General features: G+C 33.0%; 7 protein-coding genes and 1 non-coding gene across 8 annotated transcripts; 3 read left to right on the top strand and 5 right to left on the bottom strand.

Moving 5' to 3' along the window:
- Nucleotides 1-744: 744 nt before the first annotated feature.
- LOC11415886 (pectinesterase) lies at nucleotides 745-2,756 on the bottom strand. The gene is made up of 2 exons (XM_003629898.1): nucleotides 2,315-2,756; nucleotides 745-1,439 (listed from the first exon to the last, which is right to left on the bottom strand). Exons 1-2 carry the CDS (start codon nucleotides 2,754-2,756, stop codon nucleotides 745-747), a joined length of 1,137 nt encoding a protein of 378 aa, XP_003629946.1.
- An 8,079-nt stretch (nucleotides 2,757-10,835) lies between these two features.
- LOC11426593 (acetolactate synthase small subunit 2, chloroplastic) lies at nucleotides 10,836-19,408 on the bottom strand. The gene is made up of 12 exons (XM_003629897.4): nucleotides 19,085-19,408; nucleotides 18,794-19,007; nucleotides 18,595-18,678; nucleotides 18,431-18,499; nucleotides 17,451-17,534; nucleotides 17,159-17,311; nucleotides 16,009-16,095; nucleotides 14,842-14,946; nucleotides 14,598-14,720; nucleotides 13,605-13,757; nucleotides 11,980-12,045; nucleotides 10,836-11,208 (listed from the first exon to the last, which is right to left on the bottom strand). Exons 1-12 carry the CDS (start codon nucleotides 19,297-19,299, stop codon nucleotides 11,125-11,127), a joined length of 1,437 nt encoding a protein of 478 aa, XP_003629945.1. The 5' UTR covers nucleotides 19,300-19,408; the 3' UTR covers nucleotides 10,836-11,124.
- A 1,886-nt stretch (nucleotides 19,409-21,294) lies between these two features.
- On the top strand, nucleotides 21,295-27,541 carry LOC11426592 (integrin-linked protein kinase 1). Its single transcript, XM_024771788.2, has 13 exons — nucleotides 21,295-21,491; nucleotides 21,627-22,095; nucleotides 22,678-22,752; nucleotides 22,856-22,960; nucleotides 23,189-23,274; nucleotides 23,496-23,616; nucleotides 23,815-23,894; nucleotides 24,126-24,188; nucleotides 24,292-24,413; nucleotides 25,665-25,750; nucleotides 26,231-26,355; nucleotides 26,440-26,571; nucleotides 27,236-27,541. Exons 2-13 carry the CDS (start codon nucleotides 21,664-21,666, stop codon nucleotides 27,240-27,242), a joined length of 1,434 nt encoding a protein of 477 aa, XP_024627556.2. The 5' UTR covers nucleotides 21,295-21,491; nucleotides 21,627-21,663; the 3' UTR covers nucleotides 27,243-27,541.
- A 5,290-nt stretch (nucleotides 27,542-32,831) lies between these two features.
- Nucleotides 32,832-41,776, top strand: LOC11426591 (mitochondrial proton/calcium exchanger protein). Its single transcript, XM_003629895.4, has 15 exons — nucleotides 32,832-33,027; nucleotides 33,157-33,664; nucleotides 34,286-34,598; nucleotides 35,131-35,277; nucleotides 35,374-35,462; nucleotides 35,572-35,664; nucleotides 36,015-36,141; nucleotides 36,297-36,361; nucleotides 36,464-36,638; nucleotides 36,984-37,175; nucleotides 37,262-37,309; nucleotides 39,079-39,228; nucleotides 39,318-39,400; nucleotides 40,870-40,985; nucleotides 41,409-41,776. The coding sequence occupies exons 2-15, from the start codon at nucleotides 33,171-33,173 to the stop codon at nucleotides 41,489-41,491; spliced, it is 2,175 nt and encodes a 724-aa protein (XP_003629943.2). The 5' UTR covers nucleotides 32,832-33,027; nucleotides 33,157-33,170; the 3' UTR covers nucleotides 41,492-41,776.
- LOC112417617 (small nucleolar RNA snoR74) lies at nucleotides 38,691-38,786 on the top strand. Its single transcript, XR_003008218.1, has one exon. It is a non-coding gene; the product is annotated as a small nucleolar RNA snoR74 (small nucleolar RNA).
- Nucleotides 41,777-43,371: 1,595 nt separating the features above from the next.
- Nucleotides 43,372-45,747, bottom strand: LOC11408213 (flavonol 7-O-beta-glucosyltransferase UGT74F1). The gene is made up of 2 exons (XM_003629893.4): nucleotides 44,953-45,747; nucleotides 43,372-44,256 (listed from the first exon to the last, which is right to left on the bottom strand). The coding sequence occupies exons 1-2, from the start codon at nucleotides 45,607-45,609 to the stop codon at nucleotides 43,531-43,533; spliced, it is 1,383 nt and encodes a 460-aa protein (XP_003629941.1). The 5' UTR covers nucleotides 45,610-45,747; the 3' UTR covers nucleotides 43,372-43,530.
- A 16,085-nt stretch (nucleotides 45,748-61,832) lies between these two features.
- LOC11405221 (calpain-type cysteine protease DEK1) lies at nucleotides 61,833-83,999 on the bottom strand. The gene is made up of 31 exons (XM_003629889.4): nucleotides 83,546-83,999; nucleotides 80,547-80,797; nucleotides 78,839-79,021; nucleotides 78,423-78,558; nucleotides 77,984-78,114; nucleotides 77,742-77,856; nucleotides 76,638-77,652; nucleotides 76,338-76,448; nucleotides 74,062-74,120; nucleotides 73,461-73,620; nucleotides 71,277-71,547; nucleotides 71,034-71,184; nucleotides 70,844-70,955; nucleotides 70,565-70,730; nucleotides 70,397-70,467; nucleotides 70,210-70,301; nucleotides 69,938-70,100; nucleotides 69,695-69,766; nucleotides 68,940-69,317; nucleotides 68,734-68,849; nucleotides 68,355-68,652; nucleotides 67,067-67,386; nucleotides 66,299-66,650; nucleotides 65,612-65,932; nucleotides 65,227-65,331; nucleotides 64,976-65,104; nucleotides 63,747-64,127; nucleotides 63,282-63,419; nucleotides 62,896-63,132; nucleotides 62,386-62,800; nucleotides 61,833-62,302 (listed from the first exon to the last, which is right to left on the bottom strand). The coding sequence occupies exons 1-30, from the start codon at nucleotides 83,671-83,673 to the stop codon at nucleotides 62,495-62,497; spliced, it is 6,468 nt and encodes a 2,155-aa protein (XP_003629937.3). The 5' UTR covers nucleotides 83,674-83,999; the 3' UTR covers nucleotides 61,833-62,302; nucleotides 62,386-62,494.
- Nucleotides 84,000-92,282: 8,283 nt separating this feature from the next.
- LOC11411399 (uncharacterized) lies at nucleotides 92,283-96,555 on the bottom strand. The gene is made up of 7 exons (XM_003629888.4): nucleotides 95,562-96,555; nucleotides 94,905-94,991; nucleotides 94,539-94,796; nucleotides 94,126-94,290; nucleotides 93,982-94,035; nucleotides 93,708-93,854; nucleotides 92,283-92,965 (listed from the first exon to the last, which is right to left on the bottom strand). The coding sequence occupies exons 1-7, from the start codon at nucleotides 95,718-95,720 to the stop codon at nucleotides 92,585-92,587; spliced, it is 1,251 nt and encodes a 416-aa protein (XP_003629936.1). The 5' UTR covers nucleotides 95,721-96,555; the 3' UTR covers nucleotides 92,283-92,584.
- Nucleotides 96,556-105,481: the final 8,926 nt, after the last annotated feature.

Here is a 105,481-nt window from a genome sequence, read left to right as displayed (position 1 = left end):
ACGATTGAAATGACACCTTTTAAATATATAAGTTTGATCAAACGATTAAATGAAGGGAGTAACTACCTCCCAGTATCTCTAAATATAGGACGTGTTTAATATTTTTTTTTTTAAAATAATGTACAATAAATATGGATCCAAGAAAATTGGTGTAATAAATTTATTGAAAATCGATATTCCTTTACAAATTTACCATATTAAAAAGAAAATCAATTTAAGTTTTCACCTTATTATTGGTGTAAAAAATTATTTAACATATATAATTAGGAGCATATTGAAATTAACAAAAGTGTGGGTATATATATCTTTGTGTATATACATGGGTGGTTCTAAGCAAGGATAGAAGGAGCATTATTCTATTTATAGTATATAGAGTCGAGTCATACACAGTTACTATGTTATATTATTTTATTGATGGATAAACAATTTTGATAGAAATATTAATAGATTAAACCATTGATTATCGGCATGGTGCAAGGTCTGTGTATAAGGACAAATCTCAAATGAAAGTTAAATATTTCAAACCTCAATCACGAACGACGCAAATACGTCAACTAAATAATCGTTATTATTACTTCTACTAAAATAATCAAACTCCTCAAACAGTAACAAAAAGAAAAATAAAACTCATCAAACATGTTGAAGAGTGACAATTCAATTCAATTCTATATTTCTATTCATGCTTGTCAAAGTATAAAAACTAAAAGTAAACTAATATATAAATATATGCATGCATGCATAATTTCAAGACTCAAATTCAGGACTGAAAGGAATGCCAGTGGCAGGCAACCAAGTGCTAGCTTGAAGCCAATTTTCAGCAGTGAATTTAGCAGCCTCATCCTTACTAATAACACCTTTACTCCATTTTGCCCTAGCTTGAGTATTAGCACCAGGTCCAGTGTTACCAAACTCAGCAAAGTAACAATGTGCAGTGTTTGTTTCATTAGGAGCCCAAACAGAATACCCATCAGGTTGAATAAAATCACCTATAACATTATTAATAAATATTGCCCTAGAAAATGACCTCCATGGCCTTGCCAAATAAGTCTTCACCGTCAACCTATCAGGTAAAAGTTCAACATCTGGCATGATCGAGCAATTTTGAAGGACTATTCCAGTTAGGGCATTCTTTTGCTTTGTTCCGTCTGCCACCACAACGTTGCTATGGCCTGGACTCGGCTTCCTCACAATTATTTTGGAGTTTTGGATTAAGGTAGTTGAATGCCCAAAGATGAAATCAATGGTTCCAGAGATCTCACAATTGCGGTAGAACTGGCGCTGTTTGTGCGCATACAATGTGTCTTGATAACCATAAATTCCACAATCAAAGAATGCCGAACGATCACCTTCCACTTGAAGTGCCACTGATGGGCCAGCTTCATGACCCGCAGTGTTTTCAAATGTAATTGACTTCGCAATGAAATCTTTAGCAAGGTTGGCTGCAATTTTTGATCAAGATCACAAAATTCACTTCAATAAGAGATATATATTTCATATTTTGTAATTCACTATTTTGCGTTAAATGTTTAGTTGCAAGATTATTCTTTTTGTCCCTCTTCTACCCTAATTAATATGATAACTCTACTTATGATCAAAAAAAGTTTTAAATATGTGGTAGTTTTTTTTTTCTTCGGGAATTGCAAATTAAAAAGAATGAGAGTGTTGGGGGATTAGAACAATCAACTAATTTTAGTTAAGAGTTAAAATGTTGGACGCCTTGGGTTCTGACAATTAATTAATTAAGTACTAACATTGTTCGTTTAAAAAATGTCTGACAAATAAATTAAGATCATTAAAAAAAAATGAGGTTCACTTTATTTATACTTCGCGGGAAAAATAAAATCCAACAATGGAGACGAAAATGTTTTTATCTTCAATTCTCTCGCTCGTCACTAAATTTGGATAATGTTAATCATTACAGAAGAGTAGATAACGAAAGAGAAGAATGATTACGGTCCATTGATTTTAAATCCACCCACCTCATGATTTAGGTACGATTCTTGATTTTGGTGTCTCCATTCCTTCTAATGGTTATTATAATACAATAATAAGAAATATACGTATTTTTCTATAGCATAATAGTATTATAATGCAATATAATTTTTTATACTTTTTTATAGCAATAGCATATATTATTACTTTTTATAGCCATATCATATTTATTAACAAAATAAATAGTTGTGAGGATTATGACTAAAAAAAAAAGGTTGTCCATGGCTTTGCCACTGCATGCGAGTGCAAGATTTACTTCAACCCGTATATACAAATAATAATAATGTAGTTGAATAAAAGAGCATGATAATATTTAACTTACTGAAGGTGGCTGTGTTCATTGTTTTATTCACTCCTCCATTGAGACTCTTGCTTCCGGTGATAATTGTCTTCGTAGGGCCATCACCGTACAAAAGAATGTTAGTCTTGTCCTTGTCAATCGTAATGTACTCGTTGTAGATACCGGCCTTGACATAGATGATGAATCTATGTCGATTTTTCTTCGACGAGTATGAGTTAATGGCATCAGTAACGGTAGTAAATTCGCCACTACCGTCCTTAGCCACTATTGAATTGGGTTTCATTTCGGTTTTTAATAGTTTACGATTAGAAAGAGAAAACCAAGTTGGATATCTCCCATAATCCACCTCAAGAAGGTGCGGAGAGGCTTCCTCAGTGGTAATCTTCTCATTCTGGTGGTTACTCAAGGCAACCACTACGAGACAAACAAAGATTGTTGAAACAAAAACTAAGTTTCTATTCATCTTTCGTTTTTGTAATATTTTTCTTCAAGAATGTGCTTTTACCTACTATTATTGGAGAATTGGTAATCCACACTCAGGTTTGATATGATATTTATAGATTAAAAGTTTTTTTTTTTGTACCTTTCTTTTACAAGTTATACAAAAAAGGTATTCTAATTTTTATTTGGTATATGAAAAAGAAGATTTGGTTTAATTTTATCGATTCTTCTACTTTTTATTTTCTGAAAATATTTTCTACTTGTATATACGTTCATCAATCAAGCATTAACTTTTCTCAAAACAAAATCAATATGCAATTAATAGAATAATATTTATGAGCTAAATATGTTGCTCATATTAATTTTAAAAGATATTTTTTGGATCCAAATCTCCTTCTGCCTTTTCTCTTTTATATATATATATATATATATATATAGGGAATACGCCAATAGGAATATACCATTTTCGACTGGATTTTTTCTTTTCAATTTCAGGTCTTTATTTAAACTATTTTATTATTTTTATTTGAATTATCAATTAAAAAATTACTTAAATCTAATTAAAATAGAAATAATTCGCAATAATAGAAGAAACAATCTACAATAACAATCAGAATAATACCTTTTTTTAAAGAATAGGAATTATACTCGACAATATGAAAACATTTATTTTAAACTTAATTATATAAAAAATGGGGTCTTATTAACGAGTATCCGAGACACTCTTTAAACATTCCTAATAAATAAATTATTCTTTAAAAAAATTAATGACTTCAATTTTCAATACAATAAATGCACAAACTTTCATAAAATAGTATAACTTTTAATGTTTAAAGAGTGCCTCGAATATACTCCTTAACATTTCCCATAAAAATATATCGAGTTTTAGTATAATACTTTTTATCCAATTTTACACTTCACTTAATTATTTTTTCGTTCCTTACCATTAAAAGCATAAATACGGGCATGTAATGCCCGTCTTTACTATAGTTAAACATAATGAGTCAACGTAAAATCCAATAAAGAAAAAAGATAATTTTGTAAGTAGTAATCAAAATATATTATCTATCGTTATCACCCATTCCATATATATTGCCGTTGGCGATACCAAATACAATCATAGTAAAATAGTGCTATTAAAATTTAGTTCAGAGTTTAGACAAGCTTTTGGTTCTTTGGTATTATTAAAATGGTGCTAAATTACAAATATCTCAAGGAATTTGTTAACCATTCATCAAAGACCGGTGCTAGCCACACCCCAAAAAAAACAAGTTACACCTTAGAATGACTAATATACCCTTTAACTAAAATAAAAATTTCAAATTAACTAAATTTACATTAATGTAAATTGAACATAAGTAAACTTAATTTACATTAATCTAAATTGAACGTAAGTAAACTGAATTTACATTAACCTGGATTGAACATAAGTAAACTGAATTTACATTATCATAGATTGAACATAAGTAAACTTAATTTACATTAATCTAGATTGAACGTAAGTAAACTGAATACATTAACCTAGATTGAACGTAAGTAAACTAAATTTACATTAACCTAAATTGAACATACGTAAACTTGAATTTACATTAACCTACATACGTAAACTACACTAACCCCTTTTATATACATACACGTAAACTTAATTTACACTAACCTCTCACTTAAAATCAAATTGACAGACATATCTCATACCAAAACAAACAATAAACAAATAGAAATTCATCGAAAATGAAATTCATAAAATTCACTAACCTTTATGAATATAGTACAGATCAATAACAAAGATGTTGATTCAGATATTGGTTGCACATCTATGATGATTTGTGGATGAAAGGGGGTAAGGGTTCAAAATGATCATAAAAGATGAGTTTTTAAAAATTTACATGAAGAGGGCAATTTTGGTATTATTGTAAAATTTTAAATAAATTTGGGTGTAACTTGTTTTTTTTGGGGTGTGACTAGCACCAATCTTCATCAAATTAGGGATACAAATATATGCTATAAAAAAATGAATAAAAATAAAATTGACCAATTCATCCATAAATTGGGAAATTTATTAATATATATAATATCTACTTAATTATATAATTTTGGAATATATTCCTTTTTTTTGCGGTGGTCGGGGTTTAAACCCCGGACTTTGCATATATTATGTATTGTCCTTACCAACTGAGCTAGGCTCACGATGACAGAAATGTCATTAAAAAGGAGACGTTGAAGCTCTCTATGAGGGGAGTCTCAATCATATGTAAATCAAAGGTGTCCAAAGATAGATTAAAATTAAAGGAATATCTTTTAAAGGAATATATTCCTTTAAAAGATATTATACTCTCCGTAAATTGGTAAATTGATTTTATTTTGAAATTATATATTATTTTTTTTTCGCCTGATATTATATTCTCCATAAGTATACTACACATTTATGTCAAAATAAATAAATATACTACACATTTAAAGATGTTTTTAAATTTGGTTTAAATTTTTAAAATAAATATTATAAGATTATGTAATATCTATTTCTGAATTATATAATTTCAGAATTATTTTTAAAATGATATTATTCTCTCCATAAATATTTATTTTAAGATTTTTTTTTACATCTCCATAAATATACTACACATTTAAAAAAACTTATAACAAATTTAAAAAAGAGTATGTCTATTAAACTTTATCAAGTATGAAAAAATTTCAATTCACCACAAGTGAATATATCTCTTCAAAATCAATGGTAGACTTTTACCAATACTTTAGGTTAGCACGTCAAACTTATATTCTTTTTGCATGAAAACTCAGTCATCGATAACTATTTTCACACCTTCACTTGTATGAACTATTAGTCGAAAAATATTTCGCTCTTCACTTGAAATATTTGATTACTTTCCTTTGGTGGTTGAAAGCTAAAAATGTGTGTTTTTCTTTTGGTTACCATACGTGGTGACAACAATCCTTTGTTTGTCCGTGGATTGGTTGATCGGTGTTTCCTCTTTTTATTTTACCAGGATTGGTTGTTGTAACTTTATTCTGCTTCTTTAAGCACTCATTGTGTTAAATAGCTGAATTTTTTCCGTGTTAATATATCTCATTTTGCCTTGTTCAAAAAAAAAAAAAAGGATGTACGAGAAACTCATAAAGTGAAAAAAGTAATAACCAATAATCAATCACTTTGCACATTATGATCCATTTAAATATAGACGGATGAACACAAACTCCCTAATTCTACCAAATCACAAATTCAAAATGACAAAAATATGGGAAATGAAATCGTTTTTTTCTTGAAAAAATATCTAGATGGTATTAACAATGAAAAAAAAAAATGTCTATATAGCTACAATGAGATCAAATAAATCTTATATATTTAAATCGTGGTCAAGAACTCAATCACAAACTTCTATCAACAATAAAAAAAAAAAATCAAATTTTTGTAATCATTCAAGGATACTTTAATATTCAATTTTAGTTAGAAACTATATCTCAAATTCTCATAAACAATGATCAAAAAAAATTATTCGTTGTTTAAGTGATCTTTTAAGGATGTTTTAATATTAAAAAAAAAAAAATCCAAAAATTATATTACACATGATCTTAATAATGATAGAGAATAGCTCATTCTTTATTTGGAATTCTTGTGGGATGCTCCATATTAAATTATTCCAAAATTTATTAAGAATGGAGAACATATTAATGCATTAACTAAACAAATTCATTAAATTGTTTTTTTGGGGAAAATTCATTAATTAAGATTATAGTGTGTGTTTTTTTTTTTGTTAACTTTTAATAAAGTATGATCATTTGGCTACTAGAAATCTACAAAAGGGATAGAGATAAAAAATATAGAAAAAGTAATAAAGAGAGAACAAGAGAGTATGTTATTTTACATCACAAATATAATATTTACATTGCAAATGTTGTAAGTCACAAGTGTATAAAGAGTCGTTCGACTGAGTGTCATTAATAATGAATAAAGTCATTGTTAACAATTAATAAGGGACATAAAATATAAGCATGCCGATCATGAAATGCATTCAAGTCACTGTTAGCATCATTCTTTGTATGTGTTTGGTTGTGCGGTGACGAGAATTGATTTTGATATAATTGATTTTGTAGAATTGATTTTGATTAAAAGTGAGTTGAATGTAAAGTAATTTATGTTTGGATATTTTTAAATTAAAAGTGATTCATATAAAAATTGTTATTTGGATCATATATATCAAAATTGCTTTTATATACGTAAATTATCGAATAAGTCAGTCATCACCCCACTCACTATTATGTTAGAAGGTAAAACAGTTTCCACCCAACTTTAGTAACCATTTTAATTAAAAAATAAAATAAATAATCATGTTGCTATTCATTCTCGGTTTCTCCAGAACCTTCAATTGGGTTTACTATATCTCCTTCTGCAATCTAAAAACTCTTCACCCTTCCTTCCTCCTTCTCTTATTTCTCAATTTTCTTCTTCAATTCTCTTTATCCATCTCTCATACTTCATGTTCACTTTCGTTCATCAAATAAATTTCATCTTGATGATGTTTCTATAGTGGAGAAAGGAAAGGAAACATGCAACAATTGCAAGGGTACATCTCGGTGATTTGGCACATATTATTGAGCCCCAGTAAGAGTTATTGATGATAGTTGTTAAGGGTAAAAACGGAATAAAATGAATTCTGAAATTGTAACCCAACAACAAATTGAGAATCGATTTGCAAAAGTTAAGATTCCTAGCTTTTGGTAGAATCGAGTTTGGAAGGCAGAATCGATTCTTCAAGAAAAAACCAAACATATTTGCAACAGATAAGAATCACGTTTGCAGACAAAAATGCACTTTGAGGAGCTGAAACGCGTAACCAAACATATGGTTTGTAATAGTTAAAAAGCTGTTCGTCTTTAGTTGGTCATAGAACTGTTATAATCTAAAAAGTTAGAGCAGTTCATGTTAGCCAAAGGCAATAATTCAACAAGAATATAATTTGATGATGATGCTCGATTGATCTAGAATTTATCACGAATTTCAACATATGGATAAATAACAAAGTTAGAAACCACACGCAAGCCCATCTTTTCCCTTCTTAACTAGTTACAAACCCGTGCTTCGCACGGGTTGAATAACGTATTTTTTTAAAATTTAGTTTCGAAGGAGAAATCTTATAAATTACGGAAAATTGTTGTTCTTTATAAATGTGAAAATTAAAGCTGCGTAAACCAAAATTTTGCAACACAGAGCCTAAAACACTACATAAAAAATAACATAACAACTATTATAATATCTTATTCCTTAAAGTTAACCCGAACGCAAAATTTTGCCCAAGATTTAACCTAACTTCTTTGCTTAATTTTACTGTATTAACCCTATTTAATTTAATCAAAATGTTAACGTTAATTGTTAGGGAAATCAAAATAAACAAATCGCTTCTAATTTTTCTCCTTAATTTTACTATACAAATTATATTAACCCTAGATTTAATTTATGCAAAATGTCATCTCTTATTTATAAATGTTAACCCGTGACGCAATATTAACCCTAGATTTAACCTAATTTTTTCGTGTGACTTTACTATATTAACCCTAGATTTAATTTATGCAAAATGTCATCTCTTATTTCTAAATGTTAACCCGTGATGCAATATTAACCCTAGATTTAACCTATTTTTTCGCGTGACTTTACTATATTAACCCTAGATTTAATTAATGCAAAATGTCATCTCTAATTTTAACCTAATTTTTCCCTCCACACTTTTGCATTTAATGTTTATCTAAAGTAAAATAAAAGTATGTTCCCAATTATATGCTGTTTTTTTGGAAAGGAATAACTGTTAACCCGTCTAGCTATACTTAACTTAATCTCTTACTTATAAATGTTAGCCCGTCTTGCTATACTTAACCTATTTTATTTTATTTCTTAAAGTTAACTCGGACGCAAAATTTTGCCCTAGAATTAACCTAACTTCTTTGCTTAATTTTACTGTATTAACCCTATTTAATTAACCATGTTTAATTTGATCAAAATGTTAACGTTAATTGTTAGGGAAATCAAAATAAACAAATCGCTCCTAATTTTTCTCTTTAATTTTACTAAACAAATTATATTAACCCTAGATTTAATTTATGCAAAATGACATCTCTTATTTCTAAATGGTAACCCGTGACGCAATATTAACCCTAGATTTAACCTAATTTTTTCGTGTGACTTTACTATATTAACCCTAGATTTAATTTATGCAAAATGTCATCTCTTATTTCTAAATGTTAACCGATGATGCAATATTAGCCCTAGATTTAACCTAATTTTTTCGTGTGACTTTACTATATTAACCCTAGATTTAATTTATGCAAAATGTCATCTCTTATTTCTAAATGTTAACCGATGATGCAATATTAGCCATAGATTTAACCTATTTGTTCTAAAAGTACTTTTTTTAGTAAGTACTTAATTGATATTGTGTTTGAGCTAACTTCTCCTTAAAAATGTAGAGAAGTTTGAAAAATGTCGGGTCAAACGATACCTTAATCTTCCACAACAGCAATGTAGAAGCAACTGAATTTGGGAGAAAAAATTGAAAAAGTTAAAAATTGGAAAATAATTAAAAGTTATTAAAAATATAAAAATTAGAAAATAATTAAAAAAAATTGGTTAGGGGCAAAAATGGAAATTCATAGGCCATTGTTAAAAAAAATATAATATTAAAAAATAAAGAAAAGGTTCTCGGCGTAAGTTGAAAGGAGGTGTTTGTGAAATAAATTGTCGAGAAGTAGTTTTTTAAAGTAACATTCAACATCTTCTAGTCAAAGCTCATTCCATTCAATTTTATGCGTTCAAAAAAAATACTTTTTTTAGTAAGTACTTAATTGATATTGTGTTTGACCTAATTTCTCTTTAAAAATGTAGAGAAGTTTGAAAAATGTCGGGTCAAACGATACCTTAATCTCCCACAACGGCAATGTAGAAACAACTGAATTTGGGATAAAAAATTGAAAAAGTTAAAAATATAAAAATTGGAAAATAATTAAAAGTTATTAAAAATATAAAAATTAGAAAATAATTAAAAAAAATTGGTCAGGGGCAAAAATGTAAATTCATAGGCCATTGTTTAAAAAAAAAAACTCAACCAATAAGTAGATTACCAAATTGCCCCTTATAGGGGCAAAATGGTAAATTCAAGGGACATTTCTTTTCTTATTAGTATATAGATGCAATCTAAGTATAGTAAAAATCATCATCTAAGTATAGTCTTACAAATAACACTACGATTAATAAGAAAGTGGACAAGATAAAAAAGAGCTAAGGAAACTTCTTACGTATTCAATTTAGCTTTCAACCTTTCAAGTTCTAACTATTTTTTATTTTTCTTTGAGCTCTCGGTATTTAAATTTATGGTCTTTCATCCGTGTTTGTATATAAATTTTATATTTGAAGCTTGAATATATATATATATATCTATATACTGAAAAGATCAAAAGACAAAGAAAAAGATAAAAGACAAAATCGTTGTTAATTTTACAAAAAAAATAAATAACTTGGACTTTGAAAATACAAGTGTAACAATTTTACCATCATGAAAATACATATCATTACCAAACTCAACGGTACCAACAATTCCAAAACTCAATGGTGTACTAACAAATGCAAAACACAACGATCAAACAAATACAACTTGAAAAATCCAAAATATTGTGATACCAACAAAATACAACCAGCAAAATAAAGAGAAAATGTAAAACACGAAACAATAAGGGTTTAGGAAATATAAAACTAACTATGATTTTGATACTTCAATGGAAGAAAGGGGAAGGAAGAAATACAAAGAAATAAAAAAAGAGATTGGTACCAAAACATCATATAAACCTTGTCATGGTTGAAGAATTCCTTAAAAACCAATTCTGCAAAAACACGATAAAAGGATAAACATGTCCAACTTTATTTTTTTAAGAGGCTAAAAACTTGTGCTATTTTTTTTTTCCGAAGCTACACTGGTGGTTGTGAGGGGCCAAAATGACACTTCACTAATTTTTTTAATGAAATGAACAAGTAGGTTATTGTGAACTCGGATTCATTTAACTCGTATAAAATAATCAACACCTTGCACATTATGACCCATTTACATAGCTGGAAGAACACAACAGGTAACCGTAATTCTACCAAAAACAAATTCAAGACAAAGGTATGGGAAGTGAAATTGTTTTTTCTTGAAAAAAATATCTAGATGGCATTCGAAGCCTAGAACATTAGAGTCTGTGTATAGCTATAGTAGTCTGGAGCAGATACTATAATCATTTGCAAATCACAAATATAACATTATGGTCATCGAAGGCCAAAACACTAGCAAGCACAGCGTAAGTTATAAAGCTCTACAAGCCAAAAACTTGTGCCCTCCTTTGCCCACATAAATCAATCATAAGGGAAGAGAGTAACCACGGAGGTGCTTGGAGTCCACACCTGACTCACGGACAAGTCCTATGCGTCCAGTTCGTGCCACCTGAAACAAGAAAAAACATTATTAAAAAGGACATTATAGGAAGATAAGAGCAGTCGTTCACATGTGCTGCCTGGCAGGTGCAGCACCAAACTGTTGATCCAATTCAACACATGATTTGGTGGTTTAGACCTGCTCAGGATTGGTAATGTGATTGTATTTGTAGGTTCAAAAACACAATGTATATTATTTTGTCAATTAAAGGGTGTATACTGAGGCATATCACACTTGTTCTTATGGGATTTAAAAATTAAACCTTCAGACATGGTGAAGCCCACACTTAAGGTTTTCGAACAAAAATGAAGCAAAGTTTTATGGACAGCATTCTTCTAAAGTAAACAAGTGTGTTCATTCTTAATTATAATTCTAAGTGTATCCTGATGACAAACTAAAATTTAAAGTAGAATGCAGCCTTACTTGTAATGGAGACAAATTCATTTAGAGAAAGCTTTAATTACAAATATTGTTTTCACATTAATTTAACTGTTTCCTATAAGAAATGACATTTTGGCTAATTAAAAATGACTCAGTAAATGGCCATTGCTTTCCCTTTCTTTTCCTAACAAAACCCTCCATCCAATCATACCCTATGCAAAATACCATCATCAACAGAACTAGTGAATACAAAAAGGAAGCAAATGCATCCAATGTGACTCTGCAAAATATATGGAATAATGTTTTGTTTTTTGGGATATTGAACAGAGTATAGTTAAACAAGTAAACAGTCACAGCAAAATATCTACCAGATACATGGGAAAGATTAATAAAACAGACCTCACAAATGCCATATGGTTCTAACAATCTCTGCAATGCAACCATCTTGTCCAGATCTCCAGTAAGCTGACATAAGAGCATATCACTTAGTTCCAGAAACAATTTAAAAATATTAATGGATCCAAAGTCAGTACTTTGATAATTCCATTTATACTTATGGCAGAAGAATCAAATGCTTCAATGCAAACAGCTAACTACAACAAAAAAAACTTGACATCAAGTTCCCGATTTTTCTGATTATCCTAACCGCACTAAGTAAAAAAGAAGCAACCTGGATAACAATCATAACCCTGGGTGAAAGGATGAAATTTTAATGTAGACGCAATGTCAACTGTCAAGAGAAGTTTGCAAAAGTATTCTGTATAAGCCTTTTCAAAGAAAAATATCATATTATTGCCCCAATTTCATTATTAATATTAATCTTAAAGAGGAATAATATAATGAATTACAAAAATGGGGTACAGTACACCCGTCGTATAGTACCTACTTAAACCTAAAAGTATGTCTGTTGAGATGAGAAAATTAGCGATTCTATTGCTGACGGCTAACCACCACAATTAAGAAAACAGGTGTGGAATGCTGCAGACAATGGGCATAGCTGGATTTTTAACATGTAAGGATGCTGAATAAATAGCTTAGAGAGTGTTGTTATTGGGCTGCCACTATTTGTCCATACTCCAGATGTCAAGTCTTGAGCAGGGCTGTCGTGATCCACATCAACTAGAGATATAGGAATATAACGAAATCAGTCCTTATAAGACTAGGGCAGTCCTCACTAATTGAGCTAGTTTTTGCGCTTGAGTTAGGCCTAAAGTCCAAATTCAAATATAGCATCAAGACCTATCCTAGATATGTTATGGGTTAAGATCTGTTATTCCACCTGCATTTGTCCATACTACAAAGATCCACTGTTGGGCGTGGGGGTGTGCTTATATTCATGTTACTCCAATTACATTTGCCCACGTCTAGATGTCCAATCCTAGTGATGATGAGGTGTTGAGATCCTACACTGAATAGAGATATAGCTTATGTAGTGAGTATAAGGCTTTGTTGATCCTTGCCTAATAACCTTAAAAATTCGTTTTTGTAAAGAAAAAGAAAAAAACTTGGATATGCTATTCAGGTTCCAAAGGATTTCTAGGGAAGAAGTTTTGGAACTCTTTATTCTTTTTTCTCGACGGCAGCGGCAAAGGATTCACAGGGAAGAAGTTTCAGTTGAAACCAACTCGAAAGAGCAACAACTAAGACCAAAAACAGAGCCCGGAAGTTTGTATTTATCTTTCTTTTTCTTCATCCCAATGTTCAAAGACCAAAAAAAGGAAACCAATATAGAAGAAAGAAAAAAAAAGTACTAAACAAAAAAAAAACTAAAACAGAAGTACTTGCCAAAAACCAATAGCGATACAGTATCACACTTAACATATTGTGTGTGTGTGTGATACTGTATCACTGGTTGAAAAATCTATGTAGACTTTACCCTCAAGGGTTGGGTAGCTCAACTAGTTTGAGCTAAGAGATAAGGAGTTAGAGAGGTGTTCGGTTCAAGCCCAGACGAAGGAGTAAATATTAATCTAACATGTAACTGCTAACATTTTCCGTTCGAAAAAAAAAAAAAAAGACTTTACCTCAAGGGTTATTGTATGATCTGACACATCAACAGCTTTAGCCCTGAAAATGCTGGCAATATCAAGAACGTCACGTCGTGCAGCAGCATTTACGGCAATCTTTATTAGCATCAATTCTCGCTCAGCAAATGGCAAGTGGGTTATATCCCGGACCTGGAAAAGCATGAGAAGTATAAAATGGCTAGCTTTTACTAATATTAAAAATGGTCAAATGTTATTGCACTAAATGCTTGAATAAAGTTCTTAATTATAAAGTACAAAAGCAAGATAAAAATGTATGCTTGAAGAGATTTTATAGCTGCTTGGTTTGACATTCCTGAGCAAGATTAATTATGAGGTCGGCACAATCAAAAACTAGTTAGGTTTCATTAATAAGAGGTGGCAATATGTTTCAAATTTCTCTTATTAGAAAATATGCTCAAATATTGAATTATGAGTCACTAATCAATTTTGTTACTATGGGTCACCAAATCCTAATACAGGTTTCCAACACAAATGTCCTGTTGCGGCCAGGTGCATGTACAGAGAAAAAAACAGAGAATTTAATGTGGTATGACCAAGACTATGTCCATCAGCATCAACAAAGAGAAAAGTCACCATCAATGGAGATTAAAAGGATTAGCCATTCCACACTCAAATCCTAAACCCAGTACACCTAAATCCTCACTGCCACTGAGAGTTAACTACTGATTTTACAATATAATAGGATCATGCTACTGGCGATGACAGTATCAGTAATCAGCCCAGTTCGCCCTCCTGTTTCCACTCAACTCTCCTTGAAAAAGCATAGCTGGTTCATATTTGTAAACTTCTCAAATCGATTCACTTGTGGTCGGGGAAAGCCCCGTATGTTCATTTTTGTGCCTACTATGACAGTGGTGGAGATTGGCAAATGCTATGGGCTCCGCAACCAGTAATACTAAAAAATTATAGCTAAAAGCAAGCAGTTTATTTATGAGGTCTGATGCATTTATTTTAGTAGATATATTGAACCTCACGCAGCTCCACTAACTTATACAGTTGCTGCACCAACTTGCTGATTGACTCATCTGTACCCGGAACCACAGTTGTAAGCCGAGAGATTCCTTCAACTTCTGAATGTCCGACAGCTAAACTCTGGAAATAAAAGAGAGTACATTCAAGCAAATGAAAGAACAGAAAAATTAAAACAGCGAGACTTTTGTTTATGCAATTTAACACAAACATCATATTGAAAAACAACATTGAAGGACCAAACCTGAATGTTATAGCCCCTTCTAGCAAAGACTCCTGTAACAATGTTTAGAACTCCGGGAGCATCATTCACAAGCATAGACAAGGTGTGGGATCGAATTCCGCTAGTCTGAAGGCATTATCCCAACAATTAGAAAATTACATGCAAATCCATTAAAGTTACACGCTGATGTACGAGCATCAGCTGGATTTTTGGCTCTTGAGGAGCATAAAATATTTCTAATTAGCATTAAAACTTCACAGATGTCTGCCAAAATTTGGTCCCAAGTCTTTTATCATGTGATTTTCAGAAAAGCAAAATCATGTTAGCTCAACTTGAGTAAATTTAAATACAAGAAAATAATGACAAAGATATCATAAATTGGAGCGCTTGTTTAACAAGAAGTAGTGATTGCACAAAGCAAAACCTTGTAAGTGAAATAAAAAGCTTCAGCAGTAAAAGACTGTCAAGATATTAGCAACAAAAAAAAAACAACTTAAGAACTGTGTTGAACACGCTTTATTTATAGCATGTGGTACAAACATCCAAAATAATGTTTACTCCACATGATGCGATTTCACACCAAAAATTAATGTTTGGTGGCTTCGAGCCAAAATTGACTTTGAGCCAAACACGCTTTTAATCAATTCTCAAATGCTAACCCAAACACACGCTTAAAAGAATAACCCTCCTAATCTACGAGAAGTTCAACCAGAATGGGAAAAGAAACATAATGAACGAGCTAGCATTTATAAATCTCACAGAAGGGCATTGGATGCAGGCTTTATTGTATGCTCCCATAAGAATACAAGGATATGGAACCTTGATGCCCAGATAAGAAATGTTCAACACGTCGTCAGCTAATTAATCTTATTGGAAGTATTTTTCATGGCTAGAAATAATATGAAATGTTTTAAAACTGCGGCAATCAACAATTTCACATTAAAATGACCAACAATGAGCATGGTGCACAAGGCTCCTGTCGTGGTAAATAATAATTATACAACTTGACAATAAATTCAAATGCATAGCCAAAAAAAATCAAATAGAAATGTCATTTGTATTTAATATATAAAAGAACTCTACACTCTAAAAAGGGAACATCAAGAAAAAGAACACAGCAAGAACCTGCATATGAGGATTACAATGCATTACAACAAAACATAAAAAGGAGACATTTAAGGATCTTACATCTTCATCATTGAGAAAACCCCATTGAGCATCAAGTACTTGATTGACTGTAAAACTGTCTGAAGGCTCTATAGGATAAACATCTCCCTTCACACCAGCAAACATTTCAAAAGAAAAGAGAAGGTCAGAGACTAGTCGGAATGTACTATTTACTAATGACCAAATAAATAGTGTACATAATGGACGGAAAATATAGAGCATGCTGATCATGCAATGCATTCAAGTCGCCGTTAGCATCATTCAATGTTTTAGTTAAAAATTTGTTCGTCTTTAGTTGGTCATAGAAGTGTTATAATTTAAAAACTTAGAGCAGTTCATGTTTGCCAAAGACAATAAAGATTCAAGAAGAATATGATTTGATGATGCTCGATTGACCTAGAATATATCACTGAATTTCTACCACAACCTTACAAGTGGCAAGAATCAAATAATTGCTACGGAATGTGGTACTAAAGGGAAGCTGTAGACAGAGAATGAAAAACAATATATGGGTAAATAACAAGGTTAAAACCACACACAATCCACAGTCAATATGAGCGATCTGAAGGCCTCAAAGAAAAACAATTGAGGGAGATAAAATACTCTCTCGAATAAGGGGAAAAAGAAGACACGTCAAGAAATACTACAAAATTGAAAATGTAGAAAGGCTGCACAGCCAGCAAAGGTGCGTGTTAGAAATCACAACTCAGCTTAAAATGACAATTAGCAGAATACCAAAAGAAAGACAAAAAACTTAAAGAAAAAGGTTGCATTCAAAAAGGCAAGATTGCTGTTACTCAGATGCACAAAAGAATTGCATAAACTGCAAACTACTATAAAACTTCAGCCTTTGCATGTATACCATAATCTTTCAAACAAATTACCAAACACATTCTAAAGTAGGAGGTATAAAGGATGATCAATTATAAAGGTGATTCGTTGAAATATCAACAGTCTTTGAGGTCTGTATAAGCGTTGAAACCATTCTTCAAAACACCCCTAGTTGTAATTTACTTCACAAACCTATGCATGTTTGCGACTTTAAAATCTAACATTTTTAATAGGAATTGCCAATTATTTATTTCAAATAAATGTATTTCATATTTGAAGTGTTTCAAAATACATGTTAAATTAAAGAAATGCTAGAATCGTAGAGTATGTAAGATCATACCCCCACAGGCGTATCCGTTTTGTCAACAGGATTCACGTTTTTCGCTCCAACAAGAGCATTAATAGCTGTTTTTCCCTCAAGATCTGGATACGAAGCAGCTGAATACCGCCAAAATGGAGCAGATGCACCCATCTTTTCCCTTCTTAATGCAATCTAAGTATAGTTACATCATCAGATTATAACGAATTAGTAAAATATGCAGAGTCTTACAAATAACACTGCAATGAATGAGAAAGTGGACAAGATAAAAGAGTTATGGAAATTTCTTAGGTACTCAGTTGAGCTTTCGAACCTTTCCGGTTCTAGCTATTTCTTTAATTCCAAACTTGCCGAAATTTCTCTGGACTGCAACCATCTTCCCTGGGTCTCCAGTAACCTGTAACATGCACAGAATGACTCGCCTGAAATTACCACGTGATTGTATCACCAAATTGCAAAATGGTGATGATGATGTTTGGATAATTGTTAGATAGAAAGAAAAACAATCAAAACATGAAACAAAACACATGAGCAGATATGGATGAATATACACCCGACTCGTATCAGCACATTTGCTATTCCCAATGTAATTTAAGGACAAGAAATCATGAATAAAAGGATATCATAAAAACAGCCAATCTAGCAACAATACAGTCAAACTCCTAGCTCAGTAGTTAAAATCTTAACGATACAATTTTTATATATGCGATGAAAGGATGACCGCATTAACACGTGTAGAATCTTCCCAAGATGAGTCATTCAAAAGGCACTGTACCACACTCTAGTAATGCAATATACTCCTCCAATATCAATAATTACCTTAACAAACAACAATGATAATTTTCCCCTTCTCCAAATGTCACTCAATTTGATCGATTGTGAAGCCCAATCACAACCACAAAAATAAAGACCCAACAGCTAGATCCCAAAACTTTGATGATGGTAACATAATGACTTTGGATCCTATTCATACATATCTAGATTCTAAAAATAAATTTTTACACCGATATTAGAATCTCAATGAGCAAAAATTCGCAACTTTCTATACCCGCACATAACTTACTACCACACATAAGTTGTTGGCTTTTGCAAAACAAACAGGCAAAAGAGATTGATGAGTATGATAGTATTCAACTCATGGAAGCAGTTACATGAAATGTTTACAGAGCATACCTTTCAATTACAATTAGTTTTATTTTACAGGTTGCATAATGCATACAAATGAAAAAGATGCACCAAAACACGATGATTAACTACTAAAAAAACATCCAAACAAATATGAGCAGCAATGACCTCAATCGTCACGGAATGTTCCGAGATGTCTACGATCTTGGCTCTGAAGGTGTCGACCAACCACTTAATCTGTGTATTCCCAACAAAACAAAATAAAACAAATTAATAAATCTACACTCCTAAATCCTAGCAAACAATTACAATATATGCATGTAAGTGCGTACCTCAGCACGGTTTTGGGGATCTGCATGAACTTTCACGAGCATCAATTCACGTTCTACTTGAGGTTCACGTGAAAGATCTTCTACCTAGTCCAAAAATCACACATCAAACATAAACCCTAAAAATCTATTTAATTTTTTTTCTTTTCAATATTTGAACTTTATCCTACAAAAAATATTATAAGTGTGAAAGTGTAACCACCTTCAAAACATTGACAAGCTTCTGAAGCTGTTCAACAACTTGACGTAAAACCCTATCAGTACCAGAAACAACAATGGTGAAAAGAGCCCTATCTTGATTCAAACCAACAGCTAATGACTCAATGTTGTATCCTCTTCTTGCGAACACTCCAGCTATTCGGTTAATCATTCCACTCTCATCACCAACGAACACCGAAATCGTGTGTCTCCGAACTCTGCAGCATTATCAATAATCAATCAATTAATTAATCACAAATCAGAATATTAGTATAATTGATTAGAGAATACTTACTTTGATCGAGAAGGTGAAGGAGGAGGAGGAGGGCCGTTGGAGGAGACGGTGGTGTCACCGGAAGTAGCAGCGGCGGAGAGGATGAGGTTGTTGTTGCGGCGGGAGGTGGAAGGTGGGAAGAAGAGAGTGGTTGAGTTAGGTTGAGATGGAAATGAAGATGGAGAATGAGAATGAGTGAATTTGAAGGTTTGAATTGGTGTTAGTGTGGTCGCCATGATTATGATGAAATGGAGAAGAAGCAGATTGAAATGAAGTGACAGTATAGTGGCGCTGTGGCGGAACTTACAGTATTTGTATCACTGGCTGCACCTACTTAATTTTTTATTTTTTTTTATGAAATGTATTTGCTCTCGACGAATGAGTATTTTTAAATCTCTTGTTTTTTGTTTTTTATTTATGGTGACAAGGGGTTTGTTCTCGGAAACTTTGTTTTGATTGTCGTTAACCAATGTTCTGAGAGTACTAGTTAAGAAAAATCTACAGTGATAAGTTTGCATTAAATTTAATAATTTTTTAACTTTTTCAAACGTCAAATCTATCATTTTTTATCATTTTTCAATACAACATTTCTAAATTTATCCTCTTAATCAATACCCTAAGAGCACTCTTTAGCATTTCCCTTTAATTTATTGCAATGTCTTTAACTAATTTGATTTGAGTTACTCTAAAATCAATATTTTTAACTTTGTATTTACGGCAGTGGTGTGATCTTCAACATGCGCCCCAACATATCCCTCTGGCTTAAGCCCTTTAGATCTATCACGTGACTAACAAATTGACCATGCAACAAGTTTTTTTATTATGGTTGGGCTATTTCCTAAACGAGTGACTTTAAAAATCAAGCCAATGTTAATATGAATACACCAATAGTTAATACGAATGATAGTAAAAATACTATTCTTTTATAGGTTTTTTCTCTCAATGTATGTAAAATAAGGATAGCACTTGGGTGACATATGGTTGGGTGGTATTGATGGTCAATTATAATGTGACAAGTGGTTTTTTCTTCTCTCTTTCATAAGCATTATGACGTTGTGATCGACCAATGTCACCCAACTCTATGTCACCAAGTACTATTCATAAAATAATCAAATAAATAATTTAGGGTTAATTAAATTTTTGGTCCCTATAAATATCTGCAGTTTTGTTTTTAGTCCCTATAAAAATAAATCACATTTTTTAGTCCCTACAAAATTTTATGCTAGTGTTTTTAGTCCCTGTTAAATTAAAATTTGTTTTAATTATGTTTAAACTTCTAAATTTTTGAAAGATTTTTTACATACATGTTCATAATATCGTAAGACACTCTTTTATAAAAAATTTTAGTTTTTTAACTTTGTATAATATTCTAAGTAAGTATTTGAAAAATATGTTTACAGATTTAAAAGTTTAATCACAATTAAGCAAATTTTAATTTTACAAGTACTAAAAGTATGTGTTGGTCCCTATTAAATTGAAATTTGTTTAATTATACTTAAACTTTTATATTTTTAAATGATTTTTAACAAACATGTTAAGAACATTATAATCATCTCTTTTATAAAAAATTAGAATTTTTTAACATGTAATGAATTAAATATAATTTTTTTAAAACGCCAAAACTTCAAGATAAAACTAACGAAAATTTGAACCTAAAAATAAAATTTTGAGCTAATTTATTGTGGCGGAACCTTTTATAGTGTTTTAAACAATATGTAAAAAATCATTAAAAAATTTAAATTTTAAATATAATTAAACAAATTTTAATTTAACAGGGACTAAAATCACTAACAGAAAATTTTGTAATATTTATAGGGATCAAAAACTTAATTAACCCAATAACTTATTGTTAGACTATATGACAGAGTTCATTTGTGCTTTTTTCTACCCTGTTTTCTCATGACACATGTCTAGGAATCGATAGAATAGGGAGTACAATTTTTGTCACACCCATATATTCCTCTCATTCTTGCACTTGCACCTAACAAACAATAATACTAAAATAGCATGTGCAAGTGCCAAGTAGTATAAATATTATATTTTATGCCAGAAAGAGATGTGACTCATGTGACTGAGTAAATACAAATAGATCCACTCATTATTACTAATATTATCCATAATTAAATTAAAAAAAATCAAGTTTCCTAACTTTTTAATTTCCTTGATTTAAAAATGAATAAAAGCGCATACCCACAGTGACTTGACTCAAGTCAACTATCAAAAACCAACAACCGCCTATCCTGTTATTACACCAAGCAATCAATCTTCTCTCTCTCTAAATCTAATAGCGGCAAAAACACGAACTCGCATCGCATTTGGCAAAAAAGAAAACAAATAAATAACATAGAGACATAAACGGCTTTTTTCCCGCAAATGCGTGGGATAGAGTTTCTTCGCTGTATTCTCATTCCCATGCCTCGTTTCATCGGTAAGTTATCATCATCAACATCTAACAACAAAAATTCAACGAATCGAATAATATCAATAGAATAATTCATTTTATGTATTTATGTATATGTTTATCTATCTATCTATGATCTGATTGATTCATGTATTTATGTAGAGAGATTCCTCCGTCGTTAGATTTGGATCTCTCCACCATGGAAAACATTGCCGCGCAACTAAAGCGCGGCATCTCGCGCCAATTCTCCTCCGGCTCTTTACGCAAAACTCTCAGCCGTCAATTCACACGTCAAGCATCGCTCGATCCACGTCGGAACAATCTCCGATTCAGCTTCGGTCGTCAATCATCGCTGGACCCGATCCGACGGAGTCCAGGTGATGATGAAGACCAGGCGGAACTCACCGTACCGGAGAATCTCGATTCCACCATGCAGCTTCTCTTCATGGCGTGTCGTGGTGATGTTAAAGGGGTTGAGGATTTGCTTAACGAAGGAATTGATGTTAATAGCATTGATCTTGATGGCCGTACTGCTCTTCATATCGCTGCTTGTGAAGGACATGTTGATGTTGCGAAGCTTTTGCTCAGCCGTAAGGCCAATCTTGATGCTCGTGATCGTTGGGGTAGTACGGTAATTTCACTTAAACAATTATTGTTCTAACTGTTTCTATTATTATTCTTATTCTCATCATCATACTTATACTTATTTTGAATTAGTCAATTAGCTCGTGAGTCTTTATCATACATATTAATATTTAATTCAAATTATTTGTTCTTATTTACCTATGATTCTCACAGTTATAATTACGTTGAATCAGTCAAATAGCTCGTGATCATATTATAATTTGAATTCTTTTTTCTTTTTTCTTTTGGTAGTGAATTCTTTTGTTTTTATTTACCCACTTTCATTGTCATTGTTCTAAATTAAGAAGAAGAAAAAAAAAATCATATTCGCAATTATTTCAAAAGAAAAATTACAGTTGCTGTTGCAATTACGCTGCGAATTTTGATGTTGCCGTAAAATGTTAGCAGCAAATGCAGTCGATGCAGCTGCAATTACGGTTTAAACTTTATTTAGCGATTGCAGTTGCTGACCACACTTTAAAACTATATTATACTATTCGATAAGATAATAAGAGAGGGAAGAAAATCTTCAAGTTGGTTTTATTTTATGGATGGGTGATGTGTGAATTTACAATTTCGCACTTTGCAGGCAGCGGCTGATGCTAAATATTATGGAAATACAGAAGTTTATTATATCTTGAAGGCACGTGGAGCAAAAGTGCCGGTACAGTACCTTTCTTTGAATGTTTATGTAAATTGTTAATATGAAAACATGATGCATTGTTGAATTTGGAGACTTGCTGATTAATAATCTTTGATGTGGTTAGAAAACCAGGAAGACTCCAATGACTGTTGCAAATCCTCGTGAAGTTCCTGAATATGAACTCAATCCGTTAGAACTACAGGTTCGGAAGAGTGATGGTATTTCAACGGTACGCTTCTTTTAATTTCTTATTAATGTTTGTTGTTTGATTTTCTTTCTAGTGAAATATTGAAGTGGTAATACTTTGTGCTTAATGTGCTGATGTTCTGTGTATAATGAAAATTGTTAATGTTTTATGGAAATGAGATTATTTAAACATGTGATACTATTAAGTTATGGTACATATTAAAATTACTGGCTGTGGTTCTTCACTCTTATTTGATCAATCTACTTGCAGGGGACATATCAAGTAGCTAAATGGAATGGCACAAAGGTTGCGGTGAAGATACTTGATAAGGACAGTTATTCAGATCCTGATACCATGTATGTATACACCTCAGCTATTGAACATGTTTGTATGATATTTTTCATGCCACTTAATCAGATTGTTTGATGCTTCTTGGTTAAGTTTTTGTCTCAATGCGCGTATCACTCACTACTTCTCACTTTGATTTTTGGTCAAGAATGGTCTGAATTGCTGCTAGTTTTTATAATTTACTACTAAACCATGGCGCTAAATTTTGACCATTTCTAAAATTACTCAGAAATATTTTCAAACACGAGCTCACACTATTGGAAAAGGTGCGACATCCTAATGTGGTCCAGTTTGTTGGAGCTGTCACCCAAAACATACCTATGATGATTGTTCGAGAGTACCATGCTAAGGTAACCTTAACCTCTGTTTCTCCTGCAAAGGGATCATGTTTTTTGTTTTTGGTGGGTGAGGGGGATGAGAGAGAGCCTGTGCTGATAAGGAGGAGCATGAGAGCTGGTAAATTTTAGTAAAATGAGACAGAGTTGGTATTTTCAGTGTTGTAGTATATGATTAACATTTCATTGCTCATATTGATGTTTATTTTTCAGGGTGACTTAACAGGTTATATTCAAAAGAAAGGGCGTTTGTCCCCATCAAAAGTTCTACGGTTTTCTCTTGATATTGCTAGGCAAGTTACCATTTTAAGCAAATATGCTGGGTGGAATCTTTGTGAACATATCTTTAGAAAATCGTTGACATCCTTTTCTAATATTTATGATCTCTTATATGATCATTGATTTTAAAAAAGGGCACCTTTGTCGTTCCTTAGCTTTCTAGTTTATAATGCACCAATAATTATAAATTTATTGAACATTCGTCTGGGTTGTTTATAAAAGTTATCTAAATTTATTGTTAGCAGGGGCATGAATTATCTTCATGAATGCAAGCCAGATCCTATTATCCACTGTGATTTAAAGCCAAAGTAAGACCACTTAATACAATCTGGTATTACTTATCAGTGTATTTTAAATTATATTTTCTCATTTACTGTTCCTTTAATATACGAAATTTCGGTAAGGTGCCAGAAATATTTTGCTGGATAATGGAGGTCAACTGAAGGTAGCTGGATTTGGCACTGTGAGATTTTCACTAATAACACCTGACAAAGCATTGTTAGAACAGCCTGAGGCCAACATTGACCCTTCAAGTAAGCTTTTAAGTATTTCCATTTCTTTAATTGGACTTCATCTCCTTACAAATTGATTTTGGTTTTTCATTCTTCAGTATCTACTTTTTTTACATTAAGGTTCAGTTTAATTATAACTGGATATTTAACATACAAACAATATTTGTGAGTAAAACAAGAATGTCCTTTTCAAGCATGAATTAAGCATACATGTTAATATTTGAGCTGACAACTTTTATTAACCACCCTCAAATCGGATTAAACTATGAAAATGATAAAATAGACAGTACATCTACTTTTTGTATATTAGATCCAGTTGCATCTTTAGCTCGATATCTGCTTTGACTTCTAGGTCAAAACTTGCAGGGGCTTGGAGTTGGCTTAGTCGGGGTAGGAGAGGGTTAAAGAGTAAAATTTTGTGGGATGGCCCATCATTTGGGCCTTGGTGATTTCGACCATGAACATTATTTTTTCTCCATTTGGTGGAGCTGTAAAGGGTTATATGGTTTTGCTGTTTTGAACCTTTTCTCAACTTTTTTGGCTCAGGATATGACTGACATTTAGAGTGTGAAATGAAATGGCTGTATTTATTGTCTACGTGAGACAGAATGCATCTCGCTAACCATCCCTCGTTTATCATCATTTACATTATGAGAATTGACCAAGGGATGATATATTTTTGGAAGGGGTGACAAAGTGCAATTTAACAAAGTGAAAAGGCAAATGAACTTAACATAAGTTTTCACAACCAATAAAATTCAGTGCAGGACAAATTAATCTTTTCTGTAGAAAACTGCGTTCTTTCTAATAACAAGCATAGTATGGATTACAACACTTGAAACGGCTTTCAATGTTTAGTGATTTTCTTACAAATAAATCAGCACTTGTGTGTTTTTCCTTTATTGGTAGTTCAATACTCATTCTGTTTCAAAATTGAAGTCCTTTGGGACAACAAATGCAAGTAACAAGAAAAAAAAAATGCGCGCTGTTGATTTCTCCATCTTGCCGACAGTATGACTTTTATTTGGAGTAGCATATGAATTGATTTAGAAGGTATCATCAGTGATCTGACAATATATAATTAAACTTTGGTGAGTTGCATAAGGAGGGACTATCATTCTGAAGGGAAAAAAAAGACAGAAAAGGGATAGGCATTTTAGGAAAATTAAGAGATTTGTGTTGTTACTTAGTCTTATAAGAATATTTTAAGATTAGAGTCACCAAAAATATCTTTCATTGTTCAATTGATCATTTGGCTGTATTTATTTGTAGGCTTGTACGTGGCACCGGAGATTTACAGAGGTGATGTATTTGATAGAAGTGTGGATGCGTATTCTTTTGGTCTCATTGTATATGAGGTGCCTATTTAATGCAACACCCATAATATTGTTATGATGTTTCATACCTCATGTTTACCAGTTTTCAAAATTGTGTTTTATTGTGAGATTCTAGTTTTTATGGCTCTAGGCCTCTATTGTGCCTTCACTAGGCTCATGAATTTAAATGCTTTGTCTAATGCACTGAAGCGGAAAAGGTTGTGTCATGGCTGTTTGTCATGGCTGTTAGCTCTGGTACTTTGGCTTGTGGTATGCACTCAATTACAAGTGCTATTAAAGCCAAGGTCATGACAGGAAACTGGACGATAACATTGTCTCGATTTTTTCGTACATTTAATGTGTTGTTTTGCGTACAGGGCTATTTAGTGCTCTTCTTAGCTGGGACCAAGTTTATAATCATGTTTTTTGTAGTTTTTCCAAATGCATTTAGTATCACTTTGGTCTTCATATATTGGTGGTACATTAATTGATTAATTTTTTTTTTAAAATTTTATGACACAGATGATAGAGGGTATACCGCCCTTCCATCCCAAGCCCGCAGAGGAAGCTTTGAAACTGATGTGTTTAGAAGGGAAGAGACCACAATTCAAGATCAAAACAAAGAGTTATCCTCCGGATTTGAAAGAGTTAGTAATTCAAACTAAAAATTAGGTCTTCAATTGAAGTGAGACTTTAGTTTAGAAGCTGTCTAACTATCATGGTGTATGCAGGTTGATTGAGGAATGCTGGGATCCAGAACCTGAGGTCAGACCAACATTTTCTCAGGTCATTGCCCGGTTGGACAAAATTGTTGCGAATTGCTCAAAACAAGGATGGTGGAAAGATACTTTTAAACTTCCTTGGTATGTTCCCTAGGCCGATCATCTCCTCATAGAATTTCTTTTATTGAATTCAAAGCAGTAAAGTTTTCATGTATACCTTGAAGAGATAAAATGAAACAACCCTTTTCTTTAAATAATGGTAAGATGGTTGTGGTTCCCATTGTGAGCTCAAATTACAAAGAATAGTAAATTCGAAAAATTCAGGGAAAAGAATCGCTCCAAATGTGTTAGTTTACTATGTCTATCTCATGCTATCCTCTTAGGTGTTAGACACATATTGAAGCTCAGCAGTATACATATAATAACTACTAACAAATTTAGTTTAAGCACATGACAGTATTTGGTATATGTATTCTCTCGATTGTATCATAGAGCACACCTTTCTTCTCATCCCTTGTCATGTATGTTACGTGGCTGGCCATTTTAAGTGGATTTGATCAATCCTTGTTGCAACTTGCAAAGATGATTGATGTAACCAAGCTTTTCCCTGGCTTTAAATGGGGGCCCCTGCTAGTTAACGGTGGGATTGGCCCCCTCAGAGTAGTCGGTCCTTGAGCCGGATACCAATTTTTTTAAAAAATAAAAAACAAAAAGAGAAAAGATGATTGATATAATTGTATACTTGTTAATGAACTTTTTCTAGATGTTGTTTAAACTGCCACTTCTGATATTTCAATACGTGCAGGAAATAAATAAGACGGCCATCAGAGCAAGCAGTAGATATCGATCAGAGTTGTATCATCAAAACTGATTTGTGAGCACCATGTTGTTGTAATGTTAATAGCCATTGCAATTAATAACTTCCGAACTCGAATAGTACGAGCTTGAGTTTGGATTTGAGCACAAAAATGAATTCCCACAGCTCCAATGCTGTTTTCTGTATATTAGAGGTCTGAAAAGACCCTCTCTGTAAAATGTATCATAACCCACACACATTTTAGAACATCTATTTTGAGAAATTTTCTAATAAACAGTATGTTTTCTGCAGTCAGTAGATGTCTACTTATTAATCGACGACCGTATGCTCTTTTTTTTTTTTTTGAAGGAGACGACCATATATATGCTCTTAAAGTTGAAAGAGTGTAGTAGTGTACCAATATAACACTAGGCATACTGGAAAATATTTAAAAAAATAATATTTTGTTTTGGAATTTATCGTAATTATGGTATTTGGCTCTTTGGTAATACCCTAAGGCAACTTCACAAGTTTCGACAATTTGAACTTGCTATAGAACTAATTCCCAGTTTGGTCGATGGAGTGAGGGAAAGCAAATCAGTCACTCATAGAATTCAAACTAAGTTCTCTCAGGTACAAAATAGATTTCTAAAGTAGTATCCACCAATTTGAATAGGAAGAGGGAAAGCAGCACTAGTTGGGGATGTAATGTGGGGATCGGAGACTATGTAGAGTATAGGGTAACCACGTTTGCTTTCCTCCTATTGAATTTGAAGTTTGGCTTGATATACAAGATCTCTTTGCACTGAGGCATACCGAAATGGATTCCTTCAAGTAGTGAATGTAAGCTACAATATTTTGCAACACACTTAAAAAAAAAAACTTGATTCAATCTCATCTCCTGATGAAAAAAATATATCCCCCCTACCGGTATATGAGTAAAACATCTCATGAGTCAAAACTCATTAATTTCTGATAACTTTTGTTTGCGCTAGCGAAGAGATAACACAACATACGTGTTAAGTGTTCTTAGTTCTATTTGTAAGATAAACCCTGGTACATAATCCCGTGTAGACCTTATTACATAATACAAATAATACATTGTTATTGATTATTTTTCACAAAAATATAGTTCGTTATTAGTGAGTGTATTTAAACTTATAAAAACACCTAAATAAATTAGAAACAATAGTTAAAATTACATAAAATAGTAAACTATTACATGTATTAGCAGATATACGAGACGAGAGTGTTTATATGCGTACTAAAGTTTGTTTTAGGGTAAAGACTAATTGATTGACGATCCTTAGCTACAATATGAAAGACATGGTGTGCATTTGTATAGAAATTGATAAATACCTTGTACTCAAATGATTCAAGGTGAGGATTCTTCGTAAAATAAAAAAGATTTCACCCCTATAATTTTGGATTCTTAATATTTTAGCCTTTATAAGGCCTATTTTCAGACCTCGCCCAGATTGCAGAGGCTATTTGAAAAATATTTTTATCACAGGGTGATGGATAATTATGAAAAATCTAAAATTATAGGTGTGAAATTTGTGTTTTTATTTTTAGAGGTGCTATTTTCAAACCTCGTCCAAAAAGAATAATTTACTTGAATGGTTAGAAAGTAACAATATTTGATAGCCGTGCGTTTTCAAAAGTGTATTTTATACGTTCAATAGGAAGAAAGAGAGAAAGAAAGAAAGAAAAAGGAAGAAAATACAAAAGAATATACAAAGGCAAATGAGTGACCAAACAAATAATTAACGTTTCTATGTTCTGAAGTGCTTATTTTGGTCCCCTAACTATAAAACGTCTCAATTTGGTCTCATAAATCTTTCTACGTTTACTAATCTGGTCCTCTCCGATCCTCTCCATTAGTTTTTTAATGTCTAAATTTTTTGATATGATTTTAACCATTTAATTGCATGTCTAAATTTTCCGTCAGCACCTATTTTTTTCACTTTTCATCTTCTCTCTTCTTCTTCCTCATATCTTCGTTGAATTTTTCCAAATTTTTTCTTTCCAAAAACCTAAATCCTTTCTAATTGAAACTTAAATTCACAAAAATTCCAAACCATCAAATTCACAACATCACAAAAAATCAGTAACCACAGAATTTCTTTTTTCTTCTTCTTTGCTTGAACTTTATACCATCTCTAAACCTGGAACATTAGAAGAAAAAAAACAATGATGATAAATTCAATTGAATCTTTGAACATGCAAACGAAAATTCAATGATGATAAATTTGTGCTTATTTGGTTAATCTAATTTTGTTAACAATAACAAAGACATGGCTTAACAACTTTGTTGTTCATGTTGATTTTATTCAATTGATGTTTATGTTTTTGTTCTGAAAAAATAAAAGTGAAAGAAGAGGTGAAAGTTTCAGGAGATTCTGAATTTTTAATGGGATTTTTCTTATTTGTTATTTAGCCACGGTTGAGATTATGCTGCATCCCTCTTCTCATAATTCTCATAATTGAGAGTCTTATCAATAAACAAACACATGATGTGCATATAGAAAACAAGCTTCACGAAGGAGTGGAAAATGGAAGAAATTGAAGACTATAAGAATGAAATGAAGAAGATAGCATAGGAAAGGTACCACCAGTTAGCGAACGAAACTTGAAATGGAGAATTGAAGCTTTTAATAAAAAAATTATGTTTTTAGTTTTCTGGATTTCTTCAAGTTTTTTTTTTTTTTGAAATTATTTGAAGATTGATGAAGAAGATGAAGAAATGTATGAAAAATATTAGGTGTTAGTGGTTCACAGTAAAATACAATTAGACCCTACATGATCCAACGATTCTCTTTTAAAGAAAAAATTAAAGGGTTAAAATTTAAAAATTTAATAAGGCTTATGGTGAACCACCTTTAAATATGATTCACCTTAGAAATTTGATGTTAAAAACTAACGGAGATGACCAAAATAGTAAACGACATAAGATTTATGTGACCAGATTGAAACACTTTATAGTTATGGGACCAAATTAAAAACTAAAAATAAGTTAAGGGACCAAATGATGTATTAAGCCTACATAAATATAACAGGGGTTAACATTTACAATCACTTCATGTTTCTAATATATATATAATATCATTCTCACATTACATGCATGATTCAAAAAGTCATATTTAATAGATGAATAACAAGGACGATATACATTCTTTGAAGATATATTTGTGGTTCATACATGTAGTTGATTGTGTTATTTTTGTGATTGAGATGCATGACTCAAAGAGTCACGTCTAATCCACGTGAACTAGTGGAAATTAATTATTTGTGATTTATCTAGTATTCAAAATCGACATTTTAATTTAGTTTATTGATATATTAATTGTTGTTTTTAATCTTTTATTTAATTAAAAAAACATGCATCCATCATTTGTAAAACCTAGCTCAACTGTCAATACTAATATTGTTAAGTTGAACACCTCCATTCGAATTTAAATTCGGAATCTTAAAGTTATATGTGTAAATTTTATATGGTGTTTACTGCTTCGTCTATTTACAAAATAAAAATAAAACATGCATTCACAAAGATTTAGTAGTTTTATAAAATGCTTCTATTTGATAAATTATTCAAGCTAAGTTGTGAATAAATTACAACAAAAATCAATGTTGTAATGACTATTAGTTTCTTAACATATTTTAAATTGATTACTTTTTAGGTTATTACATATCAGCGAAAATAATAAATTTAGTTGTTTACTTTTTAGGTTATTACATATCAGCGAAAATATTAAATGTGTTGGACAACATCCTTCTTGTGGTTTGATTATGTAATTAAGCTTAATTAGTATGGACACCCGTATCAAGCACGGACTAAAATTTCGTCATAGTTGAGGGAGACAATAATATGATGTATTCAGTGTCAGTTAAATTCAAACATGGAATAAAACAACGAAGGTTTATTAACTAATAAGCGGAAGAAAAAAAAACTAATACTTAAGCATGAAATTTTTGGATGAAGATGCAGTATCATTCTCACTCGTGTGGTTGTTCCTTCTCAAATGTGTCGATCGACCGGTGCTAGCTCCTCCAGAAAGTCCAACGATGGTATGTTATTTATGTTTAACATTGCGGGGAGAAGTTCTTGGTGGTGGAACACAGATATCGTGTCAAGTGTTAGTAAAAATTTTACTTTGTATGAAATCAAGGACGGATCTATGTTAGGACTATGTGGGGCTAAAGCCCCACATGCCTTTCACTATTTTTTTATATATTATAAAAATGGTAATAGTTATTTTGGTCCCTGAACATGTAATAAATAATCATAATAATCTCTCAGTGTATTAAAATTCTAAAATAATTCATGATTTTGTACTTTGTTAGTCATAATAGTCCATGAAGTGACAATAAATAAGTATATTGAAGGACTAATATGACAATATCAATGAAGTATTTGAATGTTAGGGACCATTTTGACTAATGAACTATACAATCAGAGACAATTTAAAATTTTAATACATTGATGGACTATCTTAGCCTCACATGTATCCAATGTCTAGATCTATCCCTGGATGCAAAAGTAAATGTTAAGAAACATATAAGTGAGATGATCGATATACCTAATACACTAAGATTTTGGATGATGATCTGCTGTCAATAGTATGATTAACCTTAACATAATGTGATGATCCAACTCACTGTAGTCTCCATGAGAACTCTGTATGTTTTTGTTGTTACTGAACTCTGAACATTATGATGAACTATTTTGTTAATTTTTGAATGTCATTTATTTAATTTTAATATTAAATTGATGCCAAAACTTACAAGTATAATTTGTGTAGTAGGTAGCTCAAATGATTTGGCATTCATACGGTAAGTGTTGGTTTTTAAAATTTGCATGTTTTTACAAAGTGAATCATTTCACTCATCTGAGAGAATGGTTTCACTTATTTACAAAAATGAGATTTTTTTGATGATTTTCTAAAAGTAAATCGTTTTACTCATTTGAAAATGTGATTTTTTTTAGTGTTTTTTTAAGTGAATTATTTCACCATCAAAGTGAATCATTTCACTATATAGAGAGAGAAAAAAGGGAATTGTTTCCCTTTGTATATTTGACGGTATATTTTTTTAACTTCTTTTATCACATATTTCATAAACATGTTCAAGCGAAATCCTAATCACTTTTAAAAACATGATTTTTTTTCTTCTATCTTATACTCTTTGAAAACTTTTAGACATTGATTGTAAAGCTGAAGAATTACAAGTTACTTAGGTAGGGATTATTTCGTTTCGGCATGTAGAGGTGTTCACACATTAGTCCGAGTTGATTTTAAATGAACAAAAAATCAATACATACTTTCAATTATCTTATTTGTTATTGAATTGATTTCATTTCAAAATCAAACTTTGATGTGATCAAAATAATTCAAATGAATACTTAATTTTGGTTTTCGTCTATAAAATTTTGTTTCCATGTTTATTGAATTTTCAATTTACAATTATTGGATTTGGATTTTCTTAAAAAGAAAAAAACATTGGATTTGGATTTTCTTTAGAAAAAAACATTGGATTTGGATTGAACAAGAAGCACTCAATCTTCTTGAGCAACAAGCCAAGAAGTCAAAGGAATGATCCCATCTGCATATACCCTTGAACAATTTCAAAGATTATAAAATGAAAAACGTGTAATTAGTAAGGGACAAAATCGTAAAAAAACACCTATCCCCTTCCTTAAACCTCTCTTCTCTTCTCCTTTCTCTGGTGGCGCTTTCTTTCTTACACCTTTTCTCTCTTCATTCTTCTTCACACGCTTCACATAATAATAATCACTTATTCTAGTAAGTTCAATCACAATCTCAATTCTTGATAGTGATACTATTATTATGTAGTAATATTTAATTTCATTGTGATCGATACTTTGTATTATTTAAATCCATAATCACTTATATGCATTTTTTTTTCTTCAGCTTAATCAAACAAAATGGCTTCTCGAGCGATTTTGAGAAGAAGAACAAGAACTTCCATTCAACAATATTTCAACAACACTTCACAATCTTCATCTTCGATTTCATCTTTTCGTTCTATCGCTGCTACAAAAGAGGAATTACTCAATTACTCACCAGTTTTTGGACAAGTCGTTCGCCGATTCACAAACGGGAGTAGTTCCGGAAACGGTTTCACGAAATCGAATGTGTTCAATGAGTCGATTGGTGTGAGGTTTTTGTCGCAGTCGTCGGAAGCGGCGGCAAGGAAGAAGGAAGAGCCGCCGGAGAATGATGATGTGGTGAAGAAGCGGAAAGAAGCTTCTCCTGAGGAATGCGATCAAGCGGTTGAAGGATTAACGGAAGCGAAAGCAAAAGCTAAGGCGAAACGTTCTCAAGAAGCGCAGAAAGATGCGCAGAGTGTTGTGCAAAGAGTTAGGGCTGTGATTTTAGGGATTGGTCCTGCTTTGAGAGCTGTTGCTTCCATGAGCAGGTGAGTTACTCTTTTTTTTTCTTTCTTTTTTCCTTCAAATTATTACCGGTGTAGACATGTTAGTGTCTGGGTCGGTGCTTCATAGGTTATGATTGCAAATGCTACCATAGCAATCACTGATAATTTATTATTTTAGATTGCACTTATGGATGCCTTGGTATTGTAGAAACTAGAAATTAGGGGTGTAATGTGAATTTTTATCCCCCAGGGGTGGGCCTGGCCTGGTGGTGAAGGCTTGAGACTTAGAGTGTGCTTCTATCTAGGTCTCGGGTTAGAATCCCCAGGTGCAAATAGTCTTGTATTTGGCATGTCCATAAAGAGCTTTGCTTTGGCTTCAATTGGGCCCCCGCTAGTAGATGGTGGGATTTGTCCTCAGATTAGTTGGTTCCTGGGCTGAAAAAAATATATGATTTTTTATAGCAGTTACTGTACATTGATCTCACAATCATAGAAATTGTGCATGTCTTATGATTTACGATCATGTTGTGATTGTTGAAAATTAGAGATTGCAGACAGCTGATGTGGCTGCAATTTGTGTACATTTCGAAAACTATAATAATGCGAGCTGCAAATAGAAACCATAATTTATGATTGGTGATTTTGAATTTTGGTTTGCTGCAGAGCGGACTGGGCCAACAAACTTGTTCACTGGAAAGACGAGTTCATATCAACATTAAAGCATTACTGGTTGGGTTGTAAACTGCTGTGGGCTGATGTGAGAATCAGTTCTAGGTTGTTGTTGAAGCTTGCTAATGGGAAGAGTCTCTCTAGAAGGGAGAGACAGCAACTGACGCGAACTACTGCCGATATCTTTAGGCTAGTTCCTGTTGCAGTTTTCATTATTGTCCCCTTTATGGAATTCCTCTTGCCTGTGTTTCTTAAGGTATTCCCCAACATGTTGCCATCAACATTTCAGGACAAGATGAAAGAACAGGTAATTACTAAGAATGTTTGTGATGTTTGTCCACTCTCTGTGTATTATGTCTGTTAATGATAAACCGAGCTTACATGACAATTGTTCTCTCATCCCTTGTTTAAAGTTTTGTCTTACCATTCAAGACTTTTTGTACCATTCTGTCTGTTACCAAGGGAAAAATAAATAGTATAACTGAGCCACTGCAAGGCCTCTCCCAGCCAGTGTTGGTGGCCCTATGTAGAGGATAGCTCCTGAAGATCAATATCAACATAATGCCCTTTTTGTCATTAATATGCATCCTTAGTTGCCAACTGTACATGATGTGCTAAATAATATATGCCCTGTTTTCTGACAGCCACTAGTCATGCATAGTGATTATCTTTATTGAAAACTATGCTTTCTAATGGGATATCATCAATAATATTGGTATGAACAAGTTTATATAAACAATGTCTGTGTCTTATTATTTTATGTGGCTGTGATGAATGCGTAGATTTTGATCGTTTGTCCATTGTAAGGTGATTCTGTGACTTGGTTTCTCAATTTGTAGGAAGCATTGAAAAGGAAACTCAAGGCAAGAATGGAGTATGCAAGATTCCTTCAAGATACAGTCAAAGAAATGGCAAAAGAAGTTCAAAACTCCGGTAGCGGAGAAAAGAAGAAAACAGCTGAAGATCTTGATGACTTTATAAACATGGTTAAATATTCAGCTTATTTGATCCCTTGTCAATCTTTTTTTCCCAAACGTCATTTGTTTAGATTGTCATATGTACCATTTCTTTGCTTTTTGCAGATTAGAAAAGGTTCAAGTATCTCTAATGAGGAAATTTTGGGTTTTGCTAAGTTGTTTAATGATGAGCTTACTCTAGATAATATAAACAGGTTAGTCTCTTCACTCTGTTTGACTTCAATATGCTTTTTTATTTTATATTTTTTTTTATTGGTTGTGAGGTGGTATCGTGATTTCTGACAGCTTCTTCACTGTTTGTAGGCCCCGATTAGTAAATATGTGCAAGTACATGGGTATCAATCCTTTTGGAACTGATGCATACCTACGATATATGCTACGAAAACGTCTACGGATGTAAGATACATTTTTCGTACTACTTTTTATCACAAGATGAGATTTTATTGAATTTTTTTGTAATAAAATCTGGAAAATTTTACGAAAATCTCTGATAAAAATGTTCCTTTGTTATTAGGAAAGAATCAATATAGGTAGTCTCCCCTTGCTATTTTTATAAAGAATACTGATCCAACTGCTTTAGTATCGTTCAACATTAATTTCTGGTGTAATGTTTTTGATTCACGTCACAACTCACAAGTGATAAAGAATCAACAAAAGGGTTTATTCACCTTTTGAGCTACTCCAATTACCACTTACACTGTGACACCATGATTGTGTTTACATGCAACCATTCCTCTTTTTGTTAGGATTAAGGAAGATGATAAATTGATTCAAGAAGAAGGTGTAGATTCTCTTTCAGAAGCTGAACTCCGGGAAGATTGTAGAGAGCGAGGCATGCTTGGGTTGCGTTCTGTTGAAGAAATGCGCCAACAGGTTTGTGTTGTGAACAATGTTATGATGATTTGTGTTATATTGGAGTACTAGATCCGGATGATGATATTTCAACTTTGCAAATTCGCAACATCAGTTTTCATGAATATCAAATGTTACTTTGGTATTTATATTCTAAAATGTGTTCACTTGTACAGCTTCGAGATTGGTTGGACTTATCTTTGAATCACTCTGTGCCATCATCTCTTTTGATACTTTCAAGGTGATTTAGCAAAGCCCCCATTGTTGGGAACCATTGCCAATAATTAAAAATTAAAGATCCTGCTGGATATGCATTTGATATCTTACTTGATGACCTTTACAGGGCATTTATTGTGTCTGGGAGATCGAAACCAGAAGAAATACTACAGAATACAATTTCTTCTCTTCCTGATGAGCTTGTAGATACTATACAAGTTACATCTTTACCCTCTGAGGATTCTGTCTCAGAGAGGAAGAGGAAACTGGAGTTCCTTGAAATGCAGGAAGAACGTATTAAGGTAAATAAATATGGAATTGCATTACTCTTTAGAAGGTTGTTTTGTTTCATTAGGATGACAAAATTGTTCTCTCATCAGTTTCTGATATTTGCTTCGATTCATGTGACAAGAGCCTAATGAAAAATACTTAATAATTGATGTTATAAATAGAATCTTTTCAATATTTTTTTGGGCATAATTCTATTGGAGTCTAATAATAAGAAGGTTAAAGAATAGAAGTTTCAGGTATTGATGTCTCATTTTCTAGGTTTAAATGTTTCAATTGATTAAAATTTGGTAATTTTATTTTGAATCAAGATTCCACGGCTCCTAACACTGATATATAATATTATAACTAAAATGCAGGAGGAGGAAGAAAAGGAGGAAGCGGAGCAAGCAAGAATTGAGATGGATTCTAGTCAGGAAGATAAGGCTTTGAATGAGATGAATATTTCAACGGCAAAAGAAGCACATCAACTTGCTAGAAACAGAGCAGTGGAAAGCAAAGAGCAGCTGTGTGAAATTAGCCGTGCATTAGCTGTTTTAGCTTCTGCGTCGGTGAGAATTTAATGTTTAGAACTCTCAATTGCTACAATTGGCGAAATAGGTTTGATACATGCTAATGTTTTTTAATGTGATGACAGTCTGTAAGTACAGAGCGCGAAGATTTTCTAAGACTAGTTAATAAAGAGGTAATTTGGAACCTTTAATACCCAGTCATTTGCTTTTATATCTTCTACATATTTTCCTTTAGGTAAAGTTTCTGCATGATTTTGAATAGGTACCTCTAAATTAGCTGATGTTTTTCTGTTATGTTACAGGGTGCATTTATAATTATGTTATTTGATTTTAAAGTTGTCCGACAACTATTTCATTTATTTTTTATGTTATATCTTAGAATTTGGATCTGAGCTTTACTCAATCCCAGAAGTTAGCTTATGTGGTAAGGGTTTTACCCCCACTTATATCACTATCTCAGCCATATCAGTAGTCACTGCGGATCTCCAACACACTCTTCACGTTCAGAGTCAGACATCTTAAAATTGATTTGTAGGATTGGACATCTAGTGGTCCAACAATGGAGTTGGGATCCTCTTCTTTTCTTCCATTTGGAGAGATAAAGACACAGAGAAGCTTGAAAAATAAAATAATTAATGATGGTGGGATCCACTTAATGGTAGGACCCGCTGTCTATTTTTGTGTCTATCTATCTCCAAATGGCATCCTCCATTTATCCTTACTCCCAACAGTGCATCTAGATAGGCTCTGATATCTAGACACACAAGAGCATGGAGTCAAGATTCATTGACACCACATATAAGTTTCAAACACTTTCTCCATCTACTAACATTTTGTAGAATGTGCCAACATTAATCAATTCAACCATTGAATCATGTAAATATTTTGACGAGGATATATACCAAAAATTATATGTTATTTTTTTTCTGGTTAAGTATATATGCTATTTAATAATTGGTATTTATTTATATTTTGAACAATAAATTATGTCAAGATAAAATAATGCAATGAAGTACCAGCTAATTTTTGGATTTTATTGATTCTATTCCAATATCATTAAATTGTTTGAATAAGTAACATAAGAGTTTTTATATTTTTTCCAAAACAAAAAAGGTGGAGTTTGCTAACTTCCGCTAGTGAGAAAGTGGTGTGTGTGCATGTATATGTGTTTGTAATGAGTTATTTCCCATGACATAACTTTTTTTTCCCGAAATCCAGTTTTAGATTTAAAGTTTGCATCTTTCTAATAACATATCATATTTATCTTTAATTCAGTTTTAGACTAATTCTATGACTCGAACTCGAGATTTCTGGTCACATGGTAGCAACTTCAACTGTTGGGCCAAGGCTTCCCTTTGGCTTTACTCAATTGGTGCAGCTCAGTTGGTTAAGCAATATTGGGTAGACCTCAATTCGAGCCACACAGAACACATTCTTGATAAGAAGCGAATAACTTTAAGATAAGGCCTAACCCCCGAGCAGATATTAGTCCCTATAACGGGTCCGAATGTTCTACGCTTGTGGAGGGGATACTCTGTGAATTCACTGGGGACTCAAATGCTCTAATTACGGTGACATAATTACCACTGTTATTGGGTGAACCTCTGTATGTTGTTTGTTACTGAAGGTTCAGTAAATGATGGAACATTGTGTTTTGTGTTGCATTAAAAAATGAGCTTTGGCCCCGTTTATTACCAAAAAAAATAAAAAAACACATTTCACCCTACAAGCATTCTTGAAACAACCCATCTGTGACATTATTTAAAAATATCACCTTTAAATGTTAGTTAGGGTGAATTCTATTGCAGGTGTGGGGCACATGCCCCGATGATCTATAATGTGCGTTTGTTTATGTATGAACGTCACATTGATCACATTCTCTATATGTGTGTTACAAATATTTCATTTGCCACCCTCATCTGGCTGTTTTGTGTGTCAACAGATAGAACTCTATAACAGCATGGTAGAGAAAGAGGGTTCAGATGGTGAAAAAGATGCCTTTAAGGCATATAAAGCTGCCCGAGAGGAACATGAGCATGCTGCTGAGTCGGATGATGATCGGGATAAGGTGTCATCCGCACTCATAGAAAGAGTAAGAACCTTATCATTTATCAAGTCTTGAAGGAAAGCTAGAAACTTAATTTTCAGTTATGAATTTGTAATTATTTGAAATTCTGTCAGGTTGATGCCATGCTCCAAAATCTTGAGAAGGAAATAGATGACGTGGATGCCAAAATTGGTGACCGATGGAGGCTTCTGGATAGGTTTGTACTTGCTCTTCCACATTGGTCTTTAAAAGTTTTTTAATGGGGGTCACAAAGGCATGAGCATGTAAGGAAGAAGAGGGAGGCTAAAGCAAAGTGGCTTGGTCGAGATGGAAATTAAGGTTTTTCATTTTGCAAAACCCTTAAAATGGCCATGTAATGACTAGACTTTAAGGGTATTTCTGGGTTTTTTCTATTCCACCACTGTAGCGCTCCTGTCCCAGCAGTCCAAACATGATGCAAATTCGCAATGCAATGCCGCGACTCCGCTCCGACGTGTGTGGAGGTGTCTAGCCATTGTTCCGTGCCACCCCACCGCAATGAGCCGCTATTGACAACATATGTAGTGCTTACAGTGAGTTATATATGAGTCATTTGATTTAGGGCCCATTTGTTATAGATTAAAAAAGTGATTTTTACTTTTATATTGTTAAAAATGATTTTATGAAAACTTGCTAAAAAATGGTGGAAGCTATTTCGAACTTATTTGTTATAAATTAAAAGAATAACTTTGACTTTCAGTAACTTAGATATTCACTGTTAGAGATTTACCATAATAAGAATCACATATTTTTTCAAAAAGATATCTCTCGAAAATGATTTTTTATGAGAAGCTACTTAAACCAATTTCTCATTTGAAACTTTCTTTAAAAAATTCTTTTTTAAAAAGTATAACATAAAGACAAAACACTTTAAAAATCATTTTTAAAAAATGCTGTAACAAACGGGCCCTTAATTGCTATTGTTCTTTTGGTCGTTAGTTGGGAACCCTTTTTAGTATTTTTCTGTCGATGGTTTTATGTCAAAGAATGGTCTTTTCTTAACTGATGCTCTTACCGAAGAACAAATAGATCTAGCAAAATAAGGTGATTATTGTTGGATGGAAGTTGGGGTAATTGTTTGGGAGAAGTGACCTTCCTTGGCCAGATTTTGAAATTTTGTGAGAATGGGGGTATATTGTTACATGTACAAACTCAGGGAAATGAGTTAAGAAAGTATTCAGCGACTTATCACCGAAGATACCATGTGTATCTTTTTCTCCTGCTTATGTTATTCACTTAACCACCAATTAGGGCTCTTTCTATTATGGCTGTCCACAAGAGTCGAGAAATTTCACAGCCGTCACTGCTTTGTTGTGCTTTATCATCTACAAACACTTGGATTACAGTTTAGTTCACTAATACTGAGGGAGTTATGCGAATTTTGATTGCGATTTAAGGTGCTGTCATCTGATGGCTGAGAGGGATTATAGTTTTTGAACACATTTTCCAAGTTGTGACACGATCACAATCCAAGTGGAAATAATTAATTTCTACATGCTTAGTTAAAACTAGTTTGGGATGTCATGCTGTGGCATTTAATTTAACATGATAAATTGGACATTGTATGTTTTTCTTTTCTTGTTTAACACTCATTCAAGTCTTGTACTTTGGAACAAGTTACGCTTACGATGAATTACTTCTTTCCAGAGATTATGATGGGAAAGTAACTCCTGAGGAGGTAGCATCGGCTGCAATGTACTTGAAGAATACATTGGGGAAAGAAGGCGTCCAAGAACTCGTCAGCAATCTTTCCAAAGATAAAGGTATGTATCTTTCCTCTGTCAAGCATCTAACATTTTTTAAATCTTAATAATTCCAGATTTTCTTTGTTTTGAAGTGCATTTAAAGAAAAGGTTTGTTCATTATTCACGCAAATTAAATGCCAGTAAAATTCTCATGGAATTTCACCTGCAAAACAATAGGTGTCTGACCAGTATCTCAGACTATGTTTGGGCATATAAATTCTTCTGTTTTCACACAGCGAAACCATGAAGTCCCAGTCTTCCTCCCAACCCGCTTTATCTTTATTTATTTATTTATTGTTGTGGTTGGGGTGGAGGGATGTAGGCATATTTGGTTTAATAGTGTGGACACTTGTTATATTTCTCTGAACTTAAACTATTTATTCTCTATGAAGATTAGTTGATGAATTCAGTAATTACTAAGTACTTGTTTTGTTGCTATAGATGGGAAAATACTAGTGGAGGACATTGTTAAATTGGGTGGTTGGAGAGAAGATGGTCATACAGCTGAAGATGAAAGACCATGAGGGTATGATCCCTTACATGATTTCCAGATACATCTTTATTTTGTTATTCCATGCCACACAAAATGTGGCGCAAATATATTTTAGGCCACCATTCAAAATCTCTTCGTCATTGATTTTGTATTATGTATTTAATAAGTAGTTCAACTGTAGCAGTCGGATGAAAAGGAAGCGTGTACAAGCTCTGTAAATTTTTGACAACTGATGACACAAATATGCTCAGATTTACACATGATAGTTAAAGTTAACCTGATGAAATATAAATGAGATAATGTATTATTTTGAGTAGTTTTTACTACTATAGTTTTTAAGACTTTCGGTAAGAAAAAAAATATATTATTTTGAGAGGAAGCAACAAAATGTATGAATAAATGCAGCAAATTAAAGCGTCTAATAAATTAAGGATTTTTTATTCGTTAACAATTGCTGTAAGAATACTTGTCAATAATTTTTTATTTTAATATATGAATTTCTTGAATTCCGTGGGATCAATATGCCCAAGGCCTAGCGGTAGATAATTAGAATTTTGGAGTACGATTTCAAAACTAATATGGATCAGTTGGTTTTATCAATTGAATACCAAGTTTTTTTTTTTTTTTTTTTTTTTTTTTTTGAATAAATCAATTGAATACAAGCTGTTTAGTACATTTAATTTAATTTTTAAGAACTATTTAATTTCAAGACAAAATAAAAAAAATTGATTCAATATATGTAAACCATTGGTAAAAAAATGGTTGAATGAGTTGTTTTTACTTCTTATTTTAATTTTAAAACCTTGTAAGTAATAGAGATCCAATCAACACATTATAAAGATTCTTATAATCGATTATTGTTTATTGATTTAAATTTACAAGTCATATTATAATCATGCTATGTAAATTTTCATTAGTTTTACGGTATTTTGTTAATTTGTTACTTAATATATTATATATTTATAACAAAATATTTTGACACTACTGGGTTCAAAACTTGTTTTATTTTAAAAAAAGTGGGAAAATGTGTCGTATAGTTTACAGTTGATTCTTTCAAAAAAAAGGTTTACAGTTTGATTCTAACAATAATTGATAAAGTTTTGTAAAAAAAATAAAATTGATAAAGCTTGTAGTAAGCAGAATTTCGTAGTATTATTCAAGATTGAGATGATTACCTAATCCACATTAGTTTGGCAAAAAATATGAGAGCATACAGACTTGATTATTCATTTTTTTTTCTCTTATTTTTGTGCAATCAACACTGATTAAACTACTCTTATAAAAAAGGAAAATGTTACATGAACACCCTTTATTCCTACATCCCATTGTACACCCTATGTATTAGGGATATTTTGGTAAGTTCATCTCACAACCACACTTTATCTTCTATTTGTGTGGGGTCCAGATTGCCACGTGTCAGAATTTTGTATGGGTGTAAATGGTGTATTGCCACATGGGGTGGTACATGTATCATCACTCTATAAAAAAACACCGATCAAACAACTCTCTCGACCACAAGAATGTGAAAGATCTTAAATGTCTATTTAACGATGATGCCATCAATAATCATCAAAATTTTGAATGATTTTAAGTACCACTAAAACATATAATACACTATCGAAAAAGAAAAAAAATGCAATACACTTCTTCACTTATATTATACAGAAGCAGTTGGAAATTAAAACACCAAAAGAGCAAGTAAGATAGATTATTTGAATTTCAAACCAACAGCCAAGAACAAAGTTACTAGAATGTCACATGTAAGTATGTAACACAATATAAAAAATGCAAAAACAATCACTAATTTAAAAGTCTCGAGTTCTCTATTCATACCATGTAGCATTCGGTCTCATATTCTCATCGAGTTCTGATATCAATTGAGTGTGTGTTTGTGTATATATTACTAACATATTTATGTTGTCAAGCAAATAGAAGCACCACTGAGAAATAAGGAAAATAAACATCTCATACAATCCAAATCCAAGGATTCCCTCGGTTGTATTTTGAGGGAATCTATAACCAGTACGCATACAGCTTAGTGATAATTCCAAAATACATATTAACATTAGTTTAGGACCTCTTCAGCTTATTTACAAATTCATTGATGTTGTTATCTGAAGTGCCACTATGACTTACTGCTTCTATAGCCAATTCTCTCCATTTCTTAGCATTAATTTTCATTTCTCTTCCAATGTCATTTTCCATCACTTTCATAATGCAACTCTCAATCTCTTCTTTTGTCACAATCCCATTCTCATTAACCTTAACTCTCATTCCCACTTTCCACACATCCTCAACATATTTTGCATTCAAAGGTTGATCAGTCCACTGTGGTATTGCAACCATAGGCACTCCTAAACACAATGCTTCAAGTGTTGAATTCCATCCACTATGTGTTAGAAAGCAACCAATAGCTTTGTTTGATAGAACTTCCAATTGTGGTATCCAATTCACTACCAACCCTTTTCCACTTGAACTCATTTCTTCAACCAACTCTTTTGAGATATTCTTTTTCTCCATATTAGGGATCACCCATAAGAAATTTGAACCACTTCCTAATAATCCTAATGCTATTTCCTTCATTTGCTCTATGCTAAAGCATACCATGCTTCCAAATGATACATAAATAGCTGACCCTTCAGGCTTTGAATTCAGCCAATTAATGGGTGATGAGTCTAACTGAAAGAGATTCAAATCATTGTCTTTGTCATTTGGAACTCCTTTGTCCAAGTAAAAGGATGGAACTGTTGGCCCAATTGTCAATATTGGACATAGCTTTGACATAGAATCCACCACCTTATATAGCATTCATATGGAAAATGATGAGATCATAATTTGTTCAACCAAATCTCTACCAAAATTCAGTCTATATCAATAATTACATTTTGTTACAATTACTACTCTACCACATTAATTAAAATATGAGGTTAATAGCTGATGCATGATTCTTGTTATGTGATGGTGATTGTAAGATGAGAGATCATATCATATACATATAAATGGCTCATGCTATACTCTCTCCTTCCTCTCCTTGTTATAAGAAACATGACAAATTTTCAAATGTGTTAGAAGCTAAATTTCATTTGTGTCCTTATTTATTATTATTAGAGAGAATATTAAAAGTAAGTAAGTTAGTGGAATTAAGAGTAATTAATATAGTGATATCCAAAAAATAAATTTAAATTTATAGGAGTATTAAATGAAAATAACTGTTTTCAATGTGTGCCATTGATCTTGATGATTTATGTCTTTTGTTTCTTATAAAAAAGACTAATGAGAGTATCATATATTATGAGTCTGAGTTTGTTTCATTTATCCACATTTCATTTATTGTCCCTTTATGAGAGAGATAGACACAAATTAATGAAAACAATTTTAATAAGTGGATCACACTAACGTGTCGCACCAATCTTCCATAGTGTCTATGGATTTGATGATAAAATAACTTCAAACATAATAAGGCATTTAACGAGGAGGAGGTGAGTCAAAAACCTGGTCTTCTAGCTTGTAGAAGGAATTGACAAGAATGATATCTGCTTTATGGATGTTAGAATATTGATTCATAACCATCTCATAGTAAGCAGGATAGAAGCCAGGGTCATAAACAAAGGAAGGTGTATCTTTGAGCTCAAGCAAAGGAAGTCCTGGTATAGAAATTGGCATTGAAGATATAGGAAGCTTTAAAAGTCCATGGTAAACATAATAATACATGTAATTGACAGCACACATTTGAGTGAAAAAAGCAGCTCCAATTATGTTGAATTCTTTGGCTACATCCAAAACCCATTGAAGAAAAGGGTCATATACTACACAATCTATAGGGTGATCAGAAACATTATGTTTTTGAATGAGTTCCTTCAAATTCTTGGAGCCTATGGCTTGCATGTGAGATAGATAGGTTGATATGTTGCCAACTTGAGTAAAGCCACCTTCATCATAGCCATCAGATATGAAGTCAAATTGAAGGGAGGAAGGTAAGGATGATGATTGGAGATGCATGGTTTTGGAGATGAAAATGGTTGTGACCATTGTGACTTTAACTCCTTTTGTGCTCAAGCGTTTGCTGAATTGAAGCATAGGGTTTATGTGACCTTGACTTGGGTATGGAATCATTAGAACATGCATATTACTATACTTTCTCTCTTCCATTTCCTTTCCTATTATTATTATTGATACAAGCACAAGTTGGACAATTTAGAGAACTGAATATGTGGTTGAGGTCATGATGAATGTATGGTTTTGTACGGTCCCTTGTTAAATTATGACACTCTAAAAATATCCAAGCGAGACAAAGTCAAGGATATAAGTCATTTCACACTATCTTATCATCACAATCTCCTAGACCCTAGAGCATTTATTCCACCGTTTATTTAACGAGCAATGATATTTGAACAACCATTTGATACAATCTATTTGACAACCTTCATTTTCTCTCTTTTCATTGATCAAAAACAATGGAGAGAGAAAAAAGAAGAGAGAATAAAAATATAATATGAATATGAGAGGGAAAGTTGTCTAAAAATTATCACTAAATGATTGTACAAATATCATTTCTCTTATAACACATGCTGCTGTCTATATAATATGTGATAGGATGAATTGACACTAAGGGGTCAAATTTTATTTGACATCAAATCCTAACCCTTCATTTTGATTTAATAATAGCCTCACAATTATTGTTGAGTAAATAGGCAATACAATTATTGTTGAGTAAATAGGCAATTTACCCCCTTGAAATTGTACAACATTAATCAATTTACCCCTTCTGTCAGATTTTTCTGTTAGTGAATATGACGTTTTGCAAATACCCTATGAAGTTTTGCACTTATATGCAAAATGCCCCTCCCGAACTTAAAAATTTATATTATTTTTTTCTTAAAAGCAAACAATTAACAGTTAAATATTAAAGCTAACTATTAATTTTAAAGTTTGGGAAAACTACATGCATATATACATCAAAATAGGCTTGTACCTGTTTGCTTTTTTCATAGTTTTTTCAAATAAAAAATTGGGGAAGGGAAAATGTGTATTTTTTAAAGTGACAGTAATGATTATTTTTACAACGGTCCTGAGAGAATTCACACTCATCACTTTGAGTTTACCAGACTTAGGCTTAGCATGAGTAGCAATAAGGAGAAACAAAGACACAATTAAGGAGTGTGCACCACCTTCACAAGACAAGTCTTAAATTTGGAGCATAACTCACACTTCATAGAATAAATTTGGTCAAATACATCTAAAGGTCCTTTAAGTTTTTCGTTTTTTCCAAAGTGGTCCTTTAAGTTTCAAAAGTCTCAAACAAGTCTTAAATTATAGTGTTGTACTTTTTCCGAAAATAAATATTTAATTTTATGATACCTCTTAAATTATTAATATTCAAGGAATTTCTAGCATCAAATTTATGTGTCTACGCTCCGATGCTATGCTAACTTGTTTTCAAAATATACATGGCCATGTTCTAGCATGTCTAAAACAATGAGATATGATGGAAGAAAGTTAATAGCAGCAAGTATAAAACTAGCTTATATGTGTATTAGAGATTTGCAACTTTGGGTAAAGATGGAGAGGAACTATCAAATCTTAGATTTATGAATGCATAACAACATGTTTTGGTCAACTCTATTTGTACAATTGTATTTCAGCAAAAAGTCTTATTTGCATGTTTACTTGAAATTATTAATATTCAAGGATGTACGCTGACATGTTTCCAAAATACATGCCCGTGTTCTAGCATGTCTAAAACAATGAGATATGATGGGAACAATAGTAGCCACCGATTACATTACTTAGCTTGTTGCTTGTTCTTACCAATGAGCTTTGGATGAATTTTTTTGTTTAACCTTGCTTGTGTTCTTAAAGAGAAAAATGCTCATGAATATCAAAGTTAGAAGTGCTCGAAAGAGTCAAATATTGAGCAAACATTCAGGTGTGTGATAGTGATATTAGTTGTGAGAAAGCGCAAAGTTAAGATATTGGTTTCCCGTTTTTCTAGGTCTTTACTAGAATTTAAAATTAGTACTTTGCACAAAATTTATCTCATTTAATTCTTCTCATAAACTTGATTATTCTAGAACCACTTACTACTTAGCCTAAATGTGAGGTAGCTTCAATTTGTAGTACTATATGCTGGAGATCAATAATCATTGTCTAACTTGTTTTTGTTATGTTAAATCTGATAATTGTTTTGAATTGTATGGAAAGTATCAAAGCATTTTTGAAATTAAGTTGAAACACTTGACCATATAAAGCCTACCCGTGAGAAGAGCGAGTTATTGATACTCAAATCAGAGTCAGATGAATCAAGTTCTCAAACATGAACTGTCAATATTCATAAGCACAATGCTATTGAAATTGCTCGAAATTTTTCAAAAATCCAGTTCATGTTTGACTCACTTTAGGACTTTGATATTTTCACTTTGTTGAACCCTTAACCTTCTTGTACTTTGTCCCTTGCCTTATGATAAGGGAACATTCAATTAGAGTTTTGTTGTGTTTAAGTTGGGGAGAAATGGAGGTATTTTATGCCAAAAATCATGGTGAATTGTTAAGTAACCTGACAACATTGAATTGTATATATTTTAGAAGTGTCAAAGTTGTATAGTTGAAAAAGAAAAAGAAAAGAAGAAAAAGAAAGAAAAATAAAAAATAAAATAAAGTTGTCAAGGTTATTGGATAGATTGTTGATCACCAAGGATTTGTAATGATTGGTAGGGAAAGTTGTTGTTTTAATTGTTGATACAAGGAATGTTCCTCTATGATAGGCTTTTTGATTTTAATTATCCCACATATGACATTTCTTTTGTAGCCTGGCCAAGTTATAACCCTACGAAAGACCTTTTGATCCATGCTTTTTGAGATGATATTTGGATGAACACCTAACTTAATCAGAATGTTAGCTTGATTGTTGGATGTGTGTACATTACCTCTCATTCATTGTTTTATCTTGTTTTATTGGCTTACAAAGAAGTGTGTTAGGTGTGGTTCATAGATAATAATGTTTGCGACTTGAATTGTTTGAGGAAAATCTTGTGCTTAGGACTTGTTTCACATTCATAGTTTGTGCTTGGATTAGTGGAGAACTTCATGCTTGCCCGCACATTTACATTTGAATCACCGTTTGAATTTTTTTATGTTTGAACTGTTTGACACCGTGCTAAAAACCTTGTCCAAAGCCTTGTAAGTTTCCTTTTTAATTCTTTTGTTTGAGGACGAACAAAAAGTTAAGTTGGGGAGAGTTTGATAAGTGCTAAAAAGTACCATATTTTATGTGTTAATCTAGGCATTTTGGTGACTTGTTCTGCAAGTTATCTAAGGAAAGGCTATCAATTGTTGTATCTATACCATTTATGCTTTACATGCCTGATTCTACCCAATTTATGCAGGAAATGACAAGCAAGGACCAAGAAAGAAGCTCCTGAACCAAGGTCAGTTCGCTTAAGCGAACCAGTTCCAGGGAGCACCAAGACCTTCGGTTACAAGGACGCTTTTGGAAAAGGAGATGTTCGCTTAAGCGTACACAATGTCGAGAGTAAAGGAAAGTTCGCTCACAAGCACGCTTATGGTTCGCTTAAGCGAAGTTCATCAACTTCAGAGAATAAGGCCCCCGCGTGGTAGCTTCTAATTGACCATATAAATAGTTTTCTCTTCTCCCATACATTAACTTACTGATTTATTGAGCATTAGTCTGGTTTTTAGAGGGAGAATATGGCCTTTTCTAGAGAGAGAGAAACACAAAGCAAGATAGTTAGGAGTAGATTCAAAATGATATTGACAAATACTTTTGAATCTAGGAATAGAATAATAATCTATCTAAGTTTTCACTCTAGACATAGATTTTAATCTTTGATAATCACTATTAATCTAGAACTTGAAGCTTTTGAGTCATTTAATAGATTGGGAAATCATCGATTAAATGATGCAATCGACTTTGTGATCGTTTAAATGTTTGTGAAATCGATATTTAAACGATCCCTTAGAAATAACGATATCATTTGGACACGAATGATATTGTCGAGTGATTGTGATAATATCGTTTAAAATGCTAGAATCCAGTTTCTCTCTAAAGCATGCCAGCAGACTAACTGCACGCTTGTTTAAGATTTTCACTCTGAAGTGATGTTTTGAGAAAACAAACATCGTCTTAGGGATAATAGCACCTGGAAAAATGTTTTTTCCCATTGGCGTGGTGATAAGTGTGTTTCCCGTTAGCGTAGTAATTATAATCTAAAACAAGCACCAACGAAGTGTAGTTTTCTACTACTCTAGATTTCACTAAAGATAGGAATTTTTTTATTGTTTAGGTGTGGTAAAACTTTTTTTTTTTGCTCATTCCTGTTAATTTCCACGCTATGAAATGGACACAAGCATTAGCTCTGGCTCCCACTATTCTTCTATAATGTGATTGAAATAGTTTTGTTGTTGCTGGGACTTGAGCTATTAAACTATCAACTTCCACTTATAATTTATACTCCGAAATATAAAAAAGTTGTCACATTATATCATGTCTGTAGGCAAAAACATTAACTCATCTGATAAGTTGTTTTTGTCAAGCTTTTGTGAATTATGATTACCTCTCTTGTAGTGTTGCTTTATCAACTTGTTGCTGCAGAATAAAACACTGTTTTAATTTTATTGTCAACATTTGAACCTTTGGTAGGCTGCGGCAGCAATAGGTGAAGCGCCTCTGGACTACCTTTGAAAGGTGCTGGCCAAGAATCAGCAGCAGATTCACAACCGAGGGTAAAGCCTAAATTATTACAGTTTGGATTTACTTAGCCGAAAGTTTGCTGAGTTGTCATATGATGACATGATTCCCTTCTAACAGGCTAATGGAATTACCTCAAAGCCAATGATGCCTTGTCTGGTGAACTTTGGGGGAGGCAAAGAAATATAGAGTGTGCAAGGCTTCTATATACGGGAAGTTACCTGGTTGGTTGGGACTTGTTAGTTGGTTACTGTTTTGAAAACTCATTCAGTTATACTAATCCTGCCATTTATTACAATAAAAATTGATGTTGCTTTTGTTGCAAAAAAGTTTCTTTCAATTAGAAAGCTTCCATGGTTGATTTTATTCCTCCCAAAACATGTAAATTGTAATACCCTGAGGTGGACCTCCTATATATCTGCAGTTGATCATGCATAGTTTGCACATATAAACACTTCCATGTTTAATTTTCCTTTCTTCTTTGATTAATAATATGAATGTTAGCTTCCTTTAGTCCGATCTGCTCATCTAATTTGTCGTCTGCCTGTGTTCTTTGTATTATCATGATCTGTACTTAAAAGTTAAAGCTTCTTATAAAAGTATGATGGTCGTTGGATAACCAAGATTACGCTTTTCTCAAACAACCTTGCAAACTGTTTACTGACTAAAGTTATAAAATATCCCATTGTTTTTACATCAATCATGCTGTGTAAACTGACTGATTCATCTACAGTCTTGTGGTGTGCTGAAAGTGTTGAACAGATACTGACCTTTGTACAGATCAAACGACCATATGAAGCGGATCATGGACAGTCCCAGAGTTGATTCTTCAGTACTTTACATTTGAACTTTGTTTGCATTGAGGGAAAATAATAAATTCTTGAAGCAAAATTCGGTTTGTAATTGGACCCAAGTGAATAAGTGTATCAAGCCAAAATTTAAAAATTGAGTGAAATTAAAATGCTTAATTTGTTTCAATAAATATTTTTATCATAGATAATTAAAGATATTAATTGATAAAAGTGTGTATTGACATGTCTGGAGTGATTGACTCTTGACATTTAGACATTTATTTTAAAATGGAGAGTAATTCTAATGCAATCTTTCAAAGGTCATGATTATAAACATTAGGAAAAAAAAAATCTCATAATAATTAGCCGGAGAGCCTGTTTTTTTTTTTTTTTTTTTTAAAATAATGCTATGTTTCTCTTGATCCTTGAGGGGACCGAAATAGACGACATACTCTTCCTACAAGTTTTAACGTTGATGTCTGTCCAATGCTGAATTTGATCGAAGGACCTTCCTTGGTTAATTTAAAAGAGAGAATAGTGTCATCTCGTATAACCTAAAATCAGCGGCGAAGCTAGCACTATTTTTACGAGAGGGCTAAATATAAAGAAGAAAAACAAATTAAACACTAATATACGAAACTTAATTAATTTTACTAATATTTAATGAAACTGCAACAAAGAAAATAAAAGCTAACGATAGTTATTTATAGGCTTATTACATCATTGGATCCCTTAACTTATTTTTCATTTTCACTTTGGTCGCCTGACTATAATGTGTCTCAATTTGGTCCCATAAATTTTCTGCCGTTAGCCATATTGTTCCTTTGCTGTTAAGTTTAACTCCAAATGTATACAGTGGACCAACATTGTAAATGGTCCATGTAACATCCCGTTTTCCCAACATGCAAAATAATACATAATAATCAGAGAATTCAACTTAAACAGGATGTCACACTTCTTTAAAAGATAAATAGAGTAAAATTACTATTTATTTAAAACATCTGCTTCCAATAATTTTCAATAAACGTCGCAGCCGAAAATAATTATTCTTTCAACAAAATTGACACTAAGGCCTCAACATAAACAACGTCATAAAAATCCAACGAAAAGGTTCAACAATGAAATCATAAGAAAACGCAACAATGGAAATAAATATCAAAGTCCCCATCCCGTTACGTATCAGAGCGACTCCTAAGACGACACAAGGAATCAACTCACATCAGCGGTTACTCCTGTTATCTGCACGTTACCCACGTAGATGCAACATTCAAACAGAAGGGGTGAGATTTCACATTCAATAATAATAATCATATAATTCTTAAAAGAATTCAACACATAACAACATCTATTCATCATTAGTAAAACCAATAAACAATAATTTAAGTAAGAGAATTTATCAACATAAACAACAACAATTAAACAATGTTAATGCTTCACATAATTCCAACTATAAATCATCAATTAACTTCAAATCATCATTAACAATGCTTCACATAAACAACATAAACATCAACAATAAATAATATTGATATTTCACATAATTCCAACTATAAATCATTAATTATTTCGACAACTTGACAACACGACGACAACACCGACAACTCGACATCAACGACAATGCAGCAACAACAATATCAACTTGACAAATGCAATATGCATGTGATACCAATCAGGGCATCAAGCCCCCAACGTATAGAGTAAAAAGGCTCACAGGGCATCAATCCCTCAACTTAATAGAGCAAATAGGCTTACAGAACATCAAGCCCTCAACTTTAATGAGTATGCATGGACTCAGCAACCAACAACTTTAACAACTTAGACAGTTTCGACAACTTCAACAACTTATACGACTTCAACAACTTAGAACAACAACTTACAACTTTAACGACATTGACGACAACAACGACAACGACAACAACAACGAATTTGCATCATAATATCATAATTCATCTATTATGAACAACATCATGTAACATCATATTCATCAACATATACCTTCATATAATACTTCATCAATCATGAAAAACATCATATTCATCAACATATACATTCATATAATAAATCATCAATCATGAACAACATCATAGGACATCATATTCATTAACATATACATTCATATAATACTTTATCAATCATGAACAACATCATATAACATCATATTCATCAACATATACATTCATACAATAATTCATCAATCAAAGATATTAACGTCAAACCAAGTTAGATTCATCACAACATAGGTTAAATACCTTAATTGAACTCATAGTGCACAAGCTTTGAAGTTTGGAGACAATCCATAAGTTTTGGGTTGACTTAGAAATAGTTATGCGGAATTTTCATAAAATTTCACCAAGACCTCATTGGAGTATTTTCATCATAACTCAAAAACCAAATATCATTTTCAAGTCAAACCAAAGCCACTGGAAAGCTAACTCAATTATCTACAACTTTCATGTTTACACCAAAGGCCAATTCAAAACAGAAACGTGTGAAAAAGACGCAAGAACATAAAACAAGGTATGCTGTCACTGTGCAATTTCGCTAATGGCGAAAATTTAGCTAATAGCGAAATTGTTACAGAGGAAATCGCCAATAGCGAACTTCTAGCGAGTTTTTCCATGCTGTTACGATTTCTGCACATTTTTCACCCAAAAAACCCAAATTTCGTCTACCCAAATCCCAAATTTGATAGGAAACTTGACCTATGATTATTCTACAATCTGAACCTCCTTCCTTACGTTAATTCAATGGTTTACCTACTCTTTCAACAATCAATTTTGCAAATTAACCCTAATTTCAATAACAATCTAAATTAACAAAACAACAACAACCATGTTAAACCCTTTTTTAGAATTATAAACCTAATTCCTATAACATCAAAACTAACAACAACTACAAGGTTAAACTCTTTTTCAGAATTATACAACCCATTATTAGAGAAAGCTAGTCACACCCTTACCTTAGGTTAGATGATCGCAAGGTTCTACCGCTTTCTCTTCTCTGACTCTTCTCTTCTCTTGGTTTCTCCCTTTTCTCCCAAAAACTGTTTTCACGTATTCTGTTTCTCTATTCCTAACCTCTCTTTTTATAAACCTAACATATTCTCCCTTATTCCAAATTTGCCCCTCACATCTCAATATTCTATTTTAATATATATATATATATATATATATATATAATATTTCTATAACAAATAACAAATATATCTCTATAACAAATATAACAAATATATCTCTATAATATTCAAATGACACCAAGGTGTCAAATTAAATTTGACACCAAATCATAACCATTAATCCAACTTTAATCTAACGTCTCTCATCAATTCATTAAATTCTCACATGCTTGATCAAATGAGCCAAATTTTAATTTTAGAAATAATTTATTCTTTCTTCTCTTGGTTAATTACTTACCATTTTTGTTATATTTTGCACCAATCATTGCCATTTGATTTCTCCCACTATTTTTTTAGAGATTCTATTTACTAATTTTTGTTGGATTATCTTTGTACTTGTTTGTATTAACTACTCTTTCATTTGATGGATCATATAATTCTTGAGTTCATGCTGCTATTTTTTCTTTTGTTTTGACAAAATGCTGCTAATATTCTTGTATCGGGTGTTTTAACATTTGTGTTTTGCTTTCGTTTAGTAGCATATGTTCTTTATAATTTTGGGTGCAATCGTCCATTCATTATCCTTGGTGCTCTTTATAAATCAATTTTCCTTGGGTTCTTCTACGAAAAATAAAAATAAAAAAGGTTAATAGAAATAAAAATATAAGGATGATAAGCCCTTAAAAAAAGTATAAAAGTGAATAGTGTAAAGAAATCGTAATAATAACATCATAAAATTTTTGGTGAATAATTAATCAAAACAAGAAAGAATAAATTATTTTTAAAATTAAATTTTGGATTATTTGAAAGCATATGAACATTTAATGAATTGATGGGAGACGTCGGATTAAGGTTGAATTAATGGTTAAGATTTGGTGTCAAATTAAATATATCTCTATAACAAATAACAAATATATTTCTACACCAGATAACATATATTTCTACACCAAATAACATAATATTATACTAATAAATACCAACATATAACATAACAAAATATCACTCATCAAAATAAATCGACTAAATTATAAAAAGACATCTAAACTCAATAAAATAAATAAATAATAAAATAGGGCGTTACAGTCCACCAAAGAACTCATTAATTTGTTAATACCGACCCTTTGATCTATTTTTTAAAAAAGAGGATCATTGAATCATAGAGGTCCATTGTATTTTACGGTGCATTGCCAACAATTAATTTGTTTTCGCATTGTTCATCTTCTTGATTTATCTTCCTTATCATCTTCAACAATCTTTATACAAAACATCTTCAACATCATCTTCATCATTCTTTATACAAAATTCAGAAAAATTCTAGAAATTCATCAACAACAATTAACAACAAAATTATCATCATCATCTCATCAGTCATCACTACACCTCCAATTCATTAAATCTAAAAATTCATCAACAACAACATTATCATCAACCTATAAACATCCCAATATCTCCAAAAACATAGCATCATCAAGTTGACATTAACAAATGTCCAAATATCCAAAACACTAGGCCCACGCTAATTTAATGCAATATTTTGCTTACACATACGGGAACAAAAATATAATATCTCTTATTAAAATATACTATCTCTTGTTAAAATAAAAATGTGTTTTTAGTACCATTAAAAAAAGGGTCTGGCTAACCGGTGCCACGGGGCACAGGTTAAGCATACTATAAAAGAGAATTATTACCATAAAAGGAAACTGTTTTTGACTTTATTATAAATTAATTACACAATTTCAATGCATTAACTACTATATAATTTCCTTTTTCATATCCTTAACTAGTGTCCTGGGGCACCAGTTAGCATTTCCCTTATATATATATATATATATATATATATATATATATATATATATATACACACACACACGTTTAAACTCGGGGGACCTTCTCCTTACTTCTATAAATATTAGACGTATAAACCCAACTTCCTCTCTTTTTCTACCAAGCAAAACGGCAGTTGTTGCCATGAGTGAACTCAAGCATGGCTTGCTTTTTGGCGATAGCTACCCCGACTATAAAGCCAACCAAGTTGTTTCGTGTGCAAAAGCCGCCATTAGGATGACAGATTTCAAAAGGGAGAATTTACAACTTAGATTAGACATAGACTCAATGCTCAACAAAGGAAGGGATCTTATGGAAGATGTTATGACTAGCTTTGTGACAGCAAGGAAGGAAGGAGAGATTGCTCTCATTTTCATAGCTGGTCACGGTTCCCTTGGTTATTCGCCTCTCCCCGAAGGAAAAATCCGTGTTGAGAACTCCTTTGTTACGTCAGATAATGATATGCTAAGAGGTCAGTTAACTCACTGTTTTGTTTTAGTTAGGGTTTGTATCGTAAACTCTGTGTATCTTATGGTTGATTTATAAAGAAATCACTTTTGAAGGGAATGGACAACCTAGCTCTGTTGACTCTTGTTTTGTACAGAAAATGGAAGCTAAAAAAGAGGCTCCTCTGAAGCCTGTCATCTTTATTTACACTGCGCATAAGTATGAACCTGCATATGTAACACCCCGTTTTCCCAACTTGAAAATTTTTGCATAAAATCAGAGTAATTAACTTAAATAGGATGTCACACTTCTTTACAAGATAAATAGAATAGAATTACTATTTATTCAAACCTCCTATGTCATCAATTCAAATCTCATTGCAGCGGAAAACATTAATTAAACAACGTAATGGCACAATGACCTCAACATAAACAACTTATTAAAATTCCATTCTAGGTAGTTCATCAACATAATTCATAATAATACGTAACAAATGGAAAACAACACAAATATCATCATCCCGTTACGTATCAGAGCGACCCTAAGACGACGCGTGAGAGAGTCAACTCACCTCAACAACTAATCCTGGTTATATGCACGTTACCCACGTAGATGCAACATTCAAACAGAAGGGGTGAGATTTCACATTCAATAATAATAAGTATATAATTCTTTTAAAGAATTTAACAATACATGACGACATCTATTAATCATTAGCAATACTAATAAACAGTAATTTAAGTAAGAGAACTTATCAACATAAACAACAATCAATTAAACAATGTTAACGCTCCACTTAATTCAAACTATACATCATCAATTAACTTCAAATCATCATTAACAATGGTGCACATAATTTCTCAATAACAACTCATTAATTATTTCGACAACTTGACAACACGACGACAACACCGACAACGACATCGACTTTGCATCATAATATCATTTTTATCAACATATATATTCATATAGTAATACATTAATCATTAATAACTTCATATCGCATCATAGCTATCAACAAGTACATTTATATAAGAATTCAACTTCATATAACAACATATTCATCAACATATACATTCATATAAGATCATATTCATCACATCATATACATTTATATAATAATTCATCAATAATGAACAACATCATATAACACCATATTCATCAATCATAAACAACATCATATAACATCATATTCATCACATCATTAACATTCATATAATAATTCATAAATCATGAACAACATCATATAACATCATATTCATCACATCATATACATTCATACAATAATTCATAAATCATGAACAACATCATATTCATCACATCATATAATTCACCAATAATGAACAACATCATATAACATCTTATTCATCAATCATAAACAACATCAACAATAACAATTAATAATATTAATACCTCACATAGTTCTTCATTAACAACTCATTGATAAATGACGACTTAACAACAACGACAATGCGACAACAACGACATCAATTCGACAATGCAACTACAACAACTTAATCATGCATGTGGTACCAACCAGAGCATCAAGCCCTCAACATATAGAGTATAAATATACTCACATGGCATCAAGCCTCCAACGTATAGAGCAAATAGACTTACAGGGCATCAAGCCCCCAACTTATAGAGCAAATAGGCTCACAGGGCATGAATCCCTCAACTTTAATGAGTATGCATCGACTCAGCAACCAACAACTTGGACAACTTCAACAACTTATACGACTTCAACAACTTATAACAACAACTCACAACTTAGCGACTTTGGCAATAACTTGCAACTTAACGATATTAAAAATCAACAACAGCAATGACAACAACAATAGCAACTTGCATCATAACAACATTAACAACAACAACTTGAATGATATGAACAACAATATTTCTATATCATACAATATTCACATAATATATGTATCTCAAATTATTCAACAACAATATTCATATTAATTCAGACTCACTAAAAGACAATACAATTATAAACACAATCAACAACAACAATGATAGCAACAATAACAACTTGCATCATAACAACATTAACAGCAACAACTTGAATGATATGAACAACAATATCACATAATATATGTATCTCAAATTATTCAACAACAATATTCATATTAATTCAGACTCACTGAAAGACTATACATTTATAAACAACTTCCATTCCTACCCCAAAGACAAACTCATAACATCACGTGCGACAAAGATCGCAAGAACACTAAGTAAGGCTGACTGTCACTGAGTAACTCGCGAGGCGAGCCACTCTACTCGCTATGGCGAGTTCAACAAAAAGGTTACCCGCTATGGCGAACAAGGTACTCGCCGTGGCGAGCTAAAACTGATGGCTCTCGGGAGTTTGACATTTTTCACTAAAAAATCTCATTTTTAACTTCCCTATGCCCAAATTTGATCCAGAAACTTGCCTAATCTTTTCTAAACGTGTTAAGGCACTCAAAACCATCTAAAACTTGACCAAAAACGTTAATTCACAAAATCATGTTTTTCTCACTGGGTAACTCGCTATGGAGAGCGATTTACTCGCAAAGGCGAGCGACAACTGGGTTTACTCGTGAGGCGAGAGGAATTACTCGCTAGGCGTGCGATGAAGATGATAACTCGCGAGGCGAGAACAGCTACTCGCTATGGCGAGCGATGAATGTAAGCTCTACGGACAGAATGCAGTTTTCACAAAAACTCACCTAATTCCATAACTCTAACCTTAAAACTGATTCTAATCATTGTTCTATGAATAATCTAAGGTCTGGACACTATTTCTACATCAATTCAACAGATTCCTACTCTTAATTAATCAATTTCCAACTTCTAAACCTAATTCTCAAATCCCAAAAACTACAACCTACAACTTGTTAAATCCAATTTTCAGAATTATACCACTTAGAATTAGAGAAAGTTAGTCTCACCCTTACCTTAGATTGATCGATTGAAAGGTTCTACTGGTTCTCTTCTTCTCTTGGTTTTTTTCCCTTTTTCTCCAAAAACAGGTTTCACGTAATCCTTATTTTCTAATTCTAACTCTCCCCTTTTATATAAATCTTTAACCTACTTATTTTCTCTTATTTCTCAATCTGCCCTCCAAGTCTCAATATTCTATTCTAATATATATGTATAATATTTCTATAACAAATATTTCTCTGTAACAAATATATTTCTATAACATATATATTTCTTTACCAAATAACAAATATATTTCTACACCAGATAACATATATATTTCTACATCAAATAACAAATATATTTCTACATCACATAACATATATATTTCCACACCAAATAACATAATATTTCTACACCAAATAACATAATATTTTAACACCAAATAACATAATATATTATACTAATATATACCAACATATAACATAACAAAATATCACTCATCAAAATAAATCAACTAAATTATAAAAAGACATCTAAACTCAATTAAAATAAATAAATAATAAAATAGGACGTTAGAGCGTGTACACGGGTGGTTTGAGGGTAACATACTTCCAATGGACTCGAGCAAATTGCATAGGGAACCCATTTTTTGATTGATACAATTGAGAGAAATAGTGGAAATGTCGGGCATAAGGACTTAGTGGAAAATACAAGGGAAGACCAACTACTATAGAAATATTGTGCAACATCCAGGACTTAGCTGCAGTGACGATGAGTGCTACAAGTATTTCTTGGGAGGAAATGGTGATGCAGCAAAAGGATGGAAGCAAGATCCAGCAAGTGACATATTTTTAGTTGGAATTATACATTTGAATAATTAGTAAAGAATTTCCGGTAGTAACCAATAACACTGCTCACTTAGGTTGGATTCACTCACTACCAAACCCTCTTTAGAAATACATGACACAGCCTTAACTTGGCCAAAAGCACATTTTTGCTTATTGGCCAAGAACACATTTTTGTTACTGTTGTTGTCTTTTGTAATTCAAGGTCTGTAACTATTCGGCAGTGAAACTAATTACTCTTGTTCTTACTTTTATATGGATGAGTGAATTTCTTCTTAAAAAAAAATGATGGAAGTAAAGTTAAACAAGATTTCTGCCATTAGTTTGTCAAAGGATGATGCTTAAACCCAAAGTTTGTCATATTCTTCAAAAAATAATATTAATTTGTCATGCTTTTTGTATATTTATTTTTAGATATAATAAAGCTGAAGTTTAATGTAAATTTCTGGCAGGACAATATGCTTTAAATCTGGAATATGCGGTTTATCAGCAGTTACCAATAGCTTTTTTGAGGGAAATTAGCCATAGCTTTTATTTTTTCAAAGGAAGACACAGAGAGAATGCTACAAAAGAAAGTACAACTCTATAGTATTCTGATTGACATGTTTGCATGCGGCCATAGATAGACTGTTTTATAAAGATTATATGCATTGAAATTCATGATCCTCTAACTTTCATTTGTTATAACTGAATATATATGGTTGAGGTGATGATGAATGTATGGTTTTGTACGGTTCCTTGTTAAATTATGACACCGTCAAAATATCCAAGTGAGACAAAGACAAGACAAGTCAACAAGTCATTTCATATTATCTTATCATCACAATCTCGCACAGTATTTATTCCACCGTATTTTTAACACATGCTTCTGTCTATATATACTAGTAACTAGTAATTCTGAAAAAGATTATAGTAATCTTATCAAAAAAATGTTTATTGAACTATTAAAGTGTAATGATTGTTTTGACGGATTGGGTGGTTTTGTGGGTTGGTCAAAAGGATTTTATTCAGGCATTTTGAGCCAATTTGCTATTACGGTTCCCAACTATTAAAAAAACTAAATAGTACAATGTTTTTTTTTTCTTTTAATGGATGAAATGATAATAGTTTTTACTTTTTAAAAACTCATATGCATGAATAGAGGAGTTGAAGTTCGAATCTCAATCACAAAATATCAAAAATTGTTTCGGAATTTGTGCATTTAATATATTAAAAAATTACTCCATCAGTTTCACAATTATTGATCTATTTATAAAAAAAAAAAAAAAAAAAAAATCCAAAAATGAATGATCTCTTTCAACGCAGTATTACACTTTTTCGATAGTAGCCTCTAATTAATAGTATTTTGCAATGCTTCCAATTCAATATCTAACAAGCGTTGTCATATTTCAACTTATTTAATTATATTTAAAGAGAGATTAAAGTGTAATTGCATGTTTACTACTCCAAAAAAGGATTTTTATTTTAATTTTATAAACAAATGTTTGTTGTAAGTATGCGGAGTCTGAATCGTGGACTTCTTTCTCAGACTCCTTAAGCGTATTCCGGTCCAAAACTCCCTTGATGATTTTCCAACAAATGGTGATTTTCCAGCTGGAAACTCTATTATTTCCTGTTCTTTTACACTTTCAGCTAATTGATGTATAACAAGTAATTATCTAGTGATTTTCTTTAATAGAATGTTCAGCAAACCCTACCCTCCCAAAATATAAAATGAAACTAACAAACACTAATTTTCTTTCAAAGCCAAATTGGATTAGAGAAACATTTGTACAAAATTTTCCCAAATGTAAATAAATGATAGGGAATGATAAATGTTAGTGTTTGTACAATACTATTCTGCAATAATCAAAAACTGCAGCTGAATTTACATCAGTTACACAATGCTTGTTACTATACCTCCCTCACCCTGCTTCACCTCCATTTGAATAAGACGTTAGTAATTTCCTACTTATTTTCAGCTATTTCTTTTCCCACTTTTCTTAAATGGTTACAAGTATACTCCTATAGTACCACTTTTTATGTACACGATAAACACCCCGAGCGCCCTCTTCAATGCTGACAGATGCATAGTTCAAGATGATGAATCACCATGCCATTCATAACGATGCCAGGTCATCCCCACCAGGAATCATATCTCAATGCTGTAAGACTGTCCACTCATGCAAGAAACTTCAACCTTATAGAAATTTATAATCATAGGCTGCAAAAAACATAAAAAATGTTAGATGAGATGTAAACTACTATAATATGAAATATGGGGGGAAGGATCCAAGAGAAAATTACCAAAATGTTCTTAAACATGACTTCAGCAATGCAAGTATATGATCCCCGGAGAACCCAAGCAAAAAATCTATCGAGGGTATAAGATACAACAGGTAGCCACCCTTTAGCACTACAAAGCTTCAAGAGTTATTGATGCCTTAGTGAAAACAGAAAGCACAAACGGTGCTTCTTCCCCAGGGTGTATAGTGGTAGGAACTATAGTGTATCCTTTCGGCTCAGGTTCCAGAACCATTTCACATGATATTTCTCTAGAATTAACATAGTCTGTCCCACCAACTGATTCATGTAGGTATATGTTATAAGCAGCACGTCGGCCACGAGTTTTGAGTATCCTCATTCCAATGTAGAACATCAGCGAATCATGGCTGGATTGATAATTTCGGAAACCGGCCGTTGTTCTTGAAAATCCCACACCCTATACATATATATGATAAATCAAGGTTTTAAAGAAATTCAAGGGGAATGATCTTTTTGATAAATGCATTACTAAACATCAAATACCATTCGTACCTGAGTTAAGGTAATGAATACATGAATTGGATGTGATGCATCTTGCCCAGTTGCAGTCAGTTTGAATTGTGGATTTTGATGCCATGTATCGTAATCCTGACACCCACCAGCACTGTAACCGCGCCATTGGCCATGAACAGTGTGACGCATCTCAGATGGATAGATGCGACAAATATATATTGATCGAAAGTGAATCTGAAAATCTTGCCACGACATCCAGAATATACCGTCTTTTGACTGTCCAACAGGTAAAAATAGAATGGTCACTTGTTGTCAGCAGATGAAATTTCACAACAGAGAGTGAGCAATTACCCCCTCATTCAAAACGAGATACCAAAGAGTTAGAAAGATATGACTAATCCACAATAGGAAATACAAATAACTACCTGTGGAATATGCTTCAGCTTGTGCTTTATCCTATCCGTCCATTCAGGTGATGAGTCAGACCAGGGACCATTCCACTCAACTTCATTTGCCCATGGATTTCGGATCTGAACAAGTTTATGCCCATCCACCTCTCTTACCTGAAATTGTATGACAACAGTGACCATTGAAAATCATCCAAACAGTCATGCTACAGCTCCCTTAAAGGGTTAAGTTGTTATATTAAAGCTCATGAATGGTCAAGTTGTTGGGTTTATAACTAAACACACCTAACCCAAAAGCCTGTTGGGCACCCTATTTAGTTAAAATTTTACTTATATAACTTCATGACCTATGCTCAAACAGGTGCTGTATAGTGATGTCAAGGACCAAGTCTACTAAAATTTTAAGCCATCAAGTGAAAGCTAATAATGGTTTATATCCAACTAGTGTTATAGATATGCGATATTAAACACCGTCTCCATTACCTGCAGTATTGAGTATGCATGGCCTTGCACAATACCACTAGAGGAGATGTGCACATCTGAACCTGAAGGACTTCCTGCTCCTAGGAGAAAACCTTCTTGCTTGAAGCGTAGCAACTGAGACCATAATCTACCACTTGCAAGGTCAAGCTGGGCTTCACCACTCCTCATGTCAATTTCCTCCCCAGCACCTCCAGTAAGATCCACCAAAGCATCCTGAACAAGCCCACCTTCTAGTGCTTCATAAGAGCCATGCAACTTAGCATATGCCTTCTCCAATAGAGAGACCCAAAGCTCATAGCCCTTTTTACTTGTAGCAAATGCTGGTTTACCCGGTAATTCACATGGAATCCAATCATCAACAACAACAGGGATCCACTCACCCTAGATATTATGAACGAGAATACATAATAAATAAGATGTCAGAGTAATATCAATTACAGCAAACATCAGATAAATATGCAACTAGAAAGTACATGAAGCCTAAACGACATGTCATAATCGAATACGTTTTTAATGACGTTCTCATACTTCTGAGAATTTTTTTACACAAGTCCCTAGTCACTTAAAGCAGTACTTCAACTAAATTAAATGAGCTTATTTAAATGTGTGGATGAAGTATAAGAATTAATTCAGCTAACTTATTTTTCAATAGATATAGTCTATCTAAGGTTCCAAATAAGTTTCGACATGAATGATCAACAACAAGCATTTATTTGAAGAAAAAAAAAATTAAAATATAAGGATTTCATTGAATAGCATTAAAATACAGACCTGTTTAAATATTTGATAAAACTATAAGGACCTATTAAGTATAAAGCAAGTAAATCAACATTTTGTATGATGCAAACTTTACAAACCAGAGCTTTATCCTGTAACATTTACATGATTATCATGCATTGCTAACATTAAATAAATTTAGTAGTGATAAGTATAAATCTATGGTTGATATTTACTTTTAAAAGTATAATGCATAATAAACATTAGTGGTCAATTAAAGCATCAGTTTTAGATTGTACGCAATTCTGAAGACTTCAAAACTCAATAAAAAGTTTCAATCCAAAGGTTATATTTGATGAAAGCAATGCAAAGTTAAATATTTTTATCAATGTCTTAAGCTCCAAGAGACGTCATAAAAGATCAGCCATTGGTAATCATATCAGATATGGCATGAGAAAGAAATCAACAATAAGAAAGTGATGTGAATTAGACTCTTTTTATATGCTTCTTACCTGAACACAAAAGCGAACAGTGTAGATTCCCTCCTCGTTATAGCCTTGAGTGATGATCACCTCTGATATACGTGAAACCTCGGTCAGAACAGCAACAGCACTCAAGAACCAACAATCACCTAACCGTCCCTATTCAATCAATATACATGACAGCTATTGAGAGAAATTGCAAAACCATAACCTATCAAAACATACATAAAGAACAAGCATTTGTTGACAAATTATAGCTAGAGACAAGTAAAACAAAAAACCTGACAAACATCAGAAGGATTTGGAGGTCCTGAAAATAAGCACGGACGACAGCCTGGATGGTTTTGTCTAGCAATTTCACCTGGTCTCAACCACTCGGAAACAACCTACATAGAGAAAAACAGCAAGATTGTGAGGTGAAATATACAATAAACTAAATTAAAAATAATAAAAGGGCAACCGGGTGCACTAAAGCTTCCGCATACGCAGGGTCCGGGAAGGGGTCCCACCATTTGGTGTATTGTACGCAGCCTTACCCTGTTTTTTACACAAGAGGCTGTTTCCAGGACTTGAACCCGTGACCTTCCAGTCACATGACAACAACTTTACCAGTTACGCCAAGGTTACCCCTCAAACTAAATTAAAAATAATAATCAAGAGAAATACCTGCAACTTTGCAGGGGGGTCTTCAGGGTCCACAAACAATGAGTGTTCATTAGGAGGAAATTCCTGATCAGTAAATCGCGACTCTCCTCTAGCAAAGAGGGCTTCTTTGATGGCCAATTCTACCGATAGCATCCGTTGATTAACCTCTTGTTGCGTTTCGATTCTAGGCTTTCTATACTTCCTGGAAAAGGAATCCATTTCCAACACCATGCCATCACGTTCTGACCTTCTTTTCCTCCCACTAGAATACTGTCCATCCCAATCCACATCATCTCTGTCGTATAAATCTACATCAGCAGGATCGCTGTCCCAACCATCAACCTAGGTGCAAAACATATGCATAAGATTAGACAATCAAAATAAACATAGAAACCAAAATAACATTTGTTTTTAAAGTTCTGTAATTTAATCTGATGTTTAAACTGCAATCATGTTGATTGTAATTGCAAGCACACTTATATGACAGGTTTAGCTTAGTTCAGATCTCAGTTTAATTTAGTTATGTACAGTTAAGTCAGTGGCAGCTCAGACAAGAGTTTCAGTTACAAACAGAAATTGTTAGCTGTCAAGTCTTTCCTCATTTATAAATCTGCATCTCGTGTCAGAATATGAAGGAGAAAAATAGTAAATTACACATGTACTGCAAACTACAGTCAACATGATTAGGTAAGGGAAAGATGTATATACCCTTGAGGGTGAATCAGCCCACTGCCAGTTATCTTCAGGATAATCAAGTGCACTGAGGTCTGCCGAAGCCACAGAGGTATAGAGAGCAGAAACTTCATCATCCGATAAGCACCTTCCCCAGAGAAAAACATCCATAATATGCATCTTAGACTCAACCCCTTCACTATCTGACCTACCAAATGCATCAATATCCGTCGGCGGTCTAACTCCAACCCAAACTTCAGTCCCATGATCCCAAATACTGCTGCCCACACACAACGGTAATCCATTCTGGTAGCCATCAAATCCACCATCTAAATAACATGTTGCTTCCCCTAAATCAGCATCAATTGTCATTGTTACAATATGCCACCTGCAAGATATTAAATCACACATAAATGTCAGTACACAACTGCCCACCATGCATTGTAACAACAATGTCTAGACAGAACAGAACAGCCCAAAAAATCTTGTGTATTAGATATAGTTACATGACTCATTCAACATTTTTTATCATAGTTGAGATTTGCAACAAATAGGAACTTTTTTTAAAGGTAAATCAAGTTATCTTTTGCAACTCAGCCAAGCTGGAAGAGAGATCGAAATCTTTGACTTGTGAATTATGAGCTATTGGTGAAATCATAAAATTTAATCAAGAAAAAGTAATTGCAAAACGAGTAACAGAAACCCTACAATTACTAAATGATAATCGTTAAAATCATATCAAAACAATGTTAAACTAAGAAAACTTAAGATAATTATTTGAAAAACTAAACATACGGTACAAACCTTCCATCTGCAATACTAGTTGCACTAATACTCCACTCCTTTGCAACAGTTGTTTGTCTATCACCTTTAGTAATCAATCTAAGCCCAACTTGTCCAGCCTCAATACCTTGTTCAGCACCAGCCACAAGAATTTCCCAGCAAACCTTCTTCTGAAACTCAGTACCCAAAAGACAGACAGGACCAGACTCAGGCTGAATCATCAATGCAATGGAGAAGCTGACTTTTTGACTTAGACATAAACTGGAATCAATTGGACCACAATGCCTGCCAATTGCAGTTGGTTCATCATCAAGGAGACATATAGCACCTGTAACTCCCGTCTGCCACGCAATACCAAATATTCATATGTATCACAACCATGTTAATTAAGTAATCTCCAAAATAGTTATCCTATATAATTAAAATAGCATACCACAAGTCAACTATAAAAGAAATAGGGTCATATATGTTTTTGGTCCCTATAAAATGAAAAAATCATGGTTTTGGTCCCTTTCTTTGGTTTTCAACCCACCAAAACCTAAAATCATTGTTTTCGGTCCCTAGTATTCATTTTAGGGCAGATTAACAATTTCAAGGAAATATTGTAGACTTTGGCAACAGATTGTTGCAACCCAGTTTTTTGTGGTAAGTGATGACCCATCAATCAAACAAACACATAATATGTACACTTCCGGCTCAATGAATCAGAAGTTTGTTCAAGGACAACTTCGAAGAAGAAAAAAATGATAAACAGCGTACTTAATTCTACTTTTAAACAGCTTACAAAATTCAGAAATCTTATTCTTTTACACATACTTCAGAGAATATATAGTTGAATAATAAAGCTGCATTTATTCCTCTACTTTTATCAAATGGTATACTTTTCTTAAATCTATTTTAATAAGCTAACATCAATTTTTAGATGTAAATTTTTTCATAGTGATTTATAAAAAATTTATGGTCCCAAAAAATTTATTTAAAGAAATCTTTTGAAGACAGCATTATAATTTACATATCTTGTGCAACGGACAAATATTTTGTCATTAAAAACTGAATAAATATTTACTTTCCACTACAATTCAGCTAAATTTGACAGCCCGAACATAGGAATGGACATCATTGCATTATTAACCACAACAAAGTTGATAGATAAAAGGTATGATCATTCCATTCCATGTCCTTTGCCAATTCTTTTTCTATTCCTACTTAAATCCCACCAACAAATCAAACCAGCTGTTTTAAAAACTGAAAAACAATCCTAATAATCACTATCATAATTCAGAAGTAATAGCAATGACAGAAAATGAACCTTAAGTGCACGACAAGCTAATTGTGAGGCACGTATCCTACGTGCAATGCTTGAAACCCTCTCTCGAGCAAAAGAATCATCTAGAACAGAATCACCTCCAACTGCACGCACTGCCGCTGCCATGGCTGCAGCCTCTCTGCCACTAGCATTAGGAATGGAGGAAAGCAGTGAAGCTTCTATCTCCTTCCATTTGCGTTCTTCTTTTTCAAGTAGGGCCTTCCTTCTTTCCTTCCCTCTACCCTCCTCTTCACGCCTCTGCATGAAGATTTCCTCTTCCATCTCCTTTTCTCTTATGTAACTACAAAATTAATTGCAAAACATGTAGTTAGGAAAAGCTTGGTAAAGGTTACATACTAAAATCAGATATTCAGAATAGTACCTCTCCTGAATGATTTCAAATTGTCTGCGATCTTCTGGCATCCATTTCTTTATTTTCTTAGCACTTAAGTCAGAAAATCCAATGCTATCAAGAAAGAGTCTCAAACGAACTTCATCCTACAAGAGAAAATGGATTATTGGTGTTACATGTGAATTAGAACTAGACATCATTCACTGCATGCAAAGCAGCTACAATTGCCTTTTTACCTGTGCTTGTTCTGCCTTAGATGTCAAACCAAGCAACAAAAGCAAATAACCACCAAACTTATCCCACATGTAGACCCATTCAGTATCAATAGCCTCTTCTAAAGCCAGAATACGTGCATGAGCACACATTACTCTTCTGTGATCTACATCACTGGTTGGCTCATGGCGAAACGTGCTTGCATATCTTAATCTACTAAATAATGAACCTGCAACTAATTCTTCATTTCTTAAACGGTCTCTCAATTTCATGACATCAGCTCTTGGCAGCACAAAATTCCCTGCCCTATCTAGCGAAATGGTGGGGTCTCCAATCAAAAGGGCTGCAGAACTAGCCGACCTCTGTGGTGCGGAATAAGTTCCAGATATTGCATTTCTGGTCTGCAATCAAACAAATAACATGAACATTTAGTAAAACTTCACTAGAAATAGAAAGGTGATAGTCTTTCCAACAACAATATTCAATAAAACAATCTAATTACAAAAAAATTCATAAAAACAAAATGCTGGTATCAGGATCAAAGAGCACAACTCCAAATGTTTACAGGTTACTTGTATTAATTGTCATGATATTGCTGGCCTAGACATGTATTGCTAATTTTTGTTAATGCAAAGGAAATGGACAAGAAACAGAAGCAAGGACAGATGGATTGATCGAACTTAATTTCATTAGAAAAGCAGAGACAGGTGGGTTGATCAAGCACAAAATGAAAAATTGGCTTGGTATATCCTGCAATCTCATTGACAGATGTACAAACCTTTGTTGCTGATCTAGCAATTGCCTGAACAACAGTTTCCTTGCTGAGAAAATGTACAGCATCTTCCATCATCTGTACATTATAGGTTAGAACTTCAATAAGAGTTTTTCTGAAGAAAGTAGTACGCACTTAACAGATTATAATGAGCCATTTGCTTCACAGAGAATCTGATTAGTTTGAGTCCAATCATTTTAATCAGTAGTATGTTGAAAATTCAATGTTGGTCACAGTTATTTCTCTAACCTTTAGAGTTAGGCAGGGACGAGAGACAGCAAACCCAAATGAAACAACAAGTGTTACTGCTGATACAGCTGCACCAGCGAAGGGTGGATAAATCTTTAAACTGGCAACAACACCCCAGCCTTCTGTTGCCAGGGCAATCCCATACAGCATGAGAAAGGCAATACTGTAAAAAGAAATACCAGCAAGGGATAAATGAACTAATACATCATTAACACATAAAATTAAAGATTAAACATAAAAATAACAGTCAAACTTTGAGCATAAGAGTTAACCTGACATTCTTTCCACAATCTGCATGAGCATCATACACATACACCGGCAAAACTCGGGGAGAATATACCACAATAGGATATGAAAGGAGAACCTGTACAACACAGGAAAATAACGATAAATTTTGAAAATGGTCGGAATTCAGAAACATGGTTCATGTAAGGTTAACAAATCAAATAAGTAACTCACTGTCAATGCCCTTCCAGCAAGAAGAAAAAGAAATAAAAAATACCCAACTGAAGCTCCAACAAATGGTTTATCTGAAAAGCAGAAAACAGTCAATACAGCAATTGTCGATCAGCCAATCTCTACTAAAGATACGGATATCAATGCTTAAGTAATAAATTTAGCTAGCACCTTCAAACCATCCAACAAGAAATGCTGCCAAAGCCAACAGAAATGCAAAGAAGCAAACAAACACCATTTGTATCCGGCTCAAATAAAAATTGTTTGAAGCCCAGTGGTGAATTGCACCAATTGCTAATACCATTAGGAGAAGAACCAAAAGAAATGCTACCCCTATCTGTAGTAATGGGAAATAAGATGTTCAGCAAAAAAGGTTGAAGAGACGTGAAGGAAAGACAAGTACAGAGGTAAAGTTATTAAAGTCAACACAATGAAGAGAATTGCACTTACCGTCCAAGGCTTGATGACAACTATTAAAGCTGAAATACCACCAAACAGAAGCAAAAGACCAATCATAACAAAAATATATACAACTCGAGAAAGTTTCCAACCATCGTCCTTCCTGCAAATAGATATTTTGAAAAACATCATATACTTGTAGAAATGCAAAGCAACAGAGAGATAGTCAAGTTTTACCAACCACTTAAGCAATCCGCAGCAAAGGGAGAGCATTGCTGGAATGAAGACTAAAGGAAGCAAAGCAGCTAAGAAATCACCCTTTGTTGGAACTTGGTCATCCCTAGATTTGATAACTTCTAAGTAAGACACTCCACAAAATGTTACAAGGATAGCTGCATCCAGAAAGAGTTCATAGAAATATAAATATCAGAAGCTGGAACAAAAAATACATGTATAGTTGTACACACAATGAGAAAGAGAATACCTGCAAATATTCCAATAAGGATAGCAGAAGACAGGGGGAACCTATATGTTGCAAACCATGAAATTATTGGAAGTACGCTAGTAACAACTAAACCAATGGCAGATGCCATAGCCCAGCCAATAAAAACAGATGATGTGTAAGGGGAAACCAAGCTTTTCTGATCAGTCCATCCCTTGTATGCTAAATCATCTAGAGGCCTTGCAGAAACTATTGCTCCCAAAGCCAGTACAGATCCAACAAATACCAACATACAAATAATGAGAACTATACCCTGTATAAAGAAGCAAGACAAAATTATGCATTGACAAGGAATTGCAGTTCAAAAAGACGAGTAACAAGTATATGACACACTTCCTCTCAATTTGTGATTTCCTGAATTACATAGGAAGGTAGCAGCAATGCAAGTGTTGAATGAATGCCATGACAAAATTTTATAATAAAATTATAAATTATAAAAGCCTCTCGAACATCAAACCATTACTTAAGTACCACACCTAAGGACCCAAAACTAGAATAGGTTACATCTAATATGGTCATCTACTAATAGCGATGGGGAAGGAACACCCAGCGCAAATTCTTAAGGATTGTTTTCAGGGGCATTGGGCAGGCCCTCAGCGCTATAAAGCTTGTTTGTTTTCCAAGTTCGTAATGTCTTTCAAATTGACACACAGAATAATTCCACAATGAAAGAAACTATCTGAATTACCTAACCTTTATTCCTGTAAGTTAAGCATCTCAAAGACCACAAACACGCACATGTAAGGCTAAATAACAGATTGAGGAAATACTGTTTTTTTAGGGGAGAATATGACATGCTAATTTGTGCATCGCATGCAGTTTAACCTATCATTCCTTGAGAAGAAAATACTTCTAGTTATAATATTTTCAGGGTATTTTTACTATTGTGGAGTTTTTGCTTGTTATGTATACATTCTATTTCTTTTCTTAAGTCACACCTTGCATTGAACATTTCAAGGACATAGTACCAATTCCCTACAATGATATTGGTCAAAAAGATTGATGCAAGTAATCTTGCATTTATATTTTACAAAAATGAGAAATAATATTCCAAGAATGTTTCACGCAAAAGAGAAAAGAGTCCTTCAAGGAAAAGACTATCAACATAAAAGATAGAGCAATGCTAGCGTCAGTTGCTATTAGACTCTCGGTTAAACACTCTTCCGCTGATTGGACCACGTCATACATTTTTTAAACACAATTACTTGTTTACCTGGTCCCAAGGTTTAGTTCTTTTTTTTTTTTTTTTAATTATGTGCAAAATATCAAAGGTTGCCAAAAGCATAGCTTCTGCGACGGTGTGACCTGAGAAAGAAGGATCTGGGCACAACAACAAGACACCCTAAAATCAAACTTCAAGTTTCAACTCAACACCTAAATCAGCTAAAGATCAACCAAAAAACAAATCTTTCCCCAAATTTCACTATGGGCCAAGCCAAATTCGTTCAATAAACTATTAATCTCTAATAAATTATTTTTCTCATGCATATACCTATGGATTCAATAAATTCAAAGCCAAATAAAAACCTGTCAATGCTTGAAATGACGAAGAAGAAATTGAGATGGGAATTTCAAAGTAAATTCATATAATTATTTTCCTATTATTACCAAGAGGTTGAAATGGGAGCACTTGAAATGGCAAATTAAATGGGTCAGTCACAAAAGAGATTTTTATTTGAAAGCAAGAAATTGTTGAAGATCAGCTTGGCCCTTCCTTCTACAGCAACAATGGGGATTGAAGACTTTGAACCAGCGTTCTTTTCACATGCAGTTTTGAGAACAATTTTGTAAATAAAAATTAATAAAAAATAAAAAGCTAATAAATCCACTAGACTTGTTTAACCAGTTTAAGAGCTTAAAAGGCAAGTGACGTGGCCCACTAATAGAGATAGTGTCTAACCGAGAGTGCAATAGTGACTGTGGATAGCATTGCTCTAAAAGATATAACAGATAAGAGAAAAAATTGATGATTAAAACAGTAAACAAGTCAAGAAAGAAGGAAATACATGGCCACCAAAGGAACTAATTATAGTAGAAAAATATGCATGTTGCAAGAAAAATACATATGTTCAAATGTTGTGTCTAACGAAGGAAAAGAAACGGATCTATTGAAAACATAAAGCACTGGACAGCATTATAGTAGGTGGGAAAGGCGGTTGCACTGACCTTCGTACGAGGAATGCGATCATTTCCAGCATTCTCGGTACAATTTATACGGGGAACCCAAAATTGGTAACCATTACAAATCCATATAGGAATAGCAAAAGAAAGGCATGCCACCATTAGTGGCACAGTCAATGACAATCCAAGGAGAACTGATGATTTGCTGCACAATTTTTACAGAATAATTAATAAAACAAAACACAGGCATAATCATTATTATGTGTTAGCTGGACAAACCAGGAACTAAAGTACACCGGATTATAATCATTTCGGCATTCAAAACAAAAACTGATTCAATTTCACAAGCAAAAAGCTAAACAGATATGTATTACTAAATTATTAATATTAACACACAAAACCTTGAAGTCTAAAATAGAATTCGGACTAAAAAGGTTTGGATAACATGAACAATTCAGACTATAGTAGTGAAAGAATTTGAAAGTATTCATGTAATGACAATAAGCAACTTTACGTATATAAATTGGATGCACATTAATGTGTTCAATTAAAATCATGACAAAAAGATGTTCTGCATAAAAAATTTGAGTAAAAGTGAGGTCAAAACTAAAACGTATGAATGACTTTCAGGTATAGTAGGGCAGACCTTAAAAATGAGAGCAACAGTCCAACACAGGTGCTGAGCAGCCAAGCAATGATACCATACTGAAGACAACAAATTATGAAGAGATGGTCAAAAATAATATACTACTAGCAATTAATGTAAACTTCAAACAAATACTTAATCAAGCATCATCATGAAATGTATGTATGCATTGAAAAGAACAACCAAGATAAAGAAAGTAATCAAGAAACATGAAAAGAAACACGAGAATTAAATGAAACGACTCAATTGAGTTTCTTGAACGATAATTGCAGTAAACAACACTCCTGTGACTGTGACAATTAGCACCTAAAACAAACCATCCAACAGGGTTGCCAAAAGCATGATTTTAGTTAGAACATGGAAGTATTGGGAAAAACCTAAGTCTCACATTAGCTAGAAATATGGTCTAGAGCTTACAACGCTTAGGTATTTGGAAAAACTGCAGCCTCAAATCACAATTAAAGCAATCTTGTGTGAATCACATGATGAAAGTGAGTGTGGGTTCGTTCCCAAACATCATAAGCATGGATACATTCAAGGACTTTGGAGAAGATCAAAGACAAAAGAGTTGATTGGATCAAAGATAGGAACATTTAATCATCAGTTCGATGTGTTGGCACCAGATGAGGAAGTTAACTTCATCAAGTTTCACAAACATAAACTGTGAAAAGATAACTGAAGAACTTTACGGAACTGTGTTCAACAGTGATGCACTAATCAGAGTAGTGTCACCTAAATTTGACGTAGGGTGATGACAGTCAGTCATTCGTATTGATGTTTTTATTGAGTCTGTAGCAATTTTAGACAGCCTGGGGGTGTAAAAAGCAGAAATTCTGGAAGTGCTGGAAATTGGCAACTGTGGCGCGATTTTGTGACCAGAATGAAGGTTTGGTTCTGCCACTGAAATCGTGGTACGATTTCTGATTTCTGGTGGCGTGGTGCGATTTTGCAGAATCGTGGCGCGATTTTATTAGGCGTGGCGCGATTTTGGACGCAGAAAAACTTGCCTATTTAAGCTGAAGCCAATTCCAGAAACAAGGGTTACAATTTTGGAGAGCTAAAGTGCGATTTTGACACCCATAAGACTGTAGAAGAGGCAATTTCATCATCTCTAATCCAGTTTATGTATGTTTTAATTCTTCCATTGATTATGCTATTTGTAAACTCAATTATGAGTAGCTAAATCTCTTAGAGATTAGGTCTGAGATGATTCCTTGTAACCCTAATGATTCCTTGTAACCCTAATTGATCCATGTTGTTGTGAAACTCTATTTATTATTAATGACAATCTAGTTTTTATTCAATTCAATTGTTCTTAATGCTTTTTATATCCTGATCAAATATAAGCATGATTTAGTGAGAACGAATGACTACTGACCCTAGCTTTCGACTTGGACCTAATTGAATTGTTCTAATAAACATGGTTAGTCTAGGAATGGATAATCGTTTGTTAGTGATATTAGGTTAACGTGCTTTAAACCTTCGAGAATTATTAGACCACCTAAGGAATTAGGGGTTGTAGTTTGAGAAGAGGGTCCTAACTCAAGGGATTGATTAGGGCTATTTTGTTAACTATCGTGGAACTAGAAAATCATTAATACGAATAGGTGCAGTATACCAATTAGGGGAACATCGATGATTCGAAAGACCTGATCTCATCTCTCTCCTTGTCTTTTCCAAAACTATCTTATTTTTGTTATTTACTTTTTATGCACACCAACCTACTGCCTTGGGCACTAAAAGAAATTTACACATCCTAGATATTAAATTTATTGCTAAATTGAGATTAACACAGTCCCTGTGGATACGAACTTATAAACTTTATTACTTTGATAGTCTTAGTACACTTGCTAAAAGTCTATCATAGGGCGAGTAGGTAGATTTGAAGACAATATGCCATTTGCGGATACCATTTTAGGCTTCAGAGAAAAACAGAAAGTGTGTTATGTACATATTGAATTCATACAATGAAAATCAAGTTCAATGAAATAGGCAACTCAGTATATATACACTGATCTAGATCTAACTACCTGTGACAGCTAAGCCGGAGAAATGATACAGTAAATTGAACAGACAGATGTAAACTAATCGGGAATGTATTCAATCACAGAACAAAACCAAGAATGTCATAAAGCAATAGATTCTTATATTCTAAGTTAGAACCAATAATCAAGTAGAAAAACTGACAAAGCAGACATAAGTTAATTAAACAAGATAATAAAATTAATGATTAAATTCACACATTATATTCAATCCAATAATAGGCAACTCTATACCTTCCTTGGTTTTGATGTCATGGTGATTTCTTCCACCGCAAGTGATCGAAGGAAAGCCATGATAGAGCATATCACAGGAGACAGCAATAGCACCGCTAAGCCAAACTCAAACTGCAAGCAATGAAGATTCATAAAACATCAAGATGAGCACATGTAATATTCACAATAAAGTTAAAACAACTACCATCCCAACATCAAACAAACAAAATAGAGACATTAGGCTTCCAAAAATAAGGTGCTTGTACATAATTCACTCGCACAAAACAAACCAGAAATAATCTAGGGAGAGACAGTATTCACCTGCTGGTGTGTTGCATTAACGATTTTGATTGTTTTTGGACGAAATATACCAACTGTGATGGTTTCAAGAATGAAAATAAAGCTAAACAGAACCCATGCTCGTTCTGGAGTACCCGTAATGTGGTGCAATATAAGCCTGCACAACTGAAGCCATTTCTCAAGCCCATGTAGCCTCAGTTCTTCAGATAATGAAATCTGATTAGGCATAGCATTGTCAACACTAGTATTATCAGAATTTTCAGGATGATCTCTATCTGCATCCAGGCTACCTCTTTGTAATAATGCCAGGATAGTTGGATCTAACTCTAAACTTTTCTCTTTTAACATCATAGCAAAATTTGGATCCAAGCCTTTATCTTGTAATAAACTACTCAGCTCACGATCACCTTGTCTGGTCCTTCTTTTCAGCATTGTAGCAATCCTAGGGTCATTCAACCTTTCTTGAAATGCAAGAGCCAAATTCAAATCCAATGGTTGTTGATTTGCAGAGTTAGATGCACTAGAGTCATTCCCTTGACTATCAAGGCCACTACTAGAACAAACAACCAACGAATTATTGTGATCCAAATTTCTTTCATCAGATGATATTCCAACTTCAGGTTCATGAGCAGCTGAGCGACAGGAGCTGCTGTGTAAGTGTAACGCTATACTTGACCGTCCACTATCAATGCTTTTGTCACTATTGATTCCGTCCGGCAAACTAGCAGTTTGAGACATGACATTATTCCAATTGCTCCCATCACCTGCAGCCAGACCCCTGCTAGCTTCAATGACATTTCCAAGATTACCAGCTTCAACACTACTGCTCCGTTTCATACTTGAGCCACAACCTTCAGAAAAGCTAGATGAACTGTTATGCTCCTTTCTACGAAAACCTTCTCTCAGGCGAACTACAGTGCTTTGTAAGGCATCTCTCCTTGCAGCTAATGGATTTGTAACCGATAAATGGCGAGAAACAGCAGCTCCTAAAAGTACACAAGCCATAACAGCATAACTGATACAGTGCCCCAAATACCTGGAAGAGAAAAGCATGGTCAAGTCAACAAACCATTAATACATGCAATGCAGGTAAAAAGGCCACAAGTTTTGGATTAAGGAACTGACCAGTATTGCACTCCAAAACAAATAAGAAACACCCGAGATGTTCCAGCAATGAACAATACGGCAACACGACTATTAAGAAGTTGAAAACCATACAGGCAAGCTCCCATATTCCAGTCTACATGACAAGAAGTTCACAGAAACAGCAAACAAAAAACCAGAGATAAAAAGTGCATAAGAATTTTCCCTTTTGAGATAGTACAAAAATTAATATAACCAATATCAAGAAGGGCTAATTAAATCACCAAGAATAATAACAGCAACAGATGTGATTGCTCCCAGCCAATTTTCCTCCTTTGCCGTTAGACCATACAAGATGGAGTATACTAACAGAACAGATAACGAGCCAAGATAGAGAAGAACAAGATGGGAAGCCCTGTCAAGAAAAAGAAAAGCAAATAACTTAAAAAGTAAGCTTAATGAAGTACACACTTTATCCACTTAAATGTTTGAGAAGCAATATTAGATATTCAACATTCAACCATTGTCAGAAGAATGGGAACAAGTTATTCAAAACAAGGTAATAGAGATCCATCAATAAACTGATTGGAAGGAGGGGATAAAATTAAGAGCAAAAGAAATACATTCCTGACTAATAGCTAATACTGAAGACTATTTTAAAACCTTAAAAGTTATTTGTCTCCATTACGATAGTCCAAACTGAGAGCAAGAACTAGAACAAACCTTCTAGATTGTCGAGGATATAATTCATTTGGGTTTGGTGGTTCAGGCAAACAAGCCACAGGACCCACCTCAATACCATCAGAATAAGCAGATTTGTAAGCGCTTCGCACATATTCATCCACATCTAAGCCATTCCCTGCATGAGCGATGGTAATAAGAAATTTTCAAGTGACAAAAAAAACAGAACCAAACTGAAAGCAGCATGTACAACAGGAAACCATCTATTTCAGTCTCTATACATTACAGTTATAATTATTTCAGTTCCAACATGAGTGTTTTCAATTTAGTGCCTATACATGTACAATCATGCTTTGTATTATCGAAAAATGAGTAACATCTATAGCTACCTATATTTTAACCTTCAATAATAATTTGGATAACAATTTGTAAATGAAAAAAGTGATTCAAAAACATACCATTGAATACCATTCTGCAAATAAATAGCATGTTGATTGCTAAAGCAATTGCTGACACTCCAAAAAAGAAACCAGAAGGAGAATATCGGTCGGATGCCCGTGATCCAGTTGTGACATATACTGCACAAAGCTCATAGGCACAGAGTAGAGCAACAGCTAGAAGAAGCAGGATTGCAACAGCTCCTGCCAAAGAAAAATGAAGACATTTTATAAAAATTATTAGAAGAGTTGATGCAAAAATAAAACTAATAAAAATTGCTCCTTCGGCATATCACGCACCTCGGATAAGTAAACACAAAACCAACGCAATTAAAGAGCAACAGAGAACAATACATGTGTGTGTGTGTGTGATCGCCGCAATGAGGACAGAGAACAATACATGTGTGTGTGTGTGTGTGTGTGTTCATGCTGCTCTCTTCTAATCAAGTTTTCTCAAGGGAACATTCGTTAATCAGATCTACATTGCTTGATGCCCAAAACAGCATTCTAAACCCGCTAATAGTACATGCACTGGCATGGCTGAAGAGGTAGGATCATGATGACTCATTCTGATCCAACAACCCCTCTTACTCTAAACCTACCAAACGAGTATGACCTTCCCACTTCTCAAAGAAAATAAATTTATCCGGTTGTGATACTTTCTTCCTATTTATGCTTAGTTAAGTTCTTATTTGTCTTCAACTATGAAAATGTATCTTTATTGTCCTCACATCTGTTCTTAAGACTACAAATGAGGCATTTCCTAAAGATAATAGAGACATGCAGTGCTTGAAGACATGTCTGCTCAACAATTATTGGAGTAAAGACCAAGCCTCGGTCCCCCTAGAGACCCTAGAGATATGGCCTAAATAGAGGTTATAAAGCTACGAAAATCCTCACCTTGGTAGACAATAGACATTTTGTGAAGTTGAGTTAAGGTCCAAAATCTAAGATAGTATCAGAGCTTATCCTAGAGCTGAAGTTGGGCTATCAGTATTGTCCAGGCACCAGATACAATAGCCCTAAGCAGCTAAGTGTGCGGAACTGCATCGGAGAAAAGCCCCATTCTCACGTCACCAAGAGATATGGCCTAAATAGCTTATAAAGCATTGACACACTTCATAGTAAAGTTCCTACCTAGAGATGTGGCTAGTCCCATATTATTCAAAGAATCTCCATTCTCTTTTAACTTTTTTTCACTCAAATCATATCGTTAACATTGTACCGAAGTGATACCATCCTCTGTAAAATGATCACGGCACTCTTCGTAGTAAAGTTCTCAACTATGGAATTACTTGATTTTGTATCCTATGTTATTGTAGAATCAATTGTTATCCCAATTTTTTGGCAACTCCACAACCACTCACCGGAGCATCCGGCAACTTTTATGACCAAAATTTCTCTAAAACCACATTGTATTGACTCCTTATTTCTAACATGGATCATGCCAAATTTGTCACCATAAAATCATATGCAGCTGCAGTTTTCCCCTTTCCTTTTGAAAAACATGCATCACCATCATGTCCAAAGGCTGTCTATTGCTAAAATGGTGGAAAATCGTCCAAGAAAACAACCATCAATAGTAATGGCAGAAAAAAATCTCTATTTAAGCTTCGGTATTTAGAAATGTTGGTTTCAAATCAAATAGAGTATATGGCGTATATAAGCTTAAACTTGTGAACAAGACACAGAGCTATGTTAAAAAACAAATTGTCTAGCAAATACATACTTGAGCTTTGCCACTGGGTTCTCCACCACAGCATAATTGAATAAAATGCCAATAAGAGAGCAGTTCCAGCCATTATTACAGCCAAACCAATCAGGTGTCGATCCAATATTACAACCAACCAGGATCCCCAAATGATAAGCACAATAATTGGAGAAACAACAACAGACCACGCTGAAAGGTTCAGGAAACCACAGAGCAAATGAAGTTGAGGCCCTTGCAAGATATTTGGCCATTTCCGAGCAAAGATCCAGCTGTAAATAGACGCAAATAAAAACATATATATGTCAGAAAGGCCAAATCAACATAAAAAATACAGAGAACTTCAATTGCATTATTAAAGTAACACACAACAACTGGGATTCCTTCCCAAATCAATACATTTTATAAGACAGAGTCATTGGTTTATCAAAAGTTAGACCCATTTGTTTACGTCTTATGGAAGGCAATAAAGTAGAGTACCAGGCTAACAGTTATGTTCAAAATTCAATAATTCAGATGTTATCACAAGGTTCAAAAAAAATTTTGAAAATAATCATATTCAGTCATATAAAAACGGAGCTTCATTATCCAATTTTTGGAACAGCTATAGAGATTCCTGTCAAACAAAGAAGGTCGAATCATGGATATCTAACAGGCCCGAGTTATGAATGGGAAATTTTGACATCTGTATTATTTTTAGGTTAACAGCTTGATTTCCTATTGAAAATTAATCAATAATTATCAATAAAAACTTGGAATTGCAAAATAACCGAACAAACTACATCAAAATGGAAATTTATTAAAAAAAAACTAAACATTAATTATTTTATTAATCAGCTTTCTTTTAGAAGGTTCTTTTTTGTTATCTTTCTCATTAATAAAAAATTTACCACATGGCTACTTGACCAGCAATGCCACATAGGACTGAATAAGCATCAAGTCAAAGGTTCAATTTGAAAGTTGTAAGAATGATATGAACAGCATGATGGCCAAGCAAAGGAGGGAGACGAGATAGGATCAGGAATTAATGCAATAGAGAAAAAAGGGTAACACCAAATATCAAAAAGGTAGTAGAATTTTGATTTAGGTGATTTAAGCATGTGTAAAGAATACATATAGAAACCCCAACAGGCAGAGTATATCGTTATGAAGGATGGTCAAATAGTTACATGTAGAGAAGACCGAAGAAAACTAAGGGTCCAACCCTTTAAAAAGAGTTTATAGCTGCATAGTTTGTCACTAGACCTGATTTACAATGTGACATGAATCACTTGATGGTGTAGTTAGATCCATCTGATCTGACCACACCAAGTGAGAACAGGCTGTGGTTGCTTTTTTTTCCGATTAAAACAATTATGTACTAGACAACAATACATAGTTATTTAGTAATTTTACCGGATAGTCTTTTCTTCATAGCTTCATAGGTTTTATAAAGGGTGTTTATGGACCAAACATGCTATGGGGTTGCAATATTTTGTCGAAGGAACAACTATTGAGAGTTTGAGTTATTAAGAGAAGGCTTGTGAACTGTCTTACACCTAACACACCCCTCACTTAAGAGCCTTGGACTTTATGGATGTATAATGCTTAGGCTCACCTTACCTTGTGCTTCAATTTAACTTCTTATATTTAGAAGTGGGAAACAGGGATCAACCACGTAACCACCTGGTCGTAAATGCTCTAATATCATATAACCCTATCCAATAAGCCTCCCAAAACCGAAACTACAATAATTGTTGCTGAAATTTAGAGCAAGCAATGGAATGAAAGATGAGTATCATTGAGAATTTAATTGTCAATAACTCAAATGAGTCTCAACCAGCCAAATACATAGATGTTACATTTTTTACAATAATTTCTTGTTCACCATAGAAACAAATTGTGAATGTTATTCCATTTCGGAGGTAATAATTAACACAAATCGCATCTTCGGACTATAAAGAAGTGTATAACCTCAAATTTATGACATTTGTTAATTATATTCCTTAATTTCGGTTATTATTTCTGTGGACCATTGGTATTTTAGATACCAACAGCCATAAATAATAAAATTACAAAATTAAAACAAGTACTTCTTTTTAGACTTTCCATAATGCTAATCAGTTAGTACAAAAAATTGATAGGCTGTAGCTGCAAAAGGGTGTCTTATAATGTTCATAATTATATCCAGTGTTATCAATCATGAACAGGCGTAGCAGCGACCCAAAAAATATAGCAGGATAGCCTCTATGCTTGGAAGTTTTATATAATTTGTACTATAGGCATAAAACTAATAACTTGCGGTGACTGACCAATGAGGAGGTTGAAAAATAAAAGCAGGTGTGAAACAGGGGGAGGGAAGAGAAGTTTAGCTCTGGTGTTTTTTAATTGCAAAATTCCTAAAATACACCAACCAAAAAGCCCCAACGTTTTCTCACATTCTGAGGTGTGAGCGTGAGGCGCTATCTCACCATGACAACCGGCTTTAGCAGTTGCTACACTAAACTTCTCCACAACTGTGTATCCTGTAGCAGCCAAGAGCCACTATAGCACCGCACGGCGCACGCTATTGACTAAACCGAGTATATCACATCAAATACTTAAAGGTTCAGCTGCTCTAGCCTGTGGCATGGCATCTATCCCATTAGTGATACCCCTATTTTCAAAACTATCAATAACCATTGGGCATATCTTCATGTGCAACCCCAGGATTACAAATCATCAAGCTCTTAACACAATAGCAATTTCCCATGACACACAAAGTTCGAAAAGCGCGCCAAATCTAAACAACTATAGTTCACCTAACATCGAACTAAAAAATCAAAAATAACCCTTTCAATTTATCCTTCTTTCCTAAACAGTCAAAAAGCTCTACGCGCGTATTTCTCTAATTATATGGCATTGAAACAACGCATCAACCAATGCAAGTAAAATTAAACCCAATTCAAAACAAGTATGAGTTAAATTAAGAAGCATATGACAAAATTAAATAGCATTTGCAGCAAATTATGAGAATTGAAGATTAAACAAGAAATGAATACCTATAAATTCGCCAGGGTCTCCAATTAACAGCCCAAAGAATGGAGAAAGAAGAGAAACCCAAAACGGAGAAGAGGGACCCACAAATCGCAGAAGAAAGAAGAATCTCACGGTCACCCCCTTCTTCCATTTCTTCTACACCCCCCTCAAGTAGTAGAACTACGCATGCAGTTACGATTATGCATGTGAAGAAGAAATGGGGTTGACTAGATTGTTGAAGAGTGAAATGGGTTTGAAGTTTGAAGCTTGAAGCTAGGGTTTGAGAGTGAAGTTAGGGTTAAACATGGAAATGAAAAGAGAGAAGATAATTTTGAGATGAGAGTGAGAAAAGAAATTAGTAAGTAAAGAAGATTAAACCCTACAGTACTACTGTTGTTTGTTTGTTTCTTCTGTGTGTCCTCTTCCACACTAAGCTCATCTCTCTCTCTCTCTCTCTCTCTCTCTCACCAACTATATCAAATTCAATTCAACTATACACATACATTAATTCTATTACAAATTAAAATTAAAATTAAAATTCTATCCTTTTCTCTCTCTCTCTATCTCTTTTGTTTCTGTGTGTGTCTGAATAAGTGAGGGACACAAAAATATATTGTTTAATGATATTTATACAGACAATGTGCTACAAAAATGGGCAAATTGTTTTTTTATTATTTTATTTTGGGTATAGTAGAGGGCCGGGCGGGGCCAAAGCCCAAAAACAGAGTTGAATTGGTGAACAGTCAGCCCATTAAGTGTGATAAAATCACGAATTTTGCTCTCCCCCAGCACAAAACACTCACGCCCTGCAGTCATGTCTAAATTATCCTTGCGTTAGTTAAGTCATGCAGCGTGATTTAACTAACGCGTGTTGTATTTTATGCGTGAGTTAACTCACGCTGAGTTATTATTGTACTCCAATGCATTTCCTGCAAAAAAAAATAAAAAAATGCAACCCAAGTATAAAGAAGTTGGTCACTTTGGTGGCAACCAAAACCATTTTCTCTACCCTTATTATATCAACACGTGCAATACAAGATAGTGTGGGTTTTAACAGGTGGTGTTGATTATGAGATTTGTGAATGATATCAACTAAAACACGCATGAAACTCCAAAAATCAGAAGGCACATGTAAAAGGCAAAAACTTTCTACAAGTGACAACATGCATTAATATACTTTTGACTTTTAATGTCTTATAACAATCTCCTACAATGCTAACGTAAAACATTACCAAAGGATCCTTAAAAAAAACATTACCCAAGGATGAGTCTTCAGACTTAACATAATTATAATCCAACAAAACTTGCACAATTATAATCCAATAAACAGAGCTCACCAAGGTTATAGTATAAGTGGTACCAAAAGACATGCGTTAGGTGGTACAAAAGACTAACGTGAGTTAACTCACGGGGTTTATAACCTGCGTGAGTTAACTCATGTTGCGTGACTTAAGTCGCGCTGCGTGACTTAACTAACGCATGGGTAATTTAGGCATGGCTGCAGGGCGCAAGTGTTTTGTGCTGGGGAGAGAGCATTATCCAAAATCACTCCCATCTAGGGGTGTACATGGGTTGGGTCAACATGTAAAACCCGGTCAAATTCAACCAAAAAAGTCCAAAAAAGGTGGGTTGGGTCAACATGTAAAACTCGGTCGAATTCACCCAAAAAAATCCAAAAAGGTGGGTTGGGTTGGGTAATTTGGTGAGTATGGTTTTAAAAATGAAAAACCCATAAAAAATCATGGGTTTCAGGTAAAACGAGACTCAAATCCAATAAACTCACTTACCCAATAATACCAACATTTTTATTTTCATTGGGAAGAAGGAGAATACATAAGATTTTGGTCATAAATCAAGTCTAATTTTTAAAATCGACAAAAGACATTCTTTATATTGAAAATCAAAACATTTACCCAATAATACCAACATTTTTATTTTCATTAGGAAGAAGGAGAAATACATAAGATTTTGGTTGGTCGTGAATCAAGTCTAATTTTTAAAATTGACAAAAGGCATTCTTTTATATTGAAAATCAAAACATTTTAGAGTTACAAATTCATATGTTGCACTTTTTGGTTGTTTTAATACTAATGGAATTTTATGTCATGCAACTTTAGGTTGTTGCAAGTATTTTATGATGAAATTTATTATTTGATATTTATCATTTATTATATTTTTACGCTAAAATATAGTGAAAATATGTTCTATAATTTTTTTAGAAAATAAAAAAAGTTGAGTAATTTTTATGAAAAAAATATGAAGACTCGTAATGTATTCATTTAATATTAACAAAAAAACATAAAAATAATTTGGATAACCCACTACCTAACTCAACCCAAACCATAAATTAGTGGGTTTGCCCAAACCAGCCCAATATGTACCGGATAGTTATTTTATCCGCCCAAACCGGAGTACCCTATATAATTTGGGTTTTGGATTTGATCAAATTTAACCCAAACCGACCCATCTACACCCCTACTCATCTATCATCATATGGTTATTCGGGAACTGAACTGTTTGTTAAATTTAAATTAACTGAACTAAATCGACATGTTTGCGTTTCGAACTGAACTGTTACAAATCGAACTGCACTGTTGCAAATCGAACTGAACTATTTTAAACTAAATCGAACTGTTATTATTGGTACCATTGAAAAAATATAAGAAAAAAAACAAATGAAATCGAATTTTAGTTACCGAACTGTATCGAATCGAACCAAACTGTTTTGAAATGAACCGAATTGTTTTAGTTCAGTTTTAGAATTGTTAGTAATAGTTCAGTTTATTTGGTTTGGTTCCGTTAAGCGGTTTAGTTTGATTTTTTGATTTTTTTGCCCACCCCTAGCTACACACTACTTATCTAATTATTGTTTACTTCCTTTTATTCATCATCCTCCAGGCCATATTAACCTTTTGCAGTTTCTAATCCAACTCATATTTATGATAAGAATTTTAGCTAGAGAGACATGATAAGATAAGTTTAAGAAATAACTTATCATATTATGTGGTCTCACTGAACACTTGATTGAGACGGAATATGATACGATTATCATGTTTTTGCCTCTTATCTTCGTCACTAAACGCGCCTGTAAAGCAGATAAAACAGTAGAAAAAGTTGAAACATTCATCATTTACATAATGGAAATTCAATAAATTTTGCCTACAACCGATTACTAATGTTGTATGTTATACTACAAGTCAATTTTACAGTGTATAAGTGAGACATGTCTTATGTTATTTATACATGAGTAGGTTTCTATCATTAGATCAATAAGTTGCCTCGTTGGATCAAAGGAGGTATAATATGGCTTATTAAAAAAATTATGTGAGTCCCACCATTTTACATATCATCCATTTTTTTAAGTATTAGTACCACAATATTTATCCAATGAAAAGTGAGTGAGGAAAAAAGTGTTAAAAACAGTGTTTTTAGCAAATTCATTACCTATAATAGATGCATATCAAATTCAAAATGAAATGCATACAAATGAATAAAAAATGACTTAAAATAATAGTATCACATCAAATTAAGTTAACATCTAGTCCTTCATCACTTCAAATAAAAAAAAAATCTTGTCCATCATCTCTTCTACTAAAAATCGAAATAATTGCATGATTTGCATCTTCATCAATAGCAAAGCCCCGTACGTTGCTGCTAACATAAACAAAAGAGAAAAAAATAAACACAGATATGTAAAGATGAATTTTTTTTTAAGAAATCAAAATGAAATATATTAACAACGGCCGTGTAACACTCTTAGGTACAAGGTGTATCAAAGAAGCCACCCCGATATAAACAATCATACAAAAATTACCAATAGTCAGTCGATACCCAAACACTGTAAAGGGTCCGACTACCAATTATGAGAGTCATACACAAACATAGTATTATGAGCCTTTAGCCACCATAAAGAATGATATTTTGTCTTTTCTAATAAGTTATCAATAGACGTTTCTGTATTATTAAAGATGAAATTATGCACTAAATTTTACACTAGATATTAAAACTAGCATATAATGCTAACATATACATCATACGGTCACTATTATAAGCATAAATTCATTTGTTGGATTCATTCAATAAATGATATATATATATATATATATATATATATATATATATAGGAGATATTTCAAATGAGAGGACGTCTTAAAATGAGAGATGAGAGGATTGATTATTCACCTTTGGATGAAACTCTATCATTCAGATTTAATTATGCACTAGCATTTTTCTCTTTCCTTTTCTCGAGCCACGTGCAATAAATATGGGGGAGAGAGAGAGAGAGAGAGAGAGAGAGAGAATAGCTTCTGCATATCCTTCTTTCTCTATTTCTCGTATGAAATTGGATTGGAATGCATCAAAAGTAGTAGAGCAACAACTGGGATTTGAAGAATTAAAAGTAGTTTTTTTAATACTCTTAAGAGTAGCTTTTTTTTTTAGATCAAGAACAAGAACAGGTAACGTGATTTCAATGGGTAAGGGTATAGTGAATTTTTCTGCATCTTCTTCACTCTCACTTTTTTTGTTGTTGTTAATATGCAGATTTTTATCAAAGAAATTGAAATAAATGAATCTTGAGGTGTAAAAACTAAAAACCTGAAATTTATTGAATTGATTATTTATAAAAAAAAAAAAAAAACCAAAAATGGATTGAATTCACTTCTCCTAATACCTAGAAATTGATCTGCTCATGATACAAATTAATCACAATCATGTAAAACGACATGATTAAAGAGAAAAATCCATGAAAAATTGATACAAGAAACCAAGATGAGAGATGAGATTGTGATAAGAAAGAGATGAGGAGCAACATCGTTCATGATTCCTCTTAAAATAACATGGAGGATATGGAGGCAAAATAGATTCTGATAATGGGTTCCAGAAATTGGCCGTGATTGAGAATGAAAAATTGGTCGTGATTAACCTTAAGCTTGTTTTGGAGTGAGAATGAGGATGCAGAGGAGGGATGCCGCGAAGAGGAAGGAGAAGCAGTATAAATAAATCCTGTGCAATTAATTTTGTGTGGAACTTTTAGCATGCACCGTACAATTTGATCTAAGGGCTGTTATTTACTCCTCTCACCCTCTCATTTAAAAAGTCCTCTCATTTGAAATGTCCTCTCTCTCTCTCTCTATATATATATATATAGTCTATGGGGATGTTTCAAATGAGAGGGATTCTTATAATGAGAGGTGAGAGGATTTAATGTGAACCGTGAGATTAAAACTGATGGTTAGGATTGTTTTGACCATTTAAACATCATGTGACTCTTCTACTTTCTCTTCCACGCGCATCATTTCTGTTCTCTTCTTCCTCCTAACTCACCGAGCATATGATATCAACACCCACAATTCCCAATTCATCCGATCTTTCTCTGAAATAATTTGCACACACAAACGTCTCAAATCTGATTTCAAGTTTTTTTATCTCTCCTGCTTAGGATTTTTGAATCATTAGTAACTTCTGACTAATTTGCACACAACATCAATAATGATTTAGCTTATGAGATCTGATTCAGATAATCACTTCTTCAAAAAAGTTAAATTTGAGGCTTATAATCAATAACATCAATATTGGTATTCACTAATATAGCTTAATAACTTGAAAGGCATGAATGTTCTAATCAATTTGAAACAAACAGGGGACTTTAATCAATATTGGTTATTTCTAGGTTAGTTTGTTTAGCTTTACGTTTTTGGTGGCTGAAAAAAAAGAAAGAAAAGGGTACTAGAAATAACAATGGTTTTGATTGTGCAACAATTTTTATTTTTTTATCAATTGTTTCAAAGAGGCTTACAAAAAAATTGTGCAACATCATATGTCCCTCATCACTTGAAAGTTTGGCAGGTTAAAGAAAGAAAAGAATGAATAAGGAGAAAGAGGTGTGCGTGAGATTGAAGAGGAAGAAAATCTAAAAGTAAAATGAAGAGAGAGAAAGGCAATGGGAACTGATGATATGACAGTGATGAGTGAACCTCACGCGCGTGTGGTAAGGGAAAAATACATGAAAGACAGATTTAAGATCTCAATGTTTATTTCAATTCAAAGGTCATTATTTGCTCCTCTCACTCTCACATTAAACACTCCTCTCATTTGATACATCCCCTATAGTCTATTATTATATATGAGAAATGTTAACCGGTGCCTTCGGAACACTGGGTAAGGAAACAAATATAGTAGTTTTTGCATCGAAAAATGTGTAATCAATTTGTCAAAAGTCAAAAAAGTGTCTTTTTTAATTTGATTTTTTCCTTTTTTAGATACCTTAACCAGTGTCCCGGGAACACCGGTTAACACAACCCATTATATATATCACATACATAATTTATTAAATGAACCTAAAAAATAAATTTTTATTTATAATAGTGACCGGAGGATTTACATGTATTTACAAGGATATGATATCTACAAAGATACCACAAACTAATCTACAAAGATATGGCATCTTAATCTCAGAAATGAAAACAAGGATTTAAGAAAAGGATTGGAATTTTCCTTAAAAAAAAAAAAAAGGATTGGAACGGTGTCCGTAGACATAAATATCAATGGAACCCAAAAATCGGAACTACATTTTCCCTTAACTTGGACTCTACACTCAATGCATTTGTGTATTTTTATTAACAATTTTTTTGTAAAGACATGTATCAAACCTATACTTAATATCTGACACGTCTTTAATATGATTAATTAACTTTTAACAGAGGAAATTTATTGACAGAAAAATATACAAATATTTGACACTCACTTATAAACTGTTTGGATACGCATCCTAAACCTTTAATCCTACTCAATGTATAGATTTGTATTAGTATGCGTATGGGATACATATTTGGCACCCATGCAAATACTCAAATGTATATATACTATCCAATATCCATGAATTACAAGTTAGGTTGCAAATTTCACTTTCATACTGCACAAGATCGTGACTACCTTGTGTGGCAACATTGCTAATCAATATGTTTTGCTTACATGCTAGATCACCAAAGCTTTCCAGCAACCATGTGGATCACTGCCAATCTTAATCATTACTAATATATAATTTTTATGGAAAATTATATTAGTTTGAAGTTTGAACCACGAAAATAGACTTTTCTGTGGAAAAAAGTTAACGACAAAGATTTCCTATTGTTTTTTAACGATAATGCATCTTGATTCCTTTTTATCATAACCTAATCTCTTAGAAAGTTGAACAAAGATTTGACTCTTGATCCTTTTTACTTTTTGTATATGGTACGATTTAGACTCTGTTCAAATTAACCAGACACATTTCAATCAATGCACATTTCTAATGTGATAAAAGACAAACTATTGACTAACTATTTTGTTAGTCTAGCACCAGATAATGACATAACTAATTGTTAACCTGTGACCAATATACACACATCACATTCATTCACAGTTACGACCAAGAAACAATCATCACCTACTGCATACTGTGAAGTCCTTGATTCAAACTCGGGTAAAGATGTACAATTTAACCATGGAAATCCAATGCAAGACAATCCACAATTTTAGTTGAATAAGGGGTCTCTACACATTTGTTATGACTAAACCGTGGCTAAATTAAGCCCTACTTAGGGATCCAAAATGTCCAAGACAACCTTGAGTTTAATAATATCAGTATTTATCAATTGAATTAAGGAAAATTCTATGGTGAAGTCAGGAAAATGACTTTTCTGATGAAGTTAACACTATAATATCAAAAATGTTGTGAGTAACACCCCACTGTTTGTACAATGACATCAAAAGTTCAGTCCCCATAGTATCATCAATTCATCAGACTAAGAAGAATACACTTAATCTAATTTTATCCTACATTGTTTTAAGTGTAACACCCCACAAAGTGTAACACTTAAGACTATCACATAATATCATCAACTCTGTTTGCATGTTAAAGATGCCAACGATAAAATAGTACATGTAAATCCAAGATGTTGCAAGCATCACTAGATGAATTACTATTTATCATGAATAAGTAATCAATAATTTAAAAATAAATCAAACATTAAAATTAAAAGTAACTTTTTCAAAAAAATCAGTTTCTTCACTGCATCGTAGAAGCTCCCTTGAATTAAACTTCCAAAATATTTAAGAGGACCCTGTGTCGAACATTATTGGTATCTATCAGACAGATGAATTAGGCATTCCGGCCTTGGTGACAATGTTTAATAAATCTTTTTTTTTTGGGGGGGAATGTTTAATAAATCTTTATTTTTCCTTCAAACTCAATCCCACTTAACAGGTAGATATCGCCCTTTGAATTTAATCTTTGAATAATCAACTTATTAAAATAATTCATTAAACTCAAAACTGGCTCTTAACGATGATTTAATTATCAACTTTAAAATGAAAATTAAATCCAAAAAATATATCGGACCTACGACTTTTTTGGCACCGCATGAAAACAGGTTGGTGAAAGTGATTGAAAATGTGTGGTGGTGGAACCATTTCACTTTTCAAAAAGGAAATGCAAAAAACAAAACTTCTGTCAGCCATTCACATGCAATGCACATCCCCTTTTCAGTTTTAGTCCTTTTTTATTAAGTCATTTTTCCTCCCATTTTCCTTCAATTGGTCACTCTAACTTTTATACTTTCTTTATTTAACTGATTCTCCAAGCATGGGCATGGTACTACTACACTAATGTTCTATTATATAAGAGTATCATTAAAAATTATGAAACAAGATTTAGTAACACATTCAAGGTGTAAGTTCTAGTTTTAGTAAAATCACATAACACTAGGCACCACCATTGCATTTTGACAAACGCTCCCATAGGGAGAAGTGGAGAAACAAATAAAATACAAGGATTTTATAAAGGGCCTGTTTCTTCAGCCTTTTGAGAAACTTGACCACACTTCTCCACTTGCTTACATGGAGAATCTTTTCAATATAAAATTAGAAAGCAGTCAAAACTTTCCACTACAGAAAAGAAAGAAAAAAGAAAAGGAAAAAATGGTGTACAAAGATTGAAGAGAAGAAGGATTTATAATAACACTACTAGGATTTGATTGATGATTGAATGATACAACAGACATATGATTGTTTTTTCTTTTGCATCATTGACAATTTGCATTTTTACCAGGTCCTCCATAGTAAAAGAAATGTCCCCAATCTCCATTACTACCTGTTTGAACATCATAACAGTTTGGATGTTCAGTGTAAGTGCCAAGTCCTTTTGGAGCTTTGAGATTATTAGAGCTATCAACCACTTGAATATTCCTAAAATAACTTGCTTTGCCAAATCCTTCTTCAGGAAAATGACCACTTCCCATCTGAGTTGAAGTGTGTTGACCATCAGGCTCGGAATTAACAACTTCTCCTCCCCATTCTATCATGGTAGCACTGTCTGCTAAATATGAGAACAAGAAAGATGGCCAATATCCTAATACAGTGCCTTGATTCCCAAATTGCATCCACCAGTGCCCCTCTTTTGGATCCTACAAGGGTTGGAAATGGATAGAAAAAATAACTGATTAATAGCGTTAACAGATATCAGGATTTCAATGGTCTATGAAGGTGAAGCTCAATGGTATGAGTTGGGACGTTGAAGGACTATTAAGAATGAGGTCGATGGTTTGAACCCTACTACTAGCAAATATCACGATTTCAAGAATTTTGTTTGTTAATCATTGGAAAATAGTACTTTGACAGACGTTACGCAAAGATAAAAATATTAGCAGACTATGTGTTTTGAGTCATGCACAATTATAAGAATAACAAGTAACGACTTTTCAAAGATCTATAAGGTGGAATTGTTAAGTGTTTTTTTCGTCGATTGCCATAGGGCATTGTAGTCCATGTCATGATAAAGAATTTGGAATAGATTCTCAGAATCTGTGTTACAAAGATGAATCTAATTATACTGCCACTGCCAGCAAAAAAATCTTTCGAGTACCAAGAGAAAAAGTTTCTACTGGCGTTTTTTTTTTTGACTAATACTGACAGGTTCATAAGTGAAGAAATAGAAAACTCATGAATCTTGCATGTATCACACTTCATACCAATTGGAAGAGAGATGTTAGGTTAGAAAGAATCCAAGCACTCGAGGGGACATTACAATGGTCCACATACCAGACACATAGTAGTTGGAACTTGGAAGGATTATGAGACATGTGGTGCTTAGAATTAGCTGATTTATTTCTGAAGATTAATAATGCAAGAAATTTTGGAATTATATACCTTCCAGATAAGTATGCTGATATCGTACTGGGAATCTCGGTAAGAAGAAATTGGAGAAATGCTTGCACCCATTGCTATGTCACTGCTGACTTGAATAAATCCTGAGCAAAGAAGATTGTAGCAACCAGTAGCTTGATATGCATCACTCTGCAACATGCACAAGGTGATGAGTTTGATAAAAAAAGTAGTATTTTAGGACTTAAAATTAGACGTTTAAATAAAACAAAAATGAAAGGCACGAAGGGTTAGGCATGGTTAGAACATAGAGACTTACCGTCCAGTAGGTGAATAGCCGTGTGTTGTTATCACCGTATAAATCTGGACTAACCTGTTAATCATGTAGAGGAAAATATTTGAATTGTTAGGAAAACAAAGATTTCAATATCAAAATCAGGGTTTAGTTTGAGATTCTTAGTACCTGCCAGCCAGCTTCGATGCTGTTAAGATCTTGACCAAATGAACCTCCTAATACCCAAATCTGAGACAAACTGAACTCATTAGTCTGCTGTATCTTTGGTTCCCAAACATTTATAGTAGCCTTTGCTCCATAGAACTTATCTCCTTCAACATATGCTATTGCATGCTGATTAACAAAGACACAACCACAAAATTAGACCAAAAGAAGAAACAAAAAAGGTTAGCAACACATTACTACCAATGTTTTAAAAACTGAAACAGACAATTCAAGAAGTTGAACCATGAACCGAAACTGTATGCAGTTCGGATATTGGAGCAACTCCGTCGCAGTTTCATACCGGCTCAAGCAGTTGAACCATGACCTCATATCACATCGGTTTTTAAAAAACATTGACTCTCAAAACAATGTCTTACCTGATGACCACTTTGGTTAACCAAATCAGGCTCTGCTGACCTCGGCTTAGCGAATGACTTGTGCTTCTTCCTTCCATATCTTTTGGCTGAACTTGCTCTTAGAACATCCTCCTCCTTTGTTCTCCTAATAGGTATTGTGCCTTCCGAGCATTTACCATTAGCATGCCATAGTTGATTAATGGGAGTACTTGATTTTTCTTTGTTATCATCCAACTTGTTTTCCTCAAAAAGCCCTTCAGGATGGAAATTAGGTCTCATCTAATAAACCAAAACAAAAACTTAGTAAAAAATCAAAATAAAAATGGAAAAAATCTCATTAAATTGAAAATAATAGAAACACAGATCTTGAATGAAGAAAAAATGTACCTGAATTTTGTGATCTTTGAGGAAAGGATGATCAAAAGCTGGTTGCTTTGAAACAGGTACACAATCTATAATATCCCCATCTGGACTCTGCAACAACAACAACAAAAAATCATGTCACATTATTAGCAAATGAAACACTGTAACCAAAATAAAAACCAAACTTTCTAGCATCTATCTACTTCAGAAAAAAAAATTAGTGACTACTTAAAATTAAGGAATATTAAAATTAAAATAAAAAAGAAATCATTACCCAGTTTTTCTTTAAGTACTTTCTTATTACTGTTTCAAAATCTATTCAATAAACTCATCAAAAGGCCTTTTTTTCTCCCTTTCAATTTAGGGGGAAGAGAAGTACAGGTAGAAAAAATCGCAAGTGAATTTTTTTATTAAAAAAAAAAAAAAAAAAACTGAATATTAACACAAAAGATCTATAACTTGAGAGCAGCAGAAGGTTGCCATAAAGGTCCATTAAATTTTGAACTGAAAAATATTGAAAGATTCAAAACCATTTCTGAAACATATCCCCTCAAATTAAAGAAAATAAAATAAAAAACTAACTTTTCTTCAAAATAATGCTATTTTCTCTGGTACAAATCAGAATGTAGATGGGGAACAAACATAAACAAAAAAAGAGAAAAATGAGTTAAAAGAAAGGACCTGAATGGTTTTGACAGGAGGTTTGTTAAGACGATTCAAATGCTTGTTAACCTCAAACTTTTGTCTTGAACCACCAAGCCTAGTTGAAGAAGACACCGAGATCAAAACACCCCATAAACAAAACACAAGAACAACACTAACACCACACCCACAACCCATAACTACAACAACACTCTTCAAAAAACAAGAAGATTTAGTGTCTGAAACCACAAACCCTAAGAAAAAAAAACCTCCCTTTAAGGTTGTTTGGATATACCCTCTCCCTAATGACCCCTCCTCTCCCTCTCTCTCTCCCTCTGCTTCTTCCTAAGTTACTACTTTTTTCTAACTTTGAAGATCAGAACCCCACTCACTCTAACTAAGCTTTGTATTTGTGCCTCTTTTGTTTTATTCTATTCCATTTCCTATAAAATTATTTCTCTTTTCATTTCTCTCTCTCTCTCTCTCTCTTAACACTTTCGCATTTTAACTTTAATTAATTAGTGTTACTGCTAATTCCTTCATCACTCAAAATACCACCTCTTTTTTTTTTTTTTTTTTAGCTCTCTCTTTCTTCTCATTTTCCTCTATCCTTTTTCTCTCACTTCACCTTAAACATGTTCGAACTTCATCATCTATATATATAAAATAATATTTTTATTAATATTAATTTTATTTTTTGAATATTATTATTTATGATGAAATTTATATTTTATTGACGTCTATATTATACTAGTAGTATTTGTAGTACAATACTGGTAATGTAATGTTTATTATGATGATGAAAAAGATTTAAGTTAAGATATTTGCACGAGGGGGAAACCCAAAAAAAGAATAGGAAATAAAATAGTTGAGTGTGGGTCACTCACTCACTTGGTTCGTATTTTACGAATGCTCGTTCAGTGTCCACACGCTAGTTTTGTCGTGTTTAAACTTTAAATACTCATTCACAAGAAAAATTGTGATGTGAGTGAAATTGTGTCTGTTAGTGTTATCAGTTATGTATAGGTAAAGCCAACCCACTATCATACGAGACGTTATACCCCATTTACCGTTTTATCCCTTTTCATTTCAAATTTAAGTATTTAACCAATGTATTGCCCCCTCCTTCTTTTGAGGGATTCAAAGTAACAACTCCTTTTCACTTTCTTTACATAGAGTTAGAAATGAGTTGGTCGAGTCGAATGGATCTCATCTCGTCTTAATAAATATTGGTTTACTTTGAAGCTCAATTTAAGTTTAATGCAAATCTTTTTTTAAATTCACAGACAACTTGATTCAGCTCATTTATACGGATCATGTTGTTCAAAAGTCATCATGTTGCCATATAATAACAATTACTTATATGGAATGAATCTAGCATTTGAGGAGAACATATATCTACAACTAGATAAAAACATTCTATATTCGTTTCCGTAAGGGCACCCAATAAGTATTGCATTCACCAAAGGCTGACATTCACTATCAATCGTAGTTTGCGCATTGCAACATGAAGGGTGGTAGCTTCGGTTTCAGCCGTTGAAGCCTCAAATTGAAATCATCATGAGTAAGCATGAACAAATTGGCCAAAATTATCACGAAAGCGTACATCAATGCCAAAACTTCCTTTTGTTAAAATTCATAAACCTTTAAATTCATCTTCAATGTCATCTTCTTCCTCAAATTCATAAACCTTTAAATCTCCAAATCTGAATTTCCCCAATTCCAGAACTATATCTCATTGCCCATGTGTTATATTGGATCCTAAGAGCATCATTAAGTGCTATAGAGGATTTCATAAGTTGAGGAACCATATCTTAATTTTTCAATCTATTAGGGGAAATTGACACGAAAAAGTGAATAACATAGAAATTGTTGAATTATCTTAAATAAAATATGGTAACATAGAAATTAATCAATTAAATTTTGAAGCAACAATAAGTAGAAATAAAAAATACCGAATGTGGGTTGTTATGAGTTGCATATTATTTTACTATTGGAGCAAAAGACATGAGTTATATAAATATACATGAGATATTATGAAACCACCCATTAGAAGTCTATAAAACCTAAAACGAGTTCCCTAAAATTTAACAATTGCGAATGCTCCTCCAACACGGCAACACCCAATCTCTTACGTTCTGGTTGTTTTTTTTGTTTTTTTTTTTTTGTCTTTGTACCGGTTTTCGTTCACCCAAAAGTGAACGACAAATGGCTCATGCATGGAGGCATGAGCGCTGGTCAAACGTTGTTTTCTTTGAGAATTAAACCCGGTATTTTCCAGATACGTTCTTAGAATGAACTCCTTGTCACTAAAACTGAAACAATTTGGTTACCTTCTGATTGTATTTCATTTCAAGAGATCAATCTAAACTTTATTAAATAGTGATCAATTTTATTAAACAAAAAAATATATTCATATTTGATGGCCATTTAAGTACAATTAACTACCAATCTTATTTTAAGGTTGGATTTTTGTTTAAATTTTGGCTTAATAGCAGTTTTAACCCCCTAACTTTTTCAAAGTTGTGATTTTGACCCCCTAAGAAAAAAACTATAAAATTGCCCCTAAGTTTTTGACAGCTTTGGCCCCCAAGACCAATTTTGATTTGGTCTACGCTGACGTGGCACCCTAAGTGAGATGCCATATATTTTTTTTCTTCCAAAAATTGACCTTAGAATGCCAAAACTTAGGGGACAGTTTTATAATTTTTTTTCTGAAGGTCCAAAATTTTCCGTCTAACATGCAAATGATGATGTAAAGGATAATGTCAATCAATGGCTCATAATTTGAGTCAAATAGATTGGGTCCACACCTCAGTAAAACAAATATACTACTATGGTTATTTATTTAATCACTCACAAGGGAATCCAAGGGGAAAATATATTTTGCTGATTATTCATGCACATTACACAATTGACAATCCTCAGAGAATCCCCATCAACTTGGCGTCACATCCACGATCATGTGTTCCTATTATTCTATTTCTTTGTTAATTGATCTAAAGACAAAGATTCCTTTGTTCCAGTTCTAAAATATGATTTAGTTTTGAATCATATTCCATTATTTTTACTTTTATAGGAATTATAATGTATTGAGTATTAAAAAAAAAAGGAATCTTAGTGCAATTATGCATCATTAATAAACAATCCTTGTCAATGAAACAATTATTATGATCTGGATTTGCACCGAAATAACCTATTGCATTACAACAAATGACTTGGATATTTGATCAATTTGCTGTGAGGTGATGATATAGGCATATAGGTGCTCTTTGGCCCAACTCTACAGTGACATTTTTCTCTCTTTAAAATGAGAGAAGGGTGAAGTTGCAACAAACATTATCTAACAAAAGTTTTATAAACCAATGAAAATCTGTACAGTTTCTAAGGAGCTGATTGACTCGTATCTCATAAAAGTGGGTGATATGTGACTTTAAGCACTTCTCTCATCGATCTTTAAATGCAAATGAATTTTATTTCCCTGAAACAACAATCAAGAACTCAAAATTTTACCAAAATGGAGCAAACAATCACCAAACCAAATATTCTCCTACATATTATAATAGTTATTGTTGAGTTAAGAGGGGACTCTAAAGGATCATTCACATTAGTGAAGAGCAAGTATACAATTGAGAGAAACATCACATTTCTACCAAAAATCTAAAGACATTAAATTTATGGGTCTCGCTAATCAGTGCCCTCAGAGCATTGGTTAATAAACCTAGTTATTTTGGATGCTTAACCAATGTTATTGGGGCACCGGTTAGTATTCTTCTCACTTATGAAATTTTTAACTTCTACTTTTAGGAGCAATACGAGACTCTTAACTCGCACTTGTTAATTGTTATACAATATTGTCAACCAACAACTCAATATCACAAAAGAGTTGGAACAAGATAAAAAAAATAACGAAGCTAAAATTTAAATTTCTTAAAAACATATAACACTAAATAGAAAATTAACGTCAAAGATTGCCATACGGTGACAAATATTGATACAAAATAATGTGGATGAAGTTGATTACAATAGAAACAAAGGATCTAACCAAGTGATTTTTCAAAAAAAGTAACAAGTAAAAGTGAAAACGAAAGAAACAAATATGAACAAGGTTAAGAAGATGAAGAAGGAAATGGTCACAATCACAAAGATTATTAAGTAAAATTGAATCATCACAATGGTAAGAAAGTTATTGATAAGATTCAAACATGTTAAATGACTTATAGGGCAAGAAATCAAATTTGGCCAGATTTTTTTTTTAATGGAAAATCGCAAATTCGCTTAAAATCAGACGAGTTAATCCGATTTCCTCAATTTTGTCGCTAGTTGAATCGGTCAAATTCGGTGCCAGCTTCGATTTCACTATAAAACAAGTTTATCATCAAATCAACACTAAACACAAACCTAAAAACGTAAATTTAGACGAGATTACGGGTCAACAATAGAGTTTGAAAACACGGTCAAGAAGAACAACAAAGCAACCAACAAAATGAACTAAAATATCTCTAAAATTACCTCTACAAGAAGCAAGACCAAAGGTAAGCACTCGCTGAACCGTCTGTGTTGCACTTCATACAAAAAGGAGCAGGCTTCAATGAATTAACTAGTAACGTGACAAGAGCTTTTCTTGTATACTGAGAAGCGCTTCTCAATCTAAAATTCCATAATATCGTAATATAGTTCCTTCGGAAAGACCGGATGATAAAAAAAAAAAAAAAATCATAAAATCATTGATTGAAGAAATATATTAAGCTGTAATATTATTAGTATTCTCAAATCTAAGTTTATCACGGCTTCTCGAAATCATCCGCACTACATTAGTAACTATACCAAGAATCCAAATCCCGTAATTTTTTTTAATGACATATGTTCATGTATTAATTATGTTGGTATTTTTCACCTTTGTCGTCGAATTCGGAACATTTAACTCATTTAACCAATTAACTAACTTCAACATCTATTACAAACCTGCAAAATATTCATAGAAGAATTGTCTAAAGAACAAGACAAGAGGCGAGCCCATTCTCCAGGGAAACCGCAAAAGGACAACTAAGAAAAAAAGGTCATGCATGGTTTCAGAAGGCATATCATAAGGACACCACAGTAAATCCAGTTGAACAAAGAGGAAGTAATCAAACGTGAAGAAGAAGAAGGATACTTTTATTAGTTTATATGATATAAAAAGTAAAAATCAAAATATGAAGTTTCTTATTAGTTGTTGCACGTACATTACACATGATAAGAGTTTCTTTTATTATAGAATAATATCCTTTTAGAAAAGAGTTTAATTATAGTGCACTGACAATGTAAAAACATATTACGCACTCAATCAATAGCATTTTGCCATGTCATTTTCTCATTTCAATTTTTTTTTAATTTTTTTTTTTATCAAAAAGCATAGATAGTGGCATCCTTCTCACGTTGACGGTAACCAACATTAAACGATACTGTTACACACCCTCCACACCTGATGGTCGTTATTGCTTCATTATTTGTTTGAATCATTTTTGCAAATCTAATTACATTTTTATGAAAACTAATTGATTGAAGGTGTGGTTAGAGATATATATTGGCCATTAAATTGGAGAAATATTCATTGTAGATAGGGTTGGGAATAGGCCAGGCCGGCCTACAGGGGCCTATGGCCTGACCTGTTTAAGCCTGGCCTGGCCTGGCCTGTTTATTAAAAAGGCTAGGCTTAGGCTTTTTAAAAAGCCTATTTAAGTAAATAGGCCAGGCTTAGGCTATAAAAAAAGCCTATGAATCCTAATAGGCCGGCCTGTTTATGCATGTTAGGCTTCATAGTGGACTTTTTAAATAGGCTTTAAAGCTTTATAATGAAATATGTTTTTAAGGCCTTATAGTGATAGACAAATCTTACACTGGAATAGGCTTTGAAGCCTATTAAGCCTATTTAAAAGTAGATAAAATGGAATGTTTAGTGACTTTAATAGTAAGTAGGCCTGTAAATAGGCTTTCAGGCCAGGCCAGGCTTTTAAATAGGCCAGGCCAGGCCAAAATAATAGGCCTATGAAAGGCCATAGGCCAGGCTCAGGCCTGCAAAAATTTTCGTAGGCCAGGCTCAGGCCTATCAAAGCCTGGCCTGGCCTGGCCTATTCCCAACCCTAATTGTAGAACCTTTTTGGATGGTGCAATCGTCCATTTTTTTGGGCACAAACAATCATCCCATTATAATTATAGTACAGAAGTAATGTTAATTTGAATGCACAAGCAATACACTATACGGCTAAAAACAACGTCAGGAGAGAAGACGGTGAAAGAGTTTAATAAATAATTAATTTTATTCAATTAACCAATTTTAAATTAAATCACGTGGCAGAATGTTATTGGTTGAGTGTGTAATATATCTTTAACCGTCAGTGCGCTATAATTAAACTCTTTAGAAAAAAAGACAGAATAACATTTTTTTTTAGAGGTGGCAGGGGCATAACATATTATCATGTTCATATTGTATTATATTTTGGGTTAATAAGCTTTTCATTTTAAAAATATAACGAATTTTAATTTTAGTTCTTAAAAAATAAAATGTTTTCATCCTCACAAATAAATTGAGATGTCGGGAACTCTTTCTCTTTTCTCCCTTTATTGATTTGTGTTGACGAGTCTTTTTTCTCTTCATCTTCTTTTTCTGTCCCTTCGGAATTAAGAATGTTCTTAAGACCATGGTGGTCTCTTTTCGGTTTAATGTCCCTTCGGAATTAAGAGTGGTCTTAAAACATAGTCCATTCGATATTATATGTCCCTTCAGAATAAAGAGTACTTTTAAGATCATAGTCCCTATTTGGAATAACAATGTCCCGTCATAATTAAGAATGATCTTAACGGTATATATAAAAAGTATTTCAATATTTTTCTATTTGAGGAGAAATGGTGGTATCACCATATTTGAGTGGTCGTAGTGCCATATTGATCTTTTGGAGAAATTAAAGTTAGAATGGTGGCAAGACCATATTTGAGTGGTCTCAACACCATAACATAGTGGTAACAATACCATATTAAAGTGATTTCAGTATTAAAGAGTGGTCTTAGTACCATATTTGAGGGTGTAATTCTCAAACGATTTTCTACAGTGCAGTAGTTAATCGCACAGATGTAGCTGACCTTGTTTTATCCTGGAGGCAGCGTGGTTGATAGTCTGCCTTACACAATTTTGGGCAGTGCCACGAAACGTCTTAAAGAGAGCGACCTAGTCATGACTCAACCTAGTAACAACTCCGGTAGATAATACTCCCTCCGTTCCCTTTTAAGTGTTGTTTTAGAAAATTTCCATGAAAATAGCAAAGTGTATTTTTGCACATTTTCTTCCTATTATACCCTCAATTTAATCGACTAACATATCTCTATTTTTTGGCACACTTTATCTTTCCAATAAATTTAAGGGTTAATTAAGTTTTTAGTCCCTATAAATATTCAAAGTTTTGTTTTTAGTCCCTACAAAATAAAATCACATTTTTTTAGTCCCTGTGACATTTTTCTTAAGCATTTTAGGGATAAAAAATGTTGGAAATTTTTAATAGGGACTAAAAATGTTGACGAAAAATTTTATAGGAACTAAAAACACTAACGGAAAATTTTGTAGGATGTGATTTATTTTTATAGGGACTAAAAACAAAACTGCAGATATTTATAAGGACCAAAAACTTAATTAACCCTAAATTTAATATATTATATTTTTCTCGTAACATTTTTTTTTAAGATCGTAACAAATATTTGTTACATACTATCTTTTTCTCCAACAATTTTTTTTTTTTGCACACTCTCTCTCATAACAAACAATTGTTAATTTTCTAAATATTGCGCACATCTCTTTAATTAATTTAAGTCAATATAAAAATTATATGGATGAAACTTCTTATTCTTCATTTTCACCTTGTTTTTTTTCTTGTATATTGTCAAACGAATCTTCAACTACTTCTCCTTCTTCACCTTCCATTAGCAGTTCCAATGAGTCTTCCACTATTTTTTCCTTTTGAACATTCATGGAGTTTTTATTTATTTTTCTCTCAAATTGTTCATTTACTTTGTACTTGAAATTTTTAACAATTATTCATCTTATTTATAAAATTTTAACTCTTCATAAAATCATTATATATGTAACAAAATTTTGTTTAAAAATTAAATAAACTTTGTTTAAAAAAATAAACTTTAGTTTTTCAAATATATACATTAATTAGTTTTATTAAAAAAGATAAGAGTAATCAAACAAAGGAATAATTGACAAATGATATAATTGACAAATCACACTTTTAAAATACTAAAACGACAGTTAAATAGGAATTAAAAAATTGACCCTAAAACGACACATAAAAGTAACGGATATAGTAGAATTTAAGAGGTTTAAGAAATTCAAAAACAACAACTTCAACTTTATATTTTTCAAGACGTTTAAGAAATAAACATTAGACAATTTTTTTTTCCTTCCACGCCAGGACAATTTTTATTCTTAATAAAAGGATGATAATATTTAGCTATGGTGATAATGATGAATATAGAGGATGGACCGGACGAACAAAAATGTACTACTAGTACTAGTATGGTTTTATTACTTGAGATAACGTATTTGGCAGAATATGATTAAGGATAATTGAAAAAATGTCATTATCCCTCACATCCATGATCATAATAAGTAGTTTGCAGGGGTGAAGAAGAAGACACAAGTTTTCGTCACATTCCATAATGGTTACTGTGATAAATAATGATGCTATAGTTGAATGAAAGTGAAGAAGAATCCATGTTGAAGTGCATCTAACCCTACACGTGTAGAGTCACAAATAAGAGGTACATGCACGCCCGTGACCCTTACCGAATCTGATTATGGGTCCTGAACGAGGCGAGGCAGTCAGTTTGAATGGTCATAAAAGAAATAATTACAAAATGGAAACTATTTGCAACGGTTGAAATCCCTCGAAACTTACAAACTTTCCAATAGGATCCAATGTGAAATATCATTGAGATATTGACCCAACAAGGTAAATTGTGACTAGTACAACATTTTTATTTCTTCCAAAAATCACCAGTACTACTGTTCCAGAAATCTTTAAACTTAATTTAATATTATTTGCCTTTTATTATTTAAAATTGGTAAGTGTTAAAAAGTAAACACAGTTTGTTTTAGAGTCATTTTCTGTATCATATTGTTAAGTTATACTAAGGGTCTGTTTGGGAAACTAAAAAAAGAGCTTTTAACTTTTAGCTTATAGCTTATAAGCTCGTTTGACAAAAAAAGCTCTGTTTGGTAACACTTTTTCACCATGAGCTTATAGCTTATTTCACGAGCTTATAAGCTATTTTTCAGAAGCTATTCCAAGTAGCGTTTGAGCTTATAGCTTATAGCTTCTCACTTTTTCTTCCAATTTTACCCTTATTATTTCATTTAAATTGTATTTATCCATTATAATTTTTATAATAAGCTACGTAATAAAGACTACTATTCCTTTATTCCAATTTTTGTAGATATATCAGCTGACCTTTTTTTTTTTTTTTTTTTTTAAATATATACCTTCGTTTATTTTTTTTTACGAAACAGAATACTATTATTCTATTCTATTAGTGTTACTTTTTATTTTTATTTTTTTGAGGTAAGTGTTATTTTCTTTATTCTCTATTATTAGTATTACTCTATTAGTGCTACCTTTTTTTTTTGTTTTTGAGGTAAATGTTATTTTCTTTATAAAGTAGAAACACTTAAATGATAATAAATATAAGATAAAATTTTAGTGAATAAAATTTAATTTAATTTATAATACATAGGATATATTAAATTAATAAATTTAAAGTATTTTTTTAAAGAAAAATTAATTTACAAAATTATAAATACTTAAATTAATGATATAATTTTTATTATGAATTAAGAATACCCTTTATGTCATTTTACATTTATCAGCTAGTTGAACCGCTATTTTTACCAAACACTTCAGTTAGCTTATCAGCTAAAAGCTATC

Source organism: Medicago truncatula, chromosome 8, assembly GCF_003473485.1.
Source record: "Medicago truncatula cultivar Jemalong A17 chromosome 8, MtrunA17r5.0-ANR, whole genome shotgun sequence".
Classification (NCBI taxonomy): Eukaryota; Viridiplantae; Streptophyta; class Magnoliopsida; order Fabales; family Fabaceae; genus Medicago; species Medicago truncatula.
The sequence above is the reverse complement of the archived record's forward strand: the minus strand, read 5'-3'. Positions and strand labels throughout refer to the sequence as shown.

Bases quoted from the DNA above. Each gene is read 5' to 3' on its own strand.
- LOC11415886 (XM_003629898.1), bottom strand. From the start codon at position 2,756: ATGAATAGAAACTTAGTTTTTGTTTCAACAATCTTTGTTTGTCTCGTA. The intron at 1,440-2,314 runs GTAAGTTAAATA...CAAAAATTGCAG, and splicing joins AATGAACACAGCCACCTTCA to CCAACCTTGCTAAAGATTTC.
- LOC11426593 (XM_003629897.4), bottom strand. From the start codon at position 19,299: ATGGCGACCACACTAACACCAATTCAAACCTTCAAATTCACTCATTCT. The intron at 16,096-17,158 runs GTATGATCTTAC...GCTGGTGTGAAG, and splicing joins AAACGGATACGCCTGTGGGG to GGAGATGTTTATCCTATAGA. The intron at 14,947-16,008 runs GTAAGATCCTTA...TAATGCCTTCAG, and splicing joins GTTTTCTCAATGATGAAGAT to ACTAGCGGAATTCGATCCCA.
- LOC11426592 (XM_024771788.2), top strand. From the start codon at position 21,664: ATGGAAAACATTGCCGCGCAACTAAAGCGCGGCATCTCGCGCCAATTC. The intron at 25,751-26,230 runs GTGCCTATTTAA...TTTATGACACAG, and splicing joins TTGGTCTCATTGTATATGAG to ATGATAGAGGGTATACCGCC. The intron at 26,356-26,439 runs GTTAGTAATTCA...TGGTGTATGCAG, and splicing joins TATCCTCCGGATTTGAAAGA to GTTGATTGAGGAATGCTGGG.
- LOC11426591 (XM_003629895.4), top strand. From the start codon at position 33,171: ATGGCTTCTCGAGCGATTTTGAGAAGAAGAACAAGAACTTCCATTCAA. The intron at 35,665-36,014 runs GTAAGATACATT...TCTTTTTGTTAG, and splicing joins CTACGAAAACGTCTACGGAT to GATTAAGGAAGATGATAAAT. The intron at 36,142-36,296 runs GTTTGTGTTGTG...TCACTTGTACAG, and splicing joins TTGAAGAAATGCGCCAACAG to CTTCGAGATTGGTTGGACTT.
- LOC11408213 (XM_003629893.4), bottom strand. From the start codon at position 45,609: ATGGAAGAGAGAAAGTATAGTAATATGCATGTTCTAATGATTCCATAC. The intron at 44,257-44,952 runs GTTTTTGACTCA...ATGCTATATAAG, and splicing joins TCTACAAGCTAGAAGACCAG to GTGGTGGATTCTATGTCAAA.
- LOC11405221 (XM_003629889.4), bottom strand. From the start codon at position 83,673: ATGGAAGAAGGGGGTGACCGTGAGATTCTTCTTTCTTCTGCGATTTGT. The intron at 78,559-78,838 runs GTATGTTTTTGA...TCGCTCATGCAG, and splicing joins TTGCAGAATGGTATTCAATG to GGAATGGCTTAGATGTGGAT. The intron at 70,956-71,033 runs GTTGGTAAAACT...ATCTATTTGCAG, and splicing joins TGCTGCGGATTGCTTAAGTG to GAAGGACGATGGTTGGAAAC.
- LOC11411399 (XM_003629888.4), bottom strand. From the start codon at position 95,720: ATGGGTTGTGGGTGTGGTGTTAGTGTTGTTCTTGTGTTTTGTTTATGG. The intron at 94,797-94,904 runs GTACATTTTTTC...TTGGTTTATTAG, and splicing joins TCAAAGATCACAAAATTCAG to ATGAGACCTAATTTCCATCC. The intron at 94,036-94,125 runs GTACTAAGAATC...CATGATTAACAG, and splicing joins GCATCGAAGCTGGCTGGCAG to GTTAGTCCAGATTTATACGG.